This window comes from Stegastes partitus, unplaced genomic scaffold, assembly GCF_000690725.1.
Source record: "Stegastes partitus isolate 25-593 unplaced genomic scaffold, Stegastes_partitus-1.0.2 Scaffold659, whole genome shotgun sequence".
In the NCBI taxonomy this organism is placed as follows: Eukaryota; Metazoa; Chordata; class Actinopteri; family Pomacentridae; genus Stegastes; species Stegastes partitus.
In genome coordinates this window covers 46,792-154,048 of record NW_007578390.1, presented here as the reverse complement: position 1 = coordinate 154,048, position 107,257 = coordinate 46,792, and the positions used below count along the sequence as shown (strand labels likewise).

The window sequence follows — 107,257 nt, the reverse complement described above, 5'->3', positions numbered from 1 at the left end:
GCTAGGAATGCTCCGCACGGTGTAGCAGCTAGTGGCCTGACTGTACCCCGAGGTAGGTATCACAATCCTCGGGTGTCGGTCTTCTGTGAGACGCCAGTATTTTAGCAGGGCACGGCTGATGAGCCGATGAGCCACAGCTGCCAGTGTGCGCGTGTCTCTCCTGATCGGCTCCGCCCAGCCTGCAGTGAACAGAGGTACACCCACCAAAACACAAAGACAGACGAAATCCCAAAAACACGGTGAACACAGTCTATGACCCTCACAGACTGACTAGTTGGGAATTAAGTCTGAACTGATGAAGCCTCTTGGATGAGAGGTGGAACGTCTTCAAGGAACTCAAGCAAGTCCAGTCGCTTCCATTAATCTACCAGAATAACTATGACCTGGATGACTGACAGTCTTCACAGAGGTACAATAAAAGAAAAAAGGGATTTACAGTATCACCACCAGAAAACAAAACAATGGTTCCTCTTTGTACTGACAGCATCATGACCAATCTCATGAATCCTATGATGGACAAAAGCAGCTGACTGTGTAGTAGTTTCCATAGTTAAGATGAACTTCTCCACTGTACAGCAATACGGAGCTCAACTAAGATCTTGAATGTAGAAATCGTTTTAAGTCTGTCATCATCAAATCTTAATTTCTCTTTAATGTTTAATAAACAGAACATTACATTATTCATAATTTTATCACATTATTTTGCCGGAATATGCTTTTGATCTGTATCTTTCAGCATCTGGATCGTTGGTAGCACAGTACTAATACACTGGACTCCTCTCTGGTCTTGCCAAATAGATCTAATGATAATCAGACCACCTGATCCACCTTTGAATATGTCAGTAGCAGCTGTCCCACATTTATGAATTACTTCAAGTAATCTGTGAAACACTGTTTTGTTTGTTTTTTAGGTTGTTATCGTTTTAAAAAATGTACTGAGGTGGTGGAAAAAAGCATCAGATTCACAAGTCCAGTGTAAATAGACTATCTGAGACTATACTGTGCAAAATAGTCCAATAATATTTGGGGTGACTCAGGGTTAGGGGAAAAATTGAATCAGGGTTGGATTTACAATTACAGGAGCCGGCTAAAAGATGCTCTGAATAATAAAAATGTTCGTCCTTACCAAAAAGCAGCACAGCAATATCAAATTGCGGTTTTCTGTAGAATAGTTGGTGTTGATAGGCTGGTGACCCATATTATTGAGGGTTGTGCAGCTGCTACTGTTGGTCATGCCTGGTTTCATTCCTGACAAAATGGATATGAGAAAAGCTCCGCTGGCATCAATTCCATTTGACAGAGGAAGGAAATATAAAATCATGTGTTGCTGCTGAAAGTTTCTTCAGGCAGCATATATGAGTGAGTATGCACTGGTGTCTTACAGAAACTTTTTTTGTGATCGCTTCCTCTGTGGTTTACATCATATACACGTTTACATTGCATAACATAAAATACAACATACTTGCATGTATAACATTGGCCTTTTCTTCTTTCCCATTCCAAACTATGCAACAGCAGCTGGATTAATCAGTCATCCTGCTCGACGCTCAGGTCCACATACCATGTTGTTAAGATTTGGGAGGTGTACACACCAGCTGCTTTGCCTGCCTTCAGCTACTCATAACTCCTGAAATTTAGGAGACTTTTATGTGTTTCATCTTAGAGGCATAATTCCAGTTTAGCAGGATAGCATTCTCCAGTTAAGTCCAAGATCAGCACTGTCAAAGGTTCTTGCTAATGCCAATAGAATGAATTTGTTTTGCTCTAAATTTTTTGCCCTTATTAAATGCTAGGCTGACAGAGCTCTATCGAAAAACATTAGCCCCTAATTAAGTGTGACATTATTTTTCTTTGCAATTTGCTTTAGTCAAATTGTTCCATTTGCTGCAGAGGATTAAGGATTGCATTTGTATTCATTTACTTTAATTCAACAAGTAACAAGAATCAAGCAGAGACGTTTTGCTGTTTTTTTGCTGAATTCTGTGAGCTTTAGTGGTATCACGCAGCCACCGCATGATGCCGTAACAGACACACACTCTCGCAAATTATGTGTGAGATTAAACTTCATTCCTCATGTGGGTTATTTTTCTGGCAACACTAAAAGCTATTTTTATGTAAGGGACTCAGAGGAACAAGCAGTCAATTTCTTGGGATATCAATTACATTTTTGTGTGAGTTTAAAGTTTCAAACTTAATAGTTTCCTATGAGCAGTAAAAAGGTTTGCAATTATGAGCCATAACTTTTATGAGATGCTGCGGGTGTTACTTCGACATCCAAGCGGACTGTGCATAGTGAACAACTTATGATGATGAGAGAAAATCTCCATAACATCAATATTTTTGAAGTGAATTGCAGTGTAAAATACATAATCATTCATACGCCGTAGACAGTATCTATTTAGATGGGGAATCAAAGTGAAAGCAGATGGGACTGTAGGCTAAAATACTTTCCACTTGAAGTAGGCCACTCTTGTTCAGAGCTCTCTCAGTAGCTGGTCTTATTCCAGACACTCGGCAGGAGAAGTGAAGTTCAAACTGCTTGGCTCCCACCGCTCTCACCACGCTGTTGTTGGGCAGAGCGTTGATTTACAGCAGAAGTCTGTCTCCTGAGATGGACGAACCCAGGGCAGAGATGAAGAACGGCACCCCAAGAATCCAGACACAACACTTTATTTTTGTCAGCATTTAAATATTGCTGTCATATTATGCAGATGCTACGAATGGAAATATAAAAATCCTCACCAAGTGGGGCATGAAGCACGGTAAAGGAAAAATTAAAAGAGCAAATGTTGAGACAATCTGAAGGCAACATATCCCACACTTTATGCTCTTACGTACCAGTTTCATGTCTAACTTTATAAAATGTACAGCTTTTGTTGGCCATAAGACCCCGCACACCCACACAGGTGTTTTCACTTATTCTGTCTGGTTTGATTTATTACAATTATTTGCATCTGACTCTGTTCGGTTGATTTCATATCAAAGCAGTAGGTTATGTTTTCAGTACTCCTCCATTAAATGCCCAACAGTCAAGCGCAGTCGACGTTCACCTTTAAGATCTGCAAGCTGCTCACAGACATATTAATTGCACAAAGCATGTGGTCCATGGTTGTATAATGGAAACTGGAGAGGCTCTTTCACGCCTGTGTGTAACACCCACATGTAAACAGCTAGCAGAAAAAAAGATCAATGCTGCTGACCCAACCACAAAGTGAGTGTGCAGATGGAAAGCCTTGTAATACTTTCAAACCACCATGAGATTTTTGATGAATTTTTACCTCGGTTCACTTTGTTTATCTTGCGCTAGATACTCATGTCAGCACAATGATATTCAGATAATATTATTTAAAATTATGAAAATTGTTATCCAGTATCAAATCTCTTGTCTTCACTGTCTGGTTATTTTTAATTGTGCCGGGTGATTCAGCTGATTATTTTATAAGCCTTGTGGCTTCCAAAGTTATTTGTGATACCACTGACAAATAACCGGCAGACATTGGTCATAACAACTTCCAGTGTTCCCATGTGGTGATTAAATTAACACCAAGCTTTTTCCACAACTCTGCACAAAGTTCAGAAGAAGGCAATTTGTTATAGGAGACCATCAAGAAAGACAAATCCTCATTTTCCAGTTTCACAAGCCATCCACCAAGCAGTCATTTTATTCATTTAGTAAGTGGTCAGAGATGCAAACCAAGAGTGCCACCAAAGCGAAAAAAGCTTTGCCAACTTAAAAAAGAGGACAGTGCTAACAGTGGATCAGAAATAACAAAAAGTTAGAACTTTCTCTCACTGCGTGGTCGTTTAACATCGACAACAAGTGAGTTCCTCTTGGTTTCTGATGCCATCAAGGTTTGTTCATTTTGACAGAAACAAGGAAACAAACAGGAAACAAAAAATACACAGTTAATTATATGACACACTTGTCAGTTGTAAGCAAAGGATACAGAGATAAAAATCCCCTTCTGAAATTCTTACTAAGCGCAATTTGGCCTTCAAAACTCATGCAGAACTGGATCAAAAACAAATTAAAAAATTGTTTATACTTTGACATGCAGGATTTTAAAAGAGCAATATCATGATTTGATTGAGTACACAACACAGTTTGGACCCTTGACTTGGAGTGTTGTAAACAAACCGCTCACAGCACAGTCTGAGTGGAATAAACCCGAGGTGAAGGAGCTCTTAGAGAGGTAGTCCTGAGTGCTGGTCCTCAGGTGCACTGATTGCTTTGTATAAGAAAACCGTGTCAGCTGCCATTTCTTGCATTTATCTGGCTCCCAAGGTGTAGCTTGATTCTTGATTGGAATGAAAACCAACAAAGTTCTTGTTTCTCAGGACAAAGACGACAAAGAAAAATAGCCAAAGAACCCTTTCAGTTTCTCAGCTGAGAAAAGGGGTCCATGAATCATTATGTAATTAAACTTTAAATGGGCTGTTTTTTGGTTTGAGCTAAAGAAAAATGATAATGACAGTGAGAGAAATTCAAGAGCTTTAGCTTAGGAAGGCTCACTAATCACCAACTCTTCTGTGACTGTGGAGCACTTAGTGGCAACACCCCCTTTCAGGGTTAGCAGTCTTGTCACTCTGTATTGAGCTGTAAGGATGGTAAGCCTTCAAAAAAGAACGAAAAAAACAACAGCTGACACATAAGCATGCTGGCCGTATCCTGATCGTGCGCACCATAACAAATCCTCAAAGTGTATTTGATGTAAACACAATCAGGGATCATCATAAATTATTGTCACCCCTTCAGCTGCCACTTCATTACAGCTCTCTATCTTTTTCCCCGCTGTGAAATATTATATGCAAATGAGAGAAAGTGTGCAGCGACTGGCGAGGCTGAGTATCTCAGTCCACTGTTCAAACGTCTTGGTTGGCAGCGACGCTAATGTCTGGAGGGACCAGGCTGGAGCAAAAGAAAACACAAGGCCAAATATTACTGTGCTATATGCAATCAACACGGAGAAGGAACACAGTTATTCAAAGCCAGACCCTAAAAGGCAGCGGGTCTTAACAAGGCTGCAGAAATCTGTTTATCAGTCTGTTAGTCAGGTTTTAAATCCAAATTGCCTGGAAGTCTCTCTCAGGCCGTAGTACATTTTGATGTCAAGAGGTTAATTAGCATCAGGGATTAGATATTTCTTTATGTTCGTACTTAGGTGGTTTACCGGAAAAAGTTCAACCTTAAGAAACTGTGGCTGCCAGTGGTGGCAAGCGATTGGACTTGTCGAATAAACTTTTAAAAAGTTACTAAGCCTACAGTCTGGCAACAGTCCAATTATATTTGCTTTTATCATAGACATTTCCTCTGTTTTTTTCCACAGTTTGTTCAGAGGATCATCAGCAACAAATATGTGAATCCCAGCTCATCCTTTGTTGAGCTGTGAACATACAATACGACAAGACTGAAAGGCTGATTATAGCCTCAAGTGATTTTCAGGGTTGTGGAAAGTTTGCACTGGTTTGTGAAACAGCAAAATCTTGACTGCTGGAAGCCAAGCAATGCTGAGCATGATAAGTTGGTCAACAATGACAATCTAAGTGCAGCGTATTTGTTTATAGCTGTAATCTGAAGAAGAAGCTGTTGATAAATGAATGATGAGAATTACAAAGTGTCTTTTACTCTATCACCAGCTTGGCCGAGCTTCCTGAGCTGATTGCGCTTTTACGTTTGGATCTCTGTAGTGATACGCTGATACCCATACTTGATTTGATTTGATATAGTTTGTAGACCACATGTCCAGGATTGTGACAGGATTCACATTTTTCATTTAATTTCTAAGCCTGCTTGCACGACTCCCAAGATTTCAGCTGACAGTTGTTTTCGCTGTCAGTCCTGCATGAAACTGAACGCATAAGATACTGGCACGGCAATGCGAAGATTTTCCAAAGTAAAACATGTACACTCTAATATATGAAGGTTTAATAAGAGGAGAGATGAAAATAACTGCGGCCGTCTTCTGGTCCTTCTTATTTATGCCTGTCAGCACATATTTTCATAGTCCCTGATTTATGCCCCTTAGATGGATTGTGCTGGAAGGTAGAGATGTCTGTTAAAGCAGGTGTTGAGTGCTGAGTTCTTCAGTTACAACAGTTGGAGTTTAGTGTTGGTTTATCAGACCAAATCTGTCTAGAAACTATGTTTATGTGTCACTGTGAGACCCTTTTCCTCTGGATACTTAAATAGTCTCCCTCAGCACCTGTATACTCCACAGGATACGCAGGTTGGCTGATCATTATATGAGGGAACGTCGTATTTATTTGCTCTCTGAAACTTCTAGCTGCTGCACTGATCAGCGTATCTTTGATTCACTCACAAGAAGGGAGCTGCAATCTGTTAGATTTAGTCAATTTGACTTTCCAAAACTGAGCCAGGCTCCCATCGAGCTATTAAACTAAAGCAAACAAACCCAACTCTCACTGACAATGTTAGATCAACACGACAAATCCTCAAGCAAAAACAAGGACAAAAAAAAAGTGTTTATTTTAGAAAACATTTGAAACTGTGTGAAACAATGTAAAGATTTAATGAAGACAAAAAGTTTACATTTTGTTTTTTGGACAAATCTGTTTTCTGGCTCAGCTTGAGATAAGCACATACAGAAGAGCCAAGGATAATGCTGCTAAAACTTCTCCCAAACTCAAACCAAAACTTTTTTCCTTTTTCTTTTTTACTTGGAGAAATATTGTCAAAATAAACCATTCTTGTCTGACTTTTTAAAGGGACCATGTTGATCTGTTGGTATCTACACTTTCTCTAAGTCTATCCAATTAAAGACAGAAGAGAGTACTCCACCATTTTAATCAATTAGAGTTCTCCAATAATGTGGTAATTACTGAGTTTGATTCTGTTTTAGCATGAGAAAGGAGCGTTTCCGTTATAGATGTTATTGAGATGATGATGATGATGATGATGATGACACTGTCTATTCAACAAGATTGCAGAAAGAAAGGAGTATTTAATCTATGTACAAACAAGAACGCTTTTTGCAGACCCTGAGTACTGTTGGTTAAAATAAAGTTTGGCCTGTCAGTGGTACCTGAAAAGAAAAAGTTGCAGTATCACTAAAATCAATACAGGCATCAGCATGGTTCTTCTTATTGTTTGGATCATGATGTTACATGTGAATGTTGGTTAAGGGTCAGGAGGTGCAAATGTGACAGTTTTGCCTGATGGCATTGCTTGAAGCATAACAGCAGTCTCACTATTCGTATTTACATCAAGTTCTTTAAGTGGATAACAGGAGCCACGGCACTAAACTTGAATAAATCTAAACCTTCAATGATATTTAGCCATGTTCTTTGTTGCCCTCTAGTATGCTGGAATATGAAGAAATAGGAAAAGAGTTTTATGTTTTGACAGAATCAGTGGAAGGAAAGTGGTTTTCCTAAGTTTCTACAAAAAAAAATTACAGAATCTACAGAATCAGTGATGGGAAGAACTTTGTCATCAGCGAGGCAGCACACTGCTGTGAGTCATTACCCTACAACCACAAAGCTCTCCATTTTCATTCATGCCATAATGTTTGGCCCGTCAGCCTGACAGATTGCAGCATCTTTAGCCCAAAATGGCATAATTACAACTGTTGTCATTATGAACTCAGATTAGTTGTCAGCTTTAATAATCCTACATAAAAATCCTAAAGACAGTTACATCATTATAGTTTTTTTCATCATACATTACAGTATTTTTCAGACAAGATACCACGTCATCATCTAGCCTCTTCTTAACAGAACAAAGGACGTCTTAACTTGGCATAAACAAACATTATAATCAACTATCAGAACAACATGTGATAGTCGTAAAATTACGTTAAAATTATAATAATTGTGTTGCTGTCAAATAAATTACGGTTGGGTTTTTTTTATGGGGCTTTCACTGTGCAGCTCGCAATTTTGCTGGTATCCGTCATCACTGTTTTGCAGTCAGAACAATTGCTTCAAAGGAATGGGTCAAAAAATTTCCGTGTTATTTCACAGCCCTGACTCCACTTAAATTCACAAAAATCAGAGCTGTTGTAACCCTGTGTTGTAAATATATTGCTCCGCAAACAGGCCAAAACAGCAAGGAATATCACATTTGTCAAACAATAAACGCCTCATACATAATTTATTGAATTCCTATCTCATCGTCTGTCTCCTCCACAAACCGCCATACACAAGAACTGCAACAAATCACCGAGGCAGAATGGAATTAATCTACGGGCTGCATTGCAGTGAATGCGTCTGGTGCAGGTCTACCCAACAATGCCTGATGAAAACGAATTAACAATGAGAGACGAATTTAAATGTAGTAACTTAATCACGGCGATTTTAAGAAAAGAAAAAAAAAAAGTTAAAAAGGGTCGAAACAAATCAAAACAAAGTAAAGCCTGAAACACAAGCAGATGGCCTAGTAATGGGAAGCAGGTTGGGCTGGTTGCTAAGTGACAAGGGCTAAGATGAGGGTCCATAGTTTTGGCCGCGGTTTTGCAGGAAAAACACTTCTCCTCCCTAGTCTGAGCCACCCTCTTTCCCCATAGTGCTGTGGTTCTGACGCTGGCGGGGCAGGACAGAAGGCAGGCCTGACCAAATGAGAAACAGACCCCCTTCACCCCAGTATTGCCTATTTCTCCCTGTGGCTTTTTTGTTTTCAAAGAAAAAAAGAACGCTCTCCAAAAATAGATTTGGGGCTCGCGTGCCAATGGGTTTTGAAACCTTTTTTTCCACTCCCTCTAGTCACGCAAGTAGCCTGGCAAGACCTTGAAGAGAGAGAAGGGAAAAAAACTGAACTCGTAAGAGACAAGAGGATCGCAGAGGGAAAAAAAGAAAAAAAAAAAAGTCTCTTTGGAGTGTTTGGAGAAAGGATCGTGGTAAGCTGAGGATGGAGCATCCCTGGAGCCTGGCCCTCTGCTGAGGGAACAAGGAGCAGAGACTTCCGTGCAAGCTTCAGGTATGAGGGGTTTATGGGTAATCCAACCATGAGCAGAGAAACGTCTCTCTGGTCTGGCCTCATTTTAACTGGATGGAAGCCTGGGCTCCTCCAGAGAAGAGACTGATCCTTACCAAACGGCCTGCAGACAAAGCAGCTCACACTCCAATGCAAAGATTCCCATTCCTTATATCCATAAGCCCATATCCTTTACTGTGATTCACTCCACTACTGACTGGCCTCTGCAGCTGGTATTCATCTTTTTATCTGTCACATCATATACTATGTCGTCAAGATGAGATCAGCGCCTAGATTATACAAAAGAGAGACATTATTGGGCCCTGGTTAACTACCTTTGAAAGTCTGCCTATTTTGGTACCTTCATTATAGAAAGTGCTTTTGAACATAAGACAGTGAGAAGGACCCACAGCACAAGCTCTTCTGCAGAAGCCATGCTAAAACCATTATATCCTCCAGTCGTTATAGTCATTATTCCTTCAAGGCTACATAAGCCCTTGACTGCAAAAGAGCATGGAGGTTCTCTGGAACAACTGAGTAAGGGTTAATTTTTTTGGCGAGCATTACATACAAGTAAGCAGGCTACAATGAACTCTGGTCCACTGAAATCATGTGACACTGGGTCCCCATCCTGTGATCCAGTGATTCTTTAAATGAGCAGCTGGACAGAGGCCAAATTTTCTTCCAGACACGTGTAGGTTTGTTCGGTAACTCACTTTCACATTATTAGTAAATTTAGTAAACTGTGTAAATGGGAAGAAAGAGAAGAAAAAGCAGGGGAACAACAAAATTTGATTCGATTTTTGTTCATGTTTCAGGTTTATTTATCAATGATGCACAAAGTGATGGTGATGTATTTGCAGTGTGATTATAGGTTTGTTAAATAAACAGATGCTTTGCCTTGAATTGACATTCCTGGCACTCAGCATTCACTTTTTGATTACTTTTGTGTTTTTAAAATAAGCTTCCTATCCTTTAACTTTAAGACGCTTTAGATATAATAAAAGTCTTCCATTGCTTTCCTCAGAGTTTTCCTTTCAATATTTTAAACCAGAATACACTGTGGAAAGAATCAAACCCAAGGTCTCCTTTTTGAACCAAAAATCTAATGGTGCAGTGGTACAGCTCCATCAGAGTCACACAATGTATCAATAACCTTTTGTAAAGATTATGCATGAATACCTGTACAGCTGGCAACTCCAAATTAACCAAATCCAATTTGACTTAAGGGCTTTTTCAGCGCAGCTAGGCAATTTCAGACCTTTAACACTGAGTGAGTTTTCACTTCATCATGAAGTGTACATTTTTGAATTCATCTTGTCAAACTCACAGATGTCTGAAGAAATTCAAGTGTAGCATTTTCCCAAGAAACTGTACCATTTTTAAAAACTCTATACTAGTTATATACAAGTCTGTACGATATACAAAATGGTAAGTACATTTTAATAATTACACCAGCTGCTGACTTGCACCAGTGGACAAACTGATCAAACTGTGACCAAGAATGTCACCGTCGAATACAAATAAAGTGAAAAGACATTACTTTCCAAAGATTTAATGCTTTTTTCCTGAGGTGTTGCTATTGATTACAGCAAAGTCATCTTCAGGCATTCATAAGCTACTTTGCTTTTACAGACTTGTCTTTGAAACTTGCATGTAGAAGATAAAACAAAATGAGACTATCAGATGTTTACCCATGGGGTACCATCAGAAAAGGTAATCATGTCCATATGCAGCATGCACTTCTTTGCTTACACAATACGACTTAAACAAGGAGGACCTGATTCTTGAAGGAAAACAACATCGTCCACAGTTTTGACTGGCAGTGAGGTCTACAATGCCACCAGAGCAGTAACATTTCTTCTCCTGTTGTTTTGTAAGAAAGGGAGAATATTGCATCTATTCAGAACGGTGCTATATATACCGGTGACAAAGGGAAATCATTCAACAATGCATGAAATTAGTTGATTAGCATATTCTTTGATCAAAGTGTGGAACTGATCAATATGAATAACAACACTTTTGTTCTCCAGCAGGTTTAAGGATATCAAAGCCTGGATGTTTTCTCCGTGAAAAGGCAGCTTTAAGCATGAACACTATGCGCGCTGGTACCTTAATGAACTCACTGAAGGAGAATACTAATGAGCATGCTTAGACATTTTTTAAAGGGGATTTATGGCACATGTCAACCTGGGTGTTACTCTCACAATCCTGCCTATTGTGTTGATATCGTCAACAAGCTTCACCGCGGAGATTCGAGGAACATGAACGGAAAGGATGATGTTGATAGTGGAAAAAAACACTTTTGACCACAAGTAACATACAGGAAACAGTCCTGTGGAAACCCATGTATCTTTTGTCAAAAACTGCACAACACTACAGATTCACTTCCCTTGCAAGTTGCTGGCAGATGTGCATGTTGCATTCACGCACATGCTGATTTATTTACATCAGTGTGAGGCTGTGGTTTACTTCTGCGTTATCTTGTGTACATGATACATTCTGCAGAAGATTAGCTAATGTGAGAAAATGGTCTGCTGCCAAAAAACAAGACTGCAATGTGCACACCATCCAATAGCTATTGTTTTTCAATGTGCAATAGACAGAGGATCCAGATTTCCCCTTGGCAGTTTACTGCAACTTCGAATGTCTGCTGCAATTAGTGATGATGTTGTCCATATAATGTACTTGATGTTAGCATGAAATAATACTTAATAGGTCGATAATTATTTACAGTATTGCATCAAGGGGCTGCAAGGTGGCGCAGTTGGTAGCACGGTTGCCTCGCACCAAGAAAGTCGCCGGTTTGCGTTTTTTTCCCCCCCAAAAAAATTGAGGTTAATTGGTGATTCTAAATTGTCCGTCGGTGTGAATGTGAGTGTGCTTGGTTGTCTGTCTCTAAGTGTAGCCCTGTGATAGACTGGTGACCTGTCCAAGGTGTCCCCTGCCTTCACCCTAAGTCAGCTGGGATAGACTCCAGCCCCCCACGACCCTAGTGAGGATTAAGCGGTGTATAGGTAATGGATGGATGGATGGTATTGCATAAACTAAGTAAATAGCAAGTTAAGACTAGCATTCTCAAAAACATATAAGCATGATAGCATTGACAACTCAAAAAGAGTCTCAGAGGCTGAAGCAGTATGCCAGTGAAGAGAAAAGGGCAGCATGGCACAGAAGATTGCATGTTAACAGAGCAGTCTCCTGTGTATCCACTGTGTGTTGACGAGAAAATGATAGATTTCATTTGGTTTACACAGAGCCTTTAATTTAAGCTTTGAGTAATGACTTGGCTTTTGCCCTCTTACTCATATCATCTGAGTTCTGTTGTGTATATATTGGCCTCTGATCCAAGGTGCTCGGTTTGGTTCACAACATTCATCTCATAACCTGAGTCTGCTATGACATTCACGCTGAGTGTATCATCAACGTGCTGACCAGTTCAGCCAGCTATGGCTGTATTTTCAGCCCGGGGACAAAAAAAAATACACACAGGAGTTCACCTCTGTGTGCGTGCATGTGTAATTTCCCAGAATACCACAAGGTTTAGGTTTCACGTCCACAACCCGGCAGAGGCAGGCCTTGGCGCAGGCAACCAGCGCTGGTCCAGTTTCAGCTCTGTTTCATCAGGCAGCGGGAGTGTTGTCCAGCCTCAGGCAGCATAAGAGTTATGCAATGAGTTCCCATGACAGGTGTGGATACTAAAATCTAACGCTATTTAGTAACATTGTTGATGTGCATTTCATGTAAAAAGGAAAAGTTTAAACGAGCTCTGACGAATGCATTTCAAGGGAGAAAAGTTTAGACTATGATTTTGCTGTTTGAGGAAGGGTAACCTGAGGTAAAACAATTAATCATAATTTTTAGTTCTTTCACAGTTTTAAATGTTCGACAGTTTATGCTTCAAACACGGTGGTTTTATTTACAAGATGAGAATATTCAAATAGCTCTAAACTGTGATTACAGACAATTTTTCAAATTAGTTTTACTTCACCCTGCTACTCTTGTGTATTACATAATCAGAAATGAAGGGCAACAAGTTGAAACAAACAAAACAAGATAAGTGAAGAGACAACGACGGAAAAGTAGCAACATCAGTTACATACACAAATATAAAAGTTGAAGATTTGACTTTGGGTTTGGTGCTGTCACTACAACAACATCAATATGATGAATGACTTCTGAATCACAAAATAGAATTTGTTTCATGGCTGCTATCAGTAGAAATAAAGGCATCTGTTGAGACCTTATTTCAGTTGACTTGTTATGGTATTGCAATCGTGTTGCATCATATATGCCTATCAAGTTCTAAATAACACTTAATAGTCATCATTAAATCAAATATAGTTGAAGATATTTGTTCTTAAGATTGGGGCAGTATTGCGACTGCACTGGGCTGTTCAAAGGCCTCTTTTTTTTTCCTATTGCTATTTTTTTCCTATGGATGAGAGGGACTTTTCAGTTGTATAGTTTATATGTGGTATTAGCTTGAGGCTACAGGGTAATGCTAGTAACATGAGCTGTATTTATAGTTTCGAGACCCGGGATGCCAAGAAACGCTGGCGTCTGAAGGTGCTGAAATCAACAAAACATCAGAGGAGTCTAATTTATAAGGACACTGGTCATGTCTTCCACACATAAAACTTCCTAGAGAATGTTCAAATGCAAATTGAGCATATAGATAAATGTAATAATTTACTAACTAGCTATTATAGAATTCGTTTATTAAATGCTGAGACAGATGTGACAGAGGCAACAATGTGATCACAAGTACTTTAATCAGGCACTTTTTGCTCAAAACATTTGTCTGGACAAGCCTAGAATGATATGTGTGAACACGTGGAGGACTTTCTCTTCTATGATTCCATTGTATACACAGTTGGCACAAACAAGAAATGCAAGTGGCAGGTAACACTGCTAGATAAAAAAAAACAAACACGACAAACAACAAGGTACCGCCATCCTATTAAATAGGTAGTGTTTATGTATATTTGGCCATGGTCAAAATAGTATCCATGTAAATAATTTACCAAGTTTCTCAGCTTCTGAGGTCTACCTAACTGATAAATAAAAAAAAACGGTAGAATGTTAGATTATGTTAAAGAGTCTAAAACTGGGGGTTAAGTGAGGGCACTAGGAAGTTGCTAATGTGAACGGGCACAATGTTTTTTTTAAAGGCTGCGAAAAACACAGTTATGATCGTACATATTTCATGTCATAGGGATCTATGTAAAATCATTATGTGAAACATTCTGTGGTGGTGCGGAAACATTCAGAAATATAAAGTCTTTAATACTTTCATCATACCAAATGGAACATTTGTAAGTATTAGTTTTAATCCATATACATATTATTTATAACACTACTGCAAAGAGGGGAGAAACGTGATCCGAAATAACATTCATTAAAGTTTGTCAGTAAATCTATACAACAGAAATTAGAAAAAAAAAAAAAAAAACCTGCTGCACATTTCAGTGTTACAATCACACTGATTAACAGCTTAAATTATGTTTCTTTAATTTTTTTTTAGTTTTTTTTATTGAGGAACCTTATAGATGAGTAGAGAAACAACTGCTTACATTCTCTGGAATGATTCGGCTGCTGATAGAGCAAACATTTTTACATTTACCACATAGCTGCTCAATGTTCTCCCTTAAATGAATTCTTTTCACAATGCAACATAAAAAGCAGTAAGGCTTGTTGTGAGACATGCAATCCAAGGTGGTGCCTGAAAATCAGCATCACTGGACCGCCACCTCAAGTTCCATTTTCCTTTGCAGAATACGACGCATGTTAAGGACTGTAACAACTTTTCAGCATTTCACATTCATCATTACATTTTTATGTGAGATCAAACACTAGATTCTACGAAAAATTTTGATCACACAATACTATGCTGAATGATGTTCAAGCAAGGATGTCTTTTCCTCTCTAAATATTTACAATTATCTCTTACAAAGGTCCCATTCCATAAAGCATTAATGGAGAGCTTCATTTAAAACCACAAAGTTAAGAATAACAAGAAATACCACAAACTTACAGTACAAACAAGTATACAGTACAGGCTACAAATATACAAATATAGAAATATATTCTGAGGTTTTAGCAACCCTTTGACACTTTAATGCCTTTTTTTTTGTCAGAAACCACATAGAAGTATAAAAATATAGACAATGCTTTTGTACAAAATATTGACATCATGTATGAATCTCCATTCCAATGTGCAAATTACCACTGATCAACAGAAGAATAAGTTTCTTTCACACACACACATACACACCCAAAGGCATAGTCTTTTTTTTTTTTTTTTGGCCTGTTAGTCATGTAGTTTTTCTTCAGAAAGCACCATAACTTCAGTTATTTGGACTTCTTAGTGTAACGTGTACTTGTTCTCTTGAGAAAGAGAAAAGAAAATACATTGACTCATTTCAGGTTGCAGCCCCTGTGGTCATACAGTAGAACAAGTTTGGGACAGCAGTGACTCAGTTTTAATTCACCTTTTAAAGTTTTAAATCCTCAGTTCTGCCTCCTCGCTGTGTTCCAAGTTGTGTTCAGTTGTGCTGATCATGGAGGCGGAGGGGCCCTGTGAGACACTGAAGGGCGTAATTGCAGGAGAACGTGCTGCCAGCGGTGAGAGAGAGGGGGAGAAACTTGGAGACATTGCAACTGAGGAGATGGATCCCTCAGCACTTAATGGAGATCTACGCAACGAAGCCAAGTGGGGGAATGTCCTCCCTACGGCAGGCTTCGGAGGTACAGTTTTGGCCCCGGGGTGAGCCACAGAGGTTATGAGAGGTGGGGGGTCAATTCTTGACTCTGCTTTTGCTTTTTGATGAAATGACCTGCGAGGATTAGGAGGAGCTGTTTCATCTTTTAAACGTGCTATTTCAGTAAAAACGTTAGCTAAGGGTTGGAACTGGGGACACCAGTTTAGCAGGTAGTCCCAGTTATAGCTGCCCCTCAGCTCCTCTTCACTGGCCACAATGGCTGTCAGGGAGCCATCCACAGGGGGCTTTCCATCCTCAGGGAAAGTGTAGTCTTTAGGGCGGGAGATACTGAGACCCCGTCCCACACCTACATAGCCACCACCTTCGTCTCTGTAGACTGGCACCTGGCCAGCTAATATAGTACCATTAAGACTGCCCAGTTTCTTCCCTTTGAACCAATCTATGGAAGGCTCACAGGACACATCTGATAGCTGATCAGCATCCTGCTGGATTCCAGAGTCCGGACCTCGAGCAGAAATGCGCTCCTGCATTGAGGACGAGATGCTTGACACCCGAGGATATTCGTTAATCATTCTGATCTCATCATCCTCTGCTGCCTCTGCCTCCGCAGATCCACGGCCACTGGAGTGGGAAGGATCCAGGGATCCCCCACGGGTGTACGGACCCCCACTGGTGCCACTCTGATCAGCTGCATATCCTGGAAGGGTCTGATGGTAAATCATTTCATTTGCTGTTATTTTTGTTTCTTCAAACTTGTGTAGCAGGGTGCCTGACATGGGTGTCCGCTCTTGAGATTTCTGCTCCTTCTTCCGACGTCTTAATTTAACAAAAAATAGCGCCACTGCAATTATTATGAGTATGACTATGGTACCAAGTGAAACTGCAATAACACTGATGAGCAGCATGTTCATGTCCGTGGTGAGGCCAAAAGATGTGTGGGTCACATCTATGCTAACTTTGGCCACTGCTACGCGAGACGTCTCCAGAGGGCTGTGAGCAGTCACATCCAGTGTCACCAACCTCACCTCTCTCTTAGAGCGACCCACGTGTCGACTGTAGCTGTCCATCTTTAAAGAAATTGCTCCAGTTGATTTATTGACTTCAAAATAAGGCGAAGGGTCTGACAAAGAGTAGAGGACGATGCCATCCACGCCTCCATCCTCATCTCTAGCTTGAACTTTGCCAATGATCTCACCTTTCTTTGCTCCCTCAGGCACTTCAAATGAAAACTCAGAGGAGGTGAACACAGGGTCATATTCGTCCTCTCCTGTAACGTAAACCTGTACTGTCACAGAAGCAGAATAGTTGCCAGCATCCATGGCAACAGCCACAAAATGGAAGGAGTTCAGCTTCTCAAAGTCAAAAGTAGAGCGAGTCCGTATTTCGCCAGAGGTTTGATTGATGAGGAAGCCCTCTCTTCCTTCTTTAGAGGTGTCTAACATGTAGTACCTCAACTGGCCAAAAACACCTCTGTCGTGGTCGATTGCATGCAGCATGGTAACTAAGGCATTCTGGGGTTGGTTTTCCCTGATGCTTGCAGTTACTAGTTTGAGGGGAAAGAAGGGCCGGTTATCATTGATGTCCTTCACCTCGATGCTGACGGGGGCCAAAGCGTAGTGTCCCTGACCGTCAGTAGCCTGGACAACAATCATATGGGACAGTTGTGTCTTGCTGTCCAGAGGTCTCTGCAGCCTCAAAGCTCCAGTCCACTGGTCCACCTGGAAGAGGTCCGTCTCATCCCCTGAGCTTATAGAGTACTGCACCTCTCCGTTAGGGGCAGAGTCAGAATCTGTAGCAGATAAATGCAAGATCTCAGTCCCTGCTGCAGTGCCCTCACTCAGGACCACATTGTACTCTGTTCGGCTGAAAGCTGGAGGGTTGTCATTGGCATCTGTTACACTGATAAGGATAGGCACGCTGGAGCTACGCTGAGGGATTCCACGATCCGAAACCACAACAGTCAGGTTATAACTTGGTACTGCTTCAAAGTCCAGCTTCTCCACCAGGATCAGGCTGCCGACTGTCTGGAAGCCCCGCCCCTCCAAGAAGCGCACGCTGCTCTCAATCTGGAAAGCATTACCTGAGTTGCCGCTAGCAATGGCAAAATCAAAACCACAGTTGTCCCGGAACAGGTCTCCATCCACAGCTTCTAATGTCAGAACAGTTGATCCAGGAAGCCCATCTTCAGACACAGTGGCTCTGTACTCTGACTGGTGGAAGACCGGGGCGTTGTCGTTCACATCAGCCACATGTACCTGGACAGTGGCGATGGATGAAAGCGATGGAGTACCCTGGTCCCGCGCCTCGATTACAACCAGAATGGAGGGATTTTCAAAATCAAACTCTGTTTGCTGCTGGATGAACAGAGTACCTGTAAAGGAACAAACACTATGGTCACAAATAGGAGCCTTCTCTTCAGAGATAATCATATTATTTATCAAAGCACAGGGTGGTTAGCTATTAAACAAATGGCACTGAGTTCAAATTATTAACTCAACTGCAATTGCATTTTGTAGACACTGTTGCAGGTTTAGGCACATGTTGTTGGAGGGAACATTTTTGAGGCAAATGGATTGCATTTGAAAATAGGAGACAACATAGCTTGAGGCTAAAACAGTCCTCTTTTATAATACACTTATTTTTAGATACTATCTCAAGCAAAACATCTGAAGCAAATAACATTAAATCTGGTGCTCAATTACTTTTAATGAACAAAATAATTAAATATTTTGCAATGCTTGCTGCAAAAATGGCCAAACCCCAAATGTGCATCCAAGAAGAGCATTTGTTTTTAATGAAGGGTAATTAACTGGAGCACTGGTTAGGAAATGATTATAAACAACTGTAAGTGTGCGCACAGTCATCTTACCATTGCTTGGGTCAATGTAGAAGACACCCTTAGTGGATGACATTACTCTGTAAGTAATCCTTCCGTTCTCCCCAGAGTCACGGTCAGTGGCTGTTACTGTGATGACTGCGCTGCCTGCCGGGAGGTGCTCCGATACAGTCACCTGATGAGAAACACAACATACAAATATATGTGTATCCATCACAGATACTTCAAAAGTGTAACAAACATTCTGATTCTGATAAATGGTGGTGGTGATACTGTGGTGTCTGTACCTGATACAAATCATGAGTGAAGATGGGGGCGTTATCGTTCACATCATCCACTAGCACGGTGAGGTTGGCCTCGCTTTCATGTTTAGAGTCAGACGAGCGGACTGTCAGCGTGTACCACGTCCTTTCCTCATAGTCCAGAGGGCCGGTCAAAGACACCCCTCCTCCGTAACGATGAATCCCAAACATGCCCTGGCTGTTTACATCCAGGTGTAGTGTGTAGGAGAGGGCAGGCCCCGAGTCCACATCGTTTCCTGTTACCTGGGTGATGACTGTGCCAATGAGCGTATCTGTATATATGTGGTAAAAGGGCAGGGAGACGGGAGAAGAAAAGCATTTAGGTTGCAGCTGAAATGAAGTACAGCGAGTCTTTGAAAGAAAAATAAATAAATAAATGAGGATTTTTTTTTTGCTCTTTATGAAGAAATATCCTGTACTGGAAAGCCTTGACCTAATAGACAGGAAATGAACAGAGGAACTTGGCAATAACTTGTTTCATAAAAGGGTCAGCCTTTTCTCACTGAGCCATGCTGAGTGAGCTGCCAGGGAGTGTGATGTGAGGCTTTATGATAAGATCACTGGACTAACTTCCACTGTGAAGCTGACTTACCCTCAGGCACTCGGATCTTCCGAGGCAGAGGAATCATGGGACTGTTGTCGTTGAGGTCGATGATGATCACAGTGAGGGTGGCAGAGCCAGCAAGCCGCGGGGTTCCCCGGTCTGTTGCCGTAACAACAAGCCTGGTGCCACAAAATGAATGTCAGCATCTGAACTTTTAAACCTTTTGAACCCAGTTGCATAATGTTTCTTCCCGTGCCCCTGTCGGATCTGGGTATTTTTGAACAATAAATAGGGCTTACTGTACTCATTATTTTCCCCAAAAACACTACAAATCTGGATGTTTTAAGTGTATATTTGCATAACTGAAACACGATTGAAAATATATTTAGATTATCAATAAAAATCAATTTTGTTTAAAATTTGATCTGAAAATTTCTGCAGGGCAAAGACTTTCTTCTGACTTTGATAGGGTCTGGTGCATGATCAAAAGCTTTTTCCACTCTCCTCTTCTCTTTCTACAACAGGAACTGTTTCCTGAGCAGTTTATGTCAGCTCTGTCTTCTTCCAGTGGGAAATATAAAATGGAACTGACAGTCAGACGAAACTGATCAACGCCATATTTAAAAGATCAGGGTATTTTTAATGAGAATTTTTTTTTGCTTAACCATTAAAAGAAGTTATTTGAGAGAGGAAGTGGACATTGTCACGGTAAGAAACCATAAATATACATGTGTAAAGGGCAGAGACGAGCTGAGGAGAATTGAATTACAGTACGTGATGACAAAGAGAAAAACAGCAAGACTCACTTTGTTTGTGTCCAGATCTCTCTGTCCATTATAGCTGCTGTGGTGACGCTGCCCGTCAGTGGGTCTATCTTAAACAAGCCACTCATGGATGACGATCTGATAGAGTAGGTCACCTGACTGTTTTGACCCTGGTCCAGATCATCTGCGGTAACCTGAAGAAATGACCACCCCATTTTGGAAACAATAATACAGAAATATTAGCAACAGCTGTTCCAGTGTAACTTGAACTAGTGAGCAATATTGGACTTGGAAGTCAAGAGTTCATAAAAATCGTCTATATGGACCTGGCTTTATGGCACAAATGATTATATAGTATATTCAGTTGGGACTCTGAGAACACATACAATTGAATGGAGTCATTCCTCGACACTGCTGAAACTATCCAGATTTCTGAAGCTTGAGTGTTTTTTTTTTATTCTACAACTTCACACCTAAACAACAGCCAACCATAATAAACAAGTGGGGGACAGGCTACTGCACCTGGATAATGGGAAAATCGTAGCCTTGAGCCTCCCTAATATAGGCTACATAGTTCTGGAGTTGGAAGCGCGGCAAGTTGTCATTTACGTCCTGCAGGAGTAAGTTGACAGCCATGTAGGAGCTGGAGGACGCCGTCTCTGCTTTCACCACAAGGCGGAGTTTTGGGGTCTCCTCATAGTCGAGTCCGTCAGATTTCTGGACCCATATTTCACCTAATTAAAAAAAACAAAACAAAAAAGAGTCACTTTGCAGATTTGGATAATGTTGTCTCGCAGTATGTGATGCAGTCTGTGCACTTACCAGTGATGGAGTTGATTCCAAAAGACTGTAGTCTATTTCCACTGAAAAGACTGTAGCTGATACCAGTTTTAGAGCCATCGGGGTACTGGGCTTGAGTCTGCGTTATAACTGTGCCTACAGGATGAAAACCACATGTTCTTAGTTTAATCATTTATTGTCATTGCCCATTTAAAATTGTTGTAGAAAAAGGGTTTAAATGTTGTATCACTCAAACCTTGAGCAGCGTTCTCCTGCAGACTGACATCTCGAGCTGTGCGGGAGAAGCGAATGCCCCTGTAACTCTGTTCCCTGATGTAAATAATAACCACCCCCAGGGAAGATTGAGCCGGGTTTCCTTGATCCATGGCCTGAACTATCAAAGTCCTTTGGCTTTGGGTCAGCGTCTGCAGCTTTTCTGTAGCCTGTATGTCTCCTGTCAACGAGTTAATGGTGAAGCCCCTCACAGGGCTGGCAAAACGATAAAAAACAGAGCCATTGGCCCCAAAGTCCTTGTCTTCTGCCCTCATGGTGGCCAACACTCGGCGGTTTGACACGCTACTGGCAGAGATGTTCACAATAAGTGGGTCCTGAATAAAGAAGGGCGCATTGTCGTTGACGTCCTGAATGTAGATCGTCACCTGAGTGGTGGAGTTACGTGGGTTTGCAGGGGAGGAGTCGGTGGCGCACACCTCAAAAGTGTAAGAAGCTGTTCTCTCTCGGTCTAGGGGTGCTGCTGTGATAATGCGGCCTGTGTTCTGGTCTATGATGAACATACTCATGGAGCCACGGCTCAGGAAGTACAGCACCTGGCTGTTGGGGCCATTGTCCAAATCGACGGCTTTCACCTCCAGGACCAGCGAGCCAATAGGAACATCTTCCGAAATGTCTGCAGTGTAGCTGCTGCTCTGAAACTGTGGACTGTGGTCATTGATGTCCAGAACGGTCACCTCAACGGTGGCAGTGCTGCTGAGGGAAGGCTGGCCCTGATCCTGAGCTATGACTGTTAGAGTGTACCCAGCTCTCTTCTCCCGATCCAGAGGCCGTGAGGTGGACAGTACACCGGACTGTCTGTCCAAGTGGAAGTCTCCAGATTGATCTCCTGCTGCAAGGGAAGCATTGGGAAAGTATGAAACATCGCCACCCAGAATGATGAAAATGTATAGTAAGAGCAGGTCGAGAGATCATTTAGAAATTGAATGATACATCCAAATTCTCACCTGAAATTCTGTAGGTTATCACCCCACTGTCTTCTGCATCTGGGTCAGTGGCTCTAAGGGTGAACAGAGGTAATGCCTCCAGGTTTTCAGGCACCTCTATGCTGTAGTACAGACGTCCAAAGACAGGCGCGTTGTCATTCACATCAAGAACCTTGATTCTCATGGTTGCTTTAGCATAGTTGGGTGGAAGGCCTCCATCTTTTGCATAAACTGCCAAAACATAAAAAACACACGACCATATAAATAGTGAACAACGAATGCCACATGATTCATTTGAATATTAGAAAACACTTGTATGCATCTCAAAGCAGCCATGTTGTATTTTTGATACTGTAGGACAGTCAGAGGGCAGTACCTGTCACAGTGTAGTAGTCCTGAAGCTCCCTGTCCAAAGCCTTCGTGGTCGTGATGACACCTGTCACTGGGTTGATGATGAAACCCTCCTGTGAGATGCCACCATATGTCACCTGCCCGTTGGTTCCTGCAGAGAGAACACATGCCGTGACAAGTCTTTAATTAAACAACAGCCTGTCAAAATTTTTTTTTATTCCATCACAAAATGTCATTAAAATTCAGAAAGTTCATTTCTAAAACATGCAAACTCTAGACAGCATTTACAACGTATTTAGATTTCTTTTGTTAGTAGCCTGTATACTTGTTTGTCATAAGTTTTGCTGTGTAAGCGTTTGGCAGTGACAGCCTCTCCCTCAGGTGTCTGGATGCCAGATTGCGTGCTAAGAGAAAGCAGTCTGGCAACCTCACCTGTTTACTTCACTAATTGCTTTTGAGGAGAAAGTTTAAAATCCTTCTGTTTTATGTGTTTCTGACTAAGTCCAGGAGAATGCATCTCTCTGTACCCCCACCCCCACCTCCCTGTGTAGTATTCAATTAAAAACAACTGTTAATGCCTGTAATGTGAACATGCACTCAGCACATGATGACTAAGAGGAATTGAAGGCATTTTGTGTGCCTTGATTACTGCTGCAGTGCAATTTAAGAATTTTAACACACAATACACACACACACACACACACACACACACACACACAGACCTACTATGCAGAATGATTTATAAAATTTTCAGTGCAAAAGTCGAGGTATTTAAATAATATATAAACATTGGTTCTATAAAACATGGATGTCTCTAAAACATAAACTTTCTAGCAAATCAGAACTTGCTGGGAATGCATTGTTAATAAAAACGGATTCTAAAAGTGTGAAAGGTGTAGTGACTAAGGGTCTGCACACTGTATTCCTCACCTTGGTCCAGATCCGAGGCAGACACTGTCAACACACTGGTTCCTGGAGGCTGGTTCTCAGCGATCTGGGCTTCATACTGGCTCTCCTCAAACCAGGGCACCTCATCATTAACATCAATCACGTGGACACACAGCAGCTGGCTGGACGAGTGCTGGGGTATCCCATGATCCTCAGCGATTACAGTGAGGTTAAAGATGTCCTGCTCCTCACGGTCCAGAGGTTTTAAAATAGACAAAGAACCTGTAGAGAGATGAATCGAGGGTGAAATGTGGCGAGAGTGTACCTCTGTGTGTGTACTTTATTGCAGCCTGTTTCACAGAGACAGTATGAAAGGCTGCTATCACAGGCAATAAAACAGACCACTTTCCGTGATAGTGTGTAGTCAAGTTATTTAAAAAAAGCAAGTGTGATAAGTTGTCGTGTGAGGGCCAAATCAGAGCTAATATCCTCCACACATACAGCTTTGCCTACCTGAGTGCTACCACCACCATTGCTGTAACAGCCCAAACGGTCTGGCCACAGTTTACGAGATTTTCCACTGGAGAATGCCGCAGCCATCAAGAAAGCAGCAGTAAACACACACTCTAGACACGCAACAGCCAGGCCTGCCGTGCTCCGTAGGAATTAGGGGCACCCTAGCCTTTTCATTATGCTGCCCTAAAAGGCTAGAGCTTGCATTGATTCAATTTCAATTTCATGCTTTAAAATGAGATGCAACTGTTAAAGACAGAAAGGGCCAGGGCTGTTTTGCTTTTAACTTCTCTGTGTGTGTTTTTCACTGTGTGTCTTGCTAGAACTGAGATAACTTGCCTCTAAGCTTTTAATCTGGTAAAAGTTACAAGCTGGAGTTTTTTTTCACCTAAATTTGATTCCTCTGTTATCCTGCTGTATCCCTGGTCACTGATAACACATGGGCCGGAAAAAAAAAGGCAGAGGGAAACTGGGGAAAGTTTTTATTTTGGATGTTTTTGATTCCAGCATCATAAGCCTATGTGGGGTTTGTGGCGCCAACACTTTGGACTGCCGTGTAAGGGCGAGCTTAGGCTGCCCAGACACCAGGCACATCTTTCTTGCCTTATACACCGGAGTCATTTATCAGCATTTGATGTGCTAATCCCTGAATGGTGTTGTCTTTTACAGAGAGGCAATCTGCCGTATCACCAGTGCACTTTCCCTTTGGTGCAAAAGTGAAATTAATGACCTCCTTTCTGACAATGAGTGATGAGTGCCTCACTGTGTGACTTTAAGTTTTCCTAATATTAGCTCCATACTTCTCTCTATTGTGGTTAACTGTGATGCCAAAGTAATGAAAACAGAGTGAGCAGACTTGGTCCCAGGTCTCTGGTCACTGACCCCAAAACAGGAGCAAACCAGGTGCTCAGAGGATTACCTCTGTCATTATTCTAACAAATAACCAGTGTATATGAAAACACTTCAGGATGAATGCACACCCTGAGCTGGAGCAGAAGTGACACGCATGACAGACCCTGAATGTTTCCATCCCCGAGCTGCTCCAGGAGGCATCCTGGTTGGCGACTTGAAGGGGGAGGCGGAGCAAACGTTGCCACGTGTCTCAAACACCACAACAAAGCCCACAGGACCAAATAGCCCAAGGTCAGCACTGACTAAGTGACAGAGTCTGATGCAAGCACGCAAACACATGCGTATGTGCAGGCCTGCCTACACACACACACACTCTCACACACACACACACACACACACACACACACACACGTGCGTACACATAAACATGCGTAACTGATCCCCTCTCTAATGGTTCCCAGAAGCCTGAGCAGGAGGTTCTTTGGTCTTTCATGGGAATAGATCCACAATAACAGATGATGGGTTGTTGTGTGTGCATGTGTGCTTGCACATTCTTATGTGTGTGTGTTTAATATTTGGCAGGCTGCTCTGTCTGGCCTCCAACTGAGAGAAATAAGTCATGAAAGGTGAAGCAAGAGTTGCGCTGTAGTTAGAAGTAAGCAGAGTATAAAAAGAGTTTGTGTGTGTTTATGGAATGGAAGGTTTAGTAAATGTGGTGGGAAGCTCTGTTGCAGCACATGAAGCGGTGACTACAGGCAGTGCAAAGTAACATTTAGAAATTCCAGAAATGCTTCAAAAGTACATAAAAAAGACCCAAACAGATTTGCTCGTCTGTTTAAAAGGAACATATTTCAACTCGAGCAAGAGATTTGCATGATATAGTAGTGTTTTGTTCTTGGAATTCCTAACAGGTGCTAGAAATTTAAAGGTGGAGCACAAGCTGAGAGTTTTAGTGCTGTTGTTATTGAAAAGAAGCAGCAAAGACTGAGCCTGGTGGAAAATAAGTAAAGCTAGTGATTGATTCGAAAACCTTTTCTGACAATACTCTCAAAGTTGATTCTACTTATCTGCTGTTTGCAGTCTTAAAAATATTGATTTCTGAGGTTGTGTTTTATTCTTATTGAACATAATTACCTCCCTCCTCAGGGACAGATATAAAGATACGGTATCGCTGGCTAAAATGAAAAAAAAATTAAAAAAGATTCCAGGAAGTCAAACTTTACTTTGCACTGTAACTGAGGAGACACTTAATCATCCAGGATATCATAGTTTCTGTCCAAATGGTTCCCTCAGAAGCATCCTTATGCAATGCTATCACCAGACACATCAATAAAAATTATGTAACTCAACACATTTTGTTCAGTTGTGTTATTTTTAAAAAGACCTATTATAAAGCTAAGTAAAAGACCATTTTTTAATAGATGGGAATGATGCAAACTGGTCAACAGCATGCAAGTAAGCAACAAGCACATTTACTGCTCTTACCAGTGTTTGGGTTGAGGCTGAATGTCCCTGCAGTGTTGCCTGACTGGATTCTGTAAGTCACTCTTCCATTCTCCCCTTGGTCTTCATCCCTGGCCATGACATACAGTGCCACAAAGCCCACTGGCTGGTCCTCCATCACACTGACAGCTGTTGGTGATATGAACACGGGTGGATTGTCGTTCTCATCGGTTATGTACACCCTCACTGTGACAGAACTCCAGCGCCTTTGGCTGGCATCGAGGGCGGAATCTGTTGCCTTCACAACCAGGATGAGGTTGGTGGTGACCTCATAATCCAGCTTCTGGCCCAAGGACAGAATCCCGGTGGAGGGGTCGAGGGTTAACAGGCCAGGGGTGTTTGGCCACTGGTGGAGAATAGAATACACCAGCTCGCTGTTAGGCCCGCTGCCGTCCTTATCTGTGGCCTGGAAAGTGTAGACGGACGAGCCAGGATCCATGCTCTCAGAGATGACAACGGTGATGGGGTCCTCTGGGAACTGAGGGGTGTGGTCATTGCTGTCCTCTACATCAATGTCCAGGTGGACAAGGGTGCTGCTGGGAGGGGCTTGAGAGAAGTCATCCACCTCAATTTGCAGGTTGTAGCGAGCGTCTCGTTCGTAGTCAAGAGGACGAGCCAGGTACACGTCCCCGGTCAGACGGTCCACCACAAAGGTCCCATCTCGATCTGTACCTCCCACCACTGTGTAGGTCACCTCCCCGTCCTCTAAGGGTTCTCTGTCATGGAGGCGGACTGAGCCAACAACAGATCCAGGTTTGGCCTCCTCCACAGAGTTGAAAGATATAGAGAGTGAATTGGCCTTTGTAGTAGGTCTATTGATGCTGATAACCTGCAGTAAAGAAGCACATGGTATTTGTATTTAGGAGCAGAGCAACATGGCAGTAGATATAATGGTACATTTAGACGGTTGGCGTATAAGTTAAGTTTGCAGTTTTCAATACAGACTGAAAATATTTCATGGACTTTAGGCCAAGCAAAAACAGATTTTGCCCACTGCACTCGCCTGTGCAGTATGTGTTCACTGGGAACAAATGAAACCAGTTACAAGAGGTTTTATAGACTTGAATAACACGGCTGCTAACATTAATCACACTGACTCTGATACTTGTGCAGCAGCCAGGAAAAATAATAGATGATAAAAGTAACACAATCGGAGGAGGAAATGGTGAGAGGGTTTGAATTGAACACTTGGACATATTCCTGTACTGTGTATAGCTTTACAATTATTTTGATTTTGTCTTCAAAGACTACAACATTATTACTTTGCTTCTTTGTAAAAGAGCATATGACACACTGGTTTAATAAAACATGTTTTTTCCTTTGAGACAAGCCTGTACCGAAAAAAAATTCATGCAGCTGTCGAGAGGAGCGCGAGATGGAGAGGCTTTGTTGATCAAATTTTCTGCAAAATTACTGACAGTATTTTGTAACCTGATGTGGTGATCTGGTTATTCAGTATTGTATCCTACAGCACAGTTCCCACAGTAAGTAGGCACTCAAAAAAAAAATGATGTTGTGTTTGTTGACAAGCTGCAAATTGGTTCCACATTAGATGGAAAAGGAGAGTTCCAAAAATAAATTGGTATAGTCCCATCCTATCATTGATGGATTTAAAAAATCAGTCTGAAAAGATGATTAAAGGAAATTACATCAATACGTCACCAGGCAAGAACAACACTGCACTGTTTAATCCAATTAACCAATAATTATGACTTTCATTTTTTTGTTATTGGAAAGGAGGGAAAAACTGAACTGGTGCTTACTGGAGCTGTTTATATGGCAGCTCTATTTTCCTGGAACCTATAAATCTATGTTCCTTCCAGGGTTCTTCCATTGTGTCCATTTCTGCTCTATATTAAATATTAACTTGAATTACCCTCAATGCTGTGTTTTACGTGGAGTGTATAGCCCTGCTGCTCTTTGCAAAAAAAAGGGCTACTGTGTTAAAAAAGTGTTGAAGTCATTGAGTATGACCTTGATCAGAGCAGTCTACAGCTGGCCCTCATCACAAGCCAGCTGGGAGTATTTGATTCAGACCCACTTTTCCATTTCAGATAGAAATTTCCCTTTTGAAAATTCACAGGGGAAGAAAAGGGAGGGGATGGGAGGAGACCTTGTCAGAAGTGAGGCTGATATGTCTGCAGCTAGTCTGAGGGGCCCAGAGACATGGATCCACTCAGCCCTAAAGTCTATTCTTTGATATTAAATAGGTGAGTGGTGAGGGTGTTTGTGCTGGCGGGGCTCCAGTGGAAGTCTGACCTGAATAGTGAGGGAGCAGGAGGTGCTGCGAGGGGGCAGTCCTCTGTCAGTGGCTGTCACCGTCAGGGAGTACTCGGCCCGCTCCGAGTGGCTCAGAGGGGATGATGAACGCAGCTCACCAGTGTTTGTGTTCAAAGAGAAACGCTCGGCCCTGGGACCTAGCAGACACAGAGAGCCCAAACTTTAACTGGAGATTACAGTATAGGAGGGCTACATGTAAACACACAAACCCAAAGGATTACGTTGAAGATATTTTCAGGCACATATGATGGATGTGACTAATTAACTCAGCCTACAGTGCCCTTTGTTTATTTTCTTTACATGCACAGACATCAATAATTATTATATTGTTTATAGAGTCTTCTGTAAATGCTATTAATTAGTGCTTAATGCAAAAACAATAACATAAAACACTCATCTAAAACAAAAGCAGTAAAGCCAAAAAAAGAAGAAAAAAAAAAGTCACATGGTGGAAAATAAATCTTTCTATAGGTGTCTGCATATGCATAGTTCCTCTAATTTATTTTCAGGACATCTTACTAAGTACTGTAACTTTCTTCAACCACTAAATGTAACTCACTGAAGTACATAGATAAATCTGTCAACAATCATTTTGCACAGACTGTACTGCTTGTGTGTAATTTACCTGACAAAGAGTAGAACACAGTGCCATTCTCCCCTTCATCAGGGTCTTTGGCTTGCAGTGTGCCCAGTATAGCACCGGACGACTGGCCTTCTGTCACCTGTGGGTTAAAAAAAACGAACAGATGTCACGAAGGACATAAAAACACTTCATCTTCTGCCTATCTCTGTTTTTGGTCTCATAATTTTACCTGTATAATGATGTTTTTGCCTGACTGACTGTGGCTAAAAGCAGGGTCATTGTCGTTGTCGTCCAGCACTGTGATGAAAGCTGTGCCTGTGGCACTACGAGTGGGTGAACCTCCATCTTGTACCACCACCACCAGCTGGTAACTCGACTGCTGCTCTCTGTCCAGAGTCATCCTTGTACTGATCTCACCTGGGGGAAAGAAGAGGATGGATGAGAGGGATTTTATGCAGAGGCACAAGTCCACTGGAATAATGATGAGAAACTTAAGAGCCAGGAGACTTTGATCAATGACACACAAGTAATAGACAAGCACAGTGTGCGGATACAAACGCACTTGTGCACACACACACATAAATTTTGGAAGGTTGGCAGATGCTGCAGAGACTCACAACTCAGCCAGAAACTGATCACAAAACAGAGCCGGAGTCTCCACCCATAGACTAACAGGCTCAGCAGGCCAATTAGAGCCCAGCAAGACGCTTAGTGCTGCTGTCACCATCATCTGACTAATTTATGACAGTGGGGAATGGGCAACTGTAGTCTGTCATCTTTCAGAGATGACTCTGTGAATTGACTAAACATTGACTGTGTGATTTTTTTCCACAAGTAATTTGAACTTTTCATGACAGAAAAAAGGTTTCAAGAGAAATCTCTGCTGGTTTTTTACATCTCAGATTTTTGACTCATGGAAGAAGGGATTGCTTGTTTGGATATTTCTGCTTAGTTTTAGTTTTACCTCAATCTACAGACAAATATAGATACAACAGACTGCATTTTGAATTTTGAGTAAGGCATGTTTCAGTACCTATAAAGTAGATATTTTACATTTTCCTGAAGACATCCAAGTTTCAACAATTACCATCAGCAGTGTTGCCTTTCTTTTTCCTCTGTCAGCCACAGCCTTATTAATGATGACACTATAGTCAGCTAAAAAACCAGTCTACAGTTTTTTTTTCATTCATGCCAGCTCTTTTCTTTAAGCAGCTCTTCAAAGTGTCTGAACACATCTTTATGCGTGCAGCTTTTTTTTTTTTTTGCATGTATATACACATTTTAATTGGCTGTCTACTCACGCAAACCTAAGAAATGCACATTGTTATTTTAACACTCGTCTAACTGCCACAAATGTCAGTACATATAATTTTCAATCAACCTGTGTGGGTGTTTATCTGGAAGTAGCGGTCTGGGTGCAGGAAGCGGTAGCTGAGGCGTCCGTTGGGGCCACTGTCACGATCTGAGGCCAACACATGACCAAAGCCCGTTCCTGGAGGTAAGTTCTCTCTGACAGCGAGGAAGACTCTCTCCTGTGTGAGCCGAGGAGAGTTGTCATTCTCATCTGTCACCGATATCCGCACTGTCGCACTGCCTGTCTTCTTTAGCTGTCCATGACCTGCACTGGCCAGAACAGTCAGAAGATACATGTCTTTGACTTCCCTGTCCAGGGCACTCTTCACAAACAGCCAGCCACTCTCTGCAGCAATGCCAAACCCTGCCGCATCTCCGTCTGGACGCAGGTAATACGCCAAGGGACTGAAGTGACCTGAGCCGGGGGTTTCTCTGTTCAAAGCCCTGACTTGCAGGAAGCGTGTGCCTATTGAAGTTCCTTCTTTTAGTTCCACACGATAGGTGAGGGTATCAAACACAGGTCCCTGGTCATTTTCTGCCTGGACATGAACCACAAGCATGAAGGTGGCGCTAAGCTGGGGTACTCCACTATCTTTGGCAATCACCTGGAGGTCATAACGGGGCGTGTTTTCATAGGAGAGGCTCCCCACTAATCGAATCTCTCCACTGCTACGCTCTATGCTGAAAATCCTCTGGCTTCCACTTGGAGAAGAAAGGTCAAAGGAAAGTTGTCCATTGACTCCTGAGTCTCTGTCCTCGGCTTGGACCCGATAGATAACTGTGCCCATTTCTGTATGCTCCGGCAGCAGCAGGGACTCCGACGACGAGGGCAGAAAAACAGGAGGGTTATCGTTGATGTCTGCGATGGTAATGTGGACACGTGTCTGGCCAAAAGCCGGGGGGTTTCCGCTGCGGGCCTGCACTTCCAAATCAAGAGTTGACTGGGCTTCGTGATCTAGCGGAAGACTGGTCCTGAGGGCCCCAGTGTCCGGATCGACTGTAAAGTAGCCTGCAGGGTCCCCAGAGCTGATGGTGTAGGAGATATCTTTAGAGGCACCTGCAAAGAGAGAAAGATATTAAAACTCTTCACTGGCTAAAAGCTGACGTACATTCCATAGATGGAACTTTTCAATTTTCATGGAATTTTTATTTGATCCAATTTCAGATTTAGGCGTGTATAGTGGCTCAGGGCCAGAAAAGAAGGATACATTTTCCAGCATAACTGAGTGTGACAGATAAGTGTATACTGAGCTGTTCAATATGGGCCGATTTGATAAGTGAGAGAGTGAACAAGTGAGTGAGCAACAGTGTCTGTAATCCCCACCTGTTTTACTGCTGGCCTGGACAGTGCCTACAGCTGTCCCCCGCAGGACATCCTCTGACACAGTGAAGTAGTACTGAGTCTGTTCAAAGACGGGCGGCGCCACCAGCCCTGCCACCACGCTGATGTTAACTCTGGCGTTGACCAGAGCAACCAGACCACCGCCATCCTGAGCAGAGATCACCATGGGAATCACAGTGTTGGCCTTCCCATAGACAGACCGAGACAGAGAGATCACACCTGCAAAAAGGTTAAAGGACCATTTATAAACAGGATATTTTAACATCACACAACATGCTTAAAATGTTATTATCAATAATTATAAAAGAAATATCATAAAGTCTAAACAGGAGCAGGAAAAGTGCACCAACCTGTGTCTTTGTTGAGGGTAAAGTATGGCGAGGCCCCTCCAGGTACTGCTTTGTACGTAATTCTGCCATTCACGCCTGAGTCCGGGTCATAGGCTGTCACCCTGACAACAGATGTCCCAGGAGCACTCTGTGTGCTCAAACTAACAGCATAGCTGAGTGGGTAGAAAGCGGGTCTGTTATCATTAATGTCGACCAGATCTACCTTTACATAGGCTACTGAGCTCAGTCCACCCTGCAGAGGAAACAAAAAGCTCTTTTGTTATACCTTCACATACATTAAATCATGACCAGAAAAAACACACCCGAAAGCAGGATTTAGGCCGCATTAATGGTGCACGTACACCACATTAATGGAGGAAGTAAAAACCAGCAGTAAACCCAGTTAAAATTTCGATATACGGTGTAGCCCCTAAAATATAGTCCCAGCAGGTTCGTGCAGGGACACAGATTGATAGTTTCCCTTGGGAAAGAGCAATATGTCATGACCCGTGGAGGGTGAGAGGGCTCGCTGCAACCCAAGGCTATTTCATAGGCTTTTCCTCGGCAGAAAATACAGTGCAGGCTTTTCATTTGGACCAGGTGGCAAAAAGGAGGGAGGCGGCAGTCCAACTCGTTAAAATATTACTGCCTGACAGTTGAGGTATTTCTCCATCTGATTGCTTTAACATGCCCGCAGTAATTTTCTTTCATTTTTAACCTTTCATTCTTTAAGTATTTTTTGGCATTAAGAGACCATTGTGCAACACTAACTTCTGAGTATGTCTACCTACCATGGAGAGCTATTCAAAGTTTTTTGCACAGTTGGCCATGTCTTTGCTCCCTGTCTGTAAAAAAGCATGGCTGCTGTGTTTATAGGATTACACTGTGGCTCAATGGATTCATATTAAGCATGATTTCAAAAGGCAATGGCTTACCCCATCCACTGCAGTAACAGTAAAGTCGAAGCTGGCTGGCCCTTGATCTCTGTCTAGTACAGCACTAGTGCAGATCTGGCCCGTCTCCTTGCCAATCGTGAACTGAGAGGGAACGGCGCTGTTAATGCCAGAGCCAAGGGAGTAGGTAATTGAGCCAAAGGAGCCTCCGTCTGCATCTGTCGCAGTCACCTACAGAGAGGAAAACATGCTATTGGTTAAACATTCCAACATTGCGCATTCCAATTAAAATTTATTAAGTTGGAGGGGAAACATCTTACTGGATAAACTTAGCAGTTTCCACACTCAGTGATATTACTCTAAACCCACAGCAGATCAAACCTAAATTTTATTAAAGGGGGTGTAAGAGTGATGGCAGTCCACAACCTGAAACAAGAGCACCATACCAGGTGCCTTTGAAAGCATCTTTGGACCCATTCTTTGTTGTTTATCTGAGCCAGAACATGAGCCAAACAGGCCCTTTGGCAGAAAGGGCCTCTGAGGGAATGAAGGGGGGGTGGCAGGAAGGAAGATGACTTCTACAGGCTCTGGGAGGACTGCCAGCAGGAAAACTGCCTGCTACAGGAGTGGTGTCTGTCTGCAAAGGACAGTGACAGGGACGGCTGGGCAACAGTGGGATACCACACAGTACGCTTCAGTGCAGCGTATAATACCCTAATGTAATGTCCCGCTTGCGGTCTGCTTTTAATAATGCTGCACATCCAGAGAGAAATAGAACCACTGGAGCTATAAAAGCAGCTCAGAAGCCATCAACCAAGGAGCCGACTCAATTACTGTAGGATCTCCCAAGACAGCACAAAGCAAACAGACCAATCAGATCGGGCCCCTGGGTACCAGCAGCGTAATTGTTTGCAAGTGTTGGCTCTAGATCGCAGATTAAGGTAGGGGTAAACCTCACAAGTTGATTAGAATTCTCCATCCTACCATGTTGAATAAATGGATCTTTATTAGCAAAACACTAATTGGAAGAAAATAGAAACTCGAATCATGCTCTGGAGCTCCAACACTCAACAGCAGGGAGCCTCCTCTGTGTAAAACGGAGCAGTCATCAGGAACATCGCCAAGAAAAATAAAGCTAGCCATGCTTATCATCAAATGCTGACTTTTTTTTTTTGAGGATGGCATTGGTATGACTGAGAGTAGATGGAAATCATTCATTCGAGGTGATGAAGCTTTGGCTGCAGTAAGCCTCCATCTCTTTTCTGAGCAGATGGCAGACGGGGGACTCATCACAGAGCGTGCCCCACACTCTGCACTGTAACTCCTAACAGAGGGTGAGTGGTGTGTAGGAGTGAGAGAGTTGTAAAGCTGGCAGAGATGCAAGCCAAGGAGAAGAATAATAAACCACACGAGGAAAGGGGAAACCAAGAGCAATACAAGAAAGCTACTCCAACTTTTAACATACAGACACTACAGCTTACTGTAATACTTTATCATTTTGCAGGCGGGCGAGTTATTTATAACAACCCCACAGTTTTATATGTTTGTTTTGTTTTGAGTGTCAGCTGGAGGGAACACTGTAGGAGCACGAATACCTGAGACTTGTAAAAAAACATAAAAATAAAAATAATTAAAAAGCCAGAGGAAACTGCAGGAAGTATGTCCTAACAACTGCAGGAACATAATATTCCTGCTTTGGTGACTGACCCATTTGTGGTATTGAAGCTATTTGAGCCGACTCCGCGTTGCTTTCCATTATAGCCACCAACCATAAAAATGTATTTCAAAATACATCCACTTACAGTGCATAAACACCACATGCAGAAAGCCCAAAAATATATTTATGGTATATAAACTTGAAAATGGAAAAAGGAAAAAAAGTTGAAACTGGGACGGCACTCAGAGAACATAATCCTCCCCCAACACCAATGTCCTATCATGCAATTTTACAGAAAGTGGTTTGGATATGCACCAAAAATGTAATTCCTTAAATGTCTCAGTTCTTCCTTTGCCCATATCCACCTTTTCGCCAACTTTCAAAAAATTTGGCTTGGTTGTATTTGCATAATCTTGCAGACAGACAGACAGACTCAAACTACACTCAAACCATGTCTGGGTTCTCGCCTTGGCAGAGAAAAAAATCAAGAAAAGCGAAAAAAAAATTGAAAGTTACTTTCGGTGGGGTGGGAGTTGGGCTCTTCTCACTCTGTTCTCTTCAGACTGAACACAAAATTCACAATGAATTGAGGGTGCGTCGAGTTTAAAAGCAGTGGTACAGTGTGGGCTACAGAGATACTGAGCTTTTATGGTAATAAGTTCAGGAGAGACAGTGACTTGAGAGATGAAATTATTTTACATGAGGAGGATCCAGCACTGTAAAAAATTGTACTTCACTCAGTGCTTCACGTGTGCATAGAGTGGGGGGAAGATATTTGGAGCCATGTGTGATTTGAAAACAATATGTTCCATGAGTTAAGTGTATGATTGTTTTTGGGAATAAACTGTAAGATAATAAACCACATAATCACATTTACATAAACCACTAGCAGAAGGCCTGAAGCAATCAGTGTATTTTGGAATCTGCAGAGATTGCGGAGATCTCTTACGTACGGTAAAGGTTAATAGCAGCGTATTAGTGTCATCTTGCTGGAACACGGAGGCCTGTCTGTCCAGGAGATTATAATTTGCCAGCCACCCGTATGAAATGACACAGGAGGCAATATGCAAATGAAAAATGAGCGGAACAATTAGCCAAACCGCAAACCATAAACCCCCGACAGATGAGGACAACCTAACAAAATGTGGCGTCTGGCAGCAATATTCCTGCCATAAAAGTTGGATTAAAGAACATTTTTGGATAAATCAATTACACCGTAAGCGTAAATCTCAGTGGGTGAGACAAGTTTCTCACGAAGTCCTTGAATATAACGATGAACTGAAGTTTGCATATGTTGCATAATGCAGCACTTCAGAATTCTCTCGCAGCGAGGAGTCATCCATCTCAACACTTTAAACAGACACTTAAACACATGTTTGTGTCCCTTACATGAGGCTTTTGTTTCATTTTTAGTGTTTTCGTTCATACTTATAGTCGCATGCTGAGTGTAGATTGAGGTTATGCTCCCATATGCATACTGTAAAATTTAAAATATTGGTAACCAGAAAAGTAATTTAAGATGTGCCAGACATAGTGTATATATGGAGGAATTCTCTGCCCAGCAGGGGGTAGAAAAATAACACTCACCACTTTGTCGTATCCATCTTGACATGGATATGAGGGGCCTCTGTTTCGCTTTCCCACTGACTTTTCAGTCTTTCCTCTGCAGTGTATAGGTATTACAAAAACTCTATTTTTATTGGATTAAAAGTTCAAAAGCAAGAGTAATCTTAGATCATCAGCAGCAGCCAGCAGTATTCTCCCTACACTTCATGTGTGTGAGTGAGGCATGATGGGAGCTGTCTTATCAGCAGGGGAAAGGCAACGTTTGGCTGAGTCCTTAGTAAAACAAGCTGGGGAAATCCAAAGATAACTGGGGCACTTCGTGGTTCTCCCATCAGATTCCAGGAGCCTTCCAAAGGAGACTTACTGACTGGCTGACTGTCCAATCAAGGGAACATGTCTTTATATGTTTATGTATAATATGTCTAAATGGAATAATGATCCTGAGGATTTTGGATGCTCCAAACTGCTCTGGCCCACCTATCGTCCTCACCCTGTGGTCTGAGAAAGAGCTGGAGCTGGAAAAGGATAAGGTGTTTTAATTTTTAGATGGGATTTTCCCAGAAGGTTCACTAGAATTACAGTAAGCGAATGATTTCTGTGACTTTCTAATACTTGTTCTTTCAGGCAGTGTGGCCTTATTTGCCCAGGCTACTGCCCCTCGCTACACTTTCACTGTGCAGCCATGGGAAAAAGTCCCACTGCGGAAAGAAGCAGTGCGTAAACCTGTTAGTCGATGAGCACTGCAAAGCCCAAACCATTGAGCTCAACAAGGGGTGAAATGAAGGCAATGTAGTTTCTAATCATGCTCCTCGTATTTTACCGTGCCCAGTCAAACAAATCCATCTCACGTAGTCCTCAGTGAAACCAGCCAATCAGGACCGCGCCTCGGCCAATCCAAACAGGCCACAAATGACGGAGTGCGCACGTAAATGTTTGCCAACTGGGAAATTATCACACACATCAATCAAACTCTGCGTGCACACGTATTATGAGTGTACCTTCGATGCGTAAGCACAGACACGAATGTACAAACAACCGGGGATAAAGTGATTGCTCATTACAGTCTCACGATGCCTGAGGAGCGAAAGAGCAACACCGAGCTAATTCTGGACTCTGACGACATCAAAATCAAAGCATTTTATGTAGTTTCCTCGAAAACAAACCGAGCGCAGATGGATGTGCAGCAGTGGCTACCGTGACTCTGGCCCAAATCAAACAAAATGCAACTTTGTGGCGTAAAGAATTTTTAAGAAATCTTTTAAGCTCAAATTTATGACTGAACTTGCTTTTATCTTACTTGGAAAGTGCTGTTACTTCCATATGCGGGCCAGACAGCTGATGTGGGTTTAAAGAAGTGATTAAATTACAGAGGCCAGTGTGGATGTTGAACAGGAACATGTTTTTATCCCTTGGGTTCCAGAATAATGGGGACCTTGTTTAATGACTGGTGTAGGATTTATAAAAGGTAAAGGAACTGAATACTCCACCAAGCAGAAAAAAATGTAACTGCCATGATCGTGATGGGTCGCTTTAACTGCAGTGACGTCACAATTTTGTCAACCTGAAGGAGATTTAGAACAATATCATGACCTTCAACTGGCAACTTTACAATATTAATTGAATAATTAATAAAAGTATTTCCTATCAAACTTAATTTTATTGACAGTTGCAGAGACAGATTGATGAAGTGACATGCGGATAATTAAAAGACAGCGGAGGCGAAGAGGAAAGCGTAGGCTCAAAGAAATCAAATGAGTGGGCGAGTTGTAGAAATCTGGACTGAGAAATACTTTGAGCTTTCACAGCTGGTGTGAAGCCGTGCAAACTGCTCTCTCTCTATTGTCCTGGCATCGCTTCTGAGGAGAGCAGAGATGAGGAAAACGAGGTGGAGACCTCCTGAAGGCCTCTTTCACTACTCGCTAAAGTAGCAGATAGGCAGGTCAGAGGCTTTGTAACATGTCCACCACCACACCAAAGACCTAGACAGAGACCACACCGGCCCAGTGGAAGGAAGAAGCCCACACATTGTTGACGAATATATCAGAACTCCAAACATTTGCCGCACAGACAGTACTGTCTGGATACGGACCAACCATATGTGAAAGATTTTGGTGGTTACTCAGGAGACAAAAAGCTGAAATCTTCACAGCATAGTTTGAGACATGTGTAAGGTCTACGAAATGGTGACATTAAATACTGCCAAACTGTGGCCTGTGATGTCTGGCTGCTCCGTGTAAGTGTGTTAAAAGTAATGAAATTTCAAAAGATGTTGAGGCTGAAACACGAAGTACGCTGAAGTATCATCCCAGCTGCCTTGCTGTGTTCTACATGTGTACACAGAGCTGCTCTACAAGGTATGAGAAAGTCCCAAAGGCCCTACTATCAGGCTGAGACACTATGCTACGATACACTGCACTGTTAAAGGAACATTGCATGGACTTAATGTATGAAAAAGGTCTTGAGAATTTTCATTTGTTTGTTTTGAACGGGGATCTGCTGTCCTGTGTTTTTCTCCAGTTTTGCTTGACATCAGACAGAGTTGTCAACTCATTACACTCCTCATTCTGACATTACTTCTACTCTAACTGATTTCCAAGGGGAAAAGCATTTGATTTTCTCCACATAATCACTAGAAACCAATGTATTTGACTGAATCCAATGTCATTTAAACTAAACACTGATGCACAGCCATGCTGGCAGACTGATTTTGCTGAGATTTTAAGAGTGGAGCAGAGGGAAGTACAAACAATAAAAACAAACTATGATTGAAAATACATGTAAAATAAATCTGATCATCAGCTGAGTCATATCTTCGTCTCCTTCCTGGTTCCAGCACACAGTTTAAAAACACTTGACAGTCCTGCCCATGGCACTGACTGACTAATTGTTGGTCCTTTTGTGCTGCTTATTTGGATGAATCACTTCTTCAGCCAGTAAACCGTTGTTTTCATGTCATGATGCCAGACAGATAAGTCATCTTAGCTGGGTGGTAAAGCTCTGCACCCAGGCACATTACAGGAATGCTGAAAACTTGTATAAAGCTAAACCACAGTTCCTAAATTTCTTGTGTACAAACGTTTGATTTTGTGGTGATACAGCGGGAACGGTCATTAAAAACATCAGGTTTCACCCTCTGGGGGCCATTAACATCCACAATGGATTTAATGAAACCAGGAGACAGCCAACAGACTCCAAGATACCTCATAATTTGCCAATTTTGTAATAAGCAAAACGTTGACCTGAACAAAGAGCAAGACAAAGGGCCACAGTTAGGGCTGATGGATTAATACACAACAACACCACGGTTTAACCACAACGCTTTTGGAGGGGAAATTATTTTGTTCATGAGGAGGTCTTTTTGTTCCATTCAAACAAAACACTTAAACACATCAGTTGAAGCACAACTATGCTGAATTAATATTTTAGAGTGGCTTTCAATTTCCTTTTTCTGCACTGGCACTGACATGGCCACATATCTGTAATTATTACAGAACAACAGCTATGTAGAGTTTTCTTCATTACTGGCAATTCAAATTTACAAAACCTTCTTCTCCATCCCTGCATGACTTGAACATGAACAATGTATTCCAGATTTGTCAAGTGTTTTCTCCGTCCAGATGTTCATTAAAGCACATCTGCTGCACCGAGGTATCCCTGTGAAACAAGGTATAACTGTCAAAGTCACTAAACATCTTAATCACACTGATTGTACTAAAAAAAAATACATCATGTTATGCAAAAGGTGCCAAATCATATCATCCAGAAGTATCATGAAAATGGGTTCCAACTGGACTAATGATTTGACCAGACAAGAACTGTTGAGGACAATTAATTATATCCTTCACAGGTGCTGAAGGGTAAACATGTCTATGGCTGTCTTGTAAAAAGACTGTGCAACTGTTGTTTGGTCTAAAACAGCATTTTTCTGAATCTTTTTCCCTGCAGGTTTTACTGTCCTGTCCTTGGATTTGATCTCAGCAGTTTAAGGGCAGAAAAGAATCTGCTAAAAAAGGTAATAATTTCAAATGAGCAAAGGTTCCACAAACTAAAGCTTTTTATCTTTCTATGTAAAGCACTGACATAACTGTGGAGGACCTGGTTAAGGGCAGCGGGTTAGTGTGCTGTAAGGTCCACATATCTGGCATGGGAACAGAGGAGAGGTAATAGAGCAGACAGGGATATAATGACACCCGGTGCTAGAGTGCAGACACAGGACAGGATAAGGTTTCTGCCTCTTTCCTGTCATACATCACTCACTATAACTACGACACTACTGAAAGAAAAAAAAAACAAGGCAAAAGATCACAACAGAGTTTTTGTACTGGAAGCAGGTAGAAGGTCAGTGTGGTGGTTAATTAAATGTGATATAACACACAGTTTGAAAACATCCAGTCAGAATCCCAACTATTTGTTAGTTATCAAAGTGTTTTTTTGGAAAGTCCACTTGTGAGTTTTCATTTCTAAAGTTTCTAAATGCGTTGACATAGCAACACAGCAAGAATTCGGCAAGAAAATTTCACAAATACGATGCTTCATGTTGTTGAAAAGAATACAACTCAGTCTTGGAAAGCTGAGCTCTTACCTGTAATCAACAGTAAATACAAATACTTCAAAAATAGATAAGAGAAGAAAGTGAAATACAGCACCGAATGTTACTGAAACAAACTACTACTGCTGACGAATAATGTCATGAATTTCAAATGTTAATTAGCATTGCAGTTAAAGTTTCGAACACAGTGATGTTTCAAACCTCCCTAATCAAATCACAGTTTGGCATTCATTATCATAATTTTCCCTAATTAACCTCTTGTAAGCAAGCAGCTGTTAGTCGGTCTACATATTGCACGAATATATATAAGAGTTGTACAAAGAGGGAATCTTGCAACATAAGAAATGTTGAGTTTAACTGAATAACCAATAAAAAACATCTAAACTGCACGTCTCACAATACTTATTATTATTATTATTTATACTTTAGTAATTATATTATATATTCAGACACTCTTTGCAGATTGCAATTTAAGAGTTGTGAGAAACTTCAGTTGCTGGAAGTTAGGTGGCCTGCATTTTTTTAAAACTTTCATTAGACTTTCCTCTACAACTGAAGCGTCTGTCTTTCATCTGGACCTTGCATCTGGAAGCGATTAGGCATCTAACCATTTAAGGAGAGAAGGGTTCCAAAAAAGGCAAACTGAGCAGAGAGAAGAGATATTATGCAGCTAAAGAAAAGAAAAAAAAAGGTAGAGCTAATAGAGCTGAATGAGGGGAAGGTGGATTCAAGACTGAACATGCAATAATATTTTTAAGCTTTTAAATCATCTGTGCAGGTTAATAAAATACAAACTCTTGCAATAATGATGACAAAAAGACCTCACGAAGGTGAGAAAGTAGGGTAGATACACACATGTAGCTGCTCTAACCAAACATTCTGTGTATAGTACTACTGTGTGTCCATAAGCAGGTCCGAGGTCATCAGGAAGGAATGTGACTGCAACACCTTGAAAACAAATTTAACATGTTTTTAAAATCCCACTGCTGTGTATTAATGCGGTCGGTATTTGACATGAGCCATACTCCCAACAGGCAAACTGAGAGAATTTGATTTGTAACTCCTGTAGAAGGACAAAATAAAAAAGTTTTTGTGAGGGGGAGGTATTTAATTTTGAAAGCCACATGTGTGCAAAGGTTAATAGAGAATAGTGGTAAAGGCCTGCATGTCAAACGTGTTGCTGACCTTGGTATAGGCCCACAGCTGGGGAGGACTTGGCTATTATATGCAGCTTTTTGCCACCGCTGACAAACTCTCTGCACGTAATATCAAGGATAATTCTCATGGAAGGTTTTTCGCCGGCTAGAAAAATAAATATGACAAAAACTCCACTGGATGTGAAAGTGTGCTGCTGGTGTGGCATCAACGCCTGGCCACCTGGAAAGACAGAGGCTCCGTCTGAGAGGCTCCTGCTCCAGACGTTAGCCTGTTTGCTTTCCAGAGGTCATATGTGAGAAACAAACCTGCCGTTATTTTCTTAGACATGCTGATCACTTGTTAGCCAATGGAAAGAAAACAAAGTAAAAAATTGTTGGCTTGATTTACTTGCTGAATAAAAATCCCTTTTAAAAACAATCTCTTAAGTGGGTTGAGTTAGTCAGCCTTTCATGTCAGATTGTTGTGTCCAATGGTTGTAAAAGCTCTGCCATTAGCTGCCTTGCAGATGTTGTTGTTGTGGTATATATTTGCATGATATATTTCTATTAACTAAATGCAAAGAGTAAAAACCTACTTCAGTAGTTCATGAACGACACCTGTGAAGTAACCCAAACAATCACAAATATGACCAGCAGAGCTTGTGACATGCATCCAGGATCCAGATTGAGAGGTGAATTGTTGTTGGAAGCTTACAGAGTTGATTCACACTCACAAGACAAGAGGAGGTGACCTCACATCAGTTACCCATGAAGTCAGCTCTGTCAGGCTCTACCTTGGCTCCGGTTCAACCAGTCATCCTTTCACAGCCGTCCAATAGCTGCGCTCAGCTCTGGTCTGCTGAGGCAGATCAGGCATTGATTCATAGGGTTCGGGTAGGTGGGAGGGGAGTTAATATGAACCTTGCACAGCATGGGGGTGTCGGCGTACTGATGTGGGCTAGGCTAGTGCTCCAGCTGCCTGCAGTGGGTGGGAGAATGCCCACTGAGCATGGCATGCACAAACAGAGTGCAGATGCGGTCGAGATCCAGATTGGACCTGGTTACCAAAGATCCACAAGCCTGTTTGATGAGGTGGATGGAGATTATTCAGCGCTGGAGTTTCTCTTCACTGTGTGAGCCGAGTCCACAGTGCAGGCTCGAACATTCATGTGATCAAGCTGTCTTTCAGTACATTTGTGATCACAACTGGCAGCTGAGAACAGAACCAGCAGACTCCCGAATCTCTAGGAGATAGCAAACTCTTTTTCTTATTTAGGTTTTTATTCTCCAATAGAGACATTCAAAGCAAGAGCCATGCAACCACATGCTAATTTTATCATTCACTGTTCAACTTAAAGCGGAGCATATAATCACGAATAATGAATAACACACTGGAGACATCAGATTTAAATTGTTCACTGCTCTGACTGATCATGCAGCAGATCCTTTTCTTCTACTTTAGTGCTCTTTGGAGGGGGATTTGAATTTGCATGAAGAACTCTCCTCTACGCCCAGAATCACATACAGATGCTGACAATGTGACACATATGGGCACCGATACAGACATATAGACGAAAATATGCAAGCAGCATCCATGTTCTTTACAGCGTCGTCCCAGAGGCCCTGCAGAGGTTGGCAGTTAGCACAAGACTGGAATGGATTGGCCCAGTGTCGTAGCACAGCAGAGGGAGCCATACCTGTGGTGTGGCAGGGACTTCGGGCTTTCAGTTCTCTGAAGCTCTTACGATACAGTACGAGAAGAATTCTGACAAAATACAAAAACATCATCTCCCCGCTGCTTTAATCTCTCCGAGGGCAGGAAATGAGAAAAGCATAACAAGAGAGAACGCTTCCAAAAAACACTGGCAATTTTCGGCGGTTAATTTTTTGTGTGGAGATTTCAAAGTCACACAGCTTGAAAGACATGTTTATTGACAGTCATACTGTCATTGTAATTTCTTGCTGGAAAACAATAATTAAAACAAACAGTTTAGAAAGCAGAGATGGAGCACCGTGCCGCTTTGTTTATTTGCTTATGTTAAGAGTCTAGACCTGTCCAGTCTCACAAATAAACTTTTAAAAATGGAAATATTAAACTTATATAATACTTGCAGCAAACCGAGCATGAAGAAATGTTATATTCTGTCATTTATCTGGCAGTAATGGTATTTTACATTCAACAAAGGGTTTCGGTGGCAGCCGTTTCACAAAGGAGCCGTCTTCCTAAAGTTGGGTCCTTGAAAAAGTTTAACAGGGTCACTTCCTTTGGTGATGTCAAATGTAAAAAATAATTAGATCAGAAGCATGGAGCATACCTTTTTATATAATTGCATTAAGCAGTGGCTCCGCTGTTTGACAGCTCCTTTCATTACTCAGTTGTCCAAAGCAGTGGCAGTTTCAGAAAACGATGATGAAAGACTGTCTCTAGGAAAGACTTTTCTGGAGACAATTTAACTTAAGCCATAATTATGTGGCACCAGCATTTCATTTAATATTTACTTGGTGAAGAAATCCGTCTGTCTGTAAGCCATTGTCCAAAAAGACTCAAAGCCTCGTTGTAACTCTGCCAAAGTCTTCCCTGTTTTTCACTGAACTAAAAGATCATTTTTTTTAATGCAGGTAGAGCCGAGAGCAAGTTTAAAGTAAGTAATGCTTGTTAAAACAACTTATTCATCATCTTTATCGACCGTCCTGAAGTCTAAACCAATTAAAAATTTTAAAAAGACAGCCATCCTTGACTTGCGAAAGGGTCAATATATTGATAATTACAAAAAAATGAACCAAAACTGTGTATGCCTTCAGCAGACCAGAGGATACCAGAAACATTTCAGCAGCTTTTATCAGTCTGCCTCAGAGCCGTCTGACAGATCAGATGCGTCTCAGTTTTAATCAGTGCAGCTGTCTGCTGTGTAAATGAACCGAGGAACATGTCACACTTCATTTGCAATTTACATGATGTGTAACTGACCCCAAACATTTTCTCCCCCTTTTTTCCTCCCCCCCAGCCCGCCCTGTTAGCCAGAGACATATTGCATGTCCTAGGAGTCTTCTGACATAATGCTGAATTTCATCATCCAGCTAAACATTTAAGCATGTTGGTGTGAGCCTACTAATTAAAAAGAAATGATTACAACTGAGCTCCAACAACCTTGCAGCCACCGCTTTGCAGTCTCGTCGTGATATAATCAATCCTGAGGGGAGAGAGCTGGATCACGCCGTAGTGTTACTCCCTGCAACGCGAGAGGGAGGTTGGGGATGGAGGGTGAGCGAGGGCATTGGGGTCATGAAATCCTACTGGAACCGTACACATAAACACACCGTGTCACTGACTGATAAACACTGCAAACAAACAAAAGACTGCTCAGGCTGGGTTCTGTCATGCACAACTGTTTCTCCGCTAAACTCTTGTTTAACTGTAAGGCCGGCGCTGAAGGAAGTCATCTCTGGTTCAGACGTGGGTCGGACACACAAAAGACAACACGGCTCTGGCAGTGGAGGCGGCCCGTAGAGCTGAGTGTCTGTTTAGATCTCTTTCTTTTGTTTCACCCAGTCGCATAATTGCAATTCAACACAGATTCATCCTGAGTGGACGGAGAATGGCGTACAGATAACCAGATGAGTGCACACAAACACACACTAACACACACACACACACACACGCAATATTTACTGTAACTTTCCAAACAGTTTCCTGCCAACTACAAACACCAGCTGTTCTTCACATAAAACTCTGGCTCTGTCACATGAAGATGGATAGAGATACTGGTGGCCTGTCATCATTACACCTTTTATCCTGATTTTTAAACTTGCTGGAAAATGTGATAATAAGATTTTCCATATTTTCCACATGCAGATGTTCCACATTCTTGTAAAACTATGTCACCTCCTAAACGTCAACACTTTCTGTTTTGTTACAACTAAGGCCCTATTTGACATGTTCGATATATTTTTTGATATTTGCATGTTTACCATCTGATATATTGGCTCTGATTCATGAGCGTTTTTTTTTTTAACACAAATTCTTTTGAGTCTCCAAAGCCATAGGCGGGTTTCATTTCCTCTCTAGGATATTTATTTAGTTCTCGGCAAAATATTTAGGTGATAGGGTAATTATATTTTATCTTGTATACATGTCCAATCCCCTTCTTCATGTGATTCATTTCAAACATTCCCCTACGAGTATACATAAGGTAGTCAGTGAGCACTTCAGTTGTTTCTCAGAGCAAAAAGGGCTTCCACAGTAAACATGTCCTCCACAAGATTACACTCACGCAAGCTCTTAAAAGGAACACACACAGGTCTGAATCAAACATATTTCATGTATTTGAAAGATTTAAAAAAAAAAAAAATTTGTTTGGGTTACACAAAGGCAAGCTTTGGCCAGGACTTCCCCCTGATGATCCCTGTAGTATATTCATACACACCTCAAATTCACCTCACACGCTAGCTGAAACCACTTACTCACGAGCCCAAATCTGCTCACTGATTACATTTCCTGCTTTCTGCTACGCAACGAGACCTGCAAAGGATGGGGTTGTTATCATCAAGTGTCTGGACATATGCTTCGATATTAATTACTTGTCCAGCTGTGGGAGACAATGTCTTCTGTGTGCTTTTGGTGGAAAAATGGCTCAGCGATGAAAACAAGCTCTACAAGCTTTCCACCATCAGGGACACCAAATCATAGGTTCAACACTTTATTTGTATCTGTTATGATTTTTTTTTTTTTTTAAATTATTAGTCAGGCATAAGATAAAGGGTTATTCACCCAAATCACAAACTATTTTACCATTTTCTGCATCAACAATCTTTTTTGAAACTTGTTATTGCACTTTGTCCAAACAGTCAGAAAAAGGCTCAGAGCTATGCAGCTGGTGAGTTTGTGAAAAGTGTTTAGATGCTGTGAGCATCACAAATACTTCAGCGATAGTTATCTCAAAAAACTTGGCAAATAAAATGAAAAAAAAAAAAATTCCTCATGGCTTCCTGCAAATGTTTTTCTTTCACCATATCTGCAGGAAGACCTAAAAGCTTGTCCTTCATCCAGTCAGACTTGCACAGACGAATAACAATAGCAGCAACAAAGGCAGGTAAAATTGGACGGCAGGTGTCATTGACACACTGCAGGCTACAAAATACTGACAGTGTCCCACTTGGATTACTGGAATAATTGGGAACATTGTCAATTAAGCTTTTGTTGACCTCTTCCTGTTCTGTTACAGGTTTGAGCCATCTGAAATAGTGGTTACCCTCTCTTTTTCTCTCTGAAATTTGACTTCCCTCATTTTAGGTGATGACCACAGGTGTAAACTAAAGACACAGTGATGTGCCGTGTGCTGAATGTTGTCAACTGTTATGTTTCCAGGCCACTTTGTCCTCTATACTCCAAACTTACAGAGTTGACACACAAAATAAAAATGTGTCTTTGTTGTTTTGACTGATTTTATTTCCTCCTCTGGTACTGATTTGCCTGTCATGATTTGAAAAAAAAAAAGGAAAAAGGAAAAAAAAAAGCTGCCCCACATTTTATAGCACAGCCAGAGATTCTGCCAGAGACAGACACCACAAACTGAGATCGTTAAAACTGAAGGATGAAACACACTTCTGCTCATTAGCAGAGCTGTAAAGGTCATTACGAAATGCTAACCATTTTTTTTTCTGCGTAAGTGAAACAATTCAGGAACTATTTGAAGCACTGTGGTGAAATTTGTTTCAGACATTCATGTCCCCCTCAGGATGAATCACATTAACTTTGTGACCTTTTGTCTTTTACTGAAGCGCCACAATTTGGTCCCAATTTTAATTGTTCCAATACTTTACTTTATGACCAAATACCTGTGAAACTAATGACATTCTCATCACCCTCTGCTACACTTTGTGTTCAGCATAATCTGCCATTTTTCAACAAGTACCACAATGTGTGTGTGTCCGCTGCAGGAAATGTTTATCCAAGACATGTTGTGAACTTTTGAGTGCATTTCAACAACATGGGTCAATCTGACCGATAATACAGTGCATGTCTGTTTTTTAGCATAATATTATTTTTCCTTAATTGATAGAGGCAGCGGAGCCATGAACCATGACGGTCAGATAGTACATGCATTAACCATTAGGCCACTTAGCACTGTGTTATCAATAAAGCTGCAATGTATATCGAGTATGATGATAACAACAGATAATGTTCAGTATATGGAGGCATGTTGAGACCACACCTAACAGACCCCCCCCCCTCTTTTTTATGCCTTACCATGCCAATATATACTCAGATAAGTGGTTTATCAGTTTTTTCTTCTGAAAATAGGGGAAGGGTTTCCTGACATCCATCCATCCATTATCTTTACACCGCTTTATCCTCACTAGGGTCACGGGGGGGCTGGAGTCTATCCCATAGGGTGAAGGCAGGAGACACCCTGGACAGGTCACCAGTCTATCACAGGGCTACACTTAGAGACAGACAACCAAGCACACTCACATTTGGGTTTCCGAACAGAATGAGATAAAAAGAAATAGAGAAAAATAAATGTTACAATAATGGAACTCCTTTCTTATCAGTAAACTAAAACACATGAGAATGGTATACTTTCCCTTTATGGCACTAAATTTGAAAGCAAACAAGAAAAAGTGTTTTTCTGCTCCTCAAAGCCAATACCTTAGTGTACAAATACTAACTGCTGGTATAGTTTTTTGGTGTTCTCCCTTCAGAAAGTCACTGAAGTCTTGTGCACGCTGTAAGCTCTTTGTTGTGCTTTGTATTGCTTATGTTGTCTGTATAATAAGCAAACTCCAAGAGTGTGGAACCGACTGATTTTCCTGCCCTAAGAGTGTCAAACACAACCACCTATACACACAATGCATGATCACTGCTTGTAAGAGTTCACGCATCTCAGGGTGTGATTTACACAGAAAGGAGCACAAAGCAAAACCTAATCTAATCCAATCAAGCAGAAAGTTCGGACTAACATGTGAGGTCCCGGGTCACAGGTCAGCCAAACGTCCAGCTGCCCTTTGTGACCTTCAGCCTGGCGATCATCCATTCTGTCTTTCATCTGGTAGCCAGCCACCCGCCACTTGTGTGTCAGCGAGAGCCTTCATCAATAACGGTGACTTTGAGGCAGACAAATGAATTATGGCACAGGAAAAAGGAAGGGTAATATAAATCAAAGATAAATTGGCACCTAAATTCTCCCTGGAGTCTTTTGTGTTCCTCCATGGTCCAAGTCAATTTTGTTCCGAGCTTGTAATTAAAGACTCCTCTGATGTTCTGAGGTATGATATTATAGGGTATCTCAGACCAGCAAATGATCTTCAAATAAGCCACAAACAGTAACCCGCTTATTAAACGAGAAAGTCAAGCAAAAGAACGTTTCAGTCAATGCTTTAATATATTTTGCTAGAGTTGTGCAGCATTCACACTCTGTCATTTAGATGTTGGAGGCAATGCTTCATTGGCTCTGTTGAAATCCCATTTTCAGCCATCAGTGGCGTTTCATTTAATCTCAATTTGTGGGTAGTTGTTCACCGAGTGATGAAAATTATAAAACAAACTGAACTAACTGCACTGAGCCTAAGTGACCTCAGGAACACAGTAGAGAAACTTTATCATTATAACAGAAAGCAAACACACACACACACACACACACACACACACACAGACACACAAAGAGTTGAATTGGTCATCATCTATCATCTCCTTATCTGCAGACGCATCCAACAAGGTCAATGTGAACTTCTGCTGTTGGTTTGCTTTTGGTAGAACATTGTTTCAGCAAAACATATGTCATAGTGTTATGGTTAATGTCAAATCCCTTCTTGTGTGAGCACAGATAATCACCTGCCAGCACAGCTTCATCATCACCAGTTTCATGTGAATACCATACCCTGGAGAATCCCTTCAGCTGCAGACATCTTTCCAGCTGGAAGCCAAGACATTTGTCTGCTGATGTCAGTATCTCTGTTACTCCTCTCTTATTAGATTTGCAAAAGCATACCGGATGCTTCCCCAACTTCGATAATGCTGATCCGTGCATTTTTCTAAGTCTGAGATCTCTTTTTGCACAAGTAAGTTAAAACTTTCTCCTTCTGTATGACAGAATGCACGACATTTTACACGCTAATTAATTAAAACTATATAAATCAGCTGCTGCAGCGATATCAAACTAAACGACTGACTTATTTAAGCTTCGAATGCTTTTGCATGATGGCAAATATGGAGGAGTTGGAAAAGAATAAATAAAAAAATATATCAACCAAGATTTTAACTTGTGTCTTAATGCTAACATATGCACATAAACTATATTTCAGTGGAGTTTTACATATTCCCTGAAAGGCAATCTTGGACTCTATGCACGTTGAAACTCCCTCCAATCATTTTTAGAATGCAGCATATTAACTGTACATCTGAATTTTTACTTAAAAATCCTCCGTGGAGGTCTTTAATAATGTATAAAGCATGTGCGGTTACGCTTGAACGTCTTAAATCCAAAAATCTTTCTTAATATGACCTATAAGCATTGTTACATGTATTTGTTCTGAATAAACACATATGCACAAATGATGCACAAATTTACATATTAAATGCATGTTTACCACTTCATTGACGTGCACCCCACCATTTGTTGAATAACCTAATTGCACGAGGCCCAGACTGTTACAACCAACTGGCGGTGATCCTATGGGGATGAGCTGCTCATTACTCTACATTAGTTCTTGTGTCTTGCGCATGCCACTGTTCAATTGACTGTATTATTTATAGTCATGCATATCAGTCTTTCAAACATGTCCATAACGTTGAACAAATGAGCACATTAAAGCAGCGTTAGAGGACATTACACAGGAACTGAATGGGCAATGTATCATATCCTGCTGCGGGACCCTGAACGTTCAACTATGTGACTCTCCGTTGAGCGCTTTGACACCAGACCTTGTGACAATGGCAGAAATAAATCAAAGATTGATTCCTGCGAAAAGATTTACCGGCAGGAGTGGAATGTGTCCCGCAGTGTGGAGACTGGCCGACCTAACAGACACAACAACAGTCAAAGGTCACCGTTTCTCTTTCTTGTCAATGCATCTGGAGAAAATGGAGGGACGTGTGGATGTTGAGAAGGATTCGTGTGTGTTTTTTTAACTAGCATAGAAAGAAAGGGCAAAAGATGTAGAGATAAGCATTGCACTACAGAAAGCTGTTTCGAATGGCAGCAAAAGTTATCTGTAAACTGCAAGAGGTAAATGTTTACTCTGATGGCCAGAAGTCCAGGCATCATGTGTAATTGTGTTTACCCAACCAGCTGTACTTAATGTGAAAGGATACCAAGAATCAAATGTAAACTTGTTTTGAGACAGAGCAATAGTTTGCTATTGCTATTTAATGAGACAGTTTGTTGTACTGCTCAGTTTAAAAAGGCAGTAGACTGTCTAGCCGCAGATCAGACTTGGAATGGGCCAAATGTGGTTTGTGAGTGAAGAAGATGTGCCTTCTCTCTGGACGTGTCTTTGATAAGTGGTATTTTTTATGTTTTTTTTCGATAGAACATGTTTTTCATACCAGTCATTTTCACCATTTTTGTTCTTTGGCCGTATCGGAACACATAGGGGAGTTAGCTGTGACCAAATATATGCTTTTAAGCTGACTGCGGCGTAATCCTCATATGGTGTTTGTATTAGAGGCAGAAATTTGAACAGATTCTCTCAGCACCTGTTCCGTGAAAAACGGCCTCAGCGTGAAAGATGCTGCTTTGTACTTCTACAAAGCCTATGCCTGATATAAAACTGTCAGTATATTTCAGGGTCAGTGTCAGCGTAGAAGCTAAGGCATATCCTCATTTGGAGATACCAGCGCTCATAGTGATATTTCAGGATTGGAATACACGACAGGTCATGAAAGCAGTAGAGCAGATAGAGAGGAAGGACACAGACCTTGACCAGATCAAAGAGAAGTGTAGACCATTTAATGGCAGGGGCTACTAAGCAATTCAAGTCCTGCAGTAAGGAGGAACAACTGTCTGAAAGACACATACACCCCTGTCTTACATTTCTGGTGCCTCTCTGAAACGGGAGATGAACAGGCTGCTCTGGGGGTCACTAATTTCGTGGATAGTGGATGAGGTGCTGCGAGCGGCAGAGCGGCTCTAAGTCAGGAAAACAAAGGAAGAAGTGCTAAAAGATTAACTAAATAAACAACCAAGTCAAAATAAGCAGCTGAGATTTAACACGAGATAAAAAGAAAATAAGTGATGTGTTTGTGACACAAAAAGTAGAGGGTCATTAAACTCTTTTGCCAGACTTTAAAGGAAGGAGTATTATTTTTCATCTGCTGTATCTCTGTTTCCACTGCTAAGTAATGCATTTAAAGCTGAAACTGAGCTGGGCCAACTGCTCCAGAACAGTTAAGATAAATGTGACCCACTTGAGCATAACAACTGCAGATAAAAAAAAAGTGCAGAAGAAACAGGAAGAGCACATGGTACCCTCATGAGGTTCACTTATTAATCCTGTCTCACCACCAACTGTCTTCATGAGAACTCAACTAATGCCTGAAATCATTAGGTGTAGAGTATATTCTGAGACATTATAGCCTTTTCCGTGTTTTAGTTTCAGTAGGAAATCATCAAATTTGGGATGTGGCATGCAAACCCCCCACAACTCTTTCAAACTGTGGACCTCAAGACTCATATAAGCATCATGCTCATTGGCAGGGGAGCAAAAGTATGGTTTGAACTCTATTATGGTTTAAAAATCTGCTGAAGTGTTCTCTTTTTTGGACGCACTGGGATTGGAAAATAAAGCCACATTAAAGAGCACCAACAATACTCAAGATAATGCATAACCATTACGTGACCGCATGCTCATAGATTTAGTCTGAGGTTCTTTTCAGAAAATTGAACTGAATCTGTTCTGTTGTAATGATTTGGGTGTAAAGACATACACTGCAAAATGGATCGCAGATCTTCCATTGTCAAGGACTTTTTAAAAAAAAAACAAAAAAAAAACATTGAACAGTAACTTCCATCTGCCAGTCATACTAGTCTGAAAGTGTAAAAGGGTGCATTGTACAATGAGGCCAGGAGCAAATTTAGTACCCTCTTACAAAGAAAGGAAACTGGGAAAAGCTTTGAGGAAAAAAGTGGGGAAAAGTAATGCCAAAGTTTGAGAAAAAACACTCCAACCCCATGTTCCCAGTTTCCTCTGAGGCTGGGGCCTTCAAGGGCTCATTCAGCAACAACTATATCATGTTTTTCTTCCTTTTAACAGATTACATCAGCACACTAGAGTCCATTCCCTTCAACTACAAATAGTTGCAGCATCTCACAAAAACCGGGGCTGCTGTGAGGGACCATGACTTTCAGAGGTCAGCATGGTGGCAGAGACATGCGGGGACACAAAAATAACCTGAGATGGCGCAGGTCATTGCAAAGAACAAAACAAAATGTTTCATATATGTTATGCAAATGCATTGGAAATTCTCTGTTAAGAATTGCTGAATCCACTAATCCATCAAGACCACATACACAGCGAGCAAACATTTCAATAAATGCCTGAATGTGGGGTAATGAGGGATTAGTTCATGCTTTCATAAAGAAACCCAAAGCCTTGTAGGCTGTTTTAGTGTTAATGGCAGAAAAGAAAAATGGCACAAAGAAAACATATTGTAATCCAAAAAGCCAATGGGAAATGGGGACTGTGGATTATTGGCAAGTCATGGGATCTCTCAAACTTAGCTTCACCAGTATAACTTAAGCTCATTTGACGGGTTTAAGATTCAGATGTCACATGATAGATTCTTGGTGGGGGACTGACCCTGTGTGTAGCGATACGATAAGCTGATCAACCACCCCTCCAAAGGATTACATCTAATTTCAGAGAGGCAAAGGCTCAGAGAGAGGAACTAGTAGAAGTGAAAGTATCGGGTATATGGTCAAAGTTAAACTGGATGAACATATATTATTAAGAAGACATGGTGCTGTTCTATCACTTCCTATCAGATCAAAGACTTCTGGTACGACATCTCAGTGTCAAACTATACAACAGCCAAACACATCATTATTTTGACACAAGAGAACCTGTTGCACATCATCAAGTTTATGCCCAATAAAGATTTTTCTTTTGCCAAAAAAAAGATTATAAAACATTTAAATGAAGCCTCAATCTCTGCTCCATCTCCTCACAGATCAAAACCCTCATACCAGCAGCTTTTTTGAGTTTTTTTTAAATGCTTTTTCTGAAGTCAAAAAGTGCAAACGATGATCCCAAAATCAGTGATCAATAATTAATAAGCTATGATATCAGCATCCGTTTGCAGCATGTGCACATAATAATTTACCATGCCAACAAGCTGTTTAAGTGCTTATGGATCATGATTAGTGCCTTCTCCTTTAGCCCCACTGAGCAGTTTTGTGGAGAAACTGTTATTTCTTTGCCAAACGCTCCCTTTGGAGATCAAAGCCTTAGTTTTAGAGATATTTCCCTTTTTGTTCTGCATACTGTGTGGCCTTTGCTAAACGGTTTAAAAGACAATACTGTTGGAAAACACACTTCACACATTTGAAGTTTGCAGTATTGTGATTATGAACTGACTTAAGACCTTTTGGCTGACCAGAGACTGACTTTTCATTGTTAGATATTTCACTGCTGTTTGAGGTAGAAATAAAGCAAGGATTATTTGTAGACATTCCAAAAACTCTTTAATGGCAGAATGAATCAGATTTCTCCACACAGTACAGCCTGGTACCCAGTGTTCCCAGTAAGAACACCTAGGATTGTAATTAATGCTGAAGTCAGCAAAAAAACAGACACTGAAACTTAGTTTTAAAAAATATTTTATAATCTTCTCAACGTTGTACTCGTCTTTCAGCTGCTTTCATCATTCACCGTCTCTTAGCTCATTGCCAGTGCAGAGACAATGACTGGGCGAGTGGAGGGGTGGCTGTAAGCTTTCCCAGACCCGTCCTCAGCCGAGGCCTTTGTGTTTATGAGGTGCTTTTAAAATGTGATGATGTCACATGCCGGCTGTGAAAACATGTTAGGCGGCCATTCCATTGGTCCTAATGAGAATATTAGCGACGAACATAGAGCAATGAGGAAATGTGCTGAGGGAGCAGGCGGCATGGATCTGAGTGTGTGGCCTGCGATGGCGTTCCACCTCTGCAGACGATCTGGGTGGAACCAGATGCCACACGAGGCACTTCATTAGAGACAGTTTGATACTGGACTTTTTACTATATAATGCAAAGCTGTAATCAAAATGCTACCTCCAACAAGATATTGTACTTTCTTTGTTGCATAGCTGAGCACCAAGCAAGCAAAATATAATTTTTTGTTATCATATGTACTATGTCGATGTATTACTGGGCTCGCTGACATGACAATAACCTCAGCATTAAAAAGGGGAATTTACTAGGTGAGAGCTGACCTGTAACCCTAATAAAAGCACAAACTGGAAGTGAAGTGTAAAGTCGCCTGCTCTACAGTTTGCAAGACAAAGAATGATAGAAGGGGGCTGCATGGTGGTGCATTGGTTCGTAGGTTTCCTCTCATATTCCAGAGATATTTAAGTTAGGTTACATGATAACCTCAAGCTGCTCATAGCTGTGCATAGTTGTCTTTCTGTGTGTGTCAACCCCAAGATGTACTGTTGAACTGTGGATGGTTCCACCACCTCCCCCTCACACAACCCTGTTTAAGAATAAGCAGGTACAACCAATGGACGGTGTGGGTTGACATTGCCATTTAACACTGATGTGAAGTTGTGTTTGCAAAGAGATGTATAAGATGTATATTTTCATGATAATCCAAGTGTTTTTATTATCCCAGCATGAGGAAACTGGTATTATATATCTTATTTTTTCTCTCTGGTTGATGTTCAAACAGCATGTGGGGAACATAACCCCAAGTCAGCACTGTAACCCAAGTAGAACGCATACAGAATCTTTCACATCTTATAAGCAGTGCAGCGTGATCTGTGCTGGATACATATCAGGCACACAGTAGGTACAACTATTTATTTGAGGGTCTTGTAAATCAGACAGCCTTAAAAGGATTATGTCAGTAATCACAGATACATAGAGTTTACATTTAATGGCAATATTTAGATTTTCTCTATTTAGAATTCAGTGACCAAGGCACATTAGCTGTGACAATTGTTTATCTTGCAGTGACTCTGACACATGGATGAGAAGAAGCGGTTTCATTTCCACTTTGATCTAGCGAATTCATAGCATGTAGTCTTAAGCCCTGTTCAGATGTGATTATTTTCATAAGGCAAAGCAGGAGGATATCATAATCATTGCTGAACATGTCTGTGATTTAATCCTGTCCAAATCTTCAATTACTTTTGTGTATGTGGCTCCAGCAAAAAGACAGCTGGACTTTGCAATGGCTTTGTAATTTTACCTACTCTAAAAGTTAATATACTCAAAATCTATATCTGAAATTTGCACTTATTCAGGTAAAGTTGCATCTTTTATGGGTTTATTATTTGTTGGAAAATGTGTTTTTTAATCACTCAACAACTTCCTGGCTATTTTATGCCCACTTTAGGCTAAAATATGTGCGTTTTATTTGTACTAAAAATAAGCTATGCTCAAAGGGCCACCTCTTAATGTGTCAGACTTTTCTAAGCTGGTTTATTGTCATCATGTGACTTCTTTTTATGTATTAAAAGTACATGTTTTATGAGACTACTACACAACACTGAGTGAGTGAGCTAATTCCCACTTTTTTTAAACACATGCCACACTTAAGGCAGGAAAGCCTGTCTCACATTTACCTATAAAACATGTTACTTTGACATGCATGGACTTTGGGTAGACCTAAGGCTGTGAACACATGTGCCACTAAAAACACAGCACCTGCAAACTATTGTTGGCCTTCGGAGTCCACCAGATATTACCCTCCTCTTTGACGACGCACTTTCTGTTTTCCTGCAGTGTATGTAATGGCTAAAACATTTTCAGCTTATTGAAAGATTTTCCCCGAGATCAGGGTCACAGTCATCAATTTAACACCTGAATTATAGCTGTTTTTAAAGCAAATACTGTATTAATGTGTCTCGGTGTCATTGTCTAGTACAGCTGTTTAGATTAGGTGGGGGAACGAGATAGATTGCCACCTAAGACAGGCTTTGCTAATACCTACAGTGTAAGTGTTGAGTGCATAACCTTAAACTATGAGGCTCTCTCTCCAGATTCTGGATCCATTTGTTTCTAATATGTTTTCCAGTGGGAATCTGTGAAATGATAAATGCTTTTCCTCCGACTGACATTTTTATGATGTACATTTTTACAGTAGGTCATAGCCGGGCTGTCCATGCTCTTCCCACCCCAAGTGTGGTGTGAGTTAAAAATGACCACCGGGGGAATAAAGCCTATTCACTACTCTCATCTTGACAGTGTTGGACACAGATTGTAGAGTTCCTGCAGTAAAAATTTATTTTCACACCTTGTCTGGACAACACATTCTACCGAAAACGGTTTATTCAAAAGGTACGTTATACGATTGACCCGTCTCGCAGAGTCGGTGAACTGCTCTTCAAAGCAGTTCAGTCAAACAGAGCAACCATGCATTATTTCACACAGAAACTCAAACTCATACCCCAAAATGTGCAACACACCTGCTTCATTAGAATTCTTACATACGTACACCACAATTGCAGGTTATTTTCCCATCGACTCTATGAAATTTGCACAAATATATTCCCATTTATGCCAATTTTGCTAAATAAAATACTGCTGTGCTCTCCTGATCCATGGGTCAAACTGAATTTTCACTCTCTTAGCTTCCACTTCTGCATTGTACGAGTCTCTTTTGATTTTGTTCACCCGGATTCCTTCATCAAATCTCAAGTCCCTCTCTCACACACACATGAAATGCTGTTGCAGACAGAGAACTAGACATGTACTTGTATGGGCAAGCTGCCCACAAACCCTGGTCTAGTACTATAGCGAGAGCAGATCATTTGTCTTTGAGCTGTTGTTCACCTCCCTAAAGAGAGAGGCCCAAGCAGAAGTAGGTTGGGACTCAACACCAGTCCAAAATGAAGACATTCAAAAGCCCAGAAAATGGCCAAAATGAATTCAAGAGGGAGAGCCAATTCATGCATTACTTCCCCTCTTTCCATTGTTTAAATCGTGCTGCTCGGTGACTACAAACCAGCAAAGTCTGTGCTCCATCCGCTGCTGTGACTTGATTTTCTCATTTATTTCTTGAATAACAGTGAAGTAAAACATTTAATTTCTAACCATCAAAAATTCAACAGAAATCACGCTGCGAAGACACTGAATCCACCGAATTAACCCAACTAAAGTCTTTATCCTGGAGCATGAGAAGTTGAATGTTCCAGATGGAGTCAAAAGCTGAGAGATTTCCAGATCTTTGTAAGCCAATGAGAAATCTGAAACCACGAACACTTGTGGGGGGAAAAGAAAAACAAAAGAGAAAAGGCACTGAGAAGAAAGAGGCGGGTTTCATGCTTTATCAAATATCAGAAGATATTTAAAAAACAGCAAAGATTAACTTAAAACACATGCCTATCTATTTGGAGGCACATTAGGACTCTTGCTCATAGTAACGTTCAGTATTTATAAGTTAGATTTTGTTCTGCTTTGGGGGGTTTTGACTCAAAAGTACATGCTTACATATATAATGTAAAGTAATGAGGTGACTATTATTATAAGACTACTAATAACAATAACTAAAAACCTAACTTTTAAGGGAATTCTCCTGAAATTACACTCCTCAGATTCGCAGCCACTTACATGCACAATTGCTGTAAAATAAGCTTTCTTTTCATACAGCAGTTGTCCTGTTCGACTGGCTATTTGGTGAACAAGAGCAAGTCTGTCTTCTGAAGGCTGCAACAACAAAGCCACCACTGTGCCTGACACATCTTCATCAACATGATGAGAGAGCGAGCACTGGGCAATATTTAGCCACTGTCAGTAGGTGTTAGCAGTGATTGAAACATGAGGCTGCGGAGAAAGACTGACACGTGTTGGCTTTAGCAGCGGTGCTGTAACGTGTGTGTAGGAGGGTGTAGGTATTGTTAAACAGTCATCTTGGTAGACTATCTGTCACACAGCGGAAAAAAAAATCTGCAAGCCTGTTGTATTAATTTCCTTAAATTACATCAAATGACAACTGCGGAGAGAGGAATACCAACAATGACAGCAATTAACCACTTGAACATATTTTGTCTTTGCAAAATGCGTTCTTTGATAAATTATTGGCTAAAAAATTTCAGCGTTTGTTTGGTTGACTAATCCCACAAAAACACAGTTTGGTTGTCAAGGGAAAAGGTTTTCATTGTTGTTATTTCAAACATCTTAGCTCACAGTCACAGAATGGTCTGCTTTGACTGATCCTGCTGAGATAATAAGAAGAAGTCTTTGATTTGAGGTAATTCCAGGTAATAGTTTCCAGAGAGCCATTCAGCACTGAGGAATGCAAAGTAATCTGGTCACACTGGCTTTGCTGAACCTCTCAGAAGACCCTGCAGGGTCATCACCCTCATAACACCGGCCCACGTTTGAGTCCCTCGCCAACAGAAAGTTAAAGGAAGAGGAATGAAAGGAGGATGGAGAGAGGAGGAGGAGGAGGAGGGGGGGAGGCTCACACATCATCAAGTGAACCATAGCTACTGTTCACATGTGCCGTGAATGCATTGAACTGTGCCATAATCTGCAGGTGTAAGTTGCTGGCTGGCTAAATGGAAATGAAGGTTAAATCGCTGGACAGCATTCTTGCCGTAGAGCTCAAACATTAATATAAAGACGAGTGAAAAGGCTCCGCTACTGCTTGGCAAAGACAAAAACTTGCTACTTTTATGAACAAATGCCATTTTAAATTCGACTTCTGTTTCTAATCCTGATTTCCATGGCGAGTGTTTGAAAATTCACCACTGCGGAGGGAAGACAACACTTCAGCTGCCAGGGCCCTTCTGTAGAGCTCTAAGCCAACAAATTAAGAACGCCTGGCGTACTTTGTGAAATCCTGTTAAGGATACTGTTGATGGGCAGGGACTTTGTCACCATGCAGACAATAGCTTCACTCTCTGCTCCCGGGTCATTTTCATTAATTAAGCAATGTGGCGCTCAAAAGTTAATCCAATCACACAGCAGTCTTTTCTCACGGTTCGAGTCCTGGCTTCTGGATGACTTTGGTGGACCTGCTGCTTGACACCACAAGCAACACAACAATGTGCGCTGCCAAACAGAGTCGGGACAGAGGATAGGGATGTGGAAAGAGCGGAGGAGGCAGCGGAAATAACAAACCACCCATACATAAACCAACAAAGACAAAGCGGAACAGTCACCTAAACTCATTGCAGTATGTCAAGATTTTATTTCATGCTTCATGGCACAGACTTTGGACAAAGGTAGAAAAGAACAAACATTTCCTTTCATATATTTCTGTTTTCTTTGAAATAGCCACTGTACCTTGACAGCAATGAGTCATTTGATTCACAAATACTGTGTGTTATGTTGAAAAGAATATCTTCCAAAGGTCAAATCAGTTTTATTGTAGCTTGGTGACCTCGCTTTCCCCTCTTCTGTCTGGTATAGTCATTCGAACATCAAGGGATCCCTTTGGGTCAGTCAATTCGTTTGCCATCTTCCCTTTCAGCATAGTAATTTCCTCGGCACAGAGCAAATACGTTGTGTACAGTCTTGCTTAAAGCTCACCACTACCTGTCAAAGGGTCCCCAAATGGTCATCCAGCTGGAAATTCACAACCTATAATCTGACAATACAATTCATCACCTTTTTTTTATGTATTGAAGCACAAAGCCTCAGTCACTGATGACCGAGACTTGAGAAGTAGGTGAGGTAAGGTGGTCTCTGTCACATCTGATGTAGGGCTCGCAAAAATTCAGGTGCATCTTTGTTCTTTACGTTCTTTTCAGCTGGTCAGATTTAAATTCCACATATGTGTCTCAGTGTTTCCTCTAAACACTTAAGATAAAAACATTAAAAAGATGAAATTATGGTTGGCATCATCCTACAAATTACCAACTAATACCTCTACCGTGCTTTTTGGACTTTCAAAGCTGAGACAAATAGTCTCCATGGTTATTGGCTAACGGACTCCATTCTCTTTGTCTGTCAGCCTTTTAGCGGTTTCTCTTTTGAAGCTGATGCTTTAATTCTCAGCATGATGTTATGTGCCAATAGACCATTCACTGCTAACAGTTTGACATATTCTTGCAGACAAAGAGCCACAGGCCTCCTTGGGCTAATGGATAAAACAGATCACACCAGACCCAGACAAAAAAAGATAAAAGTTGAAGTCGAGAGAGCAGCGGAGGTAGAAGACACGGGGAGAGTCCATCTCAGTGTTGTATTTCTTCTTGTCCCGTTTGGAAAGGCCTGATTTGATTGAAAATCCTGGAGCACGGTTTTTGAGAAGTGACTATGTTTTATAATTTACTGGTGCTTAAAGCCCCAGAGAGCTGCTAAACCCACCGCTGGCCATCTTCTGACCCCTGACCCTTGACCTCACTTACTCTGGTGATCTGTGGCCAGACAAGAGCAGAATAAGTGTCTGACTTGTAGTCTTGCTACTCAAAAGACTATTCCATGCCTTTCATCCCATGCCGTTCGAATCAAAGTCTAGATATGTATTTTGTTACTGCAGGATGTTTATTCTGTCTGTTGTACTTCTGCCTTTTCTCATATCCTAGAAATCCCTCAGTGTCTAAACAAAAAAAAAATCTACTTAAAAACCGCTGCCAGTGACACGGTGCTGCAACAACTTCGCTTCGTACTGTCATATTTATAACTACTTCATCATGAGGAATGATCAAATGTACCATCAGACTATTAACTAATTAATGCTGAATTTGTGAAAATGGTTCTGGAGCTCAATTCATTATGAGGAATTTCAGTTTTGCTGACAGCAGTGACGACGGATGCATTTGTTTCCAATCAGGAGAACAACTGCAGGATTAAGCCACAGGACTCCCATAGATTGAGTCAGCAAAGGGAGATCTACCATCGAGCAGCCCTATTTTTACAACTGTCAGCTTCAGATTAGTGCAGCTGACAGACAACTTGCGGGTGTTGATGGAATTCGTGCTAAAGCTGGCAGCCTAAGTGTGCTGCTCTCGCCTACGCCCGGTCACTAATACTCCCACCTGGGCATTGTGAAATCCTGGGTTGAGGCAGCTGCCCAGACAAACCACCTCGCTAACCCAAATCAGTCAGCCAGCGGAGGTGATTGTTCACAACACTTTCTCATTTTGCTGCTTTAAAAATTGAAATTACTGGGTTGGATTTCATAATGTGGGCACTGTGAGACTGGGTGGACCTTAACCTCATTACCAAACAAGCCTCATTCATGCCAGTTACTAAAATCATTGGCTCAATTATTCAGCAAGAAATGTGGGATGCCCCCGACCTGTTGTTGAGAACTAATTAGAGAAGCTAATTCCCTCAAGTGCAGCACTGCCTTAGGTCTAATCCAAGACAATATTTATGTTTCTCGTTATTAATTGATTTAGAATTTTCTGTAGATAAGACAATCTGCTTCTACAAGTGAATTAAGTCTGAAAGGTAAATGAGCAGGGAAGGAAACTCCAGTGGGGTGTAATATGAGACACAAAGCACAACTGAAATCAATTACAAATGATACCACAGAAATCAGGTGCTGGGAATAAATAATATCTTACCCACAGTAAATGCACCACCCTTTGGTCAGACTGTATTCCCTCAGTCTGCCTGGTGCATCCTGCAGATAAGGATAACAGCATGCAAACTTCAATGCAGCTCACTGCGGTACAGGGCTATAGCAAGACTAATAGGCTTGTCCAGACAATAAAGTGGAAAATATGTATATTTTAACTTGTTGCAAGGATGCAGTAAAAAGATGAATCGAGAAAAATATCCCGCAGAGCAACAAGAGGAGTGGACAGAAGCTAGCGGGCAGCATTTCTTCGTTTCGGCTACTGACACTTCAGGGCAATCTAGGAAAAATATTGTTCTCCGGTCTAGTCAAATCTCAGCAGACTGCTGGAATAACTCAGTGTGACATCTACTTCTAACTCAAAAAAGTAAAAAAAAAAAAGGCCCACCCTCAACACGCAAATGTAAAGGCCGCTCTCCCTCTCAGATAAACACACATACAAGATGTGTTCAGACCAGGAGAGCTCGCCGACCGTTCATATGGCCACTGGAGACTCTGCAGGAACACAGAGGTGAGGGGGCTACAGACCTTGCCTTCTCTGTTATGTCCCAGAGGAGTCCTGTGCTACTTCCATTTCACAAACAACCTAAGGACTGCTGTGCAGGATGCGGGAAGTGGAGGAGCCAGCTTACCAAACAGAGACACAGATATAAGTCTGAGTCTGGCATGAGACCAGGTTTATATCTGAGTGAGTGAACCCTGACAAGAGGGAAAGGAGAAAATCTCTCAGCAAGCAGGGATAACTTAAAATGGAGATGTCGTGTTGAATGATGGTTCAGCAGTTGCTGTCCAATAATGACCTTATACACGGGTCAGAAACTGCTGTTTGTTTTGGACTTTAAATGAAGTCTTGAATTAAATTTGAATTTCATGAACAGTCATGTAAGACTGGAAAAAGGTCTCATCCAGCACAATTTGACTGTATTATTATTGAAACATACAAAAGACAAAGATGGAAAAAGAAAGTGTTTCAAATAAAGTAAATGTAAGCACTTTCTCCATCTTTTCAGTTGTCGTGTTTAATCTGCTTAACTACACAATAAAGAGCAGATATGCATTTCAAATATACTCGAGTACAGAAACCATTGTGGTGCCATTACGAAACAGATGATGTCTATAATTCAGTCTCAGCGGGCTCAGCAGATACAAGGGGGTTATGTGATACCCAATCAGACCACAGCCATAACACACATGCTTGTAGACAAAGATGAGAAGCAGCTGCTTACTGGCTACTTGCTGAGCCTCACTTTACCCTGGTTAAACTATTCATGTAAATGAGAAGACAAACAGGACCAAAAAGGTCAATTTGTTCCGTCAGGCAAGTTCTTAACCTTTTCAAAGTTTTCTGTTTAAATGTAAGCCTGACACAAACACTATCTGCTGGGAAACATCCTACAAAAATGATGCAGTCAGTTCTTGACATGTAACTTTGGCATTCGCCTTCAGTCAAACAGTGACAGGCTCGTCGTACACATGGTTCTATAACAAGCTGTTGTCTCTGACAAGTAAGTAAGAAGAAACGTTGCTGATTGTTTTTCAAAAACTACAAATCCAGAACAGACAAGACAATCCAGAGTCCACCCTGCCAATTATTTTACTTTAGTTAATTAAGGGTTTAAAACTCTGGGACATCTTGTTGATGTTAAAATATGTAATCAATCCACCCATTCATCCATTTTCTAAATCTGAGTAGGGTTGCACAGGGTCAGCTGTGGCTTGAGGTCAGTAGCATCAATCCAGTAAAGTTGTCTGAAATACAATATTACACTTCAATAGACTCCAAAGTGAATCTATTTTGCTTCAGTCTTTATGTTTGTCAAAGGATCACTTTAACCCTGTAGCCCTCAATCCTCTACAGGAGATATTCAATAATGTTGCAAAGCATGAGTCAGCTTTTGTTTCCAACAGCTGTGATTTGCAAGACTGTCTCTTTCCTGCTGTCTGTTACTTATTCTTCCTCCCCCCTTGACTCCCACTCCCTAACTCTGTATCCTTATATTCTCCTTTTCTAAGAGTAATTTCATCTCATCTCAAGCCACGAGTGAATGGAGCGACTCATTTTAACTGGCTTTATTTAGACACCTTTCATTTCCTTTTCTCAGTCTCGTAAGGGCAGACATCCTGCATCCCGTAATCCCATGACGAAGCCCTCCATTGACCTTAGCGAGGGGACGCACTGCGGCATTGACCGTACGCCCAGCGCTCGGGGCGGGAGCGAGAAGACTGCATATTCTTAGACTGCTTTTCATCTGTTTAGACAGACAGTTAATATTACCTTTTATCCCAGGTCTTACTCTTTAAAGTTGAGCGAATATGAGTTGTTTTATGTGTGGGAGATAGCTGAGGGCTGTTCTGTCCTTCTCTGACCTGCTGTGCCGTTATCATCTGTCCACAGGCTCAAGGCAATTTGAATTAAAAAGCATGGAACCAGTTAGGCGGCGTAGGTAAATATGGCTCCACTGTGATGATTTTGGGAGGATTTCATCAAAAAGGATATACGGTCTACTCTCTTGAAGGAATACATATGGTGCGTATAATCTGGCAACAATCACTTACATTGCATGCGCACAGCACCCATTTTGCCTGTTTGCATTGGAGTTTACGCAATCTGGTGCTCATTTTCCACAGCAAATCCAAACACAGTGTGGTGACAGTCTCATGAAACATAAAAGAGCAACCAATTAAAAGCCGTCTGTTGTGTATGAGTGAAATAAGCACATTTGACCATAATCCCACTGTTATCTTAAGAGCGATGAGCAGGCAACAAGGTTAAAAAGAGAAAACGTGTTTCATTTAATGCTCGGTGTGCATCTCAAAATAAATACGGGGGAATTTGAATTGATTTTCGTGTATTTTCCTCCTAAAAGCAATTATGCACAAATTTAGTTTAAAATTGTATTTTCCATTTTAAAAGAACATTATACCTCTGTGCGTTTACACTCCCTTTCACATTTCATTGCAGCACATGACAGTGGCTGATGGATTGGGCTTTTGGTGGCTGAAACTGCTCACAAGGAGATTGCTACCAGATGAAAAGGTCTCAGAGTGCAAACTGGGCGGTTTTGAATAAAGCTATAACTCTACACTCTCCTAGGAGTGTTATCAAGGACCACACTAAATAAAGAACACCAGTATGACATGGACAGAAATGAAACCTGGCTCCAAATTGTCTAATAATAAGATTTTTTAAATAACAGATTGTGAATATTGAATCAAAGTCTTCTCCCACTTGCCTAAAGCAACATGTGTTGTGGTATTCAAGGTATTTTTGAGGTTAACCATTTTCAGAAACAATTGAAAATTAACTCAAAGCTTTGTAAAAAATGGTTTTCATCACCATCTTGTGGCTTCAATTTTGTCTTGGTTATTGGGTGATTAAGCCTGGGAAGAAATGGAAAACATACAAGTGTGCAGTTGGATGGAAATACTAAACTTTTGGCTCCCCATTAGATCACCTTTGGTAGAAACTTTTACTTGTGACCTATCTTGGGAAAAGGAAAAAAAAGAAAGAAAGGAAAAAAAAACATCAAATTAAATTGTTACAAAGATTTTTGTGTCTTGGCAACTAGGTAGACATGGAGCTGGAGACGTAAGCTTATGTGTGATCTGCTTGGGATTTGTGCAACAATTACATTTAAATCCTTTTTTCTTAATCTTAAGGGAGACTTACACACCTCATTAAAAAATACAAAACAAGTTGCTGGTTTGAAATATTAGCTCTAACCGTGCACAGACACAGTTTCATTCTTATTGTACAAGATACTAAATGTGCCCTTTCAAAAACACACCACAACAGATGTTTTACTTCATTGTTTTGCTTCACTGTCATGTGCTTCATTTCTTCAGTGCTTCATCATTTCCTCTTTGTCGAGAAAGAAACTGAGCAGGAGGCTGAAATCAGTCTGTAATTTTGCAGGTAGTTAATGACAAAAGGAAGACTCAACTTACAGATTCCAGCAATGTATAGCTGAACAATGTACACGAAGCAGTTAAAATTTTAAATATTGTTGTTGTATAAAAAAAAAAAAAAATGCAGGTTTTCACTCTTGGTCATCTAATTACAGTGTTCTGTGTGTACTTGCCCTTTGAAGGGAAGGTTCCAAAAGGCAAGAAACACAATAAAATGCCACAGCTTTTTTGTTCACATTTTATAAGTCCTTTGTCTGACAAAAAAAAAAAAAGTTAAACACTGAAAAAAGCAAAATACTCTTTGTAACACACAAGTAATGCAATCCATATGTTCATTTTTGAATTGAGAGGAAAATATGTGTGTACAGTTCCCCTTAATCCGCCTAATATGTAAAATTTCAAACAGTTATGAAAATATTTTTCCTCTGAATATCCTCCAGATGAGCAAGCATGTTGAGCTGTCTACCTCTCTTCTCTCCTTTGTCAATATTTCCCAGATGACACTGTGGACTTCCTGATAGATCGACTTCCTGATAGATCGGACTCGGTTGTTTTCATATGCAGCACAAAGTCCTTACACTGTACCCTGGACGCTCCAAAGCAGAAACTTAGTCCAAAACCAAGCCATCTTCAGATAATCTGTACAAGGCTACTGCAAACTGCACAGAGCAGGAGAACAGATTTTAAATTGCTTTTCCAAATTGAAAACTTAACTAATATTAACTCGGCCACTCCATTGGAAAGTAGAGGAGGACAGGAAGTGACGGTAAATCGTCACTGACTTCCTGCCAAGTTCATGTTTGCTCCATCAACCCCCCACTTGTTGTGTGTGACTGATACAACCAGCACTGCAGCATGAAGTCATGTTGCCTGGGCAGTTCAAATGTCAGGCTTCCGACACAGTAGCAACCATCTCCCACCACACTGAGTCAGGAACTTTGCTAAAAATTCAGCAGCCACACACTCGCAGTCAAACTTTCAGGTCTGAAGTGACACCTGGCTGCGACTGTCACTGCCCCTGATCTCAAGCATGAAGGGCTGCCCTTTCATCCAGAAAGGGGAGCAGCGCTTTGTTGTTTTTCAAAGTCTGAGATGCCTGCTTGCTCCCCCCCACACGACCAGGCTGAAAGAGGAGAGAGACTTGTCCCGACGCTGGAGCCTTGGCAGTCAGAAAGATCTGTGGTGTGGCCCCTCCTTCTTACTGGGCCGGGATAAGCCAGGGAGTGTGGCGCCTCTGAGGTTAGTGGGCTGCCTCATCGAGACACCATCTCCATCATGAGCCTATTTTTATTCCATTTTCTCGCTTTCTCTTTTTTTTCTTCTTCCCTACTCAGACCACTCTTGCTCTTTTTTTTTTTTTTTTAACCTCCTCAGTTTTGCCTTTTCACGTCTATCTCTCGACCACTGTCTTCTTCCTCTGATGCAGAGTTGTGTTTCAGTATGTATGCATAACTGAGGACAACAATAAAAAAAAAAAAAAACGTTCATGGCTCGGTTTCTGGTTTGGATCCCAATATTCACTTGCTTTTTTCCCCCCTTTCTCTCTTGGTGTATTTATTTTGCGCAGACACTTGCCAAGACAGCTAGAGCTGGTTTGGCAGTGCAGTGTGTATGAGGTTCTTTAACCCTTGTGCACAAAAGCCATTTATCTCTTTATATGTAGCTTTCTGCAATGTAAACTCAAAAAACTGTCCAGTCTCTCATGTTTTCATCATACTTTGATTTAATCTCATAACTTTATATATAGAAGGGCACAGAATTAACATTCAGGTTGCCATTTTCCTCACGTTGGGCCAAGAATAAACAAGAAAAGCAAGCCCTGAAAAAGGCTGAACAGTCTTTGTCGGTATTATAATGCCCTAAATGTCACGATTGTACTTTTGAGGGAAAGGATCATTGCATTTAACCAGCTAATCCAACATGTTGAGTGAATTCACATGCGATGCGGTTATGCTGGTGGGTTAGCAGGGGGTCCCCAGCTTTCAGGAAAAGGAGTTTACCATCATAAAGCAGCTGTCCCACATCAACAGTCCCTACAGACACAGACAGTGCCGTGTTTGTGCCATAAGCCATTCTATACAAGCACATTGTGGCAACTCCTCTGGCATTTTTTAACAGCCTGGCAACAGCAAGCTCACAGAGTGAAAAGTGTCTAGACTAGACTTCTAAAGAGAGACTCTCACTTCACATTAGCGCTCCTGATTAAAAGAAACAGTGCAACAAGGATACTGATGTACTTGTAAATAAACCCTTAATTAGGACTGCTTACCAGAACTCTAAATTGGAACAAACAGCAACTACAGAAAAATTTCTAAGTAGCATGCGGATAGACGTAGGGTCACGACCGCAATTATCAAGGTCCCAAACCCCACCAAAGGTCTGGAACTATTAATATTTCCTCTGCACTTGAGGGATCGCTTTTTAATGGAGGGTCAAAGGAGAGTCAGACAGTCCTTGGCAAAAGACAAAGAAATGATTTGATTTATTTAGAACAAATCAGCTTTCCTCTCCGCAACACCCATCACTGTGCTAACAGCCATAGCTAAATGAGCTCTGTGTTTCAAAACAAGGAGTTTCACACAAAGTATTCTGTGAGCTGTCCTGGCTGAATTGAATTCATTTGAATAATTTACTTTGCAGAATAGCATGAATATGGGGAAATGGTTGATCCATCAATCTAGTCTGACACTGAGCTTTAGAAAAACACCGTTTCCTCTCTGTTCTTTGTTTTTGTATATCTAATGAGCGAGGAAAAAAACTGCACACAAAGGTAGAGAGTTATATAATAAAGTCTTCTTTGGTGAGCCTGGAAAAGATTCAAGAATTAGTGTGGTGCTGTATGAGCAAGCAATTTCCTCTCTGTCATCCACAGAGCGCTCCACTACCACGGTGTTCATTTCCACTGGTCTCCTTCGGTACCCACATCTGAAGTTTCCCAAAGCTTAAGCATGGATTGGAAACTAACATAATGTCCAGCGTGAACACAGTTATGTGAGCAGATCATGCCACTCTTTCCAGTCAGAGCGCTCTGACGTCACGCCATTAATCCCTTTCACCATACCACCCAAGCCTCAGGAAGACCACACCAAATCCTGCACTCCCCCCCCCCTAACTTGAGCAGAAGAGTGAGTACCCATGGGATTGCTTTAATGAGGCTTATTACATACTGTAAACCAGTAATGAACTTCACAGAAGGCAAAGCACTGAGAGCTGCACCAGCAAAGGAGGGGCCGTATCAAAACTGTAGTCGTTTGCCAGTTAGACGAGCTCATGAAATACCCCCACCCACCCACGCAAACACACAATTATTTACTTGACATCACAGCAATGCCTGCAAAGCTGCTGTCAGGTAGAACTCTTGATGCCGTTCTCCTTTTATCCCAGGCCTCCACTGTCTTTTATTAGCTGCGGTATGAAATAAAAATACATTTGAATTTTCAATTTTTTTTTTAAATAAACTTGTGAGACTTTCTTGAATTTCACAATACACCAGGTTTGCATGAATTTTAATGGTGCAAACTTTTGAAATCAAGCTGCACTCCATTTGCTACCAAGCACGTTTGCGTTACGAGATTCTTGCGGGTTGGTTTCTACACCAAACACAGATGAACGGGGAACAATGGATGCATGGAACAATGGGAAAATATATAAACAAAAACCTGAAACCGGATCGCCAAGCAAGTTTAAGGAGCTAAAACTCATTGATATTAACCTGCAAATTGTCTCTGAGATATTAGCTCACTTCAAAGACTGACAGAACCACTCCAATATCGTTTAGAATAAATCCGCGGCGCTTTTAAAAAAGCGTCAATTTCAACAAAGCACTCGTGTTCTAAATGGTAGACCTGCTCCTACAGATGAGAGGAGGCTCTTGAGAGAATAACAAATGACCCAAGTGGTTAAAATGGTTTACAAAGGCCTAGAGGTTGCAACACAAAGTCTGCAGTCTTTGCCACAGGCAGACAAAATATCCACTGGGACAGTTTTTCTTAAGTATTTCTTCTCTCCTATATTTATTCCCATTATCATGCCCCGCTACCTAAAGGAAACATCCCTCGTTTCCTATCAGGCAGGGCACAAGCCACATCATGTGGACAGTGCAAAATTGTGGTTAAGGATGTGTAGAGATAACAAACAGACATTATATGTTAAATAAACATAGATTTGAGTTAAACAAACTTTTTGTAAACGATTTATAAAAGATGTATTTAAGGTTTAAAGCTTCTTGTTGCTCTCAAGAGACCGTACTCTAGTGAGCAACTTTACTGGGCTATAAATGATACTATTCCACCTTTTCTATGTGAACTACTCAACACCGAACAGACATTTCTTTTTTAAAAATAGCCTCGCACCTAAAGATGACGTGGTTATGAATCCACCTCCACATGTACAGGCGTCACACAGAATTCAGACGGTGCATTTGACTCCTTTCTACAATAATCATGAAGTGTGCGTTACCATAATCGAATTTCCTTGAGTAAGCTCCCATATTTAAGTACTTGTGTTGTCATACAATGTCATTAATGGCCAACTTTACAACTTCAATTTAATCACAAGCGCACACACAGAAGAATTAGGTCAATTAAGTCACAGATTGATCCCACTGGTCCCTCCATATGGATCTGCTGTGATTGAAGCATTGTGTCTTGTAAATCCTGGCCAAAAATCATTTTTGCTTGTGTACTTTGGCTTCGTCTTCAGGCACCCTTCTCCTATTGCACAAACCCGGGCCAAATCCTGCAGCTTTGTCCCACCTTCCCAGACTGGGGAAAAGAACACACGGGCACACAAAGTGTTGGATAGTTTATCCTTCTCATTCCCCTGCAAAATACAGCTTTTTGTGTTTTCTGATTTTCAAATCATTCACTCATATAATTTGTTTTTTCAGTCACAGAAGAAAGTCTGAAAAACTTTTGAATACATGTCACAGATATCATTCTGGTGCTTTGACTACTAGAGGGGAAAAATACATTTACCTAATTTAATTTCCTGTCATGCAGAGTTCCTGTCAGTACCCAGATCCACAACCAAAACTCTCTTTCGACACAAAGGGTAATACTTCCACTAGCCAGAAAGGCAATTTTCTCTGTTATACAATCAAATGTCTTAAATTAGAATGACAAGACAAGAATATTGTAACGCTTTCGCTATTTCACCGAAATTGAGATTTCAGACGAAGGCATCCGGTTTGCTCAGCCAGACGCCCATCGGTCCGATGAAAGCTCTCCGTGAGTGTTTACACAGTTCCCCACGGTGCCCACGTAAGGCTTTGTTCAGTCTGAGATAAGAGAGTCGGACTTGTTTCTTCACATAGCTAAATTGTGAAAGATAAAGGCTGATTGTTAGCAACAGTCTGGCAGCTTCTGGCAACAGGGAGATATAGGTGTGGGATAAGTCTGTTTCTAGAGGGAAGTGTTTTTGAAACTGATAGCTCTTCTCTCCCAAGAAGAAAAAGGAGGGTAAATTGAATCTAATCACGCTGGCACTTCATTAGGGTGCCCCCAATCTATTATCAGAACCCAGGATAGCTGGGAGGGGTGGACAGGGTGAAGGAAAGTCCCTGTAATGAGACAAAAAGCAGGGACAAAGACGTCTACGCGGTGATGGGCTTTGGGAGAGAGGAGGCCTTGTGAACTCACCCCCATGTATGTCCTTCATGACAGATGCAGAGGCCCAGCCACTGACAACATGTGAGAGTAGGAGGGGGTTTGAAGGGGCCGAACATGTTGAATAAACATATTCAGTCCTCCGCTACCCCCATGATTTTCCCTCCAAATGAAAACCTCACTTGATATACAATATAGATTCATCTGATAGCTCCGTTTACACTATGTGTTTATACACCAGGATAAATGTACCTTCTCTAGCCAAGGGATCATGATGTTTCTATCTCCAAACAAACATCCCCAGACACTGCTACATGTTCCCCAGACCTCTAGGATGTGTTGATAATGTCGTGTGATAGCCGAGACAGCGAGACAGTCCAAAAAGAAACAGTGATGAACTCTGGAAAAAAAAAAAAAAAAGGACAGCTTAACTCTAAACAGGCCACTACCTTGAAAAAACAAAAAAGTTAAAGACGTGTGTTTGTACAAGCTGCAGAGTAGCTGAGCTTTGAGGGTCTCATGAGTTCACCTCCACACAATACTGTCCTCGCCTAAATACGTCGCTGTGATTACAATGAAACAAACAGGCACTTCGAGATGATGATTTTGCCCATGAAATCGATGGGGTTTCTTGTTTACGCAACTCTTCGCCCTCCCTTGTTTCCCCAATATCGCCATGGTAACAAACCAGCACTTGAGCTCCATATACACGGCACTTCTGCACGCACACTACATGAGGTAAATCGCCTCCTTTTCCCTCTCAGCATCTGCTTTCTTTCTCGCTCTTCTTCCTTCCGCGTTCCTCGTTTGTTTCAATCATTTTCCACTTTCCTCAGACAGTCCTATTTTCTGCGCAATTTTTTATTCAGCATCTTCGCGGCTCTTTTTCCTTCGTTCTCTTGCTCAATTTGGAAATCTCAAAGCTCAAGCTTTATTAATAATGAATAGCTGAAGATCATTAGAGAAATTTCTAAAGAGACTGGCTTAAATGGGCAGTTTTAGAATGTCATCATCAAAATATCGTGTTATTTTAAAGCTTTAAGTCAAGAGCATTTTATCACAAACTCAATTTTGAACCGACTAAAACGTGCCTTTTTCTTGTAAGAATTTCTCCCCGGTGCTGTATCTCTCCTGCAGAAATAACTTTTCTGCATTATGTGTCAGGACTTGGCCCAGTCCCACAGCTCGCCGTGGTGCCCTTCCCCCAGCTCTTTAGCAAAAACATTCACCGTACTCCTATGTGTATGTGTGTCAGTGTGATGAATAAAGAGCGGAAGCAGGGCATAGGGTGACTTCACACTTAAACAGCCTGTTTACAAGTCATTTACAGAACTGCAGGAGGGGGAGAGGCTCGGAGGAGTTTCCCAAATAAAGCCCTCCTTTCAGAAATACACAAGCAGAAAAAAAAAAAAAAAAGCTGCAGAAGAGTTCAACTGGCTTTACTCTCTGAAATGCGGTTTCTCGAAAAACCAACTGTTGCCCCTTGTTAAGTTAGAAACATTACATGAGCTTAAGATTTCCATGCAGTTCGTTTCATATTGGGGCGGATGATATTTCTACGATGACTCAGTAATGGTAATAAGAGAATAAAAATTGCATAGACACCACTAAGCCTATTAGACTGCAGAATTAGTATGCTCGAGGTAAAAAAGCATGGAAGAGAAGGCCCCATAAATAAAAAATGCTGCAGTAAAAAGCATTGACGGCAACGGTGACAGGGGAAGAGCGCTGACTGAAACTGGCAAAGATTTACAGCCAGAAAAGATGCCTTATTATTTTCTCATTTTTCCCTTGTAGCCTCATGATATACTCAGAACATGATTGCTCACTAAAATGTGACATTAAACTTCCACAACTGAACTTTAAACACTCAGATTATGCACAGTATAAATGCATTGCTTCGTGCTTGCACATGGACAGAGTTACGATGTTTAAAGTCAGATTTCCTGTCAGATATTTCAATTCTGCTGCGGCAAACTGATGAGAGACATTGGTGATGCAGCAGATTGATCCACTGGTCCACTTTACAGGATGCTCACGGTGCTGAGGAATACATTTTAGGGAAGTATAAGTAATGTCCATTGAAAATCCAACATGTACTGTAGCAACTTTTACATCAAAACTTGACCATGAAAGGAGCATTTCTGCATCAGGGCATTACCTATCCTGCAGTGGAATAAGAAAAGACTCTACGTCTCAGCTGTCTTATCAAACATTCTGTTTAGTTTGGAGACCACACATCTATTGGATACAGCTCAGGAGACGGCTTCAGATGTCATCGTTAAACATCACTCCATGGCTTCCCCTGGGTTGAAAACAGTATTTATTTTTAATCAAAGCTTTTGTTAATGATGAAACTGCCTGTGTCCAGCTGATGTGTCAGGAGACTGTGATCATAGCAACATTACAGCGACTGGATTGTAACTGAAAGTGTGACAGCCCGGTAATTTACTTTTCCTTTAACAAAAACTAAGGACCCTCGAGCAACAACCTGACCAGCGATCAGCGGGAGAAAACGTGGCATTAATGGGACACAAAAAAGGAGATAAACTGCCCAGTCCAAGTCAGATCTTTGGATGAGCTGGTGTATTTCCAGCATGCAGTGAAGGGCAAATTGCGACATTAATCACCAGATCCGATGTCTGGGCTAATCAAGGCCTGCAAGCAATAAGTTGTTGATGGTAAAAATTGGCAGCAGGTGACGGTTCAAGTCCACTCCAGGCATCAAACCAAAGATCTGCACAGGTTTGATCATTCACATCTGCACTCCCCATGTGTGTATCACCACTCGCCACATGAAAGTAAAGCTGCACTCAAGTCACTCTGCAGTTATTATGCAAAAAAAATAAACCTCTGGAGGTGTTCTGTTGTTGTCAGAGAACAGGTGATTAAAAAGGTCACTTGGTTGTATTGAAGGGCAGAAGGATTCAGTGCAACAGATGTTCAAAGAGGAGATGATGCAGTATTCGGTGGAACAAGACAGAAATGTCATACCGGGATTTGAGGCTTTCGTTGTTGCAACAGGGATCTGTTGAATTATATCATGTATAATTTCCAGGGATCCTCTATAAAGACGCAGCCAGGTTTGCCTGGAGACAGCTTCTCAAACCAGATGTCTGGATGATTTCAGCCCTGGCAATGATGCATCAACTTGTTGAATTCATCAACAACTTGTTTCGCCATTATGCCGGCTACTCCACTGACTCGCCTCTTGTCTGCATTGATTTGAGTTTTGGGTTGACTTTGCAGACCCTGCTGCAGACCATTCTGACTTTTTCTGGGCACTTAACCACAAAGTATTTTTTCATACATCCTCTGAGGGTGATCAGCTGCAACTGAAAACCAAAAGAGAACCTCTGTACAGTGTGTTTGGGCCAATCACAGCTAGGCAGCAAAATGTGAGGTCAGTACTTTTCACTTCACATTCCAAAGTGCTGCAATTCAGTACGGTCCTACCCCGACTGGGCCTGATTGGCCACATGTTCAGCTTTCAACCTGCGCTGGAAGGGAGGGTGGTGCAGAGCAGCGATGTGCATCATTTCAATTTGGCCGCAGACAGCCAAAATCATATCTGCTCCATCAGTTTCCCTGCTTCTAAGTCTCCTATGTTATAGCTTTGCATCCCACAAGATGCATTTGTGAAGCGGTATGGGAGGAACCCAGGGCACTGATTAGAGAATTTCTTCCACCCTAAAACCTTGTCTACACCAAGACACGCACATACACACACACCCCATCCCTGGCTTTTTGTTCGACTGCTCTGACACCACATCACACATTTTGAGTCCTGCATACCAGCTCTGCCTAATTACAGCAGAGACTCCCACTGCTCCCTATGCTCCGTCCAGACTCCTCACAGAACCACGCTATAGACAACAATCTAAACAAAGATTTGGCCTTTCAACGCTGGTTAAAAGAAGCAACACACCACTTTCAACATAAATTCTGCAGCAACAGACAAAATTATCTTTATTGATGAAGCAGAAAGCCCTGTTGTGATAAATCTTTAGATTTCCTCCCGGCACTCAGAGGAAGTCAGCGCTAAGCCAGGCAATTGTCTCATTATTAAAGCTAATAAACAGAGTCGACGCATTACCATAGAATAAAATAGGAATAGCAGATGTCCTCCCTTTTAACACAAGGGGCATTTCTGGTCGATGTGGTGAAGGCATCAAGATATGCAAACAACAGTGTGAGGGTGGACCACCGTGGAGCATCAGTACACACAGACTGGGAGTCTGGTTAAAGCAGGCCTGGGTGCCTTTCTGTCTGAAGCCAAGACAGACAACGCTGGCAAACCACAATGTAAAAGTGGAGCGTCTCTTCCCACAAACCTCCTTCTCTGTGTGGTTTGTCGTTCTCTCCCTCATGCTCTCTGTCTAACAAGGCTTGAAAAAAAGAGACTTACTCAGTGGAACTGGGCCAGTTACGAGTATCAGATAATGTTTGCTGCTGATACAGTTTCTGTTTCTGTGCTAACCAACTTATTCCATCAGCACTATTATGACTGGGTGTTGTTAGAGTATGTACAACATGCACATATCAATGCAGATAAAGTTTTTAGATGTGTCTCATATGTGTTTTTTTTTCTAGAACACCCCTTTTTTTCCATGAACAACTTCTTAAATGAAAAAATGCTACACCTCTCAAGTGTTTAAATAAGGAACTGTACAAGAATTATAGCAAAATTCAATGCAGGCAAAATTGCCAATATAATTGTTTAAATCTAAAGATCGTCTATTCAAAGGAAAATTAATGAAGAAGAGGGGATACACAGTGCCTTGTCACATCTAATTAACTCCATTAAGTTTTTGAGTTTCAAAACACAGCATTAAACACTAATTTGATCCACACAAGACTTTTTGCAATGTCATTAGTGATAACCGACATTTGCTGAAAATCCTGCTCGAAAAGTGGCAGCGGAGGTCCAACATTTTCTTGACCACACAGAGGGATCGCTTGCATGGTTACCTCTACTTTACCACCTCATTCCTGAAGCACTACCCCCTATCACCAATTTCTCACATGGGCAGTTAAAGTATTGACTAATCCCCGAGTTCAGCCATTTTCAAAAGCCCTAATCAGCCCTAGTTGTAAACCAAAACTGATCTAAACGAGAGCAGACACACTCCCTGCAACTGAATGCAGCACTCCTTCCATGAGTTGTTTGGCTCGGTAACATTCTTCTCAATCGTTATTTCAACTGGCAGTCAGTGCAGCAGAAAGGCTGGAGCGAAAGGGGGGCTGAGGTTGCTGGCAGGCGAAAGCGATGCATTCTTTGTAACAGTCAAGTTCTGGATATGGAGACATTTGCTCAGCGGTTAAGATATTTTAGGGCCGTGTATATATACGCATGCTTTTCTAGGAAGAGGCACTTTTTCATGAATGTAAAATTCAACATGTTGGCAGCTGCAATCTACGATTACAATATGTGCCCTGCATCATCACATGATTTTTTTTTTTTTTTTTTTTGTCGTTGCTGCTTGTTTCGAACCTAATCTCCTGGTTACTGATTTTTGTTACCTGGCAAGCTGTCACTCAGCGTCTGCTTTCCAGTCTGGTGGCTCCTGGTTGACAGCAGGCGACTGGATGGATGATTTAGCACAGATTTGCTTTGGAGGCGAATGACTATCGCGAGCAGATGATGCTTCCTGATGCCCAGCTTGTTTGGTTGTGCCAACTGCCTTGCACATGTGCAGAGGGACCACGGACTGTGAGAACAGAAGGGCTGGCAGCCGTCATCACAGTCAGCCTCGAGGTCCACCCCCCCTCTCTCTCCATTCATTTGTCTCAAAGGAGGCGGCAAAGTGAATAATTGTCTCTATTTACAAAGGTCAAGCAAAAGTGCTCCTCTTGTGCGTGAATGCAACACCGTGACAACGTGACTGTGAAGTCGCACACACCTCACACCTGCAGTCTGACTTCACTCTGTTCGCAATTTGCAGCCCTTAGTTCTTGCATCATCAAGCTAGATAAGCCCGGGCCTGGTGTGACTTAGACCCACAAGGCAGCATGTTTGAGTCACTCCAGGGAGGTCTGAGCATCCCCAAGCAGGCAGATGTGCTGCTCTCACCTGCTCAGATCCGCATGTCACCACTCCGCAGGGAAACAAGTGGAAGTGAAGAGGTGTAATTGGATCACAGAGGGGACGCCACAGTGTGGGAAAAGGAAGTGAGAAGAGATAAGATGTCTGGTCAAGCAGAAAGAGTAAAGAGACACAGACAGAGACAACGAGACAGGAAGAGTGATATCCCACCCCTCAGAGTCAGAGGATAGATGTTAGAAAGGGGATCAACAGCTGGATCCATCTGCTGAGTCTGAGCTTTGTCGCAGCTGCCAGAGGCTGAGTGTCCCTACGGAGACTCTCAAATGTTTTCTTACTGTCTTTTCTTGCTTTCCTTTCACTACACTCACACACGCTTTCATAGAAACTTGGAAGCGGTGCTGAGAGGTCTGACTCACCTGCAGTAGACTGTACTAATGAAATTTCGCGTCCCACAAGAGAGATATATAAACCCATCTTCCTTCCTTGCCAGATGTGGGCAGGAAACCCCTACAGCGTACTTTGATCCCTCAACACTTTTGCTCTACAACTAGGACTCCATGTGCCTGCATCACAGCTCTGAAGTCTTGTAAACACTGTTTACTTTAACACTCGGCACTTACATAATAGACAACAAGTTCTAATTCGCATGTTTTGCATAATATCACTGGCTGGTGGTTGCACCTGTATGACATTGCAATAATCTCGAATATTTCAAAAGCTGCAGCAGGTGATGGTTCAAAGACGTATTTATTGTCTCATGGGACAATGAATGCAACAGACCCAGTAATACTCCACAGCAATCAACTATGTGGCATAAACAAACTAATGCTACTGCTGAAACGGTTAGTCAAACAATTGATTTTCCACTTTAGGGTGGGTTTTGCTCAATATGTTATGTAAATTATTAAAAAGCAAAAATCTATATTGATTGATTATGCATATCATAATTTTAAATAATGGAATAATTAATCTTAATATCAAAATGTTAGTCACGGAAACTACATTTTGTTGCAGCTCTGCAATTGCGCAATACCATAGTAACACCTTCAGTCCATAAATGCAGGGATCCTTTCATTTTGTTTCACAGTTTAATGTTCAAACACCCACAGATTTACTTTTACACTAATGAAGAGTATTTCCTCCCAGCTTCTGTATTCAGCCATAAAACATTAAAAAAAAAAAAATTCACCACAACTTTCTCCTCTTCCTGTGCTGCTGGAAAGAGAGAGGCGGTGGATTTGCTGATGGACGTCTGAGCACAATAAAATGCGCTCAGCTGTCTCAAGCGCAGCAACTTTGACCTGAACACCCACACTCTATCCAGATGTACATCAGTGTTTATGTTCACTTCATTGCCCCTGCTAGGCCCAGGAGTAAGTGTTCAAGGAAGTATTACATTCACGAACACATTAAGTAGCACATCCAGTTTCCTGCAATTTTACCATTCCCTGAAAATACTGTTATACCGCAGAGCCACAGTGAAGCTCGGTAGTTAGCAGGAGGAAAAAGAAACAGAAGGGAGACCAAAAGCAGAGTCAGCTTGCCTCAAGCTAAACCAGTCTCACCGGAAGACAGGCCAGTCTGGTATTAAAACAGACAAGTGAACATTTCGCTTGACACAAACCATCCCCAGAAAAAATGCCTGGCGAGAATTGATTACATGCTTTGTGTACCAAAATACCAGTCTAAAACAGGCAATTTCCCTCATCTCCATAGTTAGCCTCGCTTATTTTTGAAAAAACCTGAAGTCTCATTTGAAGAAGGCAGCAAAGCTTGCATGTAGAACGAGTGATTTAGCAGTCAAGTGTGCTTTTCTGTCAACAAATCACTGCAGTTTTGCATAACTTTAGTTTGCTTCAAAGTCAAAATGAGTGATTTTTAATGCATTACAATGAGTGCTGGGAAAATGTGGTCAACATTTAGAGGTTAAGTCAGGGATGTTAATCCAGCAGACTTTTTGTCAAATTCAGTGAATGTGTTTATGCACTGCTCTGTAAATGGGGAAGTGTCCCAGCCCATTCCAGCATGTCCAGTTAGCATTCAGTCTCGTGCACAGGACAGACATAAAGGGATGAGGAGGAGAAAATGAGAAGAAAGGGGCAGTGGGAGCAAGAGGCATAGTAAATCTGGCACATGGTAACTATCCAAGTATGCTTTCTCCAAAACCCTAGACTCCATTTTTAGGACTTGAGGCTAAAACATTGAGAGAACAAAGAGGAGCCGAAAACTGCAAAACATAGGCAACAAATTGGAGCATTGTTTAAATAAAAGAGATGACAACAAACTATACTCTACTGTGAATCCTGCATTCCACTTGTGTTTAGTGAATTGTGATCAACTTCCTGTTAGAGAACTTTTCTAATAACAGTTTGATGAGTCTGTTCCACAGGGAACACAGACAAGAACAAAAACAGACAGTGAAGAACAAGGTGTAACTCAGGTGCAATGCAGGCTTCCCTCAGAGGAAGCTAGAACAAAAGGAACGTCCTCAATTAAAAGTGAAGCGAATGCCTCGATCCTGACTATACTGAAGCAAGTGTTATGAGCATTTATGGATTCGATGAAGTCATGTTTTTTTTATCTGCAATTACAAGACTGAGGACAACCGCGGCTTCGCGGTGTTGGAATCCGTGTGATTAGCACCTGCCTGGCAGTTACCAGTAGGTGGTCACTATAGTACAAAAAGACTGCAAAAAAAACTGTGAGGGGTTTGTGTGAAAGAAGCACATTCTTTCATTCGTTCATACTTTCTCTCCAGGGCAATTATGAGTATTCTTTTTCCCTCTCTATTCCCCCCATAGCTTGGTCTCTTTTATGTTGGCAGGAATGGAGAAGTGATTCAGAGTGCCACTTCACTGAGGTACCGCTTTCAACTAGGCTGCCTTTAAAGAATTCCGTGTGAAATGATGAACATGTTTGAGTGTTGCTGTATGTTACACCACTGAAAAAACTGTGCATCTGTAGTCATCTAAACTGAAAAAATAGCGGCCCCATAGTATTGCTGCACACAAGATATCACAGCCAAAGCATAACAATCCTACACAAAGTCATGAATGATTTTTTTTCGTGGAAAATGATGTTTAGTGAAAAGGTTGACAAGACATCACTGAGGCAAGGATTCCTCTGGGCAGCAAAGGAACTGATAAATGCAAAAGTCAGAGTTACAGTTTCAAGAAAGAAAAATGGCAAAATGTTTGCTCCTTAAATCACAGCAATCAGTGTTGGTCTCATGTTGCTAGGGAGGGTTGCAGCGATGACAAGGGGTTCATTCTGTCATGAACATGTGGGAGGTGGGTTTAAAAATTAGGTCTGGTCTATCCTCACACCTAGCTAATGAGAAATGAAGTGAGATCAGATAAGAATCTGGGGAGGGCCAGACCAACGGACAGACAAGGAAGCCCCCCTGCTTATGTCACCTCCGCCACTCATGCAAGCACTTGTCAGGGTTCATTTCCCCCTCAGCTGCCTGGAGACCCCCTCTCGCCTTTCTACTGGAGCCAGAACAACCCCCCAACACAGACAGAGGGACAATTCTTAGCAGAGACCCTCCAAATTAACCAGAAAAACCACAATGAGGTGTAAATTATTCCCCAGTGCAAGATTCTGACATAACCAACTGAAAAGCGTCATTACTTTATAGGTAAAATAACACATAGAGGAATGAATGCTTAACGCTCAACGCCAAGACAACCATGCTCGGCTTTATTGAATCTGGATATGCTAAAGCTGGCTCATGTGCCTCTTTATCTCTAACAACATCTTGTATTACTCTCCTTCCTCCATTGTAGGAATCAAAAAGCTGCTATTCTTAACAGACCTAATTAAATGACACTGAAGTAATTACTTTTTTCATCGTATTACTTTCTCATTAGTCTAAAAAGACTTCACACGTTTGTAATAAAACGTACACTGGCAGCATAATACAGTGTTACAGTTCCTCTTCAGTGAATGCGTGCTTGTGAAACGGAGATGTAGGAAAACATAATTTGCAAGAGAGCATAATTTCCCTTCTAAATGGATTGAATAGATGCATGCAAAGACTACAGCATGATTTTTTTTTGGTACTGTGGTTCCTTTACAGCACCAGATCTACGGTGTAACTGTTAACCTCCACACCATTCAGAAATCTTGTAAAAAATGTGACACAGTTGGAAAACTAATAACGGAGAAGAGAATTAGTCATGCCTCATGAAACGCATTCCACGATGCAGTTCATAGTTGTGAAAATGTTGTTCTTCGTGTTGTATTTGATTTTCTCTCTCAAGGATGACCTATTTACTTTGCAGAAGATCTTACATATTGAATTACAAGACTGATTGCTGGTAATAGGCTTAAGTCCTTATTTTTGGTTATCTTCCCCCCCTCCCCCCCACACATCTAATTATAAAATCATCCATAAACCAATTGATGTATGCCGGAAAGTGACAAAATATCACAGGGAGAGCACTGTGGAGCCAGACTACATTAGAATAATCATGAACCGCTGCGCCAGTGACCTGCGGAGTCAAAAACTATCAAGCAACTTCAAAAGTCTGAATCGATGATCACAATAGCCATATTGTAGTGCTTTTTTGGACAAATGTGAATAGAAAAGGCAGGAACTGAGAATTTTGTCTACAGAGGAGAAAAAAAGGCAGAAATCAGATGTCTTGCTGTGATGTTTGGATGTAGAGCTGGCACCCTAAGTAAGAGCAGTCTGTTCTCACAAGGCCCGCCAAACACACGTCTGCAGCATCCAAGCCGGCCCAAGAGAGGCCAAAGAGTCGTGGCTTTGAAGAGGTACTTCATACTTGGACCCCACTGATCAAGTCTGTCGTACTCTAAGAACTGTCTGAGAGCAGGTAGTAAGGTAAGCAATGGAGAGGAAAACCATAATGAAAGGGCAAATTTCTAAAAATGTTCAAAAGTTTGAAAGAAAAAAAAAACATACGGGCTTTCAAATATTTTCGTAGAACATGAACTCCAAGCCACACTGGAAACAGTGATCGCAGACCTTTACGCTTCTCCAAAGCATACATTTTTTAATTATTCTTTGGTTCGCTTTCCAAATTCCGTAATCAATTTCAGTACGTTCCCCTTTCTCTTTATCCTTGTGGTCCTTGTGATTTATAATTAGGGGACCTCCCACAAGAAGCCCTCACAGCTTCTATTTCGACATTCAAGCCAGGTGTCGAAGTAAGGCCTGCGTCTCGCTCCACCCCTCCCACTCCCACGGCCAAACTCGGGGGCCAGGATCTCATCTGCTGGGCCCTCCATCTGGACTGCACTCCATATCCAACTCCTTGATCCGTGCAATACTACTACAGACACTTGAAAAAAAATTATGTTGTAAGAGCTTCGATGCTTGTTAAAGGAAATACGAGCGTGCTCACAAGATAAATTGCTAGAATGACTTTAGCACCTGATGAATCTCCTTTTTCTTTTTATAATTGCTGTCTTTTTAATTAGATAGCCAAGAACAACTTGAGAAAACAGTATTTTTAAAGAGTGCAGTCACGTGGCATGCTGTAATTTGTCTGAACTCTAATTCATCTTGTCGCCTATGGCCATTTTTTTTTTTCTCACACTGAACAAGCCTAATTAAGGTGCCTTTTGAGAGTGAAGTGACATCTATTTCTTTGGATAAAGCCCTGAATTTGTCTCTGCCTGAGAATATGTGAAAAACCCCTTTGTGCTCGGGCTGACAGAGGACTTTCCACTGCCTCTGTTACCCTGGAAACCTTTTGAGAGGTGAAGGAGAGGACAGCCAAACAGGAGATCATGTTGGCCGAAAATTGCAGGTAAATCCTTACTTTGGCGGTCCAGTTTAAACAGTTTTCTACCATTAAAAAATAACTCTTCATAGAAGGAATGAAAGGAATCAACAAACTCTGACAAATGTCTCCTCTATTTATCTAATAAACTTCTATTTGTTAAGCTCTGAGTAATTGCCCCCAAGTTAAGTGCAGACCACTGCATGAGCTCTGCGCTAAAGTGAAGGAGTGTTTACAAAATTAATCAATTCACAAACTTTTAATGAAATAAAACTTCAGGAAAATGTCCTACCTCAAGAATGCAGGTCCCCGGAGCTGTGTTCTCCTTGATGGACACGTTGTAGAAGTTTTTCTCAAAAACTGGCTCATTGTCATTTATATCCTGAAGTAAGATGTTCACCACTGCAGTGGAGGAAAGGGGTGGTTTCCCTCCATCTGTGGCCACCACAGTTATACTGGGACTAGGGTTCTTTTCATAATCCAGCTGGGAGAGAGTGGTGATAATGCCCGTAATGGAGTCTATACTGAACCAGCTGTAATATGCACTTTGGTCTTGTAGGATACTGTAGCTTATGTCTCCATTAGGACCCTGGTCTTTATCTCGAGCTGTTACTTGTAGCACAAAGCTGCCTGGAAAGACCACTTCAGGGATGACCTGCTTGTACACGGGCTGGTCAAACAGAGGAGGGTTGTCATTGACGTCGGTCACTTGGATGATAAAGGAGGACTCGGCCCTGAGAGGAGGCGTGCCGGAGTCTGTCGCCATCACCCTGAGCTCATAGGTGTCCCTCTCCTCCCGGTCCAGAATCTGATCCACACAGATGAGATAGATGATGCTATCCTTAGTGGTCAGGGCAAACTTTCCATCACCTCCCTCCAGTGACACGTTGACATTAGCATACTCTCCATAGTCTGGGTCAGTGACTGAGATCCGGGCTACATACTGGCCTGGCTGCGCCCCTTCTGAGATTCGGGGAGATCCGTCCTCACTGAGGAAAATGATGGTCATTGTGGGCTGGTTGTCGTTGTAGTCTCTGACATGGATGGTGACAAATGCATTAGTCACTTCTGGATGGGTTGCGTTGTCTTGTGCCTGGACCACCAGTTCATGGACTCTCCTCATCTCAAAGTCCAGCGGCTTGTTGAGAGTGATTACGCCAGTGCGAGAGTCGATGACAAAGTAGCGATCAGGATCACTCTGTCTCCTGTTGATTTCATACAGCACCATCCCGTTGTCTCCCTCATCAGCGTCTGTGGCAAACACCTGCAGGATGTTGCTTCCTGGTTGGAGGTTCTCAGATATTATAGCGTGGTAGCGGCTCTGGTTGAAAACAGGAGCGTTGTCATTTATGTCTTGCACAGTAATATCTAACGTCATCTGATCGGTTCTTTTGGGGGAACCACCATCAAAGGCCTCCAAAGACAAAGTATAGACGGATCTCTTCTCTCTGTCTAGAACGCCATTGACGACCAAGTCCAGGTAGAGAACCTCATTGCTTCCCCTCCTGGTTTCCAAGGTGAATGCCTGGCCAACATTTCCATCTTTGATCATGTAACCTTGTGTCGTAAGCTGGCCTTTGTCGCTGTCAACAGCTGGCTCGAGAGGAAACCGAGTGCCGATGGCCGTCTGCTCAGGAATTTTGAACGTGGTCCGTTTTCTGGGGAACTTCGGGGCGTGGTCGTTTATATCATTCACCGTGATGGTCACCTCCACTGTTACGCCTGTCATGGTGACTGCGATGAAGTTGTACCTGTCTCTCAATTCTCTGTCCAGAACTTTGGCGGTTTTAATAATGCCCGTGCTTTCATCGATGTCTAAATCACTGCCCACTCCTGTGCCCTCATGGTCTGAAATGAAGTACAAGGATGCTGTGATGCCAGGAGGAAGTCCTGCACTGATGTCGCCTACGATTGTGCCTGCCGGTTGTTCTTCATCCAGCTGTAGCTCGAGGGTCCCCAGGGCCACGGGTGAATAGATTGTTACAAGCTCCAAGGCCACATACACTATTAGCACTATCCTTTTGCTCCACCAACCCTCACAGTGCAAAGGATCCATTATAGACTTCCCAAAACCCTTGGCAGCTGTCTTCATTTTGGCCCCTTTGTGTTAAACCTGGAGACACACAAAGAGGAAAAGCTGAGCAATATCAAAACTTCACAACAGCAGAAACTAAGAAAAGGTGTATTATTTTTATAGCAAGTTAGTTTAAGAAAAATATATGCCTTAAACACTTTCCCATATGTTTTATTGGCTCTGTTCCCAACCGCACCGCATACAATATATACCCAGCACATAACATTTTCCTACACTTCTTAGTTCACCTAATAAGTCAACACCTTGTTCCTCCTACATACCAGAAAGCTCTCTTTTGCTAAAGAAACATCAAAACCACAGGCCACAACATACCACCTCAGACAGGGAGTCTTTGGCTGTTGCTATTCAGCTCTAATTAAAAAGGTGCGAGAATCACTTTTGCCAGGCTACCCAGCGTGTTCACCATCGCAGTACCCTGTCGTGTAAGTCTGGGACAAGTGCTGGATTTAATATTTACCAGCAGACTTAGCTCTTATGAAGTGAGCAGTTTTAAAGCATTCCTGCAAGAACCATTTAAATATTTAACTCTCCCTAAGCAAATATATCCATCTTTTGAGAATTGAGAGCCCGAGTGTTAAATCAAGAGGAAAAATATTTAAATATTGATATTTAAAAGTAGCGAGGGTATTAGAATTCCTTGCGTAAACAATAGGCATACTCTGGCAATGGACACGCAGCGCTGCAGAGAATCTGTAACCAAGACTCAGAGACACTCTGGAGCAATGTGGAAATTGTTCTACAAGACTGTCACCATCTGCAGAATAATCCAAAAACCACCACGGCTCTGGCACACAGTAAAATTATTGTGTCTTTTCATTTAAAAAAATAAGAAGAAGAAGACCAGCTTCCAGTTGTCTGTGGCTCTGTCTAAATTGAGAGGTACTCAGATTTGTTTGCAAAGTAAACTTAGCTTTAATTTATACAGTAAATGCAGCATTAAGTGTTGAGGGACTGAGTTTGTAGTAAAAGCTCCTCAAGGCTCCCCCTAGTGGTTTAACTGATACCTGCAGGGACACTTTCACAAGACATCTGTGTGTGTGTGTGTGCGTGTGTGTGTGCACTAAATGCCTCCCATGTGTCTCCGAACGCAGTGTGGTGATCTGTCTTAGCCACGGTGGTAACACTGTGTTTGAGTGACAGAGTAGTACAGCAGAATTGAAGGGCTCCATGCAGTCTACCTCTTTCCCTTTTTCTGGCTCTGCAGCATTGTAATTGAGGTCTGCTGGAAGTTGGCCATAAGCACACAAGATTCCAGGGCTAATTTCAGTCTGCCGTGATTCTGAGGCCACAACACTGAAGATGCTAACTTTAACGTCATAAATTGGTTTGAATTCAACTTAGTGTGAGTAGTAAGAAACCTCGGAGCACCGCTTTGAAATATGATGTGAAAATCAGAGCCGTTAACATGTTTTCTGTGTTACTAGTCCAAGACGATTCAACAGTTTAGTAATAACAATGAACTCCGTGCCAATTTGGTGCTTTCATTTCTAATTCATATTGCTTTCACAGACCATAATAATTGCAAATGACAAGACCATAAAAGGCAAGCCCTACAAATTCACCATCACATTCCATACTTTGGGTTGTTTTGTGTGTGCTGTTCTTGGCAAAAAAACATAAGCACATCCATGACAGGCTGAAAATCCTGACAGCGCTTGAACTTAAAAGTCGCAGTATTGATTTACTTTACTGCAACACTGGGGATGAACTTTTACAAAGCTTTCTCCAAAGCACAAAGGATAGCTTTTCAAGGCCAGAATCTTTGACCAAATGCCACAACTGAAATAATGCACTTTCTGGTTGAGCTACAGTGGAGGACCTCTGCAGAGCGCCGCAGCCTAATGGATCTAGCAGACACAGTTGGGTAAGCTAATTGCACAATACCAGGTTAAGTAGGACACATGGTTTAAAAAGACTCAATGTGAAGTCGAAGAGAAATTTCAGCACTTTAAAAGCGAAGAAGTTTGCCAAATATATAACAAACACTGTCAAACCCCCCACAAAGGCCTCCATCACTGAGAGTTTCATGTGTTAAAGTTAGAAGCCAGTTAGGAGTCAGGATATATTTGTGCATAGGGCTTCGGGGAAAGCAATCCGGAAAAAACTGTTCAGAAAAGCTGCTGATGGTTGAAAGTTGATGCATGTAGAGAGCCAATTCTACTGTGGTTTGTCCTAGATCACAGTGAGTCCCTCTTACTGGTAGACAAACACTGCTAATGATTTTTGTCAAGATAAATGAACTACTAGAGGATCAACCCCCCATGTATGTTCAATAAAGATGTTAAAATATTTAATTTTCACATTGCCAGAGCTTCACTGAGGTTGCTTTTCCTACAACTGACACACGTGTGGAACACATCATGTACACCTCATTGTTAGCAGCGACTATGAGCACTGACCCACTTTCTTTTGAATCCTTTAAACCAAGTCAACCGACCAAATCCAAGGTTTGTAGGATTTACATGCAGAATGAAACCTCTGTTTGAATACAGTTGATATCTTTCTGAGCACTTCGCTAGCACGACTGAAATCGGCGTCAAAATCCCTGGCAGCAGTGAAAGCTGAGGAACATCAGTGTCTCCGCTGTGGTTTAGATCCTGTTTGGCAAAATGTGTCAGATATTCATTTTTAATGGCTGAGAATAAAGCTGCTTATTTATATTTGTCAATTTAGTTTTCTGTGACGTATAATTTGTCTTTTCTTGCGCTACTATCAAGACAAGGTTGGTTTGGCAAATCCTACAACAGACAATATATCTACACCGACATCCATGAGCCAGTACCTACATTACATAGAAGAATGCCAAACCTCTCATAAAAATGTAAATATAGTTTTTAAGAACGTCGAGTAAAAGATACTATTAAACAGAATTACAACACTGGATATGCCATAGATCGCACTGCCAGGTCGTATCATTTCATCTGAGAATAAATATCAAGGCAATGCTGAATAAATGTCAAATACTCGTCTTAAGCTAATATCTTAAAGTACAATCATGCCACAATATTGGAGACAGTCCCTTGTGAATCAATCAGGCACTTTCTTTATCTAACTGGGGTATTTGATCTACAGAGAGATAAAGCCAACATCCATCTCAATTCATCAAAAACATTAGAACATGACCTCAAACGACGCAGTGCTTTATTTGCACTGTTTTAATTAACACGACTAAATCATTTTCACCACCAACAAGCCAAGAGGGACAACTACAGTGACAGGCTTTGTAAAATGAGCTTCTAATTCCATGTCATGATTCCAGTTAACTCAAAGAAAACTTCTGTGGTTTCGAGAACATGCCAGCCTGCCCGAGGCTCAATGGAGCCATAATGGAAACCACAGACAGAACTGCAGATTGACTGGACATGAGGATGACAGGCTTAGCACAAAGCAAGCTCGAATGCTCTGAATGTTTGCCAGACTAAGTGCCGCGTTTCTGTGCCCTGCATTAGTCTTTGAAACTTCAGTCCCCTGGCATGTAAAAAGGCCAGGAAAAGTCATCACAGGCCTCAGATGCATATGCACTTCCTGGCCATAACAAACACAGTATTGGGGAAAAGGCACGCTGGCTACTTTTTCGTTGTGAACTTCGGGGCTCTTAGGGGCCATGACGAGAAGGATCATCTGTTTCCCACAGCTAGAGCAGCATGGGTTGGTTCAGCTGTTTGTATAAGATGTTCTGGATAAGAGAAACACACACCTAATATCTTTGAAGATGACACCATCTGATATTGCACTGGCAGTACGAGCGATTGCATCATTGAAAACACATGTGCATCAAGTTACAGTAGCAGGGGTGCACGGAGCAACAACAGTTCTACAACAAAGTTAAACGTTCACCTCGTGTGCGAAGAGAACACGACTCGTCGAGATTAAAAACTCTGAGGGTGTTCGCAAAATGTTTCCTGCTTTCAGCATTGATGGGAGGATGATTTATTTCAAATGACGGAGTTTGGTCAGAAATGATAAAATGAATTTCAGAAGTGACAGCCGTCTGGCACGACACCCTCACGCACCACGGCTGACGTACAGTTGACTTATTTTACTGATGACGCCACTCCAAGGACATGAGGAAAACCACAGCTAGGCAATTTTCAGAGACGCTAGACAACAAGACATCCTTCTGGGTGGTGTTGGCGTGGCCGTACTGGGAGAAACAAATCGTGTGTTTTTCATTCTTTTTTTAGGAATTTGGAGCACTAGCTTCATCAACAGCATATGCACGCTACGGAGAAATGATTACTTCATGCACAGAGCCAAGGATTTATGACATAATACTTGGATTGATACAAACGCTGTGGAGGTCCAATTTTTTTTTTTGGTTTTATCCATCAGTGCTGCTTGTTTTTGTTTGTTTTCTCTGAGTTCTACATTTAAACTCAAGCAAACTGATGAAATAATCTTGTATACTTGAGATGCTTCAACAGAGAAACTGATGAAAATGATTCCCAAACAAACAAATAAACAAAAAAAAACTCATTTCCCTATGACCAAACAGGCACAAACACTATTTTTAAACAGCTTTCAGTTGTTGGCTAGACAAGTTCTGCTCAATTTGCTGTATATTATTATGGCCTTCTAAGTATTCTGTCATGGCCTGGCAGCAGCAAATTAAACCAAAAGCAGTACCTCGTTGTCCCACTCAGTCTGATGGTGAGGAGGAAAAAAAAAGGGAGGAGCCTGCACTCGTTGTTGTGTCTAAAGTTTAAAAAACTGCTGCATAATTACGCACCATGGCAACCGGCAAAGTCACAACTAAAGTGCGCGGCGATGGAACCCAGCGGAGGCTTAATTAATTTATTAATTGAGGGAAAATGAACACCTATTCACGGTCAATGAGCACATGTCTGCCCTCACAATGACCAGTCGGTAATCATTTGGTATGTGATCGACTGCTGCAGAGGCAAAGGACAATACAATAACTCCATAGGTTGACCAATTTGAGAGGAATGTCTCGGTTCGCAGGGGGGGCTTTAACAGGGTGTGACAAAAACAGGCTTTTTTTTTTTGGGAGGGGGGCTGCCCTTTTTGAGCTTGAGGATATTACATTAAAAAAAAGAAATGCTTTGGAGTAGCCTGTGCAGAAACATGATTGCATTGTGCATGGAAAAGAGAGGCAGCTGCAGTCCAAACGCACCAAGCTCCTTCTTTGGAGCATCAGATTTTAAAAGAAGTTGAACTTTTAAGTGGTAAAAAGGTGAGGGTGCGTGGATACAACTAAATCACATAAAAGCCTCAGCATGACAGAGCTACATGCAAAAAAAAGAAAGTACGTCTTAAGTTTGCTCCACTAAAAGCATCTGCTGCTGCAGCCAGATGACCGGTGGATAAAGATCTAAGAGGAGCTGTTGTGGTTTTTGGATAAACTGATGGACAACTTCATCCCATCAGGGTTACTGGAGTGTGTGAGGAGATCTGTGCCATGCTGCGGATACTCACATTCATCTGCTCCTCTCCGGTGTGTTTCTGCGATGAGAAGTCGAGCTTCAAGATATCCAAATTCCTCCCTCTCAGTATTCCCTCACCAAGTACAAAGTTAAGCTTACATCCATCTCAAGAAAGAAGAAAAGCGCAGGCTGATCATGGCCAGTTGTTCCGCTGCACAGTTCTTAAAATTCCCTTTTGAGCTCTTTCCGATGAAAAGATTTTTAAAAAAGTAGGGGAGGAGAAAAAAAAGAATGCAACTTTGCGTAAAACTTTCCCGTCGTCTTCTTCTTGGAGTGGACGTTGTGTGAAGTTAGTCCACCGGCTGTCTGTCTGGTCGCAGACACACACACACACACACTGCTGCAGCACGCTAACTGAAACCAAACGATGTGGGAGCCGAGCGGTGGACGTCCGTCTCCAAAATCTAATTTATTCAACACGTGATGGAGTGCAACCTCCTGCTCCTCTCGTCTTTAGTGCTGCTGCTGCTGCTGCTGCTGCTGCTGTGATTACCGCCAGGAGACACACCGACTGCAGAGAGAGGCAGGCCAGGTTATTGCTGAACTTTGGTGCCACCATCCTATGCAAAAGGGAAGTGTAAATCAGCTGCAAGAACACAACTCGCAATGTTGTGCGTGGATCAGAAATAGTGTGAAGGTGTGATCATGTTTGTGGGTTGTTGCAGTGTGCATGTTGCAAACACAAGAGGAATTAGTCTGTTAAATGTTCTGATTTATTTTTTGGAATAATCTCACCATCTAATACAACAGCACACAGACTCATTATAACAAGATGGATTTCAAGATTTGCCTCTGGACACTAAAGACAAATCCCAGGATGTCCTTCCAGAAGAGTTTCATAGAATTTCTCATATTCGTGCCGTAGTGAGGCTCGATTCATATCCAACCTGCAGTAGCTCAGCAAACAACCACAACAAACACCACAGCATCACAGGGAGACCTAGCAATCATTCAGACAGCACTTCCTTCAGATGTTGGAAGTCAAGAAAAAAAAGCTCCTGGGGGTATTTTTCATCTGAGTGTAGAAGAGAGACAATGCCCGTAACTTCTCCCTCATATCTCGTGACTCTTTAAAGGAGCAGAGCCTACATTTTCAGTCGGCTCCCAAGAGGTGCATCGCTTTTTATCTCTGATAGGACTGGAGCCATGAACCTGCTTCAGTGACAAATAAAGGCTCGCTTTTTGTTTCTTGTCAAACACTGAATGCGCTGAAAGTTATTAGACCCTTGTCACTTTGCGTTTAGAGCTTCTAAACAAGAGAACGACAGAGGGCCCCCGCTGTGTCAGCTGTCTAACTGAGAAACATCTGACAGAAATGAGGTGAATGCATGCAAAGTTTATGCATTTTTGCTGTTATCGCCGCAAAAGAAAGATACTTTAAAACTGAATTACAGTTGGAGAAATAAAGAGATGATTTCGCCACACACAGTATGACTGGCAGCGACAGACAGCAGCCATATTGTTCTGTTTGCACTAATTGAGAAAAATAAATCTTGTGGAAAAAAAAAAGCTTAGTCACTATATCATCGCCACAGTTCCACATTTTTTTTTTTTTTTTGCAGCTAAACCTTTTTTTCCTCCAGGCAACCCAGTTATGTCTCCTCACTCTCACTCTGTGAACTGCTCTATCACCAAGTGAAATGAGATCCAGCGGTGGCAGCTCCTCATTATGACTGTGACAGCAGAGCAGGGGGAAGCACAACTCACACACAGCCACACACACCAATCAACATGCTCAGAATAGCCTACAGCACTACTTCCACGTATTATCTGCAACTATCTGTCTCTATTTTAATGCCACCACAGACAGCAGAACTTTAAAAAAAAAACGACGCTGGGCTTGGTTGTGATCTTTATGTGTATGATTGGATTCAGCGTGCGGAAGGATCAAAAGCGTGATCAAACAGGGACTTAAATAGTATGTTGCACACAAGATAATATTTCCTGATTGAGTAAGATGAAGATGAGGTCAGTGAAGAATAAATGTGCTAAGATAGCAGCCCGGCAGAGTTGCAGAGACAACAAACGACTTTGTTTGCTTTGTTTTTCTTAGATAAAATGCAGGGCTGTTTCATTTCAACTCTAGCTGTGACTGAGACTCACTATCTGTGCGGTTTGCCACGTTTTATTAAACAAAGGGAAAATTTCCCTCCTTATCAAGATGTACTTTTATTGCAAATATCCCTTGCTTTCGAAAATTTTGTGCCAATATGTTTGAAAGAGGAAAAAAAAAGCCCATAAATATCACCTGTTGACAGGACAATGGATTGTCAAATATCCTGTTCCTCAGACTAAATGTTCACTTGACAGAATTCCCTGCTCTGACTTGGATAAATGATGAAAGATGTAAAGATGTATCACAGCTAAAATGTCAAAGGGATGCTTTTGTCTTTGATTTCACAAACGTTGACAAGCAGATTAGGAATCTCAAAGTGGATAGATTCAATCAAAACACTGCTGTAGCTCATTTGGTGTCTTTAGTTCCCTAAAGTTTCCAGCTCGTGTTTGGCTCTCTGCATGTTAAATCGTATAAATCGTAGCCTGTTCTAATTTTACCTAAGGTCGCTTCTCACTACCAATGAATTTTTCATGTCCCTTTCCATGCATAAGATTGTCCAAGATATATATTTTGCCCTGAGTTCAGTTCAGTTGGTTTAGGGTGTCTTGCTCAGCCTGATATCACCAGACTCCTCCTGTGAGTCATCGGAGACCATGAATAAAAAACAAGGTGCTGTAGTGGTGGATAAATCTGCAATTCCACTTTGAGGTTAAATGCTGTCCACATCACAAGGTTGCGGTCTTAGTAATTTTTCTGTGATGCCTATTTTAGTGACATCTGACCATGGATTAGAGGGGAAACCGCATAGCTTGGCTCCTTTAGCCTTGCTTGAAAGTCCATGGAAGAAATAATAAACAGATCGAGTTTAATTAAGATTAAAGGTAAAGTGTGTGACAGGGCGCTCCTTCAGAGGAACTTATATCAACCAGCCCAAAACTTTATCCAATCCAATACACAGAATGCAATAATAACAAATTAAGTATGTATTTTATGCATGCTCTTTGAAAACATTATGAATTTAGCTTTGCTCCACAGTTGCTTAAGTCCATAATTACTGAGCTGCCACATTTGATATAAATACAGCGGCAGGCGGAATAAGATTCAGCTGCCTTGTAATTCGTCGTGTTATGAAGAAGTAACTGTGATTTCCTGAGATCTTTTTCATTTAATTTCCATTTCTGTTTTGTACCCACACGCCACTGATCTGCATTGTGTTTGCTTGACTCATAAAGCTTTTATTGTTGGAAATATTTGCTTTTCACAGCACATGGATACAAAAGATGGTTTAATTAAGACTCGGAAAACACATTTGCAGAAACGAGGCATGATGTCGGTTCACTGTGCTGCTTCATAACATAATACTTTAATGGCATGACAAAGATAAGAGGAATACAACTGAGTGAAACTTTTAATAAAATGTTCTACTTCTGCATGTACTACTTTAATTATTTTCCTGTGATAATAAGCTATAAACCAAACTGTTAAAGCAATGGTAGTGAGTGGAATTATCCAAGAGAGTTAAACATAAATGATCTAAACATACTCATATTGTGCTCATTCTGTCAAAGTGCAGGATCAATTTGTTGTTTCTTAAATGTAAGTATTTTGTAAGCGAGAAGTAATTAAGAGTAATGATCCCACATTGTTGTTTGACTGGATGAAAACAAAATAAAAGGTGGACTGTGTAAAATGCTTGATGGTTTGAGGGGTCGGGTGCGTGTCGGAGCAGAGGTCTACTGTAGACCTCCATTGAGACAAAACACTAACCAGAAGCACGGGGACCATTTCCTCCAGATTGCTGTGCATTTGAGGAAATATGAGCTTCGGGTTGCTGCATGTTACCTTAAAAGATGTGGATGGAACAAGGTCAAGAGGTATTTTCCACACTTTGTATGAATCAGTTCAGAAACCTGAGATCAGTTCATGATCAAGTTGTAAAGTATCTCTGGCTGCACTGTACTAAAGCACACTTGCACATGTGTGCACTTTCTGCATTTATTATGTGTATTGACATATTCTGCACGGCCTTTGATTGCGTGATCCTTTCCAAAGGGTTTTAGATACTGAGTGCACAGGTGGTTTTCATTTGGTTAAGAAAAGTTCTGGGAGTACCGAGCTCGTTGTCATCTTCAGGTTAATCATAATGAAAAAGAGCTCATAGATTTCTGATTACTCTTATTACTGCCTCTTGTCTCTGCAACGATGAATCTTTTATATTAAGGAATTTTTCTTTTTTTGTGATACCCTAGACTGCACATTGAACTGAATGTTCAGACTCTCTCTATACTTGAACAATATGATATTTCTTTTCTAAATTCTGCTTCTATCATGGGCTGCATGATGACTCGGTGGTTAGCACCGTTGCCCCGCAGGTAGAAGGTTGCCAGTTTGTCTAGGGTGTCCTCTGCCTTTGCTATAAATCAGCTGGAATAGGCTCCAGCTCCCCTAGTGAGGATTAAGCGGTGTAAAGATAATGGATGGATGGACGGATGTTTCTATCACGATGGTATAAAGTGAGCCAGCACAACTGACGATGAGGATGAGGCAAAGTAGATTTAGAGACTATAATACTTATAGTCTGTATTATTCAGATCTAATATGTTATTCTATATTCTGTATGCATCTGAAACAGCAGCCTGCAGTTCTGGTCCAACTGTTATTCTGCTGCTACTGGGTCAAACCTCTCCGTGAAGCCAGCCTAAAAACTTTATTATTTTCTGTCTGAGCTTCCAGAAAAAGGCTATATCTGTTTTCTTTCCTTTCACAGCTGTTTACTCAAACCAAAATGGATAATATTTATCACTAAAATCATTTTGTCTCTATATATTATAAACTGCGGTCTCATTTTCCACACAGTAACCTAAGACAAAAGGGACAGTATATTAACTCCAAATATGAACGAAGGGTTCAAAATCTGATTCCTTTGTTGGTTTGCAGTATCTAATCCAGGAGGCAAAGCATAATGCTGTAATGATCAAGTTCTTGCTTGGCATTTCTTGTTTAGGCACCTTTGAGAGAAGATGTGGATATGCAAATCCAAGGTGTGAATGTGTGTGACTACATAAATATAAAACAGGGCTCTGCTGACAAGGATCCTGCCTGCACTGTAAATACTGCTGAAGGTTAGAAAGGCTAAAAAAAAAAAAGTCTCACTCATCTCAACAACATTGTGTTTCTCATGCTGTCTATGACAACAAAGCCAGTACGATGCCTGTGACTTATTTGCTTTCTTAGGCTGACTTAAATCGTTTACCACTGCTGCACAACAGGCAGGGCTACGCAGATTTAATTCTAGGCCCATTTTGTTGGCGTATCCTTCATTATTCCTGCACTTGTCTGGTCAAACGTTTGGATCCTGTTGAGATAGGGATTGTAAAAAGTCACATAAGTGAAAAAGACATTTTGAGGCCAAATGACTACCTTAACATTCAAACACTAAATATGTCGTGACAGGTGATAAACGGTAAATAGAGAAAGAAAATCCAATGTTTCACATCCATTTGTATGTTTCTTTAACCATTCCTCTTGCCTGGGGTATTTGTGACTGTGTAATGACTCTAACATAAGATGATTTATTCAGTTGTGTGTTTAATCCTACGAGTTTAATCAGTATTAAAAAGGGCTACATGGTCTTTAAAAAGGTCTCCGCTATCCTACTACTACAAATAACAGGCTTATTGGATTGTACAAACAGCTGAAGTTAATGAGAATTAATCTACATATAAAGTTTTTGACAACAGCCTCAGGACATGAGAAAAATATATGGAACTGAGAGGAAAATCAATAAAACTGGAGTTTCCCCTTAAGCAATGCAGGAAAATAAGCTCTTCTTCTGACCAGAGGAGTAAAACCAAATTCTGCTAGAAAGATCTACCCAGCATGAGAATAACTCAACATGTCAGCAAAAGGACTTTTCTCGCTGCGAGATGCAATTTGATTTGTAAATTAAACCTTGTGTGCTGTTTGTATAACATGAACACTCAAGGAGAATACATTTATTCAATTAATTTAAACCAAAATGCTATAATAACATTAAGCATTCTAATATACTAATATCTAATCTTTGTTTTTCAAGTTTCTAAATACTTCTAGATACTCTGCAGGATCAGAGCTCCATTGGGTCTTTGTCCAGTTAACAGCAGACTGGCTTATAACAATGACACCCACTTGAGCAATGAATGCTTTCTAATTAATACACTATCAATCACACAGTCCAGCACGTCGTTCTCCTGCAGGACGAAATTCCTGAGACATTGTAGGGAGTCTAACTGATTCTGATGGAGATCACTTTTATTCTCCTGGAATGCATTGTGTTGTGGATGGAAGGAATTCACAGCATTGAGAGAGATGCCCTGGAATTCCCAAAACAATTAAATTGCTCAAGCAAACATTTCTTTGAGGAAAGAATAAAAAAAAAAAAAACCCAAAGAGAAAAAGCCTCTAATCCCATTACTCCACATTTCACAATGCTGTCACTTGAGAAAGTTTAGAATTTGTTGACTCTACACGGTTTGACATTTTGAAACACACCATAGTAATAAGTGTAGTCACTGAAGTGAACAATCACTGTCAGGGTCAGCACAGAGCAACCTGGGTAAATTCCTTCAGCTCCTCACCATGGCAGCCTTACTGAACTCCTTCTCTCTTATAACTGCGTGTCCTTAACAGCAGATCACTACCAGCATTATATATATATATATTTATAAAGGTACTCATTCACAGCATGGCAGATGGAGTGACAGGATAAACTGAAATAATATATAACCGTGGAAACTATTTTCCTCTGCCATGAGTCAGTTGCTGTGATCATTTTCTTTGGCAGATGTGAAGCTTTCAGTTGGTTCCACAGGAAACGTGAATGACCCACACCCTCATATCACCAGTAAATTATATTTGGATATTTATGGCAGTGGGAGCAAATGTTATCTAGTTTCAAGGTTTCCCCTGAACTTGTCAGCCAACGCCAATCCATAATCAGAAGGCAATTAATGCTAAAAGTAAATAACGATTAAAGCCGCAAGCGGCGATGGGCGGGTCCTTGCTCTGGCTGAGACTCGGAGCACGCATGTAAAGTTTCAGGCCGATCGGAGCGCACACAGGCCAGTTACACAGCACGTCTTGTATTCTGGTGTTTTATGGCATTGTGGCCAAATTCAGGGAGTCACCATTTCCACGCCGTCACACTTGTGCGGACCGTTTTACTAACTTGTAATCACCACCTCCTGTAGTTTGTGCTGGCCAAATTTCAGGTGTGTACGACCTTCCCTGTAGGAGGAGATAGATTTTGAAAATGGCCAAAAATGTCCAGAAGTCACCCAGAATCGCCAAAATTGTCACAGTGTTTTTTCAAAATGGCGGACTTCCTGTTGGGTTTAGGAATTGGCGCTGATTGACATTTTTGTGCGTCCTGACCTGCTACACATGCCCACCAAATCTTGTAGCTGTAGGTGAAATGACCATCCGACAGGACTCTGATAAATGCGAGAAACACCCCGAAAATGGACAAAATGGCCATTGATCGAAATTGCACGGGCCGCCATTTCCAAACCGGGCCTCATCTGCAAAGCGTTTTGATAACTTTTAATCACCAGGTCCTGTAGTTTGTGCTCACCAAATTCAATAAAGACTGAATCAACATTTATGATTCATTCAGGTTTCAGTTGTGCTTTCCTCTGCTGTCACGTTTGACTAAACTCAGGTTGAATTAATTGGGTTTTAGGGTTTGATTTTTAGAAGTTACACAGATGTGAAACATATAAGCATTATTTTCCACTTTCACTGAGTAAATGTTTTAACCAGCAACAGTCCTGATCATAGCTACCAAATATTCACGAATGTTTGAGTCCTTTAAATGCCAGTTTGGTTCCATGATGCTGCTGGTGTTTTGATGAAAAATATCTGATTTTAAATATACTAAAAGCAATTAGTTTTTTTCTTCTTCTTTCATTAAAACAGTGTGGGATTTATCAGTGATTAGCAGCAACATTAATTAAGATTATTTTTTCAAAATGTTGCATCAGAAACGGCAAAAATATCATAAACTAATGTTTTTTCCACTTTCAGAGAACTTAGGCTTGTATCCAACATCAGTCCTGATTGTAAAAAGCAAACATTCATCAATTTTCAGGATTTGAACTCTTTAAATACCAGTTTGTTCACATGATGCCTTTGAAACCAGTCTGGCCTTATTACCGTCTGAGGGATGTGAAGAGAGATGAGCAACCACATTGACTCCAATCAGTCATTAGTTTGAAGTGTTTGTTTCATCTTCTGCTCAATACAACAGCTTTAACGTTGTCCTATAATCAGTCTGTGGGTTTGTGGAACCAGCAGAACACACACCGTGTGTTTGTCGCTGTTGAAACTTCCTGTGAACTCTGAGTAAATGTTCAGCAGCTCTCTGCTCTCACCTGGTCCTGAAAGGTCTCTGAACTGCTCCTGAAATCAGTCTGCTGTTTCCAGACAGAGGCACCCAGAGTTTCACTCAGAGGTTCTTCTAGAATCTGGACCTTCATGTGTGTCGTCAAGACAAGCACAAAAACAAACCCAAGATGGCTGCTGTTCATCTGATCTACTTCAAACTCAACTTTACCGTATTAGTTTTATTTATTTTTTTACCAGCTTGGTTACTTGTTTGTGTTATTTTTATGGAAAAACAACAATGGATCATTTTCCAGATAATGACTCACAGTCTGGGATGAGATTTGTGGGTCTCATTGAGACGAACGTTTTGGTGTTGGTTTGATCTCTGTACGACATTCCTACTGGCCACTAGGGCTGTTTTAGTGTGTTTTTTGTACCTAGGGGGCGCTAGAGAGCCCATTATAGGTGGGGTTTTTTTTCATTTTATCAAATTTTTCGCCGATTCGGAGGTGCGTGCCAATTTTGGTGAGTTTTTGGGCGTGTTTAAGGGGTCTAATTAAGGTTTTTGCCTTCGTCAGGAAAATAAGAATAAAGAAAGAAAGAAAGAAAGAAAGAAAGAAAGAAAGAAAGAAAGAAAGAAAGAAACGAAGCAGGAACAATATAAATGCCCTAAATATAAATGTCCATGTCGAGCCTTTAACTCAGGTTAATGAAGGAGCTCACCTCACATGGCCTTTGCTCCTGATGAATTCTAGGTCGTCAGAGTTCTTCTTCTCAGTTTTACGTTGATGATTCAAGCACAGATTTCTTCTTAAAGATATCAGCAGGACTATTTTGTTTTTTTGTTGTTTTTTTTTTGTTTGTTTGTTTTATACTGTGGTTGCGTTTTCAAAAAAAAGGACATGTGTGCAAAGAATGTTGTTTTGCCAGTTATGCATTTGCGGGTAAAGCATCAGCCCTAAAGGCTGTCAACTTCACCAACAATTTGTCCAAGGGTCACATGATCCATATGGTCATGCTCATAAGCACACATTTACATAACAAGAAACAGGGCTGAATAGTTAGGAACGGTAAACAGTTCCGTATGGAGACGCAAATACAAAACAGCTTTCTGAAGGTTGTGCATAAACCAGTTCAAAACACAAGACTGATGATTTATACTTTTTCCTGTCTTTCAAAAAATAAGTTGCTCAAACTTAGAAGAAAAAAAAACTGCCAACAGCAATATGGAAGCTGTAGACGTTAGTATTTTGCAAGGTTGCAAAGCAGAAAGCCAGGTTGCCTCATTGTGATGTTTTTGAGAATTTGTACGTGTGTTCTTTCAGCTTTCCTTATAAAGTATTAATTACCTCAGGCAAATACCTTTGATGGTTTCTTCATTTTTTGCCCCCAGTACCACTGTGAAGTTCACTAGTCATGGTCACTGTACTTATTTGTGTAATATTTGATGCTGTTTTCCTGCTCAATTTAAATAAAAGCCTATATTGCACAAAAAAACGGGTTGTTTACCAGAAAATGTGCAGATCTTGGCTTCCACAGACTCACTGCCAGATGCACCGTCACAGAGGCGAGTGCTGTTTTCATTATCATTCAGCTATGAGGAGAAACCCCGTCAGGACTCTGAGGTGAGAGGTCAAGTGTATCTGGCCATTTGTCTGAGGAAGCATGCACTGGAATTACGCATCTTCTTTGTGCACAATTTAGTAAAGGCTATTCCTCATCAACTCCCAGCAGTGATGATGGACACCAACGGAAGCGGTTCGTAACCTTTTGGCCTGAGAACTATATTTATCTTCAGGGTATTTCTAAGTGTCAACAATTTGGCAGGGCCAACATCCTACTTAAAGGTCCAACACACTCGCTGTGTGTCTGCTCCTCTTTGACCATCGTAAATTTTTTAAGTATTCAAATTCCACAAGTCTCTAAAGTGCATGTGTTCATAGGTTTCCATTCCTATTAAATACAAAAATCATGAGCATGTCACAAATTAAATAGCAAGACTACAACGAAGCTGTGTGTCTCACAGAAGGTGAAAAGATATTTCATTTATATTTCTATGTTAAAATGATTTTCGTTGGGGAAATATTTGTCTGGTGCACAAAGAAACTTGAAAACTGGCAAGTAACACCCTGAAACAGATAATAAAAAAGTTTTGTAATTAGACTTCATAAAGAATATCCCAACTGATGGATGAGCAATATCTTATCCTGACTATCCCCCGAGGAAATGAATGAAAATACTTCTCCGATTATCTGTCATTATTTTTGTTCCATCTGAGGACAATAAAAAAGCAACTATCCAGCAGATATGAATATTTATTGAGTGATAAGATTTATTTATGTGAACGGCCATCACATTGGAATTTTATCTGGCATTTTCATGCTCTTCCGTGATTAATATGACTGTTTGATGAATAATGTAAAATTAATGACTCTCTGTGGACCTCTGATTCTCTGGTGTGTTTGTCCTCGGGGCAAAGCCTTCAAATTATAAAGACTTATATTTCACGTTGGTCAGGCTCAGCTGCTGAAAATAGGAATCTTACCTCAAATTTATACTGTGAGAATCTCAGGAATATAGTGACATCAAAGGGCAAGAACACGCAGCTGCGACCGTGTACATCCATTTTGTAAAGGCCCGGACAGCTGGTCAGTTATAACGTACGACTTTAAATCATCCAACTGAAAACTGCTGTAGCATGCAACACGGCCTGTTGTGTAAAGTAAGCCTGTCTTGGGAAACGTAATAAATTCTTGTCAGAAGTTTAGGAACAATGCTAAAGAGTAAAGCTAAAGAAATCCGTGGCACACTCACGAGGAGGGATGGAGTATAAAGGTAATGGAGAGTAAATCTAATGTATAAAGGACCCATGGGAAGATCCTACATCAGTGTGTCATGTTTCAGCGTTAGTCATGCACAGATGTTCAAGAGGAGAGCTGCTATGATACTGTCAAAGCCATATGTGCTTTGGTTTGCACAAACACTATAATCAGTAGCACTCTATAAACCAGCTGCTGAGCCCACAACTAAAAATACACAGTCAAGGCTTCACATCAGAAATTACAGATAAATATACCAGTATAAGCATTTTAATGGCGAAAGAAATCATTTTATAATCTTGGATATAGAAAATAACCCCATCCCGTTTGTACCCTTTGATGATTTGCTGAGGTTTTGAACCCAAATCCTTTTTCCCGAAGCACAGGGACCGATTTATTCTGTAACTCATCATCAGCCCGGGAAACCTGCAGCCAAAAACTACAGCTGAATAATTAACAAATGGTGAGGCTGTCATAACAGATAAAGTAGTTGTATGATCACAGTGGTGTGAGGGGAGCTCAAGATGCGAGATAGCAGACAGCCCATGACTTCTACATATCAGTAAGGTCATACGTGAGTTACCAGCGCATAATCAGTATTTCCAAGGCTGTATTTCTTACATTCAACTGAAAGCTCATTCCCACAAGTGCACTCTCCGCTACACCACCCACAGACAAACGGCTTGCAAGACTGAAAAGTGATGCATTGGTGAAAATGTGAGTGACTGAATGTAGACAAACAAAAAAAATCAAATGTTCAGAATTGTACATTTCCTCTTCTTTCCCAGAAATGTGAACATTTAAAATGCTAACTATTATAAAAGTCTGGAGATTGTATCATTCGTGGCGTTTAGTCTTACTCTTTGAAATCGGAATTAGGATGGAAGGAAGAAAGAACTCTGAATTAATTTTTCAAAGTGTAACTTACATTCATGATTTTTCCTGTGATCTCTGCTACATCAAGAGATCGGTTAATTATTAAAACGTGTTGCACTTGCAGAAAAACCCTCCGAGAGAATTATCACTGTCAGGGAGAGCTGCTGTAGCACATCTACTGACTGCACAAGAAAACCCTTTTAAGGCTCCTCACATACCTGCTCTGCACTGTCTCCCAGCCTTCTACTGTCTCATATAGGGAATAAGGACGTCAAATGTAATGAAGGCAGGATCCTTGCAGTGGCATCCCGTGACAGGTAGCTATTCCCTGAGATTTAATGCCTTTGGGTACAGGAATGGTTCCACATGACAGCACTTCGAGGACCACCAGGTGGGAGAACAGACTGATGGTGGAGAGGCAGCAAAAGTAGTGCAGATGTGGGACTTTAACTATAGGACTTTATCTAACTTCGGGACTGAAAACAATTGCATGTAAAGGGTGCTGACAAGTCTTATATAAAAAATAAAAAAACTCACAATACCTACACTGCAGCAGAAACGTAGAGGAAGAGATATACAGTAAGTAAAAGCCAGTACAAACAGAAGACCTCCCTTTGATGCGCAGAACAAAACCATTTCATTCATGAGAACGGGGAGGGGGATGAGAGGGTCACGGTGAGGGCACGTCACTGAACTTTGCTTCCGATGTCATGCTAGGTGAGCCAAAGATGTTGTTTAATGGTGTGCAGAGTGAGGGAACATACAGAGACAGGAGAGGGAAAGAATAACAGGGTGTAATATCCACTAAAGTGTTTTTCTAATCACCACGGGGAGCCTGCAGGAGCGGAAGACCCTCTCCGGACCCTCTCAGGTCTGGTATGAACATCACATCCACTGCATTAATACGTCAACTCTGCAATCACTCCATGGGTGTCATCGTGTCTATGTATCATTAACTTTACATGTCCACAGTGGATTCTAATGCATCATGTACAAGACTGGACACTGATACGAACCCTATGGTATATAAGTACTTGCATTTTTATCGTCTATGTTAGTTTCTCTTCAGCTATTGCACTGGCTGGACAAGTTTGTTTGAACAACAGAGGATATTAAGTGTAGTCACAGATTTTAGGATAATACAATAATGAACTGAGATCAGAGTAGCTCAGATCAAACAGGAAACATGGAAAATAATCAAAGCAAAAAGGGCTCAAATGTGTATAATCCCCATGTGCTATTGTTCAACCAAATGTGATGAATGAGTACCAGCTTCAAAACTCAACAATTTTGTGGAACTTTACATCTCTGTATACAGTCCAAAGTAGTTCAAAATAACACACTACACATGAATGCATCAACATTTTAACCAGTGCTCTATAGACTTCAGTACTTCTGATGACTTTCTGCTGTCCTTTTCAGTTAATCTAAGTCAAACTTCTTCATGTAATTGGGCAGTTTGTTGTTGTTGCGCCGTTCTAAATATTTCTTCCACATTGGTGGGTCACAGCCAAAACCCCGGTGGAGCAGCTGCTTGGATTTCACATTGAGAGATTATGGGATGTCATGATGTATCCCGTGGTAAATATAAAACTGCTTCAACGAGCACCAAATTTAAGCAGCGTATTTCTTGAACTGCAATACATGTGCCTGTTACGTAAAATGTATTTAAAATAAGTTTCGCAACATTTCTGCCTCTATATCATCGGTGGGGTCACACTAGGGGGATATTTAGTGGTTCGCACTCACCCACTTGGAAAAAACAACATCTTTTGCACTCTTTTCTTTAAGCGTTTTGCATGAAGCACTGTTTTCAATCAGCTTGCTGAATGGTGACAACCCACAAGCCGGTGGCATATCCCAAGGCACTGAACCCAAACTGGGAGCAGCACAAACAGTCTAAATTTAATAGGACTTCAGAAAGCATCCTACTTCTCCCTGTGGTGAACGGCTGAGGAACAGAAACATCTGTACCTTACGTGAGATGATCTCCACATCTGGCCCGAGTCTTGATTGTTTCAGGGGTGTGGGCATGCACCGACAGCTGCAGCCAACCACTCCCAGATGTTTCTGATAGGCCGAGTGTCTAGCTGTTTGTTAAGCGTGAGGTGATCTTTGATCCCTCAACAGCGTTGGCTGTAGTGTTATCGTGAGGAGGGCCTGAGAAGCTCTGAGAGGCACACAACGGAAGCGCAGCAACCTCACAGAAGGGCCTGTGGTTCGCTGTGGTGAAAACAGGCATGGCAAAGTGGCTTCAGCTGTGGAAAAGAGCTTTTTGGAAACCACCCAGTATCTCTATCCAGACCCAGTTGTGCTACTGGCACCGTAATAGAGGAAGTCAACACAAGTATAGTGTATAACCTTGTGATTTACAGTGGCACCGCAAGAAAAGAGAAAAGTATGTAAACTTTAAGTGAGTTTTTATGTGAAAGAAATGGAAATATCTGAAACGTTCAGTTCAAAACCTCATAAAACCATCTATGTTATTGTCTTCAGCAAAATTATGCTTTACTCAGTTTCTCCATACGTTTTCCATATCGATGCTGAGTGGTGTAGCACATTGCGGCACGGAGGAGACCAATGTCATAAATAATCCTTTTTTTCTTTGACTGAAGAAGTTTGCCCTGACATGATCACACGTGGCTAAAACCTCTTTGAACTGATGAACATCCTGCTCCTACATCCCAGGGCTATAAAGTCCCAACCATTACTGTCAGAGCTGTGACAGGCTTTGTACACCCACCATTTTGATTCACTGAGATGGTATTTTAGGAAATGGTGCACACCAGGCCAGAACTTCAAAAATAAACATAACATTTATGGACCGGAAAGCTGTGCCACTCCTGCTTCCTCTCTCATCAAACATAGCGGTCCCACTACAAGAGTAGTGCAGCAACAGGTCCTAATGAGACACACGGCACATTTTGCATTGATTACAACTCATCCCTCGAGGTTCAAAGAAGCAGCAGCTTGTAAACGGAACTGGAGATCTTCTAACTCTGTTAACATCACGAGAGCAGTAACAAAAGGAGTGGTGTCCAATAAAACATAGTGACATGTTAGAAACAGCAGTCAGCTACTTATGGTCAACAGGATGCTGCAGTTTGGATGCAGATGCTCTCCAAGGCCTTTCCAGCAGTTTACAGCAGTGGCTTTGCTATTGCAGTAGTTCACAAATCTGTACACAAAGTGGCACTGTATCTGCTGTAATTATTATACACTCATTTCTACATATCATGTGTTAAAAATAAGAAGTAAAACCCTATTTTTTAAACCAAAAACTTGCTACTAAATGTCCAAAATCAAAAATCATTTCAGATTTTTACTGTGCTTCTGACAAACATTGAAATGTAGGGAAATGTATAATCACTGATATGACATGGCTGCTTTGACCTTAAAGTTTCTGTTCAACCAAAACTGAATAAAGGCGACAAGTGGCAGGTGCTACAAGGTTGATCATTTCCACCACAAGTAGTGACAGAGCGGCACTGATTGTAGGAACGAGAGATTTGTCTTTACAAATCAGGTGATAAGAACGATCTCTATGCAGTCAAGAAATAAATAAGTGTAGAGCCTACTTCAATATTATTGCTGTTTTTACAAAATGAAGTTTCTATTCTTGCATAAGCATTTTCTGTTCTTTTATCTTTAGACATCAACATCATGTGCTTCGGCAGTTCTAGAGACAGGTACATAGTTATAGGAACAATACTGGC

At 41.4% G+C, this 107,257-nt stretch overlaps 1 protein-coding gene across 1 annotated transcript; it reads right to left on the bottom strand.

Moving 5' to 3' along the window:
- Positions 1-13,688: 13,688 nt before the first annotated feature.
- LOC103363423 (protocadherin-16-like) lies at positions 13,689-91,766 on the bottom strand. The gene is made up of 21 exons (XM_008290178.1): positions 91,417-91,766; positions 84,178-85,998; positions 33,030-33,218; positions 32,116-32,347; positions 31,748-31,984; positions 30,452-31,480; positions 29,300-29,487; positions 29,113-29,209; positions 28,467-28,624; positions 26,190-27,036; positions 23,382-23,621; positions 22,477-22,602; positions 22,122-22,331; positions 21,140-22,006; positions 20,926-21,039; positions 20,626-20,837; positions 20,146-20,297; positions 19,388-19,518; positions 18,781-19,067; positions 18,527-18,668; positions 13,689-18,028 (listed from the first exon to the last, which is right to left on the bottom strand). Exons 2-21 carry the CDS (start codon positions 85,975-85,977, stop codon positions 15,438-15,440), a joined length of 9,849 nt encoding a protein of 3,282 aa, XP_008288400.1. The 5' UTR covers positions 85,978-85,998; positions 91,417-91,766; the 3' UTR covers positions 13,689-15,437.
- Between the last annotated feature and the right edge of the window lie 15,491 nt (positions 91,767-107,257).

Bases quoted from the DNA above. Each gene is read 5' to 3' on its own strand.
- LOC103363423 (XM_008290178.1), bottom strand. From the start codon at position 85,977: ATGAAGACAGCTGCCAAGGGTTTTGGGAAGTCTATAATGGATCCTTTG. The intron at 23,622-26,189 runs GTAAGAGCAGTA...ATCTCTCTACAG, and splicing joins CAGCCTCAACCCAAACACTG to GTTCTTTGTCTATTTTAAAA. The intron at 19,068-19,387 runs GTAAGTCAGCTT...ACATATATACAG, and splicing joins GAAGATCCGAGTGCCTGAGG to ATACGCTCATTGGCACAGTC.